This window comes from Cajanus cajan, chromosome 9 (genome assembly GCF_000230855.2).
Source record: "Cajanus cajan strain Asha chromosome 9, NIPB_CcT2T_4, whole genome shotgun sequence".
Classification (NCBI taxonomy): Eukaryota; Viridiplantae; Streptophyta; class Magnoliopsida; order Fabales; family Fabaceae; genus Cajanus; species Cajanus cajan.
In genome coordinates, this window is record NC_138525.1 from 24361164 (window position 1) to 24505342 (window position 144179).

General features: G+C 31.3%; 6 protein-coding genes, 1 non-coding gene and 1 pseudogene across 14 annotated transcripts; 5 read left to right on the top strand and 3 right to left on the bottom strand.

The window, feature by feature from the left end:
• Positions 1-27229: 27229 nt before the first annotated feature.
• LOC109811083 (protein WVD2-like 6) lies at positions 27230-34152 on the top strand. 2 transcript variants are annotated; one of them, XM_020374716.3, is made up of 9 exons: positions 27230-27570; positions 28610-28892; positions 28982-29224; positions 29378-29418; positions 29513-29584; positions 29714-29813; positions 29914-29985; positions 30067-30177; positions 33174-34152. In XM_020374716.3, exons 2-9 carry the CDS (start codon positions 28623-28625, stop codon positions 33663-33665), a joined length of 1401 nt encoding a protein of 466 aa, XP_020230305.1. In that variant the 5' UTR covers positions 27230-27570; positions 28610-28622; the 3' UTR covers positions 33666-34152. The 2 variants fall into 2 exon arrangements, with proteins under 2 accessions (XP_020230305.1, XP_020230306.1); XM_020374717.3 differs by having other exon boundaries at positions 29717-29813.
• A 10131-nt stretch (positions 34153-44283) lies between these two features.
• On the top strand, positions 44284-49402 carry LOC109811100 (triacylglycerol lipase 2). The gene is made up of 9 exons (XM_020374741.2): positions 44284-45830; positions 45922-46029; positions 46541-46681; positions 46782-46892; positions 47139-47282; positions 47371-47411; positions 47533-47612; positions 47713-47808; positions 48233-49402. Exons 1-9 carry the CDS (start codon positions 45648-45650, stop codon positions 48550-48552), a joined length of 1224 nt encoding a protein of 407 aa, XP_020230330.1. The 5' UTR covers positions 44284-45647; the 3' UTR covers positions 48553-49402.
• Positions 49403-53931: 4529 nt separating this feature from the next.
• LOC109811071 (glutathione S-transferase 1-like) lies at positions 53932-59678 on the top strand (annotated as a pseudogene). The gene is made up of 9 exons (XR_014429843.1): positions 53932-53954; positions 54071-54123; positions 54231-54316; positions 54618-54689; positions 55097-55150; positions 55237-55311; positions 55414-55477; positions 59315-59374; positions 59499-59678. The product of XR_014429843.1 is annotated as a glutathione S-transferase 1-like (transcript).
• Positions 59679-59966: 288 nt separating this feature from the next.
• On the top strand, positions 59967-60039 carry TRNAK-CUU (transfer RNA lysine (anticodon CUU)). Its single transcript has one exon. It is a non-coding gene; the product is annotated as a tRNA-Lys (tRNA).
• Positions 60040-64159: 4120 nt separating this feature from the next.
• LOC109811086 (zinc finger CCCH domain-containing protein 1) lies at positions 64160-67669 on the top strand. The gene is made up of 4 exons (XM_020374720.3): positions 64160-64353; positions 65891-65965; positions 66087-66919; positions 67280-67669. Exons 2-4 carry the CDS (start codon positions 65911-65913, stop codon positions 67385-67387), a joined length of 996 nt encoding a protein of 331 aa, XP_020230309.1. The 5' UTR covers positions 64160-64353; positions 65891-65910; the 3' UTR covers positions 67388-67669.
• A 10806-nt stretch (positions 67670-78475) lies between these two features.
• LOC109811077 (EIN3-binding F-box protein 1) lies at positions 78476-82105 on the bottom strand. Its single transcript, XM_020374707.3, has 2 exons — positions 81793-82105; positions 78476-81140 (listed from the first exon to the last, which is right to left on the bottom strand). Exons 1-2 carry the CDS (start codon positions 81815-81817, stop codon positions 79234-79236), a joined length of 1932 nt encoding a protein of 643 aa, XP_020230296.1. The 5' UTR covers positions 81818-82105; the 3' UTR covers positions 78476-79233.
• A 29844-nt stretch (positions 82106-111949) lies between these two features.
• On the bottom strand, positions 111950-116213 carry LOC109811097 (uncharacterized). Of its 6 annotated transcripts, none has more exons than XM_083063804.1 (6): positions 115932-116213; positions 115688-115809; positions 113906-114140; positions 113311-113398; positions 112325-112391; positions 111950-112182 (listed from the first exon to the last, which is right to left on the bottom strand). In XM_083063804.1, exons 3-6 carry the CDS (start codon positions 114090-114092, stop codon positions 112129-112131), a joined length of 396 nt encoding a protein of 131 aa, XP_082919930.1. In that variant the 5' UTR covers positions 114093-114140; positions 115688-115809; positions 115932-116213; the 3' UTR covers positions 111950-112128. The 6 variants fall into 6 exon arrangements, with proteins under 6 accessions (XP_082919930.1, XP_082919929.1, XP_082919928.1 ...); XM_083063803.1 differs by having other exon boundaries at positions 115710-115809; positions 116025-116206; XM_083063802.1 differs by having other exon boundaries at positions 115710-115809; positions 115991-116206.
• A 12708-nt stretch (positions 116214-128921) lies between these two features.
• Positions 128922-129584, bottom strand: LOC145952031 (uncharacterized). Its single transcript, XM_083064252.1, has one exon. The coding sequence runs from the start codon at positions 129582-129584 to the stop codon at positions 128922-128924; it is 663 nt and encodes a 220-aa protein (XP_082920378.1).
• Positions 129585-144179: the final 14595 nt, after the last annotated feature.

Consider the following 144179-nt stretch of genomic DNA (forward strand, 5'->3'; position numbering starts at 1 on the left):
ATTTTTAGTGACATTTTTTGTGTGTAGGCATAAGTCATTTTTCTTGTAGTATTAGTTTAAACTACCCTTAGCCTCGACTTCTAAGCGATGTGTGACTTTTAGGCATACCGGAACAAGCCCCCAGTCGATGCTAAGGGGCAAGAGTGGCCTGAGCCCTCCTTCTAGCGCCAAAGCGGACAATACCTCGGATGCGGTGACCCTAACGATGACAGCGGACTTACGGTAGGAACATTTTCTTAACCAAGATCGAGTACGAACCTTGTTATGCCAAGGTCGAGTCCGAACCTTGAGATTACATTTTCTTAACCAAGGTCGAATTCGAACCTTGTTATGCCAAGGTCGAGTCCGAACCTTGAGATTACATTTTCTTAACCAAGGTCGAGTACAAACCTTGTTATGCCAAGGTCGAGTCCGAACCTTGAGATTACATTTTCTTAACCAAGGTCGAGTACGAACCTTGTTATGCCAAGGTCGAGTCCGAACCTTGTGATTACATTTTCCTAACCAAGGTCGAGTACGAACCTTGTTATGCCAAGGTCGAGTCCGAACCTTGAGATTACATTTTCTTAACCAAGGTCGAGTACGAACCTTGTTATGCCGAGGTCGAGTCCGAACCTTGAGATTGCATCTTCTTAACCAAGGTCGAGTATGAACCTTGTTATGCCGAGGTCGAGTCCGAACCTCGAGATTGCATTTTCTTAACCAAGGTCGAGTGCGAACCTTGTTATGCCGAGGTCGAGTCCGAACCTCGAGATTGCATTTTCTTAACCAAGGTCGAATTCGAACCTTGTTATGCCGAGGTCGAGTCCGAACCTTGAGATTACATTTTCTTAACCAAGGTCGAGTATGAACCTTGTTATTCCGAGGTCGAGTCCGAACCTCGAGATTGCATTTTCTTAACCAAGGTCGAATTCGAACCTTGTTATGTCGAGGTCGAGTCCGAACCTTGAGATTACATTTTCCTAACCAAAGTCGAGTTCGAACCTTATTATGCCAAGGTTGAGTCCGAACCTTGAGATTACATTTTCTTAACCAAGATCAAGTACGAACCTTGTTATGCCAAGGTCGAGTCCGAACCTTGAGATTACATTTCCTTAACCAAGGTCGAATTCGAACCTTGTTATGCCAAGTTCGAGTCCGAACCTTGAGATTACATTTTCTTAACCAAGGTCGAGTACGAACCTTGTTATGCCAAGGTCGAGTCCGAACCTTGAGATTACATTTTCTTAACCAAGGTCGAGTACGAACCTTGTTATGCCAAGGTCGAGTCTGAACCTTGAGAATACATTTTCCTAACCAAGGTCGAGTACGAACCTTGTTATGCCAAGGTCGAGTCCGAACCTTGAGATTACATTTTCTTAACCAAGGTCGAGTACGAACCTTGTTATGCCGAGGTCGAGTCCGAACCTTGAGATTGCATCTTCTTAACCAAGGTCGAGTACGAACCTTGTTATGCCGAGGTCGAGTCCGAACCTTGAGATTGCATTTTCTTAACCAAGGTCGAGTACGAACCTTGTTATGCCGAGGTCGAGTCCGAACCTCGAGATTGCATTTTCTTAACCAAGGTCGAATTCGAACCTTGTTATGCCGAGGTCGAGTCCGAACCTTGATATTACATTTTCTTAACCAAGGTCGAGTACGAACCTTGTTATTCCGAGGTCGAGTCCGAACCTTGAGATTGCATTTTCTTAACCAAGGTCGAATTCGATCCTTGTTATGCTGAGGTCGAGTCCGAACCTTGAGATTACATTTTCTTAACCAAGGTCGAGTACGAACCTTGTTATGCCGAGGTCGAGTCCGAACCTTGAGATTGCATTTTCTTAACCAAGGTCGAGTACGAACCTTGTTATGCCGAGGTCGAGTCCGAACCTCGAGATTGCATTTTATTAACCAAGGTCGAATTCGAACCTTGTTATGCCGAGGTCGAGTCCGAACCTTGAGATTACATTTTCTTAACCAAGGTCGAATTCGAACCTTGTTATGCCGAGGTCGATTCCGAACCTTGAGATTACATTTTCTTAACCAAGGTCGAATTCGAACCTTGTTATGCCGAGGTCGATTCCAAACCTTGAGATTACATTTTCTTAACCAAGGTCGAGTACGAACCTTATTATGCCAAGGTTGAGTCCGAACCTTGAGATCACATCTACTTAACAAGGTCGAATTTGAACCTTCAAACAACAAATTTGGGAACTCCTCAGAAGCCCCTTTGCTCTTACATCACTCGGTGCTTGGGGGGCAAGTGTACTGGCCAGCCGAGTTATCGACTTGTCCTTCACCAAACTGCTGACTCGGTCAAAAGTTTACCAGCCTAACCAAGCAGTAAGCTCATTATTGCCGAGCTCCTCAGCTCGACCATGAAACATGGACATCGGAACACCACATCGGCCCAAAAAGGCCACGCCATCAAAACAAATAAAAATACAATCTTGTCGTTGCGCCGCCCACGCGTTATGGGAACGAGGTGACGGCTATGACACATGGCATCTCGACAGGCAGATGTACGCGAAGGGCCACAATCACTTGACGAGCTCGGACTTAACTCCTTGACCGACGGTCTTCGGAGCTCGGGGGGCTAATGTACTATCCGTACTGCCATGCCGAGCTCGAGCTCGATATCACAGCGTGGAATAACCTCGGCACGCACTGGGAGATCTCGGCCTAAGCGAGATCCGCAATCTAATCAGATCATAACTAATCTCGGAGATCTCGCTCCAGATGAGATCCGTAGTCTAATCAGATCATAACTGATCTCGGAGATCTCGCTCAAGATGAGATCCATAAACTAATCAGATCATAACTGATCTCGGGGATCTCGCTCCAGACGAGATCTACTATCTAATCAGATCATAACAGATCTCAGGCCCAAGGCCCAACACAACCCTAATTCACACAAAGGTACGTGCATTATTTATACGAGACTCATACTCCCACAAACACTAATTTGAGCATCGGAGTCTCTTTTGCAGGTATCACCCCCATCTTGGAACACCAGCGTACCCGTGAAGGAGGCTCACCGATCTTACTTGGCGAATCACCTCTACGACAAATTTCCGCTAAGAACACATATGTTATGCAGCTAAATTAAAGTGTAAGGTGAAAAACCTTACAAAATTCAGGACTTAAATGTTCCAAACTTGCATGCAATGATGTGGCAAAATTATCATTTCTGATTGTTTCTATATGGCCAGTGTTTATGTACTATTGCAGTTAAATTTTGATGCAGTGTATAGTCAAATTTAACTCACTTAATTATCTTGTTCCAACAAAGTTGGACTCATGAAGTCCCATAATGAGGCTTACAAATCACAAAAGATTAATATAACTTTAATTCCCGAATTGATCATTGAGTCAGCATTAAGAGATACCATCTTATTCTCAAATATGTTGACTCCTCAAGAGGGAATTATATATCCTAACACCTTTTATACATAAATAAAATAAAAAGATGATTACAAAAATTAAAGTTATAACATGGGAAATTTAATTTTATAAGGAAAATGAGTAGAACAAAAAGGATGGATTCATAAAAATCTAATAATATTTTTAAAAAATTCAACTAGATAAATGGATTGATGTTAATTAGGAGCTACATTTGAGACAACCATGTATGGCTTTGTGTAGGTGAAATATATGGATATATATAATTGGTGGGAGCTAGCTAAAGGACCACAATCTCCTTAAATACATCCAAAAATGGTTGTCAATAGTTTTGGTGGTTCGTTTACAAATTTCTGAATACGTGACAAACAAGGAAATTAGAAACAGAAAGTAAGACTCAGCAAAAGGATATTCTCAACAATATTGAAGAGTCTTCATTCATATTTGTTGTTTTCGAAAGGAAAGTTAGGTGTATATAGCTTATCTGCTTTTCTTGGCCATAAAATGTTTTTACTAAGCAAAAGGCTATTACTTTGTTTAAGGAATTTCTGCTTTCAATTTCATGAGTAAAATCCGTTCAAGCAATAAGCCACCTCGATGCATAATAATTAATTAACCATTTTGGGTTAAAAAATAATGATTAAACAATTTATTATTTTGGGGTCATCGTGTTGTTAACGTGAAATATTCACTAACTTTTACTAATTATTTATCTCTGTCGAAAGAGTTAGTCGGTCATCAGTAATGTTTCTTTTGTCAATCATATTTATTTTATTCAAAAAATTTGAATTTTAAACTTTAACTAATTTGATAGGTTTAGGGTTTAGGATCTCAAGCTTCAAGTTCTATATGCATACCAATACACATAATAGGGTTTTTTTTTACATAATTATAATTGTGAGGTCATCAGGAAAGAGTTTGATTTTCTTTAAGATTTTTTTTTTATTGGTAGATAAAATTTTAGATTAGAATAAGACATGATCTTATGTAAGATTAGAGTTAATTATCAATCTCTTTTGAAGATTTCTAATGAGATTATGGATTACATATATTATCTTTAGCTTAAATCTACATGGAAGGATATAAAGTATAAAAGAAGTCAGATTTAAATTCAATGTATTATAGTTGAAAGTTTCAAATAAAAAATTATTTTGTCTATACCTAATAGAATTCATTTAATCTAAATATTTATATAATTAATAAAATCAGAAAAATATAAATTTATGAGAATAATTTTCTTTTCCTTTTCATCATTTCATGAGAGGGATTGTAAAAAAGTTTTCATAAAATCTTCCAAACATCAAGTTTATTTTCCACTTATCCTAATTGTGTTGAGTGAATGTATTTAGCGAAATAAAATTCTATTGACACATTAGTGGTTTTCAATTTGAATTTTAAGTATGGTATATATTCGAAAGGAATTTATATTTGTAATGATCCTACTCTAACTTGAACAATTATTTTATCATAAAAAAATTGAACAATTATTTTCTATAAAAAATATTTGTATGCTTAAAAAAGGGAGAGAAAGATAGAATAGTCACGTGTGATGCACAAGGCAAAAATCACATTCACCAAACATAAGAAAGCACCATAGTGACAACATGGCAATTATATTAAACACACCTCCCAGGTCACATGATTTCTGAAGAATCCATACCATACATATATGTCCCTAATTTTGTGGTTTGTGGCTCCGTACTTGAAAATCTCAACTTAAATATCATTCGCGATTAGCCATTGCAAAGAAACTGAGAAAAAGGAAAAGAGTTTGAATAATGTTAATCATATAGCAAATAAACTCGTATTCGTGGAACGTGGGTAATATTTGAACTCGTTTCGATTTTGATGAAGAATATTCGATTTGACTGAATATGGGTACAGGTATAGAAAAAATCCAAAATATTAAATTGGGGATGGGGACAGGGACTGATATATATTTACCCGCCCCGTCTACGTTCCCGGTTTAATATTCATCCCCGATTTGATTGTTTTAAAGAATTTTAATATTTAATTATGCGTGATTGTTTATTATGATTGAAATATTTGTGGTTGTTTAATTATTAAGAAGTCTCTTAATTAAAATATGAGATAGATAAAGAATCTAATTACAATTGTAATATAATGGAAAGATAAGCTAAAAATAGTGTGTGTTTTTCTGCAAAAAAAATTAATTAATTTTTTTACGGATACAAGTATGGATATATCCGATATCTAACGAGGACGATGATGAAATGAAAATTACATACCCGATAGATACGGAGATAGAGACAGGGATGAAATTTGAACCACAGGAACGAATATGAGTATCATGAAAGTTGTACCCAACCTGCCCAATTGCCATGCTAACCATATCACAGATTTGGTGTTCAAATGATTTTCATTGTTGGGATGTGTGGAGCACCGGGGGTTACCACACACATACACATGTCTCCACATTAGTAAGATATTGTATGTTTTGGGCCCAGTCCATGATTTTGCTTTTGGATACCACTCATCCTCTTGTTTGAATGATGTGAGACTTTGCTTGCATCCCAACAATCCTCCCCTCAAACAAAGGATCATGGTTTATCCCTCCCTGATAAGTGTTATGATTTCATTAAGTTTTTGGCCTAATTTGAAGTAGTTATATCAATTTCCTTGCTTTAGACCTTGTTTTTAACTCAAAACATATCTAAATTGTTAGGTGGTCACATTTTGTCTTTGAATCATGTTTTTAGGTAACTCACAAGTATTTCGTTGTTGTTTTGTAGTTTGGGAGAAAGTTAGGAAAGGAGGAAGGAAGCCAAGGACAAAGTAATGAACTCAAAGTATAAGAAATTTTTGCCCAAGTCTCTTGGCTAAGCCTCAGATCTACGCTTAGCCTCAGCTTGGCAGAGAATCACTAGAACAAAATTTAATCCCCAAGTTGAGCGTGGAATTGGCGCTGAGCAAGAGTCCTAGAAACTCATTTCTTTCTAGACCTATCTCAAGCTTAGCGTGGCATCTCATGCTTAGCGTGGATTGTGCTGACATGTCATTATTCACATAAGACAAAAGCTTTTATGACCTAAAAAAGGGATTTTGGAGGAGAGAAGTAGAAGAATCATTCTTGGAGTTTGTGTGGCGGCTGGAGAGCTCTCGAACCTTCAAGATCAAGCTTCTTCCTTTCTTCATCATTTGTAAAGTTCTACATGTCTATGTGTAGCTAACTTCACCCTTGTTGGGGTTTGATGTAACGAAACCCATGTGTAAACTCTAAGTAATCAATCTGAGTTGTTATTCAGTTTTATTGTTCTATTTCTGTGCGTAATGCTTGTTATGGCTTGATCACCCTTAACTTGAACTTGAGGTTTTTAAGAGATTGAGAAATGATTGTAAACCTTTGACTTGAAATAGAGCAGCTAATGGTGCTTATTGCTAGAGATAGAGTAAATGTCATTGGTCTTTATTAAGCTCTTGTTTTTAAAGCTGGTTTCTTGGTAAACTATGCAAGAGATTGATAGTTTAAGTTAGCAACTTAGATGCCAACTCGTAAGAGATTAGGGTTGGTTACTTTTGAGAGTGATTGATAAATTCTGAATAATAACTATTGTGAGCTTAGTGATAAACATGAGAGGAATGTTTAGTGAAGTCAAACCCCAACATTTATTAATATTGGATTAGAATCAAGTTTTGCACTCTAAGTGTTTACCAAAATACCAAAAAGAATTCTTATTATTTGCTTACATTTTTTACTGCAATAAATTGCACTCTTATTGCTTTCCGGTAGGTTAATTAGTATAACAAGTGAAATTGCAAAGTGTTGCGAAAGTGCCTTGGAAGACGATACTCATACTTTCATTAAACTACTTATACAATTTGGTACACTTGTCAAGGGAGATAACAAGTTTCTGGTGCCGTTGCCGGGGACCTGCGTCTCAATTCTTAGGCAAAGTCACTTGGATTACTAATCTAGGCTTTGATTCATTTATTCTTTTACATTTTGCAGTTACTATATTCCTTTTCTTTTAATTCATTGTATCTATGTTGCTGACTGTTTGTTGTAGCTTTGTGATTCTGGTTTATGCGAGGTACTGTTCCCGCTAGTGATTTAGCTTATGTTCTAGGAATTGAGAAAATACTTAGGAGGAACATGGGAGCAGTAAGGAAGCAAAGGTTACTAGCCAAGCAGGCACAACACAAAGAGGCTACTTTGTCCTCTCTCAATCCTTCTTTATCTGCAATCTTAGAGGAATTAGAAATGGCAGAGGAAAGACCAAGGATTACTCTTGGTGATCATGCAGCTGCTACTAGTGCTACTCATTTTTCCAGCATTGGCACTCCTGCAATCACTGCCACTAATTTTGAGATGAAGCCAGCACTGTTGAATCTGATTCAGAACAACCAATTTGTGGGCCTTGATCATGAGGACCCATATTTGCATCTCCATACTTTTATTGAGCTTTGTGGCATAGTGAAGATACATCAAGTTCCTGAAGATGTGATTCGGATGAAGCTATTTCCTTTCTCTCTACTTGGGAAAGCTAAGATGTGGCTCAATGCTCTACCACATCAAAGCTTAACCAGGTGGTCTGACATAGAGACAAAGTTCTTAGCAAGATTCTTCCCTCTTGCTAAGATCAATCAAGCAAAGAGTGAGATTGTCACATTCTTTCAAAAGCAAGATGAACTTCTTTCCAAGGCTTGGGAGAGATACAAATCCTTGTTGAGGAGATGTCCAAGTCATGGATTTGATGACCTTACTCAAGTTAATATTTTTCTGGGTGGATTGTAGCCACGGGTGAAAATTCTATTGGATGCCTCAGCTGGAGGTAGCATGCGTTTTAAAATACCAGAGAAGGCTATAGAGTTGATTAATGCTATGGCAGCAAATGATTATAATTTACCAGTTGAAAAGGAGTCAAGACAGAAAAGAGGAATTCTAAAGTTGGGATCTCAAGATGCTTTATTAGCTCAAAATAGGCTCTTATCCCAACAAATTAAGGCTCTTACCAAGCAAGTTGCTTGGATTCCACAACAACTACAATCCACTCAACATCAAGTTCTAAGTTGTGATCTTTGTGGGTTGAATCATCCTCATGGGCAGTGCATTGATACTTTCCCATCTCACAAAGAAAAGGTGAATTACATGGGGAATCAAGCTCGACAAGGAGGAAATTATGGTGGTAATTATGGGAAGAATTGACAATCACACCCTAGCATAGGGTGGAACCAGAATGATATTGCTCAGTCTAGTAAACCTCCTATGCAAATGCCCAACTTGTATGAAAGACAGTCTAAACTAGAAGAAATATTGAACCAGTTCATGTAGGTCTCAATCTCTAACCACAAGAGTACTAAAGAATCTATAAAAAATCTGGAGATTCAAATGGGACAGTTGGCCAAATAATTGGTTGAAAATTTTGGTAGAAATTTTTCAACTAATACTCACACTAATCCAAAGGAGAATTATAGTGCAATTACAACAAGAGGTGGTAAGAGAGTGGGTGTGTTGGAGGACGAGGAAGAGCAGTAGGAAAAAGAGGCAAAAATGAGAGAGGGAAGTGGAGAAAATAATGAAAAAATAAAAAAGGAGAAAATGTAAAAGAGAATGTCATAGAGGGAGAATAGTTGGTTGACGAAGTTGCTGTAAAAAAAATCAAAGAGCCAGCTAGCAAGAGAATTGAGGATGAAATCCAAGGTGTCTAGTACCAAGGATGTGCCATATCCCCAAGCCCCAAGCAAGAAGGATAAAGAAAAGTAATTTGCACGCTTCATGGAGCATTTTAAGAAGCTTCAGATCAACATTCCATTCTCAGAGGCATTGGAGTAGATTCCCACTTATGCGAGATTCATGAAAGACCTATTGACAAAGAAGAGAAAGTTCATTGAGCAGGAGATCATTGAGTTGGAAGCGAGGTGCAGTGCCATAATTTAAAAGAACTTACCTCCCAAGTTCAAGGACCCTGGAAGCTTTACAACTCCAATCACTATTGGGGACCTATCAGTTGGAAGAGAACTACTAGACTTGGGTGCAAGCATTAACCTCATGCCCTTATCTATATTGGATAAAGTTGGACAAGTGACAGTAAAACCGACCCGCATGACTTAGCAACTAGCTGACCGGTCTATCAAGTACCCCTATGGTGTGATTGAAAACATGCTAGTTAAAGTTGACAAATTCACATTTCCAGCTGATTTTATGATTTTGGACATGGAAGAAGACTTTGATGTTCCTATTATCTTAGGGAGTCGATTTATGAAGACTGCACGAGCAATCATTCATGTACGGGATGGTAAATTTAAATTGAGGGTCCAAGATGAGGTGATCACTTTCAATGTATTTGAAGCCACGACCCATCCGAATGATAATGGTGCTTGTTTCTGAATGGATGTGCTAGATGAGGTAGTGTGTGAGTCTACAAAGAAGCTAAAAAACTCAGTTCTAGATGATGTAATTCGCTTGAAGCCGCTTCTATTCTCATTGCTTGGGAAAACTAAATTGTGGCACAATGCTTATGAGCCAGCTAAGCATTACAAGGCAAGGGTGAAGTTGTATCATGAATGAAAGATCTTAAAATAAGAGTTTCAGCCGGGATAACTTGTGCTATGTTACAACTCCCGGTTGAGACTCTTTCCAGGGAAGCTGAAGTCAAAGTGGTCAGGGCCATTCAGAGTTAAGCAAGTTTGGCCTCATGGAGCAATTCAAGTGGAGGATCTTGCCTCCAAAGAGAGTTGGGTGGTAAATGGCCAAAGACTCAAACTCTACCTAGGCAGTGAAATTGAGCGAGCTTATTTCGTCGTTGCATTAAACAACCCCTGAAGTCTTGGCTTGTCAAGCTAGTGACATAAAACGAGCGCTTTATGGGAAGCAACCCATCATTCCTAATCCAAAAACAAGTTAGCATGCCTTTAATTTCAGTTATTTTGTGTTAGTGTGTTTTAGGTGTAGGTACATGGTTAATCATTGTGTTTGCTTCTTAGTTGAGAAAGCATTATGATTGAGATGGCTTGGGAACTTCATGTTGAGCTATACTTGAAAAGTTTGAAAAATCTGCAGTAAACTTGAAAACCACGCTTAGCATGAAGTTCCAAGCTAAGCTATATCAGTGCGGAGGCAGAAGAAAAATTCCCTAGAAGTGCCACCCTGAGCCTCAATTTCACGCTAAGCCTAAAAATTGAACTGGAAAACTGGGAGTTCTCTCTAGAACTCCCACGCTAAGCCTTGAATCCACTCTCAGCGTGGACGTGACAGAGAATTTGGGCTCCTGGTGCTCCCACGCTAAGCCCCAGAACCCACGCTTAGCCTGGGAGTTACTTTTTCAATAAATGTTCTCACTCTCTCTCCAAAAGCCCATTCTTTTCCTCTACCCCTATGTAACCTCTCACAAACACTCTCAAAACCCTAGGTTACTTTCTTTGCCTCCCTTGCTGCCTTGCTCTTGGTGTGGGTAGTGCTACATTTTCTATCTTCTTGTTCACCAAAGGGCGCGAAGGTAAGTCTCTTCCCCACCCAACCTTGTGTGGTTCCCTCCATTGTATGCTTCTTGGTTCACATTCTTATTTTTTCACTCCTCTAATCCCCCTACCCATTTTCTTATAAACCCTTGTATCCATGGTGTTCTTGATTTTATTTTCATGGTTGATGTTCATTGATGGTATTTGCACATTTGTAGTGGTATATCTTTGAATGAGTCTTCTTGAAACCCTTAGAAACCTTGCTTTTGTGAATGCCCAGTACAAGATTCAAGTCTTTTTTTGTGTTTTTGGTTGTGGACGAAGCATTTTTGGGTGATGATGAGGAGTCTGAGGAGGAGGAAGCTAGTGAAGAGGATGACGATGAAGAAGAGTCAGACGAGGATAAGGAGGAAGACTAAGTTGTTTCACTTTGGAAAACTGTGTTTTGTTATTTTGATCTGTTATTTTGTTTTTATTATCCTGTTGTGTACTGCTTTATTAACCTTTTACCTTTTGTTGCATACTGTGAGTGGTATGGATGTTAATTAGTAGTAAAATTTGCATGTGTACATATTTCAATGCTTCTGACTGTGTGGTTTTAATGCGTTTTGAAAACTGGAAAATCAAAAATCAGGTGTGCATGTATCCCTTAGTGAACAAGGGTGTTTTAAGTCACAAGATCAAATATGTTTGTGGTTGCACTCTAGGGATGATTAGTGATAGTGTGTGATAGTTACTTTTGTGGTTAATGACTGTGGCATGATACTTTTGAAAAGTTTTGAGCACCTTTATTAACCCATGTGAGTTTTGGCTCTTCTTGCTGTAAGAGTGTTACCATTTGATTTCATGCGGTTGATTTTGCTTGAGTCTCTTTTGAGTTTGCATAGTATATGTTGTTTAGAGATGATCAAGGCAATTTTTCTTGTAAATTTGAGCCACTTGACCAAAAATCCAACCTAACAGAAAAGTGAATCCATTGCACCCTACTTTGAGCCAAATAGTGAGTTCATTAGAAACCTTGAAGCCCTTAAGAAAAACAAAGTTCTCCCACACCTTAGGAATAGGAGAGCAGTCAAATTGATCATAAGGGGAGAAAAGTCTTAAGTTTGGGGTATTTTGGGGTGATCATTGTTGCTGAGCATATTGATGAATGAACATGTTATGGTTGTACCACTATGGCCATTAGTCAGCTATTATTCAATTAAAAAAAATCAAAATTCAAAAATCAAAAAAAAAAAAATCAAACATCAAAAAGTGATTTAAATGTGTGAATAAGTGTGTTGTATGAACTATATGCTTTGACTGAAGGTATTGTCTTGGGACTTTTAGGGATAGAAAAAGGAAGAAGAATTATACATGGTGATCATTAAGACTTGCTCTTTTATTCTTGTGGTGTCTTTTATTTACCCAAAAAAACCAATTTCTTTTGTTAGCCCAGCCACATTACAACCCATGAAAGACCTTGTGATCTATGCATGATTATGTGACTGTTTGAATTTGATTGAGATGAAAAGCAAAGTTGACTTGTGTCATTCAATTGTGTAAATTTGAGAGATATTCCCACCTAAATACACTTGTGTGATGAGAGAAACACTGACCTTGGTGAGGAAGAGGTTGTTCTTTAATTTCCATTAGTATCACTGCCATGCTTGTTAATCCCTTTGGGAACTGTTGCAATACACTTTTGATATCAAATTGTGTGGGCACCACATTAATTGGATGATCAAGTGTCAACATTTTCTTGTGTTCAACTCTTGGAAGACATGTATGGCTTGTTGTAGTTACCAGTGTTCAAATCGTGTTCAATTAGGAGATTAGGTTGTGTGTTAACTTAGTTGCTTCATTTTTCTCTGCTTGAGGACAAACAAGATCTTAAGTTTGAGATATTGATAAGTGTTATCATTTCATTAAGTTTTTGGCCTAATTTATAGCACTTATATCAATTTTCCTTGCTTTAAACCTTGTTTTTAACTCAAAACATATCTAAATTGTTAGGTGATCATATTTTATCTTTGAATCATGTTTTTAGGTAACTCACAAGTATTTGGTTGTTGTTTTGTAGTTTGGGAGAAAGTTAGGAAAGGAGGAAGAAAGCCAATGACAAAGTAATGAACTCAAAGCAGAAGAAATTTTTGCCCAAGTCTCCAAGCTAAGCCTCAGATCCACGCTTAGTCTCAGCTTGGCAGAGAATCACTGGAACAAAATTGGCTAAAACCCTAATTTGGTCCCTTATAATATTAAAAAAATTCAATTTGGTCCCACTTTAATATTTAGTTTCAATTTAGTCCCAATTTATTTTAAAATTTTCAATGTGGGACTTCCGTCCAAATTTCACAAACGGCATTAAAGGTACGAGAGAATCACGCCCGTGAATCCAAATCACGGTCGTGATTCTCACGACCTAGGAACCACCTGAGATTAAGAGGTGCGAAAAGAGGTGGTGAGAATCTCGACCGTGAGAATCACGATCATGATTTGGAATCACGGCGTGATTCTCTCGGACCTTTAACGCCATTTGTGAAATTTGGACGAAAATCTCACATTAAAAATTTTAAAATAAATTGGGATTAAATTAAAACCAAAAATTAAAGTGAGACCAAATTGAAATTTTTTAATATTATAAGGGACTAAAGTAGGGCTTTAGCCAACAAAATTAAATTCCCAAGATGAGCGTGGAATTGGCGTTGAGCGCGAGAGTCCTAGAAACTCATTTCTTTCCAGACCTATCCTCAAGCTTAACGTGGCATCTCATGCTTAGCGTGGATTGTGCTGACATGTCATTATTCACATAAGACAAAAGCTTTTATGACCTAAAAGAGGGATTTTGGAGGAGAGAAGTAGAAAAATCATTCTTGGAGTTTGTGTGGCAGCTGGCGAGCTCTCGAACCTTCAAGATCAAGCTTCTTCCTTTCTTCATCATTTGTAAAGTTTTACATGTCTATGTGTAGCTAACTTCACCCTTGTTGGGGTTTGATGTAACTAAATCCATTCTCAAGTGTAAACTCTAAGTAATAAATCTCAGTTGTTATTCAGTTTTATTTTTCTGTTTTTGTGCATAATGCTTGTTATGGCTTGATCACCCTTAACTTGAACTTGAGGTTTTTAAGAGATTGAGAAATGATTTTAAACCTTTGACTTGAAATAGAGCAGCTAATGGTGCTTATTGCTAGAGATAGAGTAAATGCCATTGGTCTTTCTTAAGCTCTGATTTTTAAAGCTGGTTTCTTGGTTAAACTATACAAGAGATTGATAGTTTAAGTTAGCAACTTAGATGTCAACTTGTAAGAGATTAGGGTTGGTTACTTTTGAGAGTGATTGATAAACTCTGAATAATAACTTTGTGAGCTTAGTGATAAACATGAGAGGAAGGTTTAGTAAAGTCAAACCCCAACATTTATTAATATTGCATTAGAATCAAGTTTTGCACTCTAAGTGTTTACCAAAATATCAAAAAGAATTCTTATTATTTGCTTACATTATTTTCTACAACAAATTGCACTCTTATTGCTTTCCGGTAGGTTAATTAGTATAACAAGTGAAATTACAAAGTGTTGCACAAGTCCCTTGGGAGACGATACTCATACTTTCATTGAACTACTTATACGATTTGGTACACTTGCCAAGGGAGATAACACTCCCCTACAAGGAAACTATTGATCCACGAGTATAGATCAGCTCACTATAGTATTTATCCGATGGTGGCCCATAGAGCTCACTCACGCTCTCGCTCTAAGTGCTTGCGCCGCCGCTCCATCGTGAGCGGGACACGCCTCTTAACCCTCCATGTTACTAGGAAGACTCTCTTCCACATGGACCCACCGTTAGGAAGATCCCAAACTTGGATCCACCTGCCAACTCCATCATACTCATCGAGCCGGTCACCTAATCAAACCATAAGCTCTGATACCACTTGTTGAGCATCGGGGGTTACCACACACATACAATCTCTTCCACATGGACCCACTGTTAGGAAGATCCCAAACTTGGATTCACTTGCCAACTTCATCATACTCATCAAGCTGGTCACCTGATCAGACCATAAGCTCTGATACCACTTGTACGTTGAGCACCGAGGGTTACCACACACATACACTCTCTTCCACATGGACCCATCGTTAGGAAGATCCCAAACTTGAATCCACTTGCCAACTCCATCATATTCATCGAGCCGGTCACCTGATTAGACCATAAGCTCTGATACCACTTGTTGAGTACCGGGGGTTACCACACACATATACATGTTTCCACATTGGTAAGATATTATCCGATTTGGGCCTAGCCCTCACTATTTTGCTTTTGGATATCATCTAAACGACCTCTCAACCAATAGAGACAATTGTGTGTATATAAACACATGTTCATCCTCTTGTTTGAATGATGTGAGATTGTTTGCATCCCAACAAGATACACCATGAACTGTTAGCATATCATGTGGTATAATTGGTTGCAAATTACTTTCAATGTTGCTTATCATAAGAAAAAAAACACTAACACGCCTACAATTTATTTTAAATATAAACAAATTTTAATTATTTTTTTTATTTTATAATATTTTTCTTAAAATATGCATTATACCTTTTGTCATTTATAATAAAAGTAATATTATAGGAGTAGTAAAATCTAATATAAATAAGTATTTTTTTAATATACGTAAAATTTTATTTTTTTTTACAATAAAGAACATAAATAGATTTATAAAAAAAAAAGTAAGTGGGTGAGGTCACGAGGGGAGGGGGGTGTTTATACAACAAATAACCTTTTTGATCACTGTTGCATTTCTTATTGTCTAAGAAACAATGACAATATTTCATCCAACCTTATTAATCATAATATGAAGCATAAGTTTGAATTTCAATCTTTATTCTTAGTCCAATGAACTAGAGATATTTGTGATACGAATAAAACTTAGAATAATAATAATAAAAATAATATAAATCTTAAATTATACGTATTTTTTTTCTTATAATAAATATAATCTTATGCCATTATATAGATAAAAAACTAATAAATAAGTGAAAGAGAATAATAACTTTACAAAATTAACCTTATGATTAATCTTCAATGTTAAAAATTATATAACATAATAATCATTTTCTAAAACATGTTACCATATGAGAGATATAAATGAAAAATAAGTAATTAATATTATATAAAAAAAATTAAATCACACTTATTTTGAGACTTATTTTTTCTTTAAAAGTTACATTTTTATGGGACAAAAAGAATATAAAAGATGATAATTGAGAAAATGAAATATCTAATCTAACATAAGTAAATCGATGTGGATTATATTGAGTTAGACAAAAAAAAATTAAAATTTAATTCAAATTTTTAAAATGAAACTTTAAGATGGATGAAAGTTTAATTCTTATGAGTTAAATTTGAATCAGACTATGATCAAATCATCTTAAAAAATTCAAAAAATTAATTTGAATTTAATTTTTTAAATACTATAATTAAACTCTTAATTTAATTGTCCATTGAGGCTCCAAAGTATTGTCACGAATTCTAATCTTTTGAGTCGACTACAAAGTACTAATGTTTTCTTCACAACTTAATTACTCTTAAAACTCCTTATTTATTTCCAAAGATGTATCATATATATGAGAATCAAACCTACCCTTTCTTTCACCAACTCAATGTGTATAGAATCTTCAAATTCAAACTATAAAACCCAAACCTACATTTTTATCAAATAAAGTTAAATATATTCATTTAACTGAAACTATTTTACCTATAAAAAAATGCTGAAATATCAATCCGTGGTGATGATAGTATATGAGAGTGAGTTGAAAAAAAACGTTGTTGGGAGAGTCTCAATCCTTATCTTTGTGGCATCCAACTTGGCTTAAAAGTATATATGCCTTATCATGTTCATGTTGGTATTACAATCCACCAATTAAGCAAAGAAAACAATTTTGGTTAAACTAAACCTTCTCTGACCCTACTGGCCCCATGTAATCAATGTGGCTGAGATGTTTACTTGGTACAACCCCACATTTTATTGACGTTTCAATTATCATTATTTGGTATTCAATTTATTTATTTACTTATTAAATGTATAAAAAGCAAAATTACATGTCAATAAGTTGTTAATTAGTCTAATATAACAATGAATTTGATTTCATTAAACAAAATTCTGAACTCGAACCATTTAAATAATACAAAAATTTGTAATCAAAAAGAGATACTTCACCAAAATATCAATTTATCTCGTCATTAATAAAATTAGAAGATATTTTATACCAATAATATAATTAAAAAAATAACATTAATTAATGGATTCGAGAAGAGCCTACACAAAAAGGTTGTAATTAATGAAAAAGTTTATCTTAGTTGAATATGAAAGTAGGTCCATCACCCAAACTTTATTTGCTTGATCCCTTGTTTTGTTTTGCTTTCTGTACTAAGCCATCCTGGCTCTTTTCTTTTTCTTTATTTTTTCTTCTTTTTTGAATGGGAAGATTATTGCTTGATCATTATTTTTTAAACGAATACATAAAAAGATATTTCCAAACATATGCTTGCTCCTCATTGTTGCCTAAGTTAATCATCACATGAAATGTTGGAAGGGTCATAATATATATTATAGTCCAACAACCATGCATTATTAAAATTTTAGCCTTCAAAGAAAGACAATCGTTATTATAAGACTCAACCACGTCCTTGTCAACATATTAAGGGGCATTTAGAAGGTTTTTTTTGAAAATTTTAAAATAATTCACAACTCTTGAAAGTTATTTTTATTGTATTTATTTTTTTAATTTGGTTTAGGGAAATATTTTTTTTAAACTCTATAGGAGTCGAAACATTATTTTAAAAAAAAAAAAGAGTAGGATGCATAAAATATTACTTATCAATCAAAAGTACAATTAAAATATTTCTTATAAGATTTAATCCTTCTTTTTAGTGTGAACTCTCGAAATCAATATATTGTGGATCTTGGTATAAACTTATAATCACATATATTCATATATTATTTGTGAGTTATTTGTGAGAGTGATACAATTAGTTAAGTTTCTTTATTTTTTTGGGTTGAATATAACTTTTCTTGTATTTTATGTTATATATCATTTAATGTAAATTTACACCGAAAACGATCTAGAAATCCAATCTTTAAATATTGAACTTGATCTTGCATGTTCGTAAGTTGTCAAAATCTTGTCAACAGGTTAATTGACTTTTAGAGAAGAATTAAAAACAAAATAAAAAGGACAAAGCTCACTTGTAAAAAGAAATAGGTCTTACGTTCAGTCTTGGGGAACAACTAGTATTTTCTTTTCGTATAAGTGTATTTTTAAGCTAACGTTTTGGTTATGTGGAATGTTTCTTAAATGACTCTTTAAAGGTTGAAGGAATTAAATTTACATAAATATTACAAAGTTGGATAAATAACTTTTAAATAAATTTCATTTAAGAGGTTTAACTCTCTTAAAAAGAAAAATCGGATCACTAACTTCTGTGTGCATCCAAATTGAATCCAATAATCAATAAATTTAAATAATTGAGAAGATGAACCATCTGTTTTAGTATTCATTAAACAAAATTTATTATTAATTACCGACAATTATTTAACAACAATAAATTAATTGCTTCTATTTTATTATCTAATAAAAATATTAATGATTAATATATAATAGCCACTAAAAATATATTTACATTATACTAAAATTTATTATTAACGATAATTATATATTTATTGAAAAAAAATTAAGTTTCACATCGATTATAAATAAAGTAATTAAATAGTATATAAGTGGATGTTAACTTTTATCTTACAAGTCTATTTTGTAGGGTTAAGTTAGACCTATAACTCAATATTCTAAGTTGATATCATATATACTCACCATTATTAAGCTTAATAGTGCTAAACTTGAGGGGGTATATTGGAAAAATTCAAGTCTCACATTGACTATTAATAAAATAATTAATTAGGAGATAAGATAATTAAAAAAATAAGGAAATTAAAGAATATATAAGTAGAGGACATCTTTCATCTTACAAGTCCGAAATCAATTATAAGTAAGGTAAGTAAAGAGTATTATGAATCATTTCTTAAATTTTTAGTGGCAATAGCAAAAAATATTAATTGCTAGTAAAAAATGCTACAAAAACATATATTTTTGCTGACTATTATAAGGGTCTTTATCAGCATAATAATTGTCCGTAAATGTTTTAACAACATTACATACAACAACTAATATAAAAATGGTAAAAAAATTTGCAACAATTTTTATTACTACTAAAAATCATATTAACTACCATTAAAAGTCCAGTTTTTAGTAGTGATTTCTCAAAAAAATTTGTAAAACAAAATGATCTTGACAGGCCGAATCATTTTGGAAATTTAGATTTATCATTTTTCCATAAAACATAAAATGAATTATTTTCTTATGCAAAATAATTATTATAGTACACATACTATTTTTATTTCTTTTTTTTATTTATTAGTGTACTATTTTTATTTCTTTTGTAATAATCACATTTGAAAAATTATTTTTTTTATCATTTTAAAAGTTTAGGGTTTAGTGTTTAAAAGTTCAAAATAATGTTAATCATTAGGTTTCTACTTAAAAAACTGTTAAAAAGCAGATAAAAATTAAGAATTAACATATTATAAATTTTAACAAATTTTTACTTAACCAAAAGTTGCGAAAAAATTTTCCTTTTAAAAAAATGTGAAAAGTGTAAACAAGAATTAACATCATATTATGAATTTTAAGAAATATTTTATTTTTTATGCACTATCATTTTTTTAGAGACTATCAATTAAAAAAATTTTAACATTGTGAATCAATAGAAAGCATGATATTTTATTTATTTATTACAAAATTTAATATACTTTTTTTTCAAAAAGAAACTCATCATTTCATTAATAATAAGTAACTCAATATAAGTGGGAATCAAATAAAAATTTTGGGTACTAACACAGAAATGGGATACTTTAGCGAATGGGTGAGCAATTCTATTTACTTGTCTGCTAATAATGACAACACAATTTTGAAGAGAAGAAAGAATTTCTCGACAACGGACAAAGGTGATCACAAACTAAATTTAGACTAAAGGTGCTTCATTCAAACTGCCAACAAAAGATTTATAGACCAACTCAATGGAAATGTTGTGAAACCTGAGTTCTTTGGTCCATTCTAAAGCAAGAAGTTGTTGGCCTCTGCTTCCTAAAGGGGGAGGCAACCCATGATGAAGGATAGTTTTTACTAACACGAAGTCTCCATTTTCATCATGAATGCAAATTCCTAAACCAAAGTAACGCTAGTCATGATCAACGTTTCACTTGAAATTTCTTGCCTAGTGTAGAGACTAAGTTGTACAAGGATATAGGAGTTGTTGAGACACAATGTTTCTGGTGTGGGTTTGGGATTGGTGTCGATTAAAAACCACTTGTTTGGCTTGAAGTTAGCGAAAATACACACAGAAGGGGGTTGAATGTGTGTGTTCGTGTTAGCTGAAAAATTTTAAAGTTATTTTGCAAGAACAATTTTGGTTGAAAAACTTAAGTAGACTTTTCTATCTAATGTGTTTTCTTGTTTAATAAAACTGATTTTCAACATAAAAGGTTAAGTAAATTAGTTTTATGTCTAGAAGACTTTATCGTCTAGTAAAAGCAGTTTCAACAAGGTTAAATATGTTTTCATCTAATGCTTTGTTGAAAAATGAAATAGAACAAGAGCAAAGTAAGAAAAAAAATGAAGAGAATGCACAGACAGTTATACTGGTTAACTCAATCTGAGCTACGTCCAGTTTCCTTCCACAGAAGGGTTCCACTAATATCAAGGGATTACAAGTATTCTCAATCATTTCTGGCTCGTCAACTAGACGCTAGTATTCTTTAACCACTTCTGGTTCTCAAAGTATTCTTCACCACTTCTGATCCGTCAGCTTCACTCACCAACGCTAGTATTCTCAACCACTTCTGGTTCACAAGTATTCTTTCTATTAGTCTCTTCAGGCTTTACAACAGTTTAGAGTATTGAGTGTGTGTATAACTCTCAAAAAGAGGATAGGGTAATTTCTATACTCACTAAGGTGTGTAACCTTAGTTTTACAGGGATAAGTGTCTAAGTGTTTGGTTACTCTCGTAGAGAGGATGGGCTATTAGTAACACTCACTAAGATAAGTTATCTTAGTTTTACACAAATATACAGGAAATAATTTGAGAAGAAAATGTAGTTTATATTCATTCACTTTCTTTTTCTTGTTGTACGTTCTTCTTTTTGCTTCTCTGTTCTATATTTCTTCTTCTTCTTTTCCTTGGTACTTATAGCCATCTGATAAATCTACTCGTTGTTTGAATTCAAATTTTTCCGTTGGAGCATAGCTTCATGTCGTTGCAGATGGAGGCATGTTCATGACTATGCAAATCTTTTCATTTAATGCGTTTGATCTTGCATTAAATGTTTTCTTGTATTTATGAAGTCTCTCTGTGTAGTTGATTACTTTGATATCTGACTTCAATCATGATCTAGGTATATTTGTACTTTCCTCATCAGTTTAGTTGTTGCGGTACTGTCTTTTTTTAAAAAGTAGGTGTCCTTTTTCTGACGCACTCAGCTTTGACTTGTGAATCCATACTTGCCTATATTTTTTTTACACGTTGATGTCCTCTTGTGTTTCTTGTATGATTTCTTTCAATATGATTAGTGGACTTCAAACATGCTTTAGTATTTTTGACATCGTCTGGATTCAAGACACTTCGTCTGATCTTGACTACTCTTTTCGTCTAGGCATAAGAGTGACAACCTCGTCTTCTGGTTGATTCTATCATTTCATGCTGATGTCTGTTCATCTTGCGTCCAATGCCTCAGGCTTTCACTGATAGTTTTGTCTTATCTTGTATTTTGATTTTGATTTGTGCCTGAATCGACCTTGGCCTTGATACTAGCTTTGTTATCGTCTGATATTTTGTCCAGCTAGATTATGCTTGATCATATACTAGCTTTGCTATCGTTTGATGTTTTGTCTAGCTAGATTATGCTTGATCATACTTTATTGCGTGGTCTTATTGTTATCCATCTGAAATACTAATGCACATGTTAGTAATAATAATATGTATTATATTTGTCATATTCAAAACCTCGGTGGGAATTTCCGTCTGACTTAACATGGCTAGGCTTATGGAAATAAAATGGGGCTTCTCAATACCTTCCCATACTTTCTCATTTCTTCTACACCAAATTAAGGCACTAAAAAGTGAAGGGAAAATCATATTTAAGGCCTCGTGGTAGAGAGGTAATGAGCTAGAATAGAGCTTCAGGGGTATCATATGATGAATTTAAGATGGGTTGGAGAAGGTTCCATACAATAGATATCCATACATGAATAACATGCTCAAAATTGAATAATGTATGATAATCATTCTCGATATTTGTTTCACACAAAAGGACTCAAGGCATTGCAAGTAACCTCTACAGTTTGGATGTGGTTTTTCGAAGGAATGCATTCTCTACCAAGTGTCATAAGAAAGAGTTTGATCTTTTGTGGTATTTGCAGCTTCCAAAGGCACATCTAGTTTCTTGGAGTTTTATAGTGATCGGTGTCCATCAAGGTCTCCATAATGTAGTAATAAGTTGATTTGACTAGATAGGTTCCACTTTTGCTCAGGTTCCAAATCAGAGAGTCTTCTTCTTCATGTTTGTAGAGAGGAATGTTGAGGATTTCATTGGTGTCAAGTATTTCTCGGAGTGGTGATCCAAAGTTGTTGGATTTAAAGATTGGTGTGGGTGTGGAGTATTTCTTGAAGTCGCTTCTTCTTTTGCCCTCTCCTTTTTTCTTCATTTGGGTGGCTTCAATTTTGAGGTAAGAGAAGGTAGGACGAATCGGTTGGTTGATTTGATGAATTGTATTGTTGTTTTCATCAAATGAGGGCATGAATATGGCTAAAATAAGATTGAATGATGAAAGGTTTTGGTGTTTTGGGTGATTTTGAATGATTAATGTTGCATGTTGCTCTTTGAATTAGATATGAGTTGTATGAAATGTCTATGATTGTTTGGTGTTGTTGCATGTATGATTGGGTTGTTTTTCAGGTGGATTGGAGGATTTTCAAAGTTTGTAACTATAGATTTCTAATATGATGTCGAGTGCGCCTTTATGGCATTTGCCGCAATCCCAACTAGAGGCCTCTGTCTCAGTCACACCGGACATAGAATTGGTGGCAGCGGGCATGACAAGAGAGACTTGTCTTAGATTGGGATGACATCAAGCTTGAGGTTTTGGGAAGTTTCTAACTTGGTGACATTAGGTGACACTAAGGTGACGTTAAGTGTCAGTTAAGTAGAAACTTTCTACATGATATGAGGTTGGACGTGGATTTTGCCAGGCTAGACATGAGGTCCCAAGGGATCTCCACCTTGGTCATGTTGAATACGATTTGGATGGTGAACATTAATAGATGTTTTAAGTTTATTGCATGTTGTATGATGTTTGATGATTGTTTTATGTATATTGATCGAATATGACATATATAGATGATTGTACGGTGTTGCATGATGGTGAGCATATGTATGCTATATGTTTATATGGTGCTGTTGATCTCTATATGCATTGATGAGATGTCATGTATATAGATGATGTATGGTGAGGTATAGATGTTGAGAATGTGGTATGACATTAGCACATGTTGGCTAACTTAGGATTTGAGGAGAGGAATGATTTTTGAAAATTGAAGATCCCACATAGGGAATCTTAGAGTGGGCCACTATTGGAAAACCCTCATTGAGTAGGTGTAGGTGCATCTCTTAGAGTGAGTTTTGAGGTGTGTTGACGTCTTCTCTAAGTCCTTAGTTAGTGGTTAAGTAAGGTAGGAGGTCGAGTGTAACAATCCTTAACCAAGTAGTTAAAAAGGTTGCATGGTTCCTTGAGGATAATTAGTGGGCAAACTCCATATATGACTTGATAATGCATTTCAAGGTCATGGTAAGCCTATACCTAGTTATACTATTCTTAACAGTGGAATTGAGTTTTCTTAGTTTAAGTGACAAGATCCAACAAAGCAGAGGAAGGACTAATATCCCATTTTGTTGTGATCAAGTCAGCGTTTTAGGTGCAAAAATGATTGGGTTGATTTGATAGGGTAGAGTCACTTAGACTACTCATGGTGAGATCTTCGTAAATGAATGTGTAATAACACATTAGTTGAGGTGTTTGCATATGATGTATGTATGTGACATGATCATGTGCATTGTTGAATGTCTTGTTGGACATGGTGTGGATAAGAAACTTGTTTGCTTTGGGGTGTTTGGCTTTCATGTATGTGTTGCTATGATGTTGTAGGTCATAGAATCATTTTTTATACTTGCATGTTTTTTAACTCTAGTTTACTCTTTCTATTTCCATGTGATTTGGGTTACGATGATCATATGTTTTATGAGAGCAGATTAAGACTAGGCTTGAGAAGTTGTTGCTGGCAAGTGGTGAGATTTTTTGTTGACGATGGTGCTACTACATGTAGCTTGTATAATTGTGCTCAACCGACACTAGGACATAAGATTATTTTGGGATTTATATATATATATATATATATATATATATATATATATATATATATATATATGGGGGTTATAATTACATCGGTGTAACTTTTACTAAGTATTACATCACTTAATAACTTTATATTAATTGTGAATTTTGTAAATCCAACCGTTAGATTGAAAGTTCATATCACTTTATACGTGTATATCAAATTTTGTTAAAATTGAACAACAACTTGAAGATAATCAAAGTATTCATATTTTAGTGTATTTTGAAATGAATATGTTACGCCAATTTTGTTTTATAAAAATGAAGAATCAAATCATCTTGGATTAATACAAAATTTTGTATATATGATCTAAGAGATATGAACTTTCAATCTAAAACAAACTAAACTATCTAATAATACTTTTAAGTTAGTGAATATTTGATACCAACAACATAAGAACTCAAAAAAGAAAAAATCTCTATATAACAACATTCAGCAATTTAACAATTTCAAATGAATATTTTTTAATCCCTAAAACGAAAAATAAGTGTTTGTTTCAATTACTTCAATCTATTAAATATTTTACTTTATATATTTTTTTTGTCTTGAATAAATTTTAAAAAGGAAAAATCAATAGTCTAAAAAACAAGAAAAAACAATTAAAAATAGAAATAATTTCTATTATAGCGACCGCTTAAAAAAGTCACATTGTATATTTTCATAATTTCCGGTAAATTATTTACTATTTTTAACCATAAATACTTCATATCATTAATATTATTATAATAAATAGAAATTAAAATTAATATAAATATTTATTTATATAAATTACATTCATTGTCGTATTTTCTAAAAATAAATGAAGAAATATGTCATTATTTATTTTCTTCTCCATTTTTTCCTTTGGGATAAAAAAAAGTTTGTATAAATAAAATGAGTAAAAATATAACTAAAAAAGAAAATTGAATGAAGAGTTATGGTTAATTAACGTTGATTATTGATTATTGTAGAATTATTTTTAAAATTATTTACGTGAACGACACTCTTTTGAAATTATTCACACCTTTGGAATTGTTTACTATAGTGTTACTATGTCATGTGTAACTTTTTTTTTGAAAACGGCATGTAGAGGTGATGACCAGCTGTAACGAATTAAGTAGTGTCGCTACCAGTTGTAGTGACTTTTTTAGTGTTGCTATCGGCTACTTCAACTTCTCAAATAACTCATTTTTTAAAATATTTAAAAATAAATTTTTGAAATATATTTATTTTAAGAGTTGATCATTTAAAATATTTTAATAATTTAAAAATAAACTTTTTAAAAATAACCCAAAATAGTTCAGACAATAAAACTAAATGAGTAGTATTTTATTAAATAAATATAATAAACATTAAAAAATCTAATATTATAAAGAAAAGCTTTTTAAAAAATTGGCAAAAAAAGCTCTAGAAAAAGCCATTAAAAAAATGAAAAAAAGGTGAGTCACAGAAGAAAAACAAAGTTAAAAAAATCAGAAAAATATAAAATATGTAAAAAATGAAAAAGAAAAAATAAGTGAAGGAAAAAAAATGTAAAAATGAAAAAGAAATGAATTACAAAATAAAAAATGAAAAAAATTGTTAAAATAATTTGAAAAAGAAAATAAAAAATGAAAAAGAAAAAAAATAAATGAAGGAAAAAATGTACAAAAATAAAAAAGAAAAAAATGAATTACAAAATAAAAAAAGTAGTTAAATTAAATCTAGAGAAAAGAAAAAGATGTCACTATGGATTATAGCGAATTAGAATGTTTTTATGGGCCATGATATTTCGCTGATTAAAAAAAAATTAACAAAAAAAAACGTAAAATTGAAAGAAAAAATATGAATTTTTAAATATATTTATTTTAAGAATTCATCATTTAAAATATTTAATTATTTTAAAAAAATAAGATTTTTAAAACATAACCGAAAATAGTTCAATCAACAAAAAATAAATGAGTAGTATTTTATAAAATAAATAAAAAAGTAGTTAACACTAAAAAAATCTATTTTATAAAGAAAAACTTTTAAAAAACTGAAAAAAGCTGTTAAAAAATGAAAAAAAAGGTGAATCACAGAAGAAAAACAAAGTGGAAAAAATGAAAAAATTAGAAAATAAAAATGTGTAAAAAAATTCAAAAGAAAAAAAAAAAGTGAAGCAAAAGAATGCAAAAGAAAAAAAATGAATAACAAAATAAAAAAAAAGTGAACAAAAATTGTTAAAATAAACCTGAAAAATAAAAGAAATAAATTTATAAATTAAAATAAAAATATTAATTTATTATAAAAAAAATAAAAAATGAAAAATAAATTTATATTTGTTAAAAATAAAATAAAATTATTTACTTTATTATATTTATATTTACAATTATATATATATATATATTATAATTTTATTTCTTATAATAAATAATTCAATTCAAAAATCAATTTATTTTTTCAACAATTTATGTTAGTTTTAAAAATTATTAAATAAATTTAATTTTTTTAAAAATGTTATATGCTAAACGTTTAAATTAATTAATTTTTTTAAAAAAATTAATTAATTATAATTATTATAGTGTACAGTGACTTTAATTAATTATTACTTTTTTTAAAAAAAAAATTTAGACACTATAATATGTACAACTCGGTACAAATAAAATTAGCCTATTGTGACTATTTTTAGATAAGTTTTAAAAAATAATATTACATGTGACACTAATAATATAACACTATAATAAATTATCTAAAAAAATATAAATAATTCCATTTACATTAAATAATTTTAAAAAGAAGAGTACAATAGTAAATTAATCTTATTTAACCGCATATTGGTAGTGGTATTTTGGGAGAAACCGTAAAATCTGTAGATAGATCAACGTTGTTATTGGTTTTATTTATTTATTTAATTATTAATTATTTACATTAAAAAAAACCGTATAGTCTGACCCTGTCTCTGTGTCTCTTTGTCTGTGTGACCCATTCACTCTCTCACTCGCCATTTCCAGTAAGAGAGAGCGACTTCACCTTCAATCTTCTTCCTATAAGACTTCCCTTTCTCTTTCTCTCTCCTCTTTCCCTTCTCTTCTTTCTCTGAGCAATAACCAATACCCACACTTTCAATCTTCCGGATCTTGTTGCTGTTTGTCGATCCTTCAATCGTGATCCTTTACCCAATCCTCATTCTGGGTCCCTTTTCTTTCCGGGGTTTAGGTTTTAGATCTCTTTGTTTCCTGTACTTCAACTCGCTGTTTGCTTCACTCATGACTTTTTGACTACCCCTTTACCAGGTAACGTGGAATTTTCACTCACTGGGGACTTAAATGAATTAAAAATCTGATTTTTGTTTCTGGGTTCTGTTCGTGACTTGTGGTTCATTGTGAAATGCTAAGTGAGATTGTTTTGGTTATTTGTGATTTGTTTGATTGTTTGTTGTGTTGTGAATGTTCTGTATCAAAAGTTGAACTTTGGTTCTCATTGGGTTATTCTGTGGCATGAGTTTGGCCTGAGATCAATTCTGGGGATTGGGAATCTGGGCATTGTTCATTGTCACGATGATTTGGCTAAACCCCCAGTTGCAATTTCAGTCTTTAATTATGTATTGTTGATTTGGTTTTGCATTACCAAGAACTTTAATACTTGTTGATAACTGCTGCTAGGCAAATGTAGCGGAGGCTTTGAATTAGGGTTCTCGCTCTCAATTATGTGAATCTTGACTATATTGTCTTTCCCCCCTTTTTTGTGTCGTTGAAAATCAAAATCCTGCCCCAATTTTTCTTTGTGCACTAGCAACCCGGAGGAGATTGGATTATAAAACTAAATCTCCCTACATCATGGTTATTGATTACTGATTAATTAGTGCCATGAATTTTGAAATGGGATGTTTATGTCATTATCATATTTTACTTAAACTTTCTTAGCAGAGGAAAAAGGAAAATTTTAACTGAAACTTGTGAATTTCGAAGATTGCGTTTTGATGCTTACTCCAATTTGAATGGTAAATAACTTATGATACGACCTGACATGTCTTCTATATTGTTATCTCACTCTGTTTTCATTATTCAAGTGGGTAAGTTGCCATTACATCCAAAGGATGCCTGATGAATTGTGTTTTGAAATATTGTAATCTCTATTTGTTCTTTGGATGATGGAAAAGGAAAAGAAAAAAAATTGGCGTCCCTATAAGGGAAGTAACTTAAATTTTTATATAAACATCAGAGGAATGGTTAAACTTGTTCTTGTTAAGGATGTATTTTAAATTTGTTTCTTGTTGTCTTCTTAGTATAAGCATTTCTAAGTCACAGCTCTTCGGTTATATGTAACTTGTAGGTTAGTCTGAGTGATGGATCCAATTAACCTTTTACCTGCTGATGATGGGGTTGAAGTGGTCCACCAAAATGGTGTTCATGATGAACCATCTAATTCTGGAGGGGATGGTTGTGTTTCATATGATTTAGACTCCAGTGTTGCCGAAACTGAAGAAACCGTAGCTCTAAATGGAATTTTTGATAATTTCCATCAGTTTGAAAGTGCTGCAACTGATAACTCGTTGGTTTCAGAAATCGAAGAATCAAATGACATCATTGATGGCAATAATACTACCAATCCTAAGGTTAGAGGATTTTGTCTTGCTTGAGTTGCTTTTGGTACATGACTTTACATCATTTATATTACGTGAATCTCATTTTTGCTCAATTCTAGGAAGAGGAGGTGAAAATAACAGATCAAAATAAGCAATCAAGAGCACAAAAGGGTCTTTTCAAGAATAAGAATGCAAAGGCTACAAGTTCTGGTGGTGTTCGTGCAAGTTTGGCAAACAAGAGCAAAACTGGAAAAGATAAAGAAGCATCTTCTGTTTCAAATGGTACTTCGGCTTCAGATTCTCACCCAAGACAGTCTATTAAAAGCAGATCATTCAACGACAGGCAGACACAATTATCAAAGGTAAACTTTTTTGTTCCCTTTTCTTGCTTTCCCAATTTTTTACTTAGGATCTTGGATAAATGTGTTTCTTTTGTTTCTTCTTTTATCTGCTTTGGACAAAATAGTTTATAGTTTTGGCATTCCTTTATAATTTTTGCTCTTTATTTTTCACAGCACCCTTCAAAGTCTGATGCAGCAAATTCTGAAGTATCTGTGTATGTAGTGCTTATATTTCTTCTTGGTGTTTCATTACTAGAAAGATAGATCATTTTATTATTTAACTGGTGGTTTGTGATGTGTTGGATACAGGGAGAAGACAAAACCAAAATCACTGAAAAAAGGACCCCTTGATAAAGTTCAAGGAGAAGCAGAATCTTCCTTGTATCCTTTTTTGGGTTTGTGAATTCCTCCTAGTGAGTGAAAATCTGGAACTACCAGATCTCTTTATTATTTTAATTTATTATTGAGTGTGATGCTATGTATAATGTGGTTTAATCTTAATCCACTTAGAAGTACAAACACAGAAGATGCCAAACCTCGAAAAATGGGGACACTTCCAAATTATGGATTCAGTTTTAAGTGTGGTGAACGAGCTGAGAGAAGAAGAGAGGTAAATAATTAGCACATATTTCCTCTTACTTTGTCATTGCCCAGGTTTCTTTTGAATTAGCTTGTAGTTAAAAATTTTGCATTAATATTTTGGTGAGCAGTTCTACAATAAGCTTGAGGAAAGGATTCAAGCAAAGGAGGTGGAGAAGAGTAACTTGCAAGCAAAAACCAAGGTGAGAGTACTTGATATCAGGGCTAAAATTGCGTTGAGAATTTATCTTTTGTTCATGTCAATCATTCACCACCTCTTACAGGAGAGCCAAGAAGCTGAGATTAAGATGCTTAGGAAGAGTCTAACATTTAAAGCAACACCAATGCCAAGTTTTTACCAGGAGCCTCCTCCTCCTAAGGTGGAGCTAAAGAAGGTTTCCCCCTCTCTCTTTCTCTCTGCATGTGTATGTACGCGCGTGTGCATTCATGCATGTCTCTTGTTACTTGCATGCATGGCTTCTTGTGTACTCTTCAGTCTGCACTAAATATCGTTAGGTGATTTTTGTTTGCTTATCATATGTAGTGTATGTGTTTGTATGCATGTGCTGCTATGTAAATACACAAACACACAGATGAAACCATACATATTGCATGGGGACTGAAGAGAGATAAAACATACAATAATCTTCTAAAAATAATCAGTAAAGAACACTGTTTGAATACGGAAACTTTCTTCTCACTGTTCCCATTTCTCTGTCTGTCTAGTTCAGTTTGTTGTGCGTTCTTATACTTCTGTGATTATGAAACATTTTATCTTCACTAATTATTTGGATATACTTATAACTTATTCCCATAGATTGTCTAATGCATAAAGTATATTGGATATAAAAGTAGAATGATATATTTTCAGTCTAGCCTATTTGGAGATTTTTTCTATAATTTCAGCTTTGCTAATAAAAATTCCATTTTCAAAGATTTTTGAACCATTATTTGTTGGGATATCGCACAATAAATACTACATATATTGGAAAATCTGAAAGTTATTTTGCAAAAGCTATGTTCTACATTTAGGACATGGCTTCATTTTATGCAATAACCTTTTTCCATCAATTTCCGGTAGTAATATTTATATTTCAATGAGTTAATGATTTAAACATATATGCACTCTTTAAGATTACAGGATTTGTTTTAAACATATATAATATTTCAAACTAAGCCATCAGATTTTAAATTGTTTTATTTGATTGTAAATGTTCTATTATTAATTTGGTGTCCTAGATGACTTGTTGAATAAGTTGACTACATCTAAACTGATTAATTGATGTCACTTGAAGAATTTTTATAATTTCCAGCAGATGTTTCAGTGTGGTTACTCAATTTGTTGACCGTAAGTGGTGTGCATGTTTTGCATTATGTGCTCTGTATCATCGAATATTTGAATGAGGGTAATTTTTCATGTACTGTCACTATTAAAATTTTTATGGTCAACTAATTAGAAATATCGTACTACTTTTAAAGTAGTTACTAGGAAAGTCACTAATATTATCATACACTAATAGGGTTGAGGTATTTCATGTTTTTATATTTTATTTAATAAGTGTTTAAAAATTATCAACGTCTGTTAGATCTACGGGTGTTGTGCTTAGTCTTCTAACTTTAAGATTTCAGGTTTGAGTCTTATGTTTGTAAGGGTAATTAATTTTTAATATTATTTTTTATCTTTTAAAAATTTAAAGGTAAAATCATCTAAAAAATATGTACACCAAATCAGATTAGATCGCCTTTATATGTATTATAGATTATAGATATTATAGATTATAGATATTATAGATTATAGATATAGATTTGTATATGTTATAGATAACACTAGTATTTTAGTCTATGCTAAATGTTTTTTTATATATAATTAAAATTTATAATAAATTATATATAAATAAATACCGTATTTGAATATATAAATTATATTAATTTTTTTATAAATAAATGTTTTTAAATATATAAATTATATTTTAAATTTAAGATAAATAATTTATATTGTAGCACAAGATTATTTTTAATTATTAATAATTTATTTTAAAATATTAAAATTTAATTTATAAATAAATATGATTAATAAAAAATAGAATTAGATAGGAAGTTTAAAGAATCCCTCAAAATGCTCCTGTCTAAGAATATTTCTTAAAAACATTTTTGTACAAGATAGTTGTTCGCATTTAATAAGAGTTGATTTTGTGATTAAATGACAATGTATAAATCTTTTATACTATTAGTGTATTTAAAGTAAATTACTTCGGTGTTGCATAATTATACAAAAGGCTTTTGGCTAAATTGCACTTTTAGTTTCTTTATTTTTATCGATCCGCAATTTTTTTTTCTGTATTTTCATCAATCTGCAAAATAGAGACATTTCGTCCCTTTAATTTTAAAAATATAGAATTTTGGTCTGGCAAATTGACATTAAGTTTTAATGTTTGCTCATACTTAAGCGATATGACATTAAGTAACAAGACATTTAGAAATAAAAAAATCTAAAAAACATGCAAATAAGATTTTTATTAAATAAATACCAATCACTCATAAATAAATATAAATGAAGATCTTTTGTATGTTATTTTTTAATAATATTAAAATTTTAAGATCAAACAACATTATATTGATGGTATGATCAAAATTCTGTATTTTTGAAAATAAGGGGACTAAATGCCTTTATTTTAAAATAAAGGATTAAAATTACAGATCTACCAAAATAAAGGAACCAAAAGTTCAACTTAGCCAAGCCTTTTTATAATTAATTAACTATATAGTGATGCCAAAACCTCAGTTTTCTGTCACTCATTGAATTGTTTATCTTCCTTGCTTTGCTTATTAAACATATCATATTGAGATTGTGAGCAAGGATAGTTTTAGTCATTTTTTAAATTATTTTTCTGTTATCTGGACCGTTGATCCTATACTCGATTTTGTTTTGATAAGGCTAAATTGCTTTATATATGGTTTTAACAAGTTTTCAAAGTAGGTCCATCCAATTCAAAAGTTCTTCATATAGGTTCTGTACACTTCCAATTTTTCTTGAATGGGTTACTATGTTTTTGAAATATAGTTAATGTGATTTTAGGTAAATGTTCACGTAGATTGGTTTCATTTTGAGAAATTGATTCTTGGTCTAAAATTAATTTTGCATTGGAAAAAGTTTTATACCAAGTTTTATTTCTAACTTATCCAAACATAAATCACTTCACTTCAAAAATCAATTTTATCTTGAATCATTTTTGTTAATGTTCACCCAACCAACCACACTCTTGACACTTTTGGATTGCATTAAATTTTAAAAAAATTTAGTATAACTAAAAGGGTCTTTCTTGATAATGGAAGTTTGGTCTTGGCATTTAGGAAATCAAGCATCTTTAGCTTATTTATGTTACTAATGCAGATACCAACTACAAGAGCCAAATCACCCAAGCTTGGTCGTAAGAAGGATTCAGCAAATTCAGAGTCAGATGGAAACACAAGCAGCAGTTCACGACTAGCTCGTTTAAGTCTGGATGAGAAAGTGTCAGAGAGTAACCCCACCAAGGGACCTGCTCCTCCCATTCATCAAAAGAAGCCACAACGAAGATCGCTTCCTACTCGACTGGTTTCTGAAAAGAACAGTTTATCTTCATCAAAGGCCATCAAAGATAAAAAGTCTTCCTTATCTAGTGCTGCCAAAAAAGATACCAACTTATCCAATGCAAATAAATCTGAGATTGTTGCAAATGAAAAGAAAGGTACCTTGTCCATTGAGATAAGTGATGCTATGCCTCTTAATGTGGTTCCTTCAGACAAGCCAAGTGAAGAAGAATCTCATGTGAATGGTGATGTAGCAGTTGAAGAGAATCTTCAAACCTCCTTGGCACAAGAATCCATTGCAGCAGAGCATTGAGCAAAATAGTGAGTTACTTCTTTAGAATTTGATTCATCTGGTGAGATAATATAGAAGCATATGGCTCAGATTATTTGACAATTAAGAAGGCTTGCAGATTTACATTATGGTTTGTGTTGTCATCATATCCAAGCAGCATTGTTTCTTTACGTGTAAACACCCAAGCTTGCCGGTTCGGTTTGGTCTGGTCTGGTCTGGTTTGGTCCTCATTCTCTTTTGCACTTGCAGCAATGAATGTAACAATTTGCCAGGTTATTATGGTTGATGTTATTTTGGTATATGCAACATTTGTCTGTTTAGTGGACATTTATTTGGGGGAAAATTTTGAGAAAGTTTGCCATCTGGTGATGATGGTTCAAGTGCTTATTGTTCAATGTTCAGGCCTTTGCTTTGTTAAACAATTTGACATTGTCGCATGTACAAACTGTTTGTGTTATGGACACCCTTCTAGCTGAATCATATGGATCAAATTCTGCTTTGTGGTACAGCTTTGGTTTGTCATGGATCAAATTCTAAGGTCAGTCTAAGAGTAGAGTTATTGCTCCCATTTTAGTATACTTTGGCTATCATTATCAACCGTTCCTATGTACATGCACATGTACCATGCAATAATGCAGGTAAGTACAATTTTTCTTTCATCATCATCTTCATATTAGGTAATGAGATTTTCTTTCAATCTTCTGTCTCCCCACATTTGTCTCTCCAAAAGGCACTTCTAATCACCAATTTGTGAATCCGAATGGGACTGGTTCAGATGTCTTAAGAAATTGAAGGGTTAGATTCTACAGGTCGATCAGTTTCTTGATAGAAATTAATCTTCGTCTAAATTAGTGAATATACTGCACTAATAACATATTTAAAAAATTATTCTAAATTAAACAGCCTAGTGTTATTAAATTCATTACATGTAAACTTATCAGTTTTTATACATTAAATTTGTATGTCTATTCTGTATAAGAACATAATTAAGATTTTTTTTTTAGTTTTTAAATATTTTTTAAGGTAAAAATATATTTTTTGTCTCTTATATTATTTATTAGCATCAATTTAGTCCTACGTCAATTTTTTGAATTAATTTAGTTTTACATCTTTAAAATGTATTTCAAAGTTTGATTTTCTGTCTCTTTTATTAATGTGACATGTATTATACTGTCATGACACGTGTCATATTATTATGACACGTGTTATGTCACGTGACATGATAACATGACACGTAATATGACAGTATGACACGTATCACATCTGTTAAAGTATTTAAACGGAGGAGACAAAAAAATTAAACATTAAGATACATTTTAATTTTAAAGATATAGGATTAAATTGATTCAATTAATTAAAGTGAGATTAAATTGAATCTAATAAATAACATAAGAGACAAAATATTTTTGCCTTTTTTTAATTTCTTATATAATTCAATTTTTATTTATTATAATTATTTATAAAGTAAATTTTAAAGTTTTAAAAATAAATTATCAATAAATAAAAATAATCTTGTATTATAATATCAATTATTTATTATAAATCTAAAATATAATTTATATATTTTAAAAAATATATTTATTCAAAATTTATATATTTAAATATAATATTTGTTTAAATTTTAATTACTAAATTATTAGTATATATAATGTGTAAGTGTAACACATCATTGGATTCAACGTAAACTTTTTAAACATGATCAGTAAAAAAATGCGAACGACACAATTTTTAAAATATCTTCTAGTGTTACGTTTTAGTTCTGCGTTTACTCAAAAATACTTTTTACCTGTATCTTATTGAATTTGATATTCTCTTTACTCTATTATCATGTTGCTGTCTTAAAATATTGTTCATCCATTTTTTAATAACTAGACATTAACATACTAACTTTTCTACTCGCTTCTTCATTGTTTAGTTTAAAATTTCTTATTTGAATCCATTTTTTTGGAGTCAATATTTATTTCCCTAATCAACTCAAGAAGCTTTAACTAATGATGAAGCTATGGGTAAGCCATGCCATCATTATAATCTGACATTTGACCAACCTACGCTGATAACTTAAAGAATTTTTTATTCTTGTATATATGTGAGTTTAAAGTTTTGGGTCTTCCCCACACTTTTTGTTTGTTGCAATCCACTTTTTTTTTTTTCCCACCATTTTTGTTAGTTGCAATCTGTTATAGGCATCTTTGTTCCTCAACATCAACATAAGACTGTTGACTGATGACACCACTACAGTGGGCTACACCATCACTTTCATCCGGTGTTTAACCACCCTATATTGATATTTCGTTATCACGAAATAAGTGTTATGCACAACTTCAAAATTTTTAATACGAAATTAAAATTATTGTATATGAATAATTAGGGATGACCTAATGGTAAAATATTTAGGGAAATATGCATATAATTTTAAATTTGAATTATAGTTCTCTTTATAATTTTGATCGATAAAAATAAAGAATTATTATATCTTCTTCATCAAAAATAGAATTAGTGTATAATATATATATATATATATATATATATATATATATATATATATATATATATATATATATATATTGTGGCGACAGTAGTAGTGGAGGGAGTGGTGGTGGTGACAGCATTGACGATAATGACACATGGCATATCATGAATGGCAAGGGTCACATGGCATCCTTATAGTGTTAGCGAGTGCATATTTTCACTTGCGAATTTTCACTTATTGTCATAATCCCTCACACGCGGCAGCCTCTATAAATAGGGGTTGAGTGAGATTACACACATACATTCCCTTCTTATAAACAATTCTCAAGCTCCTCAATGCTCTTTCTGCCTAGTCTCGCTTGTATTCTGACCGTGTTTTACAGTGGTCCACTATGTTTAGGAAATAATTTTTGTTTTTTGAGTTTTTTAGGTATGCTTACTCAAACCACTACATTTCCCTTTATTTGTTTCCCATATTAGTTTTTAGTGTAGTTAGGTTCTTTGTTAAGAATGACTTCCTTAAGTTATGGAGATTTGTACAAGTGGGTAAAGGATGACATTTTGAAGTGTCAATCTGCCAGTAATGTTGGCCCATTATAGAGAGTTTAACTAGAGAACATGTTGTCTCTTGAGATGGAAATGAGGGTAACTTTATATGTAAACCATGTGTTATAGGGTGTGGTTTAGGGAATGAAGTGTTTACTTTTTTGTTATGAGAACTTAGTTGTTAAGTCAAGGGTTAGATGGCCTTTGACCGAGTGTGAGAAAAGTGTTCTTAGAGCCTTAAATGTTGTTCCAACTCGGTACACCCCGATAGTTGGGCTTTTGCACATGGATTTGAGATTTTATGTGATGGTCTCGAAGATGAAGATGAAGATGGAAAATCCATAGACATAAAGAGATATAAAGGTATGATTGGATTCCTTATCTATTTATCTGCAAGTAGACCTGATATTATGTTTAGTGTATGTTTATGTGCAAGATATCAATCTAACCCTAAAGAATCTCATTTGAGTGCTGTGAAAAGAATAATGAGATATCTGTTAGGAACTATCAATCTAGGTTTATGGTATCCTAAAAACATGCCTTTCAATCTAGTAGGTTACTCTGATTCTGATTTTGCCGGATGCAAAACTGACAAAAAGAGCGCTAATGGAACATGCCACTTTATTGGATCTGCTTTAGTATCATGGCATAGTAAAAAGAAAAATAGTGTTTCTTTATCTACTGCTGAAGCAAAATATATTGTTGTTGGAAGCTGTTGTGCACAAATTCTATGGATGAAACAACAACTAATTGATTTTGGTTTATCTTTAGATCATATTCCAATTAAGTGTGATAATACTAATGCTATCAATCTATCTAAGAATCCAGTTCTTCATTTTAGAACCAAACACATTGAGATAAGACATCATCTAGAATTTGTTGAAACAAATAATCAATTAGCTGACATATTCACAAAGCCCTTACCAAAAGAAAACTTCTTTTCAATTAGACAAGAATTGGGGATTCTAGACTCTTCTCACATTAACTTTTGACTCTATATTAAAAAGACACAATTTTAAGGATACTAATCGATTACCAGAGATAGTAATCGATTACCAGGGGAATGAATTTAAAAATTTTGAAATTTTGAACTATTGTAATCGATTACAGTATTATGTAATCGATTACCAGAAACTATTTTCTTGTTCTGTCAAACATGTAATCGATTACAAGATAATGTAATCGATTACCAGAATGTGTTTGCACTTATCTGGGAAAAGAGTAATCGATTATCATGTAATGTAATCAATTATCATGTAATGAAATCGATTACCAGAAGCAAAATGCACAAATCTGGAAAACGTGTAATTGATTACCATATATGTAATCGATTACATGACGCATCTGCACTTATATTCGTGCAGTTACGTCTTCTTCTTCACGAAAAACCCCAAAAACCTCTACACCCTAACTCCTTCAAATCAACATATCTTTCTCATCTCTTATCGGAATTAAGTCCCGTTTCTTGCGTTCTTCATCATTTTAAATTCTCTACACTTCTAACGATTCTATTTTTCAAAACATTCAATCAATGGCGGAATCATCAAAACGCCATAAGGGTTCTTCCTCCCGTTCAACCGCCGCCGACCGCCAATGACGGAATCCCTCCGACGACCCCCTGCTCCTACGAATCAAATTTCGTACTCTGGACGCGCTCTCTCTCTCTATTCTCCATGGATGAACAACGAGATAGGTACTTCCAGTTATTTTCAGAGCGAAATATTGTTATAAGTATAGATTTTTTTTAGGATGAGTCATTTGAATGTTATACAATTTTTAAAAATTCTGGGTTGCTGAATTTTATGTCTTTGAAGAACCCTGTTTATCAAGAATTAGTTAGGGTATTTTACAGTAATTTGGAAATCAGGAATGGGGTTATTCATAGTGAGGTTAAGAAAATTCTAATAGTGATAGATCAGTCTCTGTTCTGTAATCTATCAAAATTAAGTAATCAGGGTACACTGTTTAAGGGCACAATTCCTGATACATGAAAACCAGAATATTCCCATCCCAATGCCCATAGTATGATCTATGTGGATGATGCTGACATGTCTGGACGTTTATTGGCTGGATCCATAAAATTTGATTATCGCATCATGCACTATATAATTGTTCGAGTATTGCTTCCTCGTACCACTAACCTTGCACAGGCAACTGAGGAAGACTTAATCTTGATATGGGCTCTAATAAATGGTTAGGAGTTTAGCTGGGCTCATCTAATTAGGAGTTGTATGAATAAGGCCTTGCGGGTTAATGCTTCTCTTCCTTATCCACACTTTATCACTACTATTTTGGAACATTTTAATGTTCCTCTGGATGATGAAGCATGGGTTCCAGTTAAGAGGTCCTTTGAAATTGGGGCCACTGCGATTGCTTCTTTTGGATACAAAAAGACACTAGAAAACACCTTGGTCAGGAAGCAGGATTTTCAAGCAGTTGATCCTGATGATAGAACTCCTTCACCACCTCCTCAGGATCTTTCATCAGCACTTCTCTCTGATGTTCTCAATGAAATTAGAAATCTTCGTTTCTATGTTGGTGAACGGTTTGATTCTCTTGACACTCGCATGACTCGTCTTGAGGATGAAGTAAAATCTCTTCGTCGCCCTTTCGAGTAGCTAGTTGAATTTGGTTCTGATAGTTTTTTTTTAGTTTACCTTATGTTTTGGGTTACTTTTAATTAATTTCTAAACTCTTGGTTTTAATTGTGTTCTAGGATTTTCTGCAGTTTGACTCTAACTACTTCGATATTGGGACATATTTGTTTTTTCACTTCTGTTCTAACTGATGTTTGTTATCTCATTCGATACTTTTGTTGTCTCATTCCTTTTGATGTTGCCAAAAGGGGAGAGGAAAGGAAAGAAGAAAAAGGGAAAAGAAATTATCATTTTTTTTATGAATCCTGATCAAAAATTGACTTTTATGATTTGAACAATTTAACCTGATCACTGCAACTGTCTATTTAAATACAAATCTTTTTATGAAATAAAATTAACATCAAACAAAGATTTACTAAGGAGGAGACTAAGGGGGAGTGATTGATATACACTGTTTTATATTTCTTTCCATTTACAGTATTTTGTCATCATCAAAAAGGGGGAGAATGTGGAAGAACATATGTACAAGATTGATGATGCCAAAGAAATTGTAGAAAACAAAAGGTCAAGATAAAGCAAGTTGATCAAGGAGCAAAATTTGAAGTAATATCTAGATAAGTCTTGACTACTTAGCTTGAAATGTAAAATGAACTTTTAAAAGTATTGCAAATTTTACTTGGCCATTAAAATTAGAATTTCAAGAAAACCTAAACTTAATATTTTTGAATTTAAGAATAAGTTGTTTGAAAAGAAAGCAAAAAAAGTGTTCAAAAAGATTTTACAAAAATATTTTTGACTGAAAATTAGAAGTTTCCTATAATCAAAAGTTTGTGTAACAAATATAAGAATATTTGTTTGGTAATCGATTACCAGCAGATGTAATCAATTACCAGAGCAAGGAAACTTCAAAGTTTGAATTTTGAATACAAAATGTGTTATGATAATTGATTATCAGTCATTGTAATCGATTACCAAAAGATGAATCTTCAAAATTTGAATTTAAATAATACAACGTTTCAAATATTTTGAACTTAAAAACCGTTGTAATCGATTACCAAGTCTTGTAATCGATTACCAGAGAATCTTTTCTATAAAATTATAGAGAGTTACACCTCTTCATGAAAAGACATAACCTAAGAAATAATTGTCTATAAATACCTATAATTTTTCAGACAAAGGTTACGAACTCTATTGTGAAAAAGTCATTTGCAAAAACTTCTTGGCCAATTTCATTTGCATTATTCTAAGAGTTCATTAAGATCTTTAAAGGTGTAATATCTACTCTTAAAAGAAGAGTTCTACTGTAATTCCATATTGATCATTGGATCTGTGAAGGAGAAAGGGTTGTTCTCCTTATTGTTTTTGAATCTCAACACTAGGAAATGGTATTCCAAGGTGTTGGAAGATTCAAGTCTTGTAAGTACTACAAGAATAGTGAAAATCTCAAGTTGGAGACTTGAGGACTGGATGTAGGCAAGTTTGGCCAAACTAGTATAAAATCAAGTTTGCAATTCTTCTTCCCTTCACTTTTACTTACTTGTTATTTAATTGTGGTTGAGTAGTTTTTATATCATTACATACATTTTGGTTAAATAAGTAAATTTTTAGAAGGCATCTTTAAAAATTGAAAAAGAGAAGAAAAATTAAGATAACTTAATTCACCTCCCTCTTAAGTTATATGAGGTTTATTGACTAACAACCTCAATATGAAATCTTACCTTCATTATTTTGTATCTTGTATCACATGTTTTAGCATATTGCAGCCATTATTTATGCCACTCAAAAACTGCAAAAATCGAAATGTTGAAAAATCAATGTTTGAAAACAAAGTTCATGTTAATGAGTTTTAATGAAGTGAAAGGCAAAATATATGTAGTAATTGTGGTTAACCATTTACATATCTAACAAAAACAATTTTCTTAAATTAAATAATAATTTTAAAAATATGTAAATAAATTATCATTGTCATTGAAGAAACAAACAATATTATGAAGGAGAAATATATGTTAAGACAGTAAAATTTATTTACAAAAAAAATAGAAGTGTGAGAAAAAGAATAATAACTATAGGAATTAATGATTACATTTCATTATAAAATGTTGATCAAAATTAAAGTTGTAATTTAGTCAACCACTAATAATAAAACACCTATTAGAATTTTAAGTTTTTAAATCTTTGGCTTCCAAATCACACTTATTAGGATAAATTTAAAATTTTTGGATAGTGAATTCATTCAATTTCGTTCATCTGCCCTTACAGTTATTGACTTTTGATCTGCAGACAGTTGAAACTGAAAGCTTATTGAAACTAATCCTTTCAGCTGAAGAAGTTCCAGGTACATAATTATTCGAGATTCGGAGTTTTGTTACTATAGACTCGAGTCATGTGAACACCATAAATAGCAACACATATCATGAAGACGTAAAAAAGACGCGGTGACATTTTTGTAATTTTTGTGAACTTTTTTACGTCGGACCTGGTAGGGTCCGACTTAAAAAATAAAATCTACGTCGGATGTACGTTGTGTTCGACGTAGATTTTACATTTTACGTCAGACCCTACCAAGTCCGATGTAAAAAAAAGACGCGAAAGCGAATAAGAGAGTGGGAGGCACACCCGCACACATTCACTCACTTGGATCTCATCATCACTTTTCTATATTCTTCTTTACAAACCCTCTCCCTCTCCTTTGTTGCTGAATCATTTTTTTTGTCTTCTGCAAAGTGGGGTGAACTTTTCGTTATTCATTCACACACTGTTGTAGCTCATCAGGTATGAATCAGGGTTTCGCTAACACTTTTTTGTTTCGCATTGCTATTGTGGGTATCTGTTCTATTCAGTTTTTTGGTTGTTCTATTTGTTTGGGTTGTTGGCCTTTTCTTCTGGGTTGTTCTATCAAGCAGAACGGCCCGTTCCCAAAGCAGAACGGCTTGTTCCCAAAGCAGAACGGCCCGTTTCCAAAGTAGAACAACCCGTTCTCCATGTAGAACAGCCCGTTCTGCTTGCATTCGTTATGTTTTTTTATTTATTTATTGTTTTACTACTTTTTTACGTTGGACCTTGGTAATGTCCGACGTAAATTTATGTCGGTTTTCAAAACCGACGTAAATTTACGTCTCCCACATTAACGTCGGACTTTTTCTTGACGTAAAAAACTTAAAATAACCGAATGTAAATTACTTCTTTTGTACTAGTTATTAGTTTTTAGTAATTCCCTATCATAGAATAATTTCTTGTAGTTTGAGTTGCCTACTGTGTACCAATTATTTATCTATATTTTTCGCATGTATGAGTCGAGATGTCAATTTTGTGATCTATCTAGAGGTTAGAAAAACATTAGAGGGTATGATATAACAATATTCCAAATATGTTTTGAATGTAAACAAGCTCATCATGAAATGTTTAACGTTATTTTTATTTTCATAGTAAGTAAATCTACATCAAATAACTTTACTGATTGCCTCTTCTCTATAATTTTTTCATTCTATTTTAGAAGGTATGAAACTTTACATTTCTGACAACAAGGTGATCTTGATGGTGTTGTTCCACCCAAGTATTTTGGAAAGATAGAATCATGGCCTGGCACACAGCGTATTCCAAATATGTTTTGATTTTGTTTATGTTAGGATCACAGTGTAAACCTCTTGCAATAATTACAATTGAATTCCTAGTTTCTTTTGTTTAAATGATTTAGGAAAGTTTACATTGGATGTGTGTGTATAGTATAGGGTGTCATTAGGGTGTGTGTATAAAGATACAGTATTATGTGTCATTAGAGGATGTTATTAACGGGGCATGTCTAAATTAACTATTTTATTTTAATTTTACAAGAAAATAATAATTATAAGAATTGTAATAATTTATAAAGATAAAGTTGCCCAACTCGAATGTACCAATTTTAAAATAATAAGATTAACAAGGTACATAAATTATGATTAGTGTTATTATAGTTATTTTTCTTATAAAAATAGAAAATAAGATTAGTATTATCATAGTTATTTTCTTACGAAAATAGAATTTAAATTAGTGTTATAAATTATTTTCTTATAAAAAAAAATACAAGATAAGAAATTGAATTAGACATGATTAATCCTGTGTTTCAAAATGCCACACTCAACTTTTGACAGTTTGGTGATGTCAATTTAAATAAAAAGTATCCAACCCAAACATATGTAACACTAAGTTTTTCGCTATACAGGTGCAACTGAACATAGTTTTATCTAATTTTATCCTTGTTGTGGTCAAAAATAAATTTTGAAACATTTTTCTTTTAATTAATAAAAATATAAGTATTTTTTAACAATAAAATATATATTAAAATCTTTAACTCAATATTTTACATTGTTAAAAAAAATGTGAAAAACAAGCTTTTTTAGGTAGATTTTTTTATATATAGATAGAAGGGACTCAAAAGGAGTAAAAAAAAATTTCTAAAACCCGTATCAATAATTTAGCAATTAATTACAAGGTAATCTTTTAAGAATGAATTTCGAATATAGTGAAATTTAATTTTCGATATTGGCATAATCGACTCTCCATCTTTAACTTAATATTTTACATTGTTATCAAATCATCTTGGATTAATATAAAATTTTGTATATATGATCTAAGATATATATATGAACTTTCAATCTAATTAACAGTTGAATTTACAAAATTCACATTTAATATAAAGTTATTTAGCAGTATAACACTTGGTAAAAATTACACCGGTGTAATTATAATCCCCTTCTATATATATATATATATAGAGGTTTAGGGTTTATATATATATATATATATATATATATATATATATATATATATATATATATATATATATATTGTAAGAATCAAGGAGTAACAAAACCATAACAAATTGTAACAATGTAATAAAATATTAATTACATTAATTTTTAATTATTGACATTTTTAAAATAAATTGAAATTAAAAATTCGCATAAAATAATTTCACATAGAGAAAAAAAAAACTTTTGAAATATTATTTCCCTTCAAAACTTTTCATCAAAAGATTTCCTGCAACCTCTGAAATATTACTTTGCCAAAACTTTTCACAAAAAAGTTTTCTATAAAACTCCCATAAATATATAAAAAATTGAATGACATAATATAAACAATTAATTATATTAATTATTAATTATGAACGATTTTAAATAAATGTAAATAATTACAGACACTTTTAAATTAATGTAAATAAAAAATCACGTGATTTTCATAAAAATTCACATATAAAACAAACAACTCTTGAAATATCAATTCCCTCCAAAACTTCTCAGTAAAAAAATTCCTAAAACTTTTGAAAATATTACTTTTCTAAAGCTTTTCACCAAAAAATTTCCTATAAAACTCACATAAATATATAACAAAATTTTAATATAAAAAATTTTAACGACATAATGAACAATTAATTATATCAATTATTAATTATGAAAGGTTTTTAATGAATACAAATAATTACGGACAGTTTTATATTAATGTAAAAATAAAAATAAAAAAAGCTTCTTTCCCCCAAAAAATTATTTCCAAAATTTTATATTAATTAAATTATATTCTCATCCAAAACTTCTCACAAAAAATTTCTCAACTTCTAAAATAATATAAGAGCAACAATTTCTTTTCTCCAAAAGTCTAACAACTTCTTCCCTATGTAAAGTTCTTCAGAAAATTGCCTAAAATTTTTTATATTAACTAAATCATATTTTCATTAATCATTGAAAAATTAATTGATATATTAAAAACTATTGAAAAACTAATATATTAATATGGTGTCAAAAAAATTAATATATTAATAAAGAAATAATATTTTGTAAGAATCAAAGTGTAACAAAATCATAAAAAAATTTGTAACAGTGCCATAAAATAGTAATTACATTAACGATTAATTATTGACAATTTTGAAATAAATTGAAATTAAAAAATCCACTTAAAAAAATTCACATATAAAACAAACAACTTTTGAAATATTACTTTCCTTTCAAAACGTCTCATAAATTTTTTTTTACAACCTATAAAACTCACATAAATATATAAAAAAAACTATTATTATAAATAAAAAAAACGACATAATAAACAATTAATTATATCAATTATTAATTATAAAATGTTTTAAATATATGAATACAAATAATTACAGATAATTGTAAATTAATATATATATTCTTTGATAGGAATGACATAATAACAACCTAAATCCATATCATTGTCCAAATTTAAACGGTTGTTTAACATTGATTGTTGAAAATAAGTTGGAAAACGTCCATACAGATATGTTACAACCATTAACATGCACAAGCCCCATGATCTCAACCTTCACAATGCAAAAGGCTATAAAATGTACTTTTCTGTCTACGTAAGGATCATATAATTTATCATTTTATTAACTACATTTCCAATGGCCAACATAGTAGTTTGCCTTTTTTCAATAATAATCTTCCTTTGCACTACAGCAGCACAAGGGAGACAAAATTTTCACCCTAACAATGAATGGCCAACATCCTCTTTAGTTACTAACCAAGATGGTGGTATTTGCCAAACAATAGTAGAGACACAAGGTTACACATGTGAAGAACATCAGGTACATATTAGTTATTACGTATTATGATGTTGCATCTCCTTGCCAATGATTATGAAGGCACTTTAAATAATTACTTTCTGAATGGAGCCAGGTTACAACAGATGATGGCTACATCTTGAGCTTGCAGAGGTTGCCGGCCAGCCGGTCCGGTAAGAAAGCCGACAAGCCGCCGGTGCTATTGCAACATGGTCTTTTTTGTGTAAGTTGTGTTGATTCTTAGAAAAAAAATACTATGACAAAATAATTATCTTACAGAATAAAGTGAATATGGAACTAAGATAATTGTTAGTATGTAAGTATAAATGAGAGTCACTCATTACATAGAGTTGAATACGTTAAATAATATGTAAAAGATAAAGATGCATAAATCTAATGACTTAAGATTTTGGATTGAAATGCAATGTCGAGTTTAGTTCTGTAATTTGCTCATGGCCTATTTAAATGTCACCGTGTTACTTTTAAGATCGGCTCTTTAGTGACCGATCTTAAAAGTTGTAACCTTATTTAAAAAAATGTCACCGTGTCACTTTTAAGATCGGCTCTTTAGTGACCGATCTTAAAAGTTGTAACCTTATTTACAAAAATGTCACTGCGTCACTTTTAAGATCGGCTCTCTAATAACCGATCTTAAAACCCCGATCCTGAAACTAATTTTTGTACTAGTGTGCTTGTGTTCCCAACAATAATGAACTTGTGTTGTGTGTTTTCAGGATGCCTTTACATGGCTAGTCAATTCTCCAAATGGATCATTGGGATTTATCTTAGCAGACGATGGATATGATGTGTGGCTTGCTAACACTCGTGGGACAAAATATAGTCGCGGGCACAAATCGCTTCTTCCTAGTGACAAGGTTCTTTTCCTGACAAGGGGCATGCATTTTAGTTTTCACTAAACCAGTTGATATATAGCTAGCTACTTTAATGGATAATTGTTTTATTCATTTTGTGTAGGATTATTGGAATTGGTCATGGGATGAGTTATCTAGTTACGATCTTCCTGCTTTTGTCAACTATGTGTACAGCCAAACCGGTCAGAGAATGCACTATACAGGTCATTCCTTGGTTAGTTTCTAGTCTCTTTGACTCTTTCTGTTTGTGTTAGTTTTGTCAGGTCAGATAAGGTAAATTACTGTTAGTTGCTGTATGTTGTCGTGTATACTTTTACTATCGACCAATAAAAAATTATTCTTAGTATACTTTTACTATCGATCAATAAAAAACTAATTTACATTATTATTAGTAGTACAAAGACTTGATTAAGCCTCCTACAATTATAGTGTTCTAAGTAACAATAACCTGAAATTTCAGGGAACCTTAATGGCTTTGACTGCTTTCTCACAAGGGAAATTGATGGACATGTTGAGATCAGCTGCATTACTTTCTCCAATTGCTCATATGCATCAAATTGCATCTCCAATAGCAACACTTGCTGCCGACACATTTTTAACTGATGTGAGGGACAGAAGAAAAATTAATCATTTAGCATAGCATTAATATATCAATTGATTTTTTAATGTTTTTCCTTTTTTTAATATAACAGCAACTATACTGGTTAGGACTCCGTGAATTCATTCCAAACGGGTAACAGAAAAACCTTAACCTTGAACTTTTATAATTTTTCTTGTGCTAAAAGTTAAGAGATGAAAGAAAGTAAGAGGAATTTCAATGGACAATAGTGGCTGAATATTCTTCTAATGAGCAGGGATGCTGTTAGCAAATTTGTGGAAGGATTGTGCAGTAAAATAAACTTGAAATGCTCAGACCTATTGTCACTTTTCACAGGTACTATGAATGTTATTGGCAACAAGAATATGAGAAGGAATTAAATTTCACTTTATGTTTCGTACTGATTGTTTTGATATTCCTTTCCCTGAAATTCTAGGTCCAAATTGCTGCTTTACTTCCTCCAAATTAAATGCCTTTCTTGATCATGGATTGCAGTCAACAGCAACTATGAACTTGATTCACCTATGTCAAAGTAAGTACACTAACAAGAAAATTTGATAGTTCTTGTTAGCAAACTTGATTATCTTGTTTGTGACCAAGTGTGTCATTTGATTTTGAAGCATTTGATAGTTCACAAGCTCACCAAAATAGAATACATAATTAAGTTTAATAAGTCCTAAACATGCAACTTTGTTAAATATTTAGGGATAGAGTTTTATCATTTATAGTAGTTCAATTTGACTTGAAAATGATTGTCTCTAATAGAGAATAATTATCGTCTATAAACAAAATGCACAATTATGAACATTGTTATTAATCATGCAAATACGTTTATATGGTACATTTTGAACATTAAATTGTGTCAGAATGTTGACATCTGTGTCATATTTGGATTCATGCTTCATAGATTATGAGTATTGGTTCCAACATAATTTCTTATTGACCCTTCTGAGCAGTGATCAGAACAGGAAGTATAGCAAAGTATGATTATGGTGATCCAGAACAGAATATGTTGCACTATAGACAACTGTTTCCTCCTTCTTATGTCATGACAGCAATTCCAAATGAATTCCCTCTTTTTCTCAGCTATGGAGGTTTAGACACACTATCTGATGTAAAGAATGTGCTGCTTTTGCTCAGTGACCTCAAAGATCATGATAGAAACAACCTTGTGGTATTATTCAAAGACGATTATGCTCACGTTGATTTTTTCATGGGAGCCAATGTCAAACAAGTTATTTATGATCCTATGGTAGATTTCTTCAAGGCTAATTGATTTCACAACTATTATTCATTGCACTTCATATAATGTTATTTTTGTTTATTCATTAGGTTAGTACATTAAAATATGTTACATTTTTCTCTTGATCAATGACTACTATGTTCTGTTTCTCAGCAATAACAAAGTATATTCTATTCTAATTGAACATTCGTGTATGTATGTCTTTTGAAGTAGAGATTCGCCAAATTTCCTTATCAAGAGTCCATTTGTCGATCCCATATTTTTTTTAACTTACTAAATACTTAAAAGTTGTTTGAAAATAAGAGCTTAATACAAATAAGTAGAAGTTGTTTGTTATTTTTTCCTTTTTAACTTAAAAGTTCCTTTTAAGGTAAATTTTTTTTTTTGTTAAAGTAAGTTTTAATTTTATTTAAAACTAGTGATTTTGTCATGTAATTATTATTTTGCAAAATTAATTTTATCTACATAAAATAATTTTAATGATAATAAAATTAAATTTTTTAAATATCGATTTCCAAAACTTAAATTTTTAAAAAGCCAGAAATTATTTTAATTAATACAATTTTATCTTAATAATTATTTACAAATAATATATTAATAAAATAAATAAATATTAGTTATAAAAGAGAAAATAATTAAGTTTTTCTAGATGACAATTACATACACATATTAGTAATATTTTGTTATATATAATGTTCAGGCAACCATAGATGATTGATGATAAAAATAATTTGTAATGAAAATGTGCTAAACAAGTTAAGCTCAAAGTTGATTTTTTTTTAAACAACACAAGTTAAAGTGTTGAATTAAATTTGATTAAATAAATAAGTCTGACTCATTTATATCCCCCTAATTGTAGAGAAAGATTATAAAAATAAAAATAAAAATGAGGATATTAATTTTTTATGAGCATGAAATTATATAGAAAGCTAAAAGAGGATACTAAAGTCTAACAAATACAGTACCCAAAATTAAATTTTTTTTAAAATATCGATATCCAAAATTAAATTTTGAAAAGTCATAAATTATTTTAATTAATACAATTTTATCTTAATAATTATTACAAATAATATGCATTAATAAAATAAATAAATATTAGTTATAAAAGATAAAATAATTAAGTTTTTCTGGATGACAAAATTATATACTATTACCTATACTTATTAGTAATATTTTGTTATATATAATGTTCAGGCAACTGTAGATAATTGATGATAAAAGTAATTTGTAATGAAAATGAGCTATAAAAGTTAAGCTCAAAGTTGATTTTTTTTAAAACAACACAAGTTCAAGTCTTGAATATTTAAATTTGATTAAATAAATGAGTCAAACATGAATAATTAATTTTTCTTATGATTTGAGTACAAATTTCAAAAACTCAATTTGATTTGACTCATTTATACTCTCTAATTGTAGATAAAGATTATAAATAAATAAAAATGAAGATATTGATTTTTTGCTAATCTTTTTTTTTTTTTTTACACGTATGAAATTATATAGAAAGCTAATAAAGGAGAATACTAAGGCCTGACAAATAAAGTACCCATAGCTTCAGCTAGAACAGGAGGAAGGATAGGTGACGAACATAGCTATAAGATTAATTAAACTGCATGCGTAGTCAATTTATCTTTCTCTTTTACTTATCAACTTGCCATGAAATTACCTTGCCTTGTTAGAGTATACTTGAAGAAGAGTCCACGAGAGATCAATGATGCATTGATGCTATTGTTAGCTTATGAATGATAAACATTGACCCCATTAGTGATGAAGATCTGAGCAAAAGTGTAGAGTCCATTTCACATGAGTCTATGACATACGTATATACCCAATTTCTTTAGCGACTTTTAAACCAAAATATGTGGCATAAAGCTCAGCAGTCATAACAATTGAGAAGCCACAACTACCTAAATAATTATAAATTCAATTTCCTAAGGAATCACGAAGCATATCTCCAAAAGACATGGGTTCCCAAAGGATTCGATATTATGCCCTATGGAAGAAATCCCAAAAGAGATACAATGCATTGAACACCACTTGATGTGCATAGGGACAATCCCAAAGAATATGATGAATCCAAGTTTCTTGAGCTAACAAGAAGAAGCAAGGGAGATATGTCATAAAAAGTGAAAAGAGTTGGTAGGGAGACTTTTTAAGTAAATCAAATGAAATGTTTGATATTTTTTAATTTTAGTAGTTTAGATTTCTACGACTAAAATTAAGACTTTACACAAGGATGATAAAAGATTGACTCATGGTCCAATCACTCATAAACACATTTAGTATTCATATTTATCCGAAGTTTAAGTTTTTATTCAAAACCTGAAATATAAATGCTAAACGATAATCTTCATTAATTATATAGTATTTATTGTGATATTTTCTCTTTTGTGTATAATCATAGATTCATAGTGACTGATAAAAATGTGTTGTCCCGTAATGTAATACATATATATATCATTATAAATACTGCTTATATTGACATACTACCAACACATTGTAACTTTTTTCTGTATACACAATGAAATAATCAGAATATTTAATATTTAATATTTAATATTTAATATTTAATATTTAATATTTAATATTTAATATTTAATATTTTAATAATAATGATAATAATAATTAGCAATTATTATTATTTATACTAATATTAAATCTGATAGGCTTTTCTATATAAATATATATATATTAGCAATTCATCATATCAAACTGTAATTATAAAAGTGTATTATTTATATTATTAATAATGATTACACATATTATGTATATATTATTATAACTATTATATATGGGAGGTATTTACTTAGTAAATTATGATAAACTTACTATATTTAATAACTTATTTTAAATTAAATTTTAACAGTTAAATTAAAAAAATTTCACATATAAGTCAACTTTACAAATTTATAAAAAAATTTAAAAATTATTTAATATTTTATTAAATTAATTTAAGTTGATATATATTTATAAAAATATTTTATACATTAATTTAAATTCATGTAACGACGTATCCTATAATTATAAAACTTTATAAAAAGTTATAAATTTGATTTGTATATTAAAAATTTATAATTTAATTATTAAATTATTAAAATTTAATATAAAATATAAATTATTAAGTAAATTAAATTTTTTAAATCTTATTCTTGAAATAATTAAATTCCTCTTATAAATTCTTGGAATAGTGTACATACACACACTACCGTCACATTATAATTATTTTTTTCTTCAAGTTGGCTCAAACATGACGCCACCAAAACCCTTGATTTAGGCCTTCAAAAAAAATTGTTTTTACATTAGTATTTATATAACCTTTTCAAAGCTAATAGTTCAAAAGTCACTTTTTTAAATTTTATATTTTTAAGAGATCAGTTTAAAAGGCTTATCTCTAAAAATATATAAATATAATTATTTTTTCAAGACCATTTTTAAAAAAAAATTTATATTAAAAGATATTATTAATTTTAATAAAGTCTCATTCTAAAATTTGTTTTACATCTAACAATGTGTTGGGCTGACTCGTAGAAAGAAAAGATATTCACTTCAAGAGTAAGTTTTGGTATACTTAATCCATTCAAAAAATTATGTTTTAATGATCTAACTGTTGAATTAAAATTTTGTAATATATAAATTTTAAAAAATTTAAAATTATATAATATCTCGTTATATAGATTTAAATTAATGTATGAAATATTTTTATGCATCAAGAATTTGTAATTTAAAGGTTGAATTGTTAAAATTTAATGTAGAACATGAATTAATTGAGTGGAGTAATTTTAAGTAGATTTAGTAAGTAGACCTCTCTCTCTCTCTCTCTCTCTCTCTCTCTCTCTCTCTATATATATATATATATATATATATATATATAGAGGAGGGTTCAAACGACACCGGTGTAATTTTTACTAAGTGTTACACCGCTCAATAACTTTATATTAAATGTGAATTTTGAAAATCCAACCGTTAGATGGAAAGTTCATATCTCTTAGATCATATATGTCAAATTTTGTTAAAATTGAACAACAACTTGAAGGTAATCAAAGTGTTCATATTTTAGTATATTTTGAAATGTATATATTACGTCAATTTTATTTTATGATAATGAAGTATCAAATCATCTTAGATTAATATAAAATTTGACATATATGATCTAAGAGATATGAACTTTCAATCTAACGGTTAGATTTACAAAATTCACATTTAATATAAAGTTATTGAGCGGTGTAACACATAGTTAAAATTACACCAGTATCGTTTGAACCCTCCTCATATATATATATATATAAACTAAATTACATTTTTGATCATCCTATAATATTAAATACGGAAATTTGGTCCTTTTAATTTTAAATATGCAATTTTAGTCTCTTAATTTTTTAAAATTCATAATTTTAGTCATTAGTCATGATCTAATATTAATTAAGTTGATGACACAATTATTATTATTTTATATTATTTAAATTAAATTATACTTTTAATTTTCATTTTTTATCTCATTTTCACATCAATTTATTACTTTATGAGATAAAAATGAAAACCAAAAATAAAATTTAGTCCAAATATTATTAAATTTTGATTGTCATATCATCTACTTAATGTTATATATGACTATATTGCAACTTTATTGATGAATAAGTTACATATTTTATAAAATTAAAGAACTAAAATTGTATAATTAAAAATAAAGAGATCAAAATTACGAACTTGATATTATAGGAAAACCAAAAGTATAATTTAGTCATTTATCTTTGATTCTTATCTTTTAAATAATTTTTTTTGATCATGTATCTTTTAAATTTGAATCAATTTAGTTATTTTAAAATAATTATTATTTTCAATTTTATAACATAATTTCAATTTTTTTTAATTCGACTTAAAATTTTTCCCATTAAATCCACCTATATACATAAAAAGTATAAAATCCAACTATTGTTCAAAATAAAATAAGAGTCATCAATATGATGAATTACATAAAAATGAATCCAATGAACAATAAAAAAAATAAATTAAAGCCTCTATTATCATATTTTTATAGTTATTTGTCTCTATGTTTATATATATATATATATATATATATATATATATATATATATATATATATATATATATATATATATTTTCGCTATAACTGAAAATATAGTGACATACATACATCGCTTGTGTGAATTTTGATATTTTTCTTTTACAAAAATAACACATTTTCTTCATTTTATAATATTAAGAAAGTATAAAAAATATTTCAACCGAAACAATATTATATATTGAAATGAAATATTACTAACTAAAAAAAAAAGGCATTTTGTGCCTTGTTATATTGTGCTGTATTGTGTAAGTTACAAAGCAATTATGATATTAATTTCTCATTTTCAAATTTTTACTTATAAGTAATTAGTAAGTTAAAAAAATATGGGACAAATGGATTCTTATAAGGAAAATTGGCAAATCTCGACTTCAAAAGACATACATGAATGTTCTATTAGAATAGAATACACTTTGTTTTCATAATATTAGGTTTCTTCATTGATTTTGGTTTCCTTTAATCTAATAAGACTAGGGATCCCATATACAAAGAAGTGGATCTTTCAAAAGGAAAGCAATACAGTCCAGGTGAATTCAGAACTCTTTAGTATATTTATTGCTTTAGGAGCTAAACTGAATAGTGGTTGGTAAAGTTTATTTGACTGAAAAAACATTATTTTATGATTAAATTTCAGAGTTTGAGAAATTGAACCCTCTGCACTATGTTCCAGTATTAGTTGATGATAATGTGGTGGTTTCAGACTCTTATGCAATATTTCTGGTAGGTCTAGTGCTACAAGCATTGAAAATATTGAGTACTCTACTCAATTCCACCCCCAAAATCTAATGATTTTTCTATTAGTTGAGTACATAAGTCTTAGGGGTCCATTTCTTGGCGAGTTGAGTTATTTCAGAAAATACGGATCATAAAGATGGAGTTGAGTGGGAAAATAATCAAGCTGTTCAGAATTCTGATGCTTGAGCTTCTTTCCAATAATTTCATGCATGTCCCCAATTTAGGTTTGGTGTTCCGTTATAAAAAATTGCAACTTCATATCTTTCACTCTTCCTTTTATGGTTAGCATTTGGAGGAAAAATATACTCCGAAGCCACTGTTGCCAGTTGATCCTCAGCTCAGAGCTCTCAATCTTCAGGTAAATTTCAAGATGATTGATTTGGATTTGCAACATGAATGTGTTGAGTCAGGATTGATTTTAAGTGCTAATCCTACTGGCACTGTATCTTCTGAAGCAATGGAAAAAGTCAATCTGGGTGTGAATTCTTATTGTTAAAAATTATATAGATTGAGGTTTGGAAATATCTGGTATGTTCTGCAGGACACAAGGTTTATAAAAGGACCATGGATTATAAGAACTTGTTCGCTATAAAATGATTCTCCAGTCTAATCTGTAATTTGAACATATACCCTGAAAGGAAATATTCTGACACTGATAATTTAGCAGGCTCAAATTGTGTTCTAGCAGTGAGAAGGTGCTAGATCACTTGTGGCTCAAAATATTTCTTGAGCTTGGCTACTGTCTGAAATTACATTATTTTACAGGTAGCAAGTATTGTTCACTCTAGTATACAGCCTCTTCACATGCTTAATGTTCTGGTACATTTTTAATTCTTTTGATTTGAAATGCTTGGATTGGCTATGCTCAAAGATTTTGGATTTTTGACACTTTAGATTTTTTACAGAAAGATATGGAGAAAATGTTTGGTGCGGAATCAAAAAACCATGTGCCCAATTTACCATTGACAAAGGTTTCCCAGGTAAGCATATTCTTTACTATCGTTTCCTTGTCTTTTGAAATTTTTTTAATATTTATTCAGTTCTCTTACTTTCACTTTTACTTTTATTTGGATGATGTCCAGCTCTTGAAAAGTTACTGAAGGATTTTGCTGGTACGCACATGCCACAGGTGAACATATCGATATGGTATAATCATGTTGCCCTAAAGCCTTCTTTATCTTTTTATTTACTATAATGGTTTGCTTCAATATGATTTGAATGTCTTATTTTGAATCTGTTCCATGTTGTTGTGGCCAATGTCAATTCCTAAAAATATTTGTTGAAGGTAAGCTATTTACTGAAGGGAGAAAAGGAAAATTGTAAATGGAACTTTCTTTACCTTTTCCTCATAATCTGGCAGAAAAAACAATACCCCCCCTCCTCCAATTTTACTCTTATACTATCATGCTGAGTTTGTCCATCATAGATTTTGAAATTTCAGTGTGCTGCCAAAATGAGTTTCAAGTATTATCTAATTCTTTCTATGTTGGGATCATGGTTGTCAAACTCGCGAGTCAACTTGTAAACTCGTACAAGTTTACGAGTCTAGGGTAGTAAAACGAGTTAACTCGCGAATAGACTCGGTTTTTGATAGACTCAGGCTAACTCGGGTAGACTCGGGTAGACTCACTCAGAATCGCGAGTCTGAGGCTGAGTCCACGAGTCCAGTTAGGTTTTTTTCCCCTCCTAAATGCTCCAAAACGACGTCGTTTTAGCTAGGGTTAGTAAGTGACCACGGTATTTTTCCCTCCGCGCATAGAACGAACGCTGCCTCCACCATCCTCGTGAGTCTGATTTCTCTCCCTCTGCCGCATACGAACGTGCATCCTCTTGCTGGGAGAGGAACGAATCCTTCACGCTTGGTAAGCGCTTCGCTGTGGGTGTTCGACGGCGACTGCTCGTCGGTAGAAGGAAGGAAGCTAGTTAAAAGAAAGGAGTTTTTCGTCGTTCCAGCTTCCGGCGTCGTCATTGAAGCTTCCGGTGCCGTCGTTGCAGCTTCCAGCACCGTCGTCGTAGCTTCCGGCATCATCCCTATAATTTTCGACGAACACCCACCAGTCATCGTTTGACTTCGTTACTCGTTAGTGTTACTTCTTACTCTAACATTTTTTTATTTTTTGGTCTGTTAGTGTTACTCACATACTCTTAGTCTCTTACTCCTATAATTAGCAAGATGTCTAAAACTAGTGGTGGCTTAGAGTCTTCAAGAAATGGAGTTTCTTCTTCCAGAGCAAGGAAAAATGCCCCTAGAAATAGGACTGACATGGGGTGGAAGCATGGGACAGATGTTCTAGGCAATGGAAAAAAGGTGAAGTGCAACTATTGCACAAAAACTATAGTGGGGGGATTTTTAGATTTAAGCATCACCTTGCTGGTACTAGAAAAGATTTTGAACCATGTGCAATGGTACCGGAAGAAGTTAAAATTCTAATGATGAAAATTGTTGCGGAGGCTAAAGAGACATCAATGAGGAAAAAGAGATTGCTTGATATTGATGAGGAAGATGACATAGAGAAAGAGATGGACATGAGGGCTTTGACAAAAGGAAAAGGAGTTGGTGGTGCTAGAGTTCAAATATAACATTAAACCAAATGATGAAAAAAGACTACAAGGACCAAGTTGATCAACAAGTTGCAAGATATTTTTACGCAAGTGTCATTCCCTTCAATTCCATTAAAAATGTAGAGTTTATAAAGATGTGTGAGATGATTGGGAGATATGGAATTGGTTATAAACCCCCTTCTTATCATGATGTGAGGGAGAAGCTTTTGAAACAAGCTATGATTGAAACTGATTCAATGCTTGAAGAGTTTAAGAAGGAATGGAAGAGGACTGGTTGTTCAATCATGTCTGATGGATGGACAGATAAGAAGAGGCAGTCAATTTGTAACTTTTTGATTAATAGTCCTAAGGGGACAGTCTTCCTATATTCATTAGACACATCTGACATCTCTAAAACAGCTGATAAAGTTTTTTAAAATGTTGGATGATGTTGTCAATTGTGTAGGAGAAGAGACTGTAGTCCAAGTTGTTACAGAGAATGCTACAAATTATAAGGTAGCAGGTGAAATGTTAATGCAGACACGAAAGAATTTGTATTGGACTCCATGTGCTGCCTACTGTATTGATTTGATTTTTGAGGATTTTGAGAAGAAGCTAAAGGTTCATGAAGTGACTATCAAGAAAGGAAGAAAGATTACCACCTACATATACTCTAGAACAATGCTCATTAGCATGTTGAAGAAGTTCACTAAGGGGAGGGACTTGGTTAGGCCCGGTATAACTAGATTTGTTACTGCTTATTTAACTCTATCTTGTCTCAATGATAATAAAGCATCATTGATGTGTATGTTTAGCTCAAATGAGTGGAAATCAAGTAAGTTTTCCTCTACACCAGAGGGAAGAAAGGTGGAAGGCATGGCTTTAGATAGTCGTCTATGGAAGAACATAATTATATGTCTCAAAGTCGTTGTTCCTCTTATGACTGTCCTTCGCTTGGTGGATTCTGATGAAAAACCTGTCATGGGTTTTATATATGATGGGATGGATTGTGCCAAGAAAAAGATAAAAATCAACTTTGACAATGTTAAGAAAAGGTAAATTTTTCTTAGTTCTAAACTATATCTCTATTGAAATTTAATGATCTTATTTAGTATAGTTATGTACTCATGTTTCTAGTATATGATAATGGCAATATTCCTAACTTGTGTTTATTTCATATTTATAGTTATGAACCTGTATGGAATATTATTGATGAAAGGTGGGATAAACAACTCCATAGACCCTTACATGCAGCTGCATATTACCTCAATCTCCATTTCTATTATGATCCTAATTTTAGAGATGATGATGTTGAGGTTAAACAAGGGTTATACAATTGTATGACAAGGTTGGTGAGTGACTTGAATGAGAGGAGCAAGATCGGTATGCAACTTGCTGACTTTCATTATGCTAGAAGGTTGTTTGGTCTTGATACTACAGTGGCTAGTAGGAAGGTTATGCTTCCTGTAGAATGGTAGGACTTCTATGGGGATGGATGTCCAGAGTTAAAGAAGTTTGACATCCGTGTACTAAGCTTAACTTGTAGCTCTTCTGAATGTGAGCGTAACTGGAGTTCATTTGAAATGGTAATTGAATTAATGTCTTTGTTTTTAGTTGTTAATTTTTTATGTTTAGAAATTAGAGTTTTAGCCTTATAGGTAACCTTGAAATTTTGGTTTTTGTGTTCTATTTTCTATGTTCATACAAAGAGAAGAAATCGCTTGTATCAAAGGAAGATGAATGATTTGGTTTATGTGATGTATAACTTGAAGTTAAAGAGTAAACAAGTGAAAAAAAATCTTGTTATTCCTTTTGACGAAATGATGATGAGTGGATAACTGAGGAGGGAGATGCTATTTTTAATGGAGAGAATGCCCAACCACCACTTAGGGATGAAAATGTAAATGTGGATGATGGTGGAAATGCTGAACTAGTTGGAGATTCAACCAATCCAACTTTAGATGACCTTGATTTGGTCTTTAATGATGTGAATATTGAAGAACCTTTATCATCAAATGAAGAGGATGAGCTTGAAGAAAATGAAGATGATGATGATGCACATGAATTTGTTGGAGGATTGGACTTTGATTGATAAATTTAGATCTTGTTTTATGTTTTTGACCTGTGGATTTATGTGTTTTCGACTTTTGATTGTTCATGTATGGTTAAGATTTGTATTATGACATTTTCTTGTTGTTATTTGACTTATTTCATACTTAGAATGTTTAATTAGTGATATTATATTGTGTGTGTTCATGTTTTTTAATATCTTTTAATATTAGGTAGATTCTTACGAGTCTACGAGTTTGTGTAGACTCTCGAGTTTGACAACCTTGGTTGGGATTATTACTCCTTTGGAAGTGAATTTTAATTTTCTGTGCAAAGGCATTTACTATGAACCTGAAAAGGCATATCTAACAAAGAAAATGTTGTATCATGCAGGCTGATGTGCTTTTGGCCCCACAGATTACACAGGCAGTTCAGAGGTTTGATATTGATATGGTATAGTTCTTATGATTTCTTGATATATTTGTTTTGTTTCTTTATACCAATATTGGTGCACAAGCTTGATTGGTTGGGAGTGAATATAAAGTTCTTGTCTTGTCTTGTCTTATTTTTTCTGTAGATCCTTCCAAATCCTTTTCTTGCAAATCCTTTTTCCAATTTCTCACTTGAAAGTTAAAATCTGGTTTCCTTGAGCAACTGACAGCATTTGTAATTATATTCAGCATTTTCCCCAAAAACCATTGATTTGTAATTATATTCAGCATTTTGTAATAATATTTAGCACAATACTATTAATATAGTTGCTTACTTTCTTTGTTAGACTATATATATGCTAACTTGCATATCTCAATATTGAATATATATTCTGTCAAACTTTTTGTTTATGCAGAACATATTAAAGACTAGGAAAAGCTTTGAAAAATTATATATTGCTAAAATTTTATATAGATGAGACACGTATAATTTAGGATTTAATTATTTTTAGAGTGAACAAACATACAAAGTGAGGAAATAAAAGTGTCTGACCAGCCAAGTCCCAAGAAATATTTTAAGAAACAATTATTAGAAAATCTCACTGCAAATAAAAGCCTGTCTAGCTCAGTCGGTAGAGCGCAAGGCTCTTAACCTTGTGGTCGTGGGTTCGAGCCCCACGGTGGGCGTATTTTTTATTTTTTTCTTTTTTTTCTTTTCTTTCTTATTGATTTTGGAGGTGAAGGTTGCATTTTTTTTTTGAATAAAACCATAAATTAGATATTATCACGTTAGTTAAGGATTATTAAATTTTTATTATTATGGTTTATTACTTTTTTCACAGATATTTAATAAAAAAATATTAAATTACCAAGTAGATGGATATAGCCATAGGTTCATAAATTAATCTTTTTGAACTACGTTTTTAGTTTATAATGCAAATATTTTTTTAAGGATCTATTTGAATATTCCTAAACAGTTTAATAAATTACTTTGTAATTTAACCTTTAAAATTTAAACATAATAAAAGTTAACTAAAATTTATTCATTCTTTAAAATATAGAAATAATAAATAGTATGCCTAAATATATTTTTAAGTCTCTAGAAAATAAATGAATTTCAATTTTGGTCATATAAAAAAAATATTCTTTTAAAATTAAAAAAAATATATTATTTTTAACTCTTCTATTATGCCACATTCATTAATTACTTATATGTAGAATGATAAATCAAATGACCATCTTAAATGACACTAATATACTTATAAATTTATTAATGTGTAACACTTTTAAAACAATTTAGTATACTTAAAATAAATGTTAGTTATTTATCTAAAAATAAACATTAAAACCTAAGTTAGTAATTTTAAATTTTGAACAGATAAAACTTATAATGTTTAAAATCAAAATTTTCTAATTTTATGGTCTAAAAATAATACTCTAAAATTTGGGGGGAATAAATAAAAGAATTAGAGACTAAAATCAAACTCGTTTTTATAATATTTTCTACTAATAAAAACATCAACTAATTCATTTTACATGAACTAAACATATTAACTAAATAATATATTATATCTAAATGCAACCAATATACATAAAATTCTGAAGAAAGGGTGTCCATTTTTTAAATATATTGAAGGGAAAAAGAGAAAGGAAGAAGCTATTTACAGAAGATTAAATAAAAAGTGTATAGTTAAAAGGTTAATTTAGTCCAAGAAAATATATAGACCAAAACTTCCAGTTACAAACAAGAAGCACCAATCAAATATTTCATTGTGTGGATGTTTATAACGTTTCTATGTTCTGAAACAATTTGGAAAAATAAATTAGATAGGATATGAACTCGGGTATAAAAAATTGTTTCTTGAAAATTTGCTAACACTCCTTGCTTAACCAAAGTATTCAAATTTGGCTCATTAGTAACCAAAATCAACTACTGTTTGTCTACTCATTACAAAATTTTTAGCCAATAAATTCAGCTAGAGAAGACTAAGAAGCACAAAATGAATTTGCATCAATTTCAACTAATATAATTTTCTCACTATTTCCCACAGCATCAAAGCATACCAAAATGGTGAAAGAAAAGCAGAGAATTTCTTAAGTATCTCTCATGCAAATAAATTAGTTCAACCATGTGATTGAGCATGCTATGGTGATAAGAACACTACAAAATAATTTTTAATATTCTTTATTATTTAAAAATTTAAGGTAAAATAGTTATAAAAAAAATATGTACACAAAAACATGAAATCACTTTTATATATAAATTAGTGAAGTCGAAACACTTCGTACCTCTATATTTTATTTAATAAAAATATTTAAAAATTATTAATATTTGACAGATCAAGTGTTGCATTTAGTCTTTAAATCTAAAAGTTTTAAGTAAAACCTTATTTATGTAAAAATGACTAATTTTAATGTTATTTTTAATTATTTAAAAATTTAAGAATAAAACCATTTGAAAAAAATATATACTAAATATGTCATAAATCATTTTGTGGCTCCGTATAATTACACACACTAATAGAATAGTAGATACTTATTATATGCAAAAACTTTTATAATCTTTAACAATTTTCATCAAACAATTTTTTTATTTTATTTAAAAGGTTAAAATTGTCTCAAATGAACTGTACACTAAAATAAGAGATCTATTTTATATATAAGTATAGATATAAATTATATATACACTGAATAATTAAAAATAATTTTATAATAAAAAGTATTTAGGCTAAAAACCTATTTTAGTTCCTTATAATAATTGTTTGTTTTAATTTAGTCTCACTTTTATTTTTTGTCTCAATTTGGTCTGTAATAAATTAATTGGTTGCAATGTCGGACTTTTGTCCAAATTATTTAAACGGAGTTAATTGTTGGTCACGTGGATGCCACGTGGAAGCTACGTAGATGCCACGTGTACGTCAAATTTTTGTCATGCATCTGGAAGCAGAACGGCCCGTTATGAAACTGGAACGACCCTTTCTGGTTTCACTCTTCGTGCGTTAATTTTGCATCCAGAACGGGCCGTTTTGGATGCAAAATTAACACACCAGGAGTAAAACCAGAATGGGTCGTTCCAGTTTCAGAATGTCACACATACAGTTAATGATTATATCCATAAATTTTAAATCGAGACAATACTTATTCATATATTTGTAATATTAAAAATTTTATATATAGTTTTTTTAAGTATAAATATATATTATAGTTATTTTTTACAAGTTTTTATATCTATAATTATGATTAAGGATGAAAATAAACTAGGTCAGATTATGTTATATTATAATTTAACAGATTTAAACTTAATTTTTTGTTAAAAATACATGTTATAAATATTATATATTTATCTGTCATAGACATTTTTTAAAATGTTTGGTTACATAACAATCTTAAAAACTTACTTAATAATAACTTAACACTAATAAAAACATATAAATAAATATGTTAAATCTTATAAAAATTTAATTTAATTTATTTATCATATAAAAATATTTTTAATATGTGATATAAATTTTTCTAAGGCTTAAATATGTTTTTAGTCCCTCAAATTTAAGGTAAATCTATTTTTGATCCCTCAAATTTAAAATTGTTGTTTTTAGTTCTTGTAATTTCAAAAAATCTTAATTTAGTCCTTGTATTCAAATTTTGTTAAAAAATTTATCAAATATTATTGCATAAAATCTACCTATTGGTATCCCTATTAGTGAAAATATCACATTAAATCCGGTTGATATTGCATAATTTTTTTAATTAGTCACTTTCAAATATGTTATTGGTGACCTAAGGGACTAAAACAAGATTTTTAAAAATTACAGGGACTAAAAACAACAGTTTTAAATTTGAGGGACCAAAAACAAATTTATCTTAAATTTGAGGGACTAAAACCATATTTAAGCCTTTTTACAATTTTAATTTTTTTATCAACATAAACAATAAATAGAAAGTACAAAAGTTTGACAAATATTAGATAAATGAATAACTCCTCGAAATTTATATTTTATACATACGATAATTTAAATATATATATATATATTAGAATATAATTTTTATTTTTTAAAATATATATTTTTTTAGATAAAAAAAATTGTGTATGTGTAAATGGTTTGTTTTTTATTTTTGAACCACATTGGTGTACTATGTTGGTTGGCTTTCTGGAACGGCCTGTTCTGAATCCAGAACGGCCCATTCTAGTCTCAAAATGGCCCGTTCTGTTGCACGCGTTAGTGTTAAATAATGCATCTGGAATGAGTCATTCCAGATGCAAAATTTACACACCATGGATACAACCGGAACGGGCTATTCTGGTTCCATATGCATGACAAAATTTGACGTCCACGTGGCATGTACGTAGCTTCCACGTGGCATATACGTAGCTACCACGTGGCATCTACGTGGCCAACAGTTAACTTCGTCTAAATAATTTGGACGGAAGTCCGACATTGTAACTAATTAATTTATTAAATACCAAATTGAGACAAAAAAAATAAAAGTGGGACTAAATTAAAACAAACAATTATTATAAAGGACTAAAATACTATTTTAGCCAAATATTTATTATAATTTAAAATATAATTTTATTTGAAATTATTATTTGATAAAATTTAATTATATCAATAAATAGTTATATTATCATGCGGTGCACACGTCTATATATTAGTATAAAATATAAAAATAAAAAATCGTTTTCTCTTCTGAACTTAATTCGGACCGAGCTAACCGCTAGTTTGATTGGGTGCGTTGTCAAACCGGTAAGAAGTGACATGGACCGGTTCATGAATTTTTATTTTATTTTTTTAAAACTAAAAACGACGTTGTTTTTAAAAATGAAAAAAAAAAAAAAAAGATTGAACTCATCTATACTGCGAGTCGTGAACCCTAATCCGCCGCAGTTTTCACGCGCCACCGCAAGGCCTCCGCGCTCCATCGCCGCTCACACAACCGCGACTCCGCAAGTTCTTCGCTTCGCACTTCGTTCGCGCACTCCACTCTTCTAACTCTTTGCAGGTTAGTGATTTATTGTCACGTTATCTGCGATGGCTTCACTTTTGTTCCTTCTGACCTTGAAATTTGTTGTTATTGGATCCTGTGTTTTGGTTAGGGATATGAATTTTGATTATTAATTATAATTATTATTATTATTATGTATTCATTTTTTTTAATATGTATGTGTGATATTGATTATTTAACATTATGATGTATCATTGTATCTATAATTGTTAGTATTGTAGTCATCCTGCTGTATGCTACCACACTATAGTAGTTTTGTGGTTTCCGGTTTGTCACGATTTGGAATTGATAACGGTTTGGATAAAGTTAGAGGTTGATAACCGAAAATAAAGAGTTTTTTTTTTTTTTTTTTTACAGAAACTCTTAAAAGTGCTTAAGGCTTCTAGTTTGTTTTTGGATGTTTCTTCTCAACCTATTAAAATCATGAAAAAGAGAAGTGTTTGGCCTTAACCCATTGATTCTGTTGGCTTTTGTTGCTATGAGATTTTTCGTTTTGGCTTTGTGAATTTTTTTGCCTCATGCGCTTTTGGTCCTGCCCAGCATGGGCTATGGCTGAGTATGTGGTCGTTTTTTCTGTTCAACTGTTTTTAAAGTTTACAGATTTCTCTCATAAAAAGGATGTTAGAACTTAGAAGTCTGAAAGATATTAATGAAAAATCATGAAGCATGCAGATTTAGATTTTCAAAGCCCTATCCCAATGCATCTTTTAGGTTTTATTAATTATTATGGATTGAATTCTTAGATAAGCCCAGCAACATGTTTCAGCTTTCTGCACCATCACCTGCCTTCTAATCTTATCAGGCTCCTAAAGTGAGCAGAAACAAAGTAAATAGTCTCAATCGTTGATAAGAAAATCAACTGTTGATATTTCAACTCATCCATGATTTGTTATGCATGTCCATATGATATCAATTGATTTTCTCGTCAATTATTAGAATTATTTAATTTCTAAAGTGAGTTGCTCACTTTAGAGTAGTCGGATCCTTTAGTTTAACAAGTAAAAGGGGGAAAATGGCTGGGTTGGTGTGGTCTGGTGGTCAGGTTGCCTTTTGTTGAGTAAATTCTATTCTATCTAAATTAAAATACTTTAAATTATTGTTTTAATTGACTTAGAATGTCATTGGTTTATATATCAGTGTTGAATGATTTGCGATACATTTTGATTTGACCAGCTGGTAATACTAATTGGTGAGCAAATCATATTTGGTGTTTGAATTGCACCCTTAATTGGACCTAAATTGCAAGAATCGCGACCTGAAGAAGAATTGCAGGATTTTTGTTATTCTATTATGACAATTTTTGACAGAACTCATGTATCTCATGCTCCTAGAGTTATGCTTTTAGTTATTGATCATGAATATGTGTTTTAATATGTCTTTGTTAATTGCACATGCTATGCTTTATTATTGATGTTGAATCTTACGAATCACGATTTGATTCCATTTCTACTGTGGTTTATACAATTTGTTATAATAATTTTGTAAATATGATATTCTTATTCCTTAATTTGATTTTATTCTATATATGTGGCAGCTGTATAAACCATTCTAGTTATGGAAGATTCTAATCAACAGGCCAAGTCTGCTGAAAACCAGCAAAGTGAACAAGGTATGTCTGCTTATTTTCTCTATAATTTGTTAATTTCTGCCTTTGCATTGGACTCAAATGTACAATCTTGTTTGCTTTTGTTCTCTGCATTAATTCTTGTTACTATATTTTTTATTTTCAGTGTGTAGTTTTTTCAGAAAACCGGTTAATAGAAAGAATATAAGGAAGCGGACTATTGATAATGAAGATAATGAGGAGGACTCAAACAAAGAAACTTCTCTATTGCATATTCAGAAGAAGACTTTAAAGCCTGACAATAAGTTGTACTTTTCCACTGGCTCTTCAAAAGCCTCTGCATGTGCTGAACCAAGTGAAGAATCTGGAAAACCAGTCTTTCAGTTCGAGTCTTCAAAAAATATTCAAGTTCAACATGATAACAAAGCAACAGCAACTCTGGAGACCGAGACTGAGTTTTCAAAAGATGCCCGTGCCATCCGTGAAAGAACACTTAAGCAAGCAGCGGAGAGTCTTAAAGAGACAAGCACAAGTTCTAAGGATGAAAAATTATATAAGGGAATTAACAATTACAAAGACTACAAGGCTGGGTTTCGTAGGGAGCAAACAATTGCTAGTGAAAAAGCTGGTGGTTCTCATGGTCCTCTTAGGGCTTCAGCTCATATAAGAGTTTCAGCAAGGTTTGATTATCAACCTGACATATGTAAGGATTATAAGGAAACGGGATACTGTGGATATGGTGATTCATGTAAGTTTATGCATGATCGAGGGGATTACAAGTCTGGGTGGCAGTTGGACAAGGAATGGGAAGAAGCTGAGAAAGCAAGGAAGATGAGATTGGCTGCAGGTGAGGATGCAGATGAGGAGGGGGGTGCTAGTTTGACTGATGAAGATGATGAAGATTCGTTACCTTTTGCATGTTTCATTTGTAGAAACGCTTTTGTGGATCCTGTTGTAACCAAGTGCAAGCACTACTTCTGCGAGCATTGTGCATTGAAGGTATAGACTTATAGTTGTTGCTTATAAGTTTTGATTAGTAATAGTTTGAAGTTATTTAGTGTTATGCATATGGTTCAATATTTATAATTAAGATTTTATGCTACACATTTTAGTTTGATTATATTAGGTTGCAGTTGTTATACTACTGATTAGTTGCTCTGGTTTGTTAACTGATTCAGCTCTGAAAGAATTGATAGATTTAGCATTCCTGTTATTAATGTATACTATGGGATATTCTTTTGATCATTTGTTTAGGGAATAGGCTGAGGATGTGTTCCTTTAGCTTGTGACATTGTTACTGTAGTAACACAATTTCTTTCTATTTAATCATGTCTAACTTTCTGTTTGTTTTATTTGCAGCATCATGCAAAGAATAAGAAGTGTTTTGTCTGCAACCAGCCAACACTTGGCATTTTTAATGTTGCTCACGAGATACGCAGGAAGATGGCTGAGGATAAAATTAAGTAATTTTTGTAGGATCCGTGGTTCTCTTTGCTTTGAGGAATTTATCCTTTCACCTCCATTTTAGTTGTGTTAAAGATTGAAGCTATATAATGAGTTGAAAACAGAGGTTTACAGAGTGGAACTAGGTGTCATTCATTTTGTTGTATTTCTTTGGCATATAGATCCCAGAATATCTATGGTGATAGACGTTCACCCATTTGTATATAGCACGCAGTTTTGCAATCTGTGAAACTTTTTTTTTTTTTTTTTGATTTGATAAGATAATTTAGACATTATATTTTGACATATTATCTTGATTATTGAAAATAAGATTTGGTCCAAATATTTTGGAGTTGGAATTAGTCCGACTTTACTTTGGCGTGATTAATAGATCACAAACTAATTATCAGAGGCTAATTTAACAGTTTCTCCCCTATTTTTATTGTCATCGATCCAAACGATACAATCGATTATAATCCGGCTTGTAAAATAGATTGGACAATTTATTATTTATCTTTGTGTATATTATCTTAGTGGGTCCATATCAGATTATATTCAATGGGGGTAAAATATCAATTATAGGTTGCAATAATTTCAACTTAAAAGGAAAATTATTTGTCATATATTCAATTGGTATCGATTATAAAAGGAAAACAAAAAAGATTTGAAGAAAGTATTTGTCACAACAATAAATGAGGAGGGGGGAAGGGGGGCATGAAGACATGATATGGTCCTATGTGTTCTTGCATTAAATAATAGAAGATTTTATGAGTTGAGCTTGATGGCCTTATTATGCATATATATCTCCATATGGACACACTAACATAATCTAAAAGATTAAAAAATTAATTGTTATACTTGTTATTTTTAGATAACTTTTAAGATAGTTATTTTCTTCTTTTTTCTATTAATATGGTCTATATAATATTCCAAAGTTGATTATAAATAATTAATTTATATTCAGTAGACATGAGTTTTGTTCATTGAACTATTTTAATACCGACAAAAATTGATCATTAGAGTATTATTTACTCAAATAATAAATGGTGAGGATTGGAAGATATATTACAACTTCATGTCTAAATTAGATAAATAAATTAGAGAGATAGAGAGGGAGAGGTACTACAACTTGAGTAGATATTATAATTAATGTGATATCATTATTTCTTGTCTAAATTACAAATGTAATCTCCAAATTTTAATTAATGTTTATTTTCCTTGAACCAAAATTCACTAAGAGTTTTATTTTAAATAAGCCTTTTTTTTGTAAAAAAAAACATTTTTTTTATATTAATCAATTAATTAATATGATTACTAACTCCTCATTATGATTCTTTGGTGGATACATGAAGGGTTTATAACTTTTTACACAAAATCATCGTTGTTATCAATACTTTTTTGTTGTTGATTTTAGGGTTCTAAAATCATGAAACATTAAAATGTAAGTTAAAGCTTATGAGTTAATTGGAACAAGTTGAAAGTTTATGCCTATATCACTTTTGTTAAATATCCGAAGTTTATAGATTAATTCACTGTCAATTACTATAGCTAGAATAGTTATACATGTCATCATGCGTAGTTTTCTTTTAGGCTTAATTACTAGTTTAAATTGTAGATTTTAGTTTTAAAAATTTTACAATTTATTAAATTTTATACACTTAAATTTGTTTAAAATTGTAACGACCTGACTTGGTCACTACCCTATATAGTACAACTAATAGTAGTGAAAAATATTTTACTTAAGAGTATAGATATATAAATACTAGAACTTGTATTATACTACAAGTATATAAGGAAAATCAACAAATTATTTAGGTGCAATATAAATACGGTAATCAAATGATGGAACCTATATATCTTAAGTTATCGATCAAGCAACTACTATATCTATACAAAACTACTGCTACAAGATAGTCAACAAAATGTCATCCAACTCCTATGCCACTAGGTGGCCTCCATAGCAACCCTCCAATCCTATCTCTACTCTACTCCTATATCACATATGATCATTGCAGTCCACACCACATGGAAATATGTAAAGGTAAGCTAGAGTAAAAAGAAATAGTGTAAATACGTCACATAAACATTACGTCATCATTTTGTATTGAACTACATAGTAACAGAACAACACGTTATACAACACAAATTAGCACAATGCAACTACAAATCAACACAGTTTCATAGATCACCTTAATTCAACATAGGATATGGGCAACACAACCAATTCAACACATCATATGCCCAACACGATAACTCATATGTATCGTCACGCATTTCAACTAGGAGATCTCCTACAACACAGGATGAGCAGTTTCAGTAGCTTAATCCTATCGGACTGACAACACAAGGTGATAATTTTGGGCTTGCTAGATCAATAACAAATTGGATATAAATCCACAACATAAGAAACCCAATTTCTCGGATGTCACCACTTAAACAAGGAAGTATAATATTAATGTTAGGATAAAATAGTTGGGTATAGGCCTACCACAACATTAACTAGCTTAACCAAGCCTCCTATGGGATTAGCCCACCAACTACCCTCCAAATACTATAACCTTTCGATACTCAGTTAGGAAATAAGTTCTTGACTTCATACTTTACTCGATTGGTTACTTGTAATCACTATAGCTCGACTTGACCCTTATACTATGGTCACTTCATACACGTGTACCTTGACCTTACCTACACACGGTACCAGCAGGTTCCTAGAGGACAAACAACACAACATCTACTTCAAGGATCAACTTCCCAAGAAAGGTTTTTAACAAATTAGGCTCTCGGAGCACCACAACACAATATCCACATAATGAGGTATGCAACTTTCAAAAATATCTCCTCTAGTTCTAAGTGGTTAATCCAATTCAACAACACAACAGCTCATTATATTTTTCACAACAACACAATCAACACATAACTTTTCAGCTCATATCTTCATCATTACAACTCATTTACAACATTGTAATCAACATGCATCTCAACAACACATCATATTTTCGACATAATTACACAATAACACAACTTGGTCAACGCATGACATGGTCAACACTCAACGTACAACTCACAACTAACTCATCATATAACAACTCAAACTAGCAAGAAATCAACACTTTATCAATCAAGTCATCATGTTTTTCTTCAACAACTCACCGGTGTTACTCACCTTGCACCCGACATCATCCAAGCAAGGAGTTCTCTTCCTCACCCACGTCTAATGTTACACCCCCACGCTCGAAGTGGCTAAGGTAGAAGCCCTTGAGACCTCTCGCTTGACGTGGTAAAACACCACACATAACCCCATCTCAAGTAAAGAGTCTCTACTTGAGTCTCACCTAACATCATCACCATAACACCTAATGAAAACCAGACAAAGAGCTTTGGCTTGACCACCCTGGGCACCACATAACATTGGGCCCAACGTCACCAAGTTAGAGAACTCTCAAGGCATCCACGCCCAACCTCGTTCAACCCCGTTTGACGCAATTCCAACCCGAGACGAGTCTTCTTTCCTCACATTCGGTGCCACTAATCCTGCGTCCAACGTTATTGAGATAAAAAATCTCAAGTTAGAACAACACCAAACGTGTTGAAGGTGCGCCCGACATGATATTAGAATTTTGCATATGTAGAACCTAATCTCGAGCCAAAACCTAAAAATCAGCAAACATCCCACACATGCAACCAAGAACAAGATACTAATTGTGACGTAGTAGGTTGGTTCAAAGTTAGTGAATACTAGAGGGAAGGGTATTTAAGACTTTCTCTGAGAACGAAGCCTCGTAAGCTCATTCTCAAAGAAACCTGTAGAGAGGTTTTAGAGAGAAAGACTCTGGTCCGTGAGCTTCTTTCTTTCCCAAACTTTTCTATTTGAATCTTCTTCTCCCCTAGGTCACTAATTCCTTCTTTTCTTCTTGCAATTCAAGTGGAGAAGCTTGTTCTAAAGAATTGAAGCTCGTGGGTTGAACTCGGAGGAAAATCTTCTTCTCCTTTTTTCCTTGGTCGTTTTGAGTTAATCTTTAGGTGAAGGAAGCTAGATTGTAAACTTTTTGATTGTGTGTGAGTTAGGAACTCATTTGGAGTAAGAATGTTGAGAATCATTGATTGATTTGAAGAATTTCTCATTTTTGGGAAAATTGGGAAAATTGGTGATTTTGACGTGTTGATGGTGGTATGTTGAAATTAAGCTTGTTTTTGAGCTATATGAAGTAGATGTATTTCATTTCCTGGATTGCATGTGTCTGAGTTGGTTGATTTTCAGGTTTTTGGTTAAAGATTTTGAAGTTGTGAGGGTTGTTGTTTGAGTTTATGTCGGGCGCAGTTCTTGGCGTCGGGCGAGCGTTCATCAGGGAACTCCATTGTCTAATCATGTCGGGCACGAGGTTGGTCGCGCCGGGCGAGATTAGGAATGGAATCCTCTGGATGAATCACGTCGGGCGTGGAAGAACCACGCTAGGTGCGATATCAGATAATTGCTTTGAATTTTTATTTTTGATATGGCGCCGAGCGTGATCTAAGCTCACCGGGCGTAGAGACTCCTTAGGGGTCTCTGCCTGGGGTGGCACTGGGCTCAGGAGGACTGCACCGGGCGTGAGACCCTTGTGAGGTCTCTGCCTAATTTCACGCCGAGCGCGAGTTGGGCACGCTGGGCTTGGGAGACTTCTTGAAGTCTCTGCCTACCAACACGTCGGGCGTGATGATGCTACACCGGGCGTGAGAGATCTTTAGAGCTCTTAGGTTGGGTTCAGGTTGAGCGCGAGTTACTTGCGTCAGGCATGAAGGTGTTTGGTCCTATGATTAAGAAAATGTGGAATATTGTGATATGATGAGAAGATATAGTTATGTTAACTAATAAATTTTGACAGATTTGCAGGTAAATTAATTGCTTACATCATTATTATTTCACATATTTTTTTTTCGTCCCTAGAGTATCAGGGTCGATAGCAGTGACTAATCTCCTCGTTAGATTGGAGGCACCTCAAAGGATGAGATAGTTGGTCCCAATGTAACGACCCAACTGGCCACTATACTCACAACCACAGCGCACCAGAAACACTAGACAGAATAGAACGAGTATATAATTATAGGATCTAGAATATAAATATATACAATGTCCTAATCCGACTAGAGTTAGGGTGTACAAACGAAATACAACCAAAGTAGCCAGATAGTGGCCCAACAAACAAACATCCGCCAAACAAGACTCCTCCCTTTGCCAGCTGCAGACTTGTCACTATCACCAGTCTAACCCTGCTTTGCTCCCATACATAGTATGATCATCGCAGTCCAAACCACATGGAAACAACTAAGGGTAAGTTAGTGAAAAGAAATAACATACATATATATATATATATATATATATATATATATAAATAGTAAACAGCTACCCCTATCAGCACATCAAATCAACACATCAATTAGCTTAACAAAATCAGTTTAAAATACCACGACATTCGGCAATAACAGCACACATCTCACATCATCAGCATACAACTCATCAACCATACAGCATAACCGCAATAAAACATACAATGCGTCGTCACGCATATAAGTTAGTATTGGTCGCTTGTAATCGGTATAGGTCGACCTGGCCCCTATACCGTGGTCGCTTTGTACATGTGTGCCTCGACCTTGCCCATACACGGGATCACCAAGACTTAGAGGAGAACAGCAAGTTACCACTCCAAGGGTCAGCTTTCCAGGGAGGGTTTTCAACAAATTGGGCTCCAAGAGCACCACAGCCACTCAATCCACACAATGGGATGAGGAAATTTCGAAAAAAACTCCTCTAGTCTTAGTGATCAACAACTCAGCCTTTCGGCCTACATCACCTTAGCCTTTCAGCCTACAACACCTCAGCCTTTCGGCCTACAACATCCAATATCAACACACAGTACAACACAACTGTACAACTCAACATATCAACTCACAACAGTATACAACTGATACAGCTCAACATATCAACTCACAATAGTATACAACTGATACAGCTTAATCATATCAACTCACAGTAGTATACAACTGATACAGCTCAACATATCAACTTACAATAATTTATAATTGATACAACTCAACATCAACAAGCAGCGTTAACCACAAGTCATCACATTATAATCAACAGCTTCTACTTAAACTCAACAGTCTATAGTACAACAATATTTTAATTCAACATGATAATCCTCCATGACAGCCCAACTCAGCACGGCAATATATATATCTATTATAGCGTAGCATTACATCATTAACAGCATATACGACATACAACATATTCTACACATAATATGGCTCATCCACCTTATTTACAACTCATCTATCTTGTCAAATTACCCACCCAAACGACACCAATCAATCTAAGCACCTAAAACAACTTTCAACTTAACCAAATCACTAAATGTGAAATGGCAGCCATCACAGAAAATAGCGCGTCAGGAGTTATACTACTCCTACCATGCTCGTCCTTATCTCATATGAAAGATAATAAAATTTCCTACAACTCTCATGAAGACACCAAGTCCTAATTCCTTCATCTACCTTGTTAAAAATGATAAAAACCGCAACAGCTATAAATAAAGCTAGCAGCTCGACCCCTCTTCACTAAAACAGCCATATCTAGAGTTCTACAACTCCTTTTTGGGTGAGTACAGCACCATTGGAAAGCTAACATCCAAGGCTACAACTTTCATGAAGACTATAAAGTCAAATTCTGAAAGAAAAACACAAGCCCGGCGCATTAAAATCAAGCCCGGCGCATTAAAATCAAGCCCGGCGCATTAAAATCAAGCCCGGCGCATTAAAATCACGCCCGACGCAATTCTCAACAGACCTACCAAGGTATATTGCGCCCGGCTCAATCATCCTGCGCCCAGCGCATAGTGAGCCCGGCGTGGTCCTCCCCACGCCCGGCGTGATTCACCCAGGGATTCCTCATTTCAACTCACGCCCGGCGCGAAGAACTGCGCCCGACGCAAATTCAAACAGGAACCCTTACCTACTTCGAAAATTTCATCAAAACCTGCGAAAATCACTAGGAAACCAACATGCAAACCATCCAAAATCCAGCATTTTCATCAAGCATAAAAAAAAACACTTCATTTCCAACATGCAACCATCAACAAGTGAAAACCTCGAGATACCCAAACCCCGGAAACCCGAAAACGAAAATTTTCTTCAATCACAGCCAAGAATCAACCTCTTCAACAACTATTGAGTTACTTGAACTCCATTGACATCCAAAAATAGCGAAGAAAGCTAGCTTTCCTTACCTCGGTTCAAGAATGCCGAGCTCCGAAAAGAAGAAGCGGGAGAAAAGAGGGAAGGAATGGGAAGCTCCGCACGGCACGACTCCGGAAGAAACAACCACCTACTCAGCACCTTCAATCCAAAGTCATCACAAGGAAATGAGGACACAACCAGCCAAAATGGAAGAAGAGAGAGTGAGTGAGTAGAAAAAAGAGTGAAAGAGAGTTAAGTGCAAGAGAGGGGAGAAAAGTGAGAGGGAAGGGTTCATAGGTCTCACACCCAAGATTTAACGCGACTGCATACATAAGGTAGGTTTCGAATCCCTAATCTTGCTTAAGCGTAGATCAACCCCTACTGCTGAATCACACGCTTGGAGTTTTGTTTTACATATTTGATAACGACATATGAATAAAATGAGTAATTTGTTTTTCTATATTACAAAAAAATTTAAAATTAATTTTAAATTTAAAATACAAAAATAAATTTATCTCAAACTTTAAAGAAATAAAACGTATTAAATTTTTGTATATTTTAAGGTTAAAATTTTTTAAAATTTTTATTGTTTCACCTATTTAATCTTTTAGTTTCAATAACTTAAAGCAAATATTTTTAGTTTATATATTTATTTTTTTATAAATTTTTTTAATCTTTATATTTATAATTTTTAATTATTTTAATTTCTAATATTATATTTTTTTTTATCATTATCTCTTTTATATTGACAAATATATAAATAATTTTTTGTGTTTCATGTCAAATTTATTTTTACATGATTATAATAAATTAGATCCTCAACCTTTCATGCCTTTTTTTATCCTATTTAAAACTCTCCTTGTTGTCACATTCTTATTACTGTTACACAATTGAAAATTTTTACTACGTTAGATAATATTGAAGAAAAAAATTGATGATAAAAACTTAAAAATTTTAAAAATTATAAATATAAAAACTTAAAAAATTATCTTAAATTATAAAGATTAAAAAGTTAAGAAAAAGAAGATTAAAAAAGAAGATTTGCCGGTACATGTACCGGCAATGAATTGTCTTTGACTTGTGTACCTCTTATCTTAGGCAGGTCGCTTTCGGTGAATAGTCTGCAATCACTGCATACATTCAACTTCACTGTCACACTCAAATACAATGCATTTCTCTACCTTTCTGTTCATTTTGCATAACTTTTCGTATTATTATTATTTTCATACATCATTTCTTTTATATTTACAATTATAAAAAGTTGTCTGATCTTATTATATAAATATTTTTTTTTATTATACATGTACATATAATATAATGCTTACTGTGCTAAACTCTCATCACTGGATCCAAACTGAGTTATTCATTTTAAAAAATATATATTAAATAGTATTTGTTTAATTTATTTTTGAAATTTTAAGTAATAATATATTCTTATTTTATATATCAAATCAAGTTTTATAAACATGTATAAAATACTACTATGTTGTGTGCGCAATATGCATACCTATATACAATACAACGTATCAAAAATGAGAATTTTTTTTTAAATTTTATATATTTTTAATCTCTCAAATTTATGATAAATTTATTTTTAATTTTTTAAATTTAAAATTATTATTTTTAATTATTATAATTTTTAAAAGTTTTATTTTATTTTCTTATATCATCAATAACATATTTAAAAGTGATAAATTAAGACAGTTAGATAATATCAACTGAATTTAATGTGATGTTGTCACTAATGAGAATATTAATAGGTGGATTTTATGCAATAATATTTGATAAAATTATTAACAAAATTTAAATATAAAAATTAAAATATAATTTTTTTTAAAATTACAGGGAATAAAAATAACAATTTTAAATTTAAGGAATTAAAAACATATTTATTATGATAAATGCCAACTACAAATATATAAATTATTAAATTATATTTAAATGGTTATATATATATATATATATATGAATAATTTTATGATACAAATTTATAATTTTTATTTATAAAAAAATAACAATAAATCATCATATTTATAAAAAATTCATTTAACAAATTTGACAATTACATTACTAATATCTACTTTTTAAAAAATTTTATAATATCTATTAACTAGTGTGAAATATATATATCTTACACTTTTTATTATTTTTTTTTTGAAGGGAATACTTTTATTATTTTAAAAAAGCATATAAAAAAACACATAAAAGATAATAATTTAAGTATAAGCGATATTTTGTATGAACGTATTGTGAGAGTTATCTCATTTTATTGTCGTGTGACTCAACACTTACAATGATAAGCATCATTCTATACTTTAGTCTCTTTGTTTTTGTGTTTCTCACTTTTTTCCCTTTTATTTTATTTCTTAATGAGATGTATACACTTGTTCTTTTATCAGTAAGTATCAAACAATATCTTTTTCTTTTATTGTTTACCATATATCAAAGAGAATCAATATGGAAGCATCTTTTGACATAAAGATTACAAGTTTGAGAGAAGTATTATGTCTATATTCTTTGAAGACAATAAATTGGTGTTAATGCAGGAAAAGTCTTAACCCTGATAATAGAAAAAATATTAATTAATGGAGACATTATAAAGAGTTGAAACTAAAAGAATGGTTTTGATTTGATTTCTTTTCATTGGATACCCTTAACCACTACAGATTTGACACTAAAGCTCATCAATCGTGTTGTTGAATAAAATCACAAATGCTTCTCTAATCAAACAGGGAGAGATATTTTGTCCATTGATCAATCTCAATCACAGAACAATAACATTTGGCATAGGCATGGCAACAATAATCTTGGTGATTAGATAATTGGATTTTATGCTCTTGAGAATCCGTAACGAAACCAAAACCAAAAACAAAACCATCCAATTCCTTTAATTTCAAATTAACTAGTGTAGTGGCCCCAACAAGCAGTGGCACAAACGCAAAGGGAAGCTTCGCATTTTGAGGTGCATGAATCATTCATTGCTTTACACAAACAATGCATGTGAAGGTGCATGTGCCATTTTCAACTCTATCACAATACTATTACTCATACCATGATCCTTTCAATTTCCGACCACTTGCACTTCTTTTAATTAGTCAATAAACTATTTTAATATTTTGCATCATAACATCCGACAATTATCAATATTGGACTATTAGTCATCTAAGACCAATTCCATGAACTTGAATCCGTGTTGCGGATTTACTTCAAAAATTAAATGTACTTTAGTTAAAGATTTATATATATATATATAGAAAAATGATTACTTTTTCAAAAAAGAGAAAAGAATAATAATTAAAAATGAATGAAATACAGCTAAATTCCATAAAGTTCCAAGTTTGTGCAAACGCAGCCTCCACGCTTCGCAAATTATACCACAAGTGAGTCAAGTACAGCTACAGAATTCAGTGTTCTCTGTTATAAAAATAAAATAAAATCACTGTTCTCTGTGTCAACTGTACTCCCTGTTGTGCAGAATTTTAACTCATTAAAAACTCAGTTTCTACTATTAAATCAAATATATCAAAAAGGAAGAAATTGAAGAGGAGAAAATGAAGTGAAAATCGTTTGTTGGGATTAAAAGATAAGGAAAAATGAGACTCGTGTAGAATGTAATTCTAAGACAAAGTAAGGAGCATTGAGAGAGAGGTGCCAAGTATTATTTTACTTATTTTTAATAATTTGCTTTTTTCAACTTGTATAAAAGGAGTACATTTATCCTTTTAACAATCTCAGTAAGTAGGAATTTCGACCACTAGGTTGCTAATTCATTATTCAAAATAGTTCTATGCATTTTAACCTTAATCAAAATGTATAAAGCTTTCCTTCATTTGTATAAAGATAACTTAATAGTAAGGGTATGATGAAAGCATAGAGCCATATATCTACCCGTCTGCTCTTGGATTGAGACAGAAAATTTTATTCCATTACTTTTCATAACATACAGCACAAAGGGCAGATAAGAACATATCATTACACAATGTAGAAGTTGCAGTGCCAAGTTAAAAAAATGAAGCCTTAAAAAACTAGGACTTGGTAGAAAAAACAACCCTTCCCAAAAGGAAAAAAGGTTGTGGTTATGGCAGACATGAATAACTTGCTGCCATAGCCAAGCCCTAAAAAACAAGGCTTCATAACACCGAACTTGACAACTTCAACCAGCCTGACAAGAGCACATAACACTGGAGCTTCTAACCTGCCCTTTGAGTAAAACTTATCCCAAACATCATGTGAAGAACATAGTTCAAACACATGACACATTTGGTAAACAACTTAAGAGAGGTACAGGTAACTGTAAAAACTTGAAACAGAAAACTAAGACACACATGGGGGCAAAACCGACGCAAAGCTGAGCTAAAAACATCAGGTGCCAACACCAGTAACAAAGATTCCTAACTCCAGAACCCGGTAGCTATGTTATCAGAGATATGCAGCCATTTAAAAGGTGGCGATGGATGCCAAAAAAGAACAGGTTTCCCATTGAAGGAACCTGCAAAAAATGAAGGCTAAATGACTGCACACTCCAGAAAAAGAAAACCGAGTCACTGGACGATGAAGACCGGTTAATGGACCTAAAAACTACTGTGCAACACTATGCATAACAAGCTTCCTGCAAGTTGTGATCCTGGCCTAAATTGCAGTGTGAGATTAGTTCTTCCAGCTCAGGAGAGGATGTCACACCTCCAGAGAAGCTCCACAAGCGTGTCAACCGTGCTGCTGTTGATTGCATTGCAGTGCTGGATGTTGAGTCCCAACAGGGTGTGACCCAATTTTCTCAAAGCGGGCAAGCTCCTGTCTGAGACCAAAGTACAACCTGACAAAGAAAGAATTTGCAGATTAACCTGTTTGGCATGTGCCAGGGCTGCAATCCCAGCATCTGTTATCGTGCACTTGGAGACATCAAGATCACATAGCAATGCACAGTTTTCAGCAATTGCCATCAAGCTAGCATCGCTGATGTTTTTACAACCATCAAGATTAAGATTTTCAAGGGTCCAACCATGCAGATTGACCAAGGATGAAACAACTTTGTCGGTAACGTTTGTGCAACCACTAAGATTCACTTTAACCAAACCAGCCTCAGAACTCTCAAGCAGTGGAAGAAGACCTGCATCTGTCACTGCCTCGAGTCCACTCAATTCAACATGCTGAAGCTGAGGGCACAGCTTTCCCAACACAGACAGGGAGGCGTTGCCAAATCCAGGGCAGTTGCAGATAGACAATGATCGAAGTGATTCACATGGAGTCACTGTTGGCAACACCAAATTCAGATCTTTGATCCCGTAGCAGCTCATCAACGACATGGCCTTCAATTTTGCACCACAGTTAAAAAGGACACCAAAAAACCCAAATTGGGTAATCCTGTGGCACTCTTCCAATCGAAGGCTCTCGAGTGATGAAGCTGCCTTGGCGAATGATATCAACCCATTGTCTGACAGAAATGCACACTTGTTAAGGTGAGCAATTTTCAGATTTGGACAACCCTTTCCAACAGCTTCAAGCCCAATATCTGTTACTCCTCTGCAGGATGCAACAGTGAGAGACTTCAGCTTCTGCAATCCATTACCATTACCCATGACCCAGAACCCCTTCTCACTGACATTTGGGAGGCAATTAAGGACAATATCGGTAACCGACTTGCCATAATGTCCAATAACAGCTAGAGAGAGATCAGAAACAGTCAGTGCCTGGAGCTTCACCTTTGTGAGAACCAAAGATGTTGAAGAAAACAATCCAGCAATTCCCTGATCACTAACACCACTGCAGTCCTTGATAGATATGGACCTTAGATGGGAGCAGAACTTCCCAATAGCTCTAAGACCTTCATTGCCAATGTTAGGACATGATTCTAAGGACAGCTCAGTCAGATTCTGGCAGTTCTTTGCAATTGCAATTACAGCCTTATCAGAAATTGAGGGGCACTTGCAAAGGTCAAGCTTCTCCAGCTGTTGACATCCATTAGCAATCTCAATTAGGCCCTCGTCACCAACAGTGGCAACATTCCATAGAGAAAGAGACTTCAAAGAAGGGCATCCATGAGCAACTGCCTTGAGACCAAGACTAGTTACCCCACGAACCATGTTGCTTCCACGGATGGAAAGCTTCCCCAATCCTCCTCGAGATGCAGTACCAACAGCTATGGCAGCAAGTCTAACATCTGTTGCCTTCTTTCCTTCCAAGCTTCGAGAGAGGTATCCCTCACCACCAAATTCAACATCATCACCCTCCTTTTCACTCTTGATCTCCACACTTTTGTTAACGCAGATTTCGTTCTTGCAAATACTGCTTAGAAGCATGAGCCAGCGCTTGGAAACGCAAGCACATGCACTCCGGTCTTCGCCAGCAGGCAACCTCCTAAAGATCTCAAAGAGACACTCATCTGGCAAGGCTTCAATAGAGGTTTTCTGCTTCTGCTCAAACCATTCTCCATCAAAAACAAATGGGGCATTGACACGTGATCTCTTACGAGGAGGAAAGTACACATCAACTTGAGGACCAAGAGGCAGGAAGAAACTTGCTTCCTTGGGGTTGGCGTATATTGATCCCCCAGGGCAAAAGTCATCACCTCCTGAGAACCCAAACATATGCACAAAATCAGCAAAGCACAAAAATTGAACACATAAACACAATTAAACATATAGATTCAACCAGTAAATAGAACAAACAGAAAGCATCAATCCATGAATGAAATATTTCAACCGCCAATAGAAATCCATATATGTCTAAGAACCCCTTGCATCCTCTCAAACAAATACCAAGAGAAAAACACACAATTCTTAAAAAAAATCCAAGCTAAATCATCTATCTCATCAACAACTTACTCTACGCATATCATTACATCTCTTATCAGATCCTCTAAGCTATCAAAACCATTCCTCATGCAAAATTCAAATACCAACGAGAAAACAAAGCATACATAAAATCAGATCACCACCCAGCACATGCCAAACAAGACTTCCATCACCCAATTCAAAATTTCACACTTATACTACACGATCATCCACGACCCCAAACAAATTAAGAAAAACCAAGGTCAACCCACGAACTTTTCCCCCCAAAACATCAAATGAAAAGCATAATCATCACCAGAGAACATAAAAACCTTCTACGCACCCTATTAGCACAACCTAAACAACTGAAACCCATAAAAAATTTTGGACCAAAACCAAAACCCATCACCCAAAAATCGAAGAAAAAACGCGACGGGTCAACGAACTCACCGGAAAAGCCGAGAACTTTAGACATGGTGCGGGGTGGTGAATTCCGAAGCGTTGTTCACGAGAAAACCCTCGAAAGAGAGCAAAAAGGAGAGCGAAGAAGAGAAGGACGGCGAGAGCGATGGCGGCGTGAGATCGTTGAGAGCAATAACGCATGAGAAAGAGAGTGATGGATGGAACCCTATGAGATAGGGCAAAAAAAGAAAGAGAGAGAGAGAAAGAGAAGAGAAGAGAAGAGATTTGGGGGAAAAATGAAATGAAGGTTAAGTGTTGGGGAAAAAGGAGGTTTTTATTGTAAAGGGAAAGAGATTCCCGTACACTGAACGGTTTCCTACATCTACATGCAATGTATCTGTGCAAAGTGGGTTTTATTTTTTTCTAATATTCTCTACCCCACCACCACAAACCACAAACCACAAACCACTGTGGCTCATGGGTTTTCTTTTTCTCTTTATTTTATTTTCCTTAAATATTTCTCTCTATTCATATCAAAAGATTGTTTCATTTATTTTTCTTTTATTCATCATTATTATATATAAATAAATTATGTTGATTTTAAGTTTTAACTCTCTTTTTTTGTCTTTTGAACAATGGCATGTGAAATATAGGAGGTTAAATACTTATATGATGTGAATTTTTATAACATCTTCTTTTAAAAAAAAAAAAAAAAAGAGAATAAAAAATATTTAAGGGTTTGTTACTTATTATTTTTACGAAAGTTTATATGGGAAATGATGAAATGATTTTTTATTTATCATTCTTGTATAATTTTAAAATATAATTTTTTGCATTTTTTATAATCTTGAAGAAAAAATATATTGACCTAATCATTTAACACATAATTGTTTTAGTTTAACAAATGTTTTTGAATTATAAGTTTGTATTGGTATTAAATAAGTTAAAAGAATAAGATTTGTGTTTCTTGTGGAAGATTTTTTTTTTATATAAAAAGATAGAGAGAAAGAATTTATTTATTCTAGAAATAAGTTTTGATATTTATTGTATTATATATTAAATTTTAATAATTTAATTACTGAATTAAGAATTTTTAATATATATAAATAAGTATGAAAATTAAAAAAAAATAAAAATCATATAATATTTTATTATATAAATTTAAATTAATATATAAAATATTTTTATAATTATTCATCAATCTATATATCTGTAAAATTTTAATATATCATAATAATATAGCATTGATAACGCATTACATAATATTATTGTGCTTATGTTTTAATTCTAATACTTACACAATTCATACCTTTTATTTGTTAATTATTTGAATAGTTTTTTTTTAATGTTTTAGTCTTGATCAATATCTTTCCTCTTCCTTCTTTTTACTTTTTTTTTCCTCTCTCCATTTTGTTATCTTCACTTTTTTTTTTCTTTTTCAACATTTATCTCCTCTTATTATGCGATTTCTACTTTTCTTTTAAATCTTATTGCATTAACTAAATTGATCATAAATCAAAAAATTACAAAATTGTAAAGTTTAGACGTATGTCATAAATAAGGTGAGATAGTTTGCAAATAACAAATTTTGTGGGCACTTCTTGCAGTAGCAATGACTTGCTTCATGGTTTCAATCTTATTGCATAAAACACTTAAGAGATATACAATGTTGAAGGAGCAAATGCTTAAAGATATAAAATCATCAAATCTTTATTGCATCATTTTGATCTTGTTATGTCAAAAGCTTGAATATCTATGTCAATACTATATGAGCAATTTTCTATGTTTTAGTTACAATGCTATTTTTTAGACCACTAAAGTTAGCTTAGTAGTTGGGTGGAGAGGGATTAAGGTAGTTAGAAGCATGAGAACTTAGATTCAATCTTTAGTGCGATCATCTTTGTAATCTTTCCTATTTTTAAAAAAAAAGTTACAATACTATTTTTTTTAGTTAATCATTCATACACTGTCAATGTAAAGTTTTTTACACTTACAACCAATCATATTTTTAAAATTATTGTATTTTATTTTTAGTTCATTAAATAAGCAAATGACATGACACTATTAAAAGATATGATTGGTTGTCAGTGTAAAAAAAATTTACATTGACAGTGTATAGGTGATTAACTTTTTTTTTTATATGATTGTATGAAAATGTTTCCACCATGCATCATCACCAAAGACCATTTTTGGCATTAAATCCGTTTCTTCCATTCCTTCTTTCTTTTTCTCTATTTTTCTTCTTCATTCTTTCTCTTCCCTTTTTCTTCTTCATTCTTCACCTCTCCCTTTCTTTCTGTCTCCATAGAAACTAACTAACCTGCAACTTCATATTAATAATCATGCATCCTTCTTCATAGAAACTAACTAACCCGCAACCAAAAGTTAAAATAGTGTAGCAAGTTACCATCGATATAAAGAGTGCTCACATATAATATTACTCTTTTTCTTAGTAGTTAAATATTGTCGTTGGAATTTAGGAAAGATGGAGGAGAGAGTCAAATCTAACTTTTAACACTCCTAAAATACGTTAAATATTTGGTATAATTACAATACTCTATAGATTACACGTGCGTTTAAGTCAAAATAAAAAAAAAACTTAATAAAAAATTGTTGAAAAGAAAGAAACATTTTTTAAGACAACAATTTTGGTGTAATTTTTAGACTATTTTACTCTTAAATTTTAAATAATATCAAATTTTAACTATTGTAACGACCCGGCTGGTCACTACACACTACACAGTACACCTGAAAACCGGACAGAAAGGAACAAGTGTATATATATAGTGTCTAAAATATACATATATACATGGCCCAAGTCTGACTAGATTCAAATGTACAAAATACATCAATCGCTACTACACCTAGTAGCTAAAACACCAAAACATCCACAAGAATCAAGCTCTATCTGCCAGCTGCAGACCTGCCGTAAGCCACCAACCTATCCCTGCTCTGCTCCCATACATAGTATGATCATCGCAGTCCAAACCACATGGAAACAACAAGGGTAAGCTAGTGAAAAGAAACAACATACAAATATATAAATTTAAGAATAGTAAACAGCTACCTCTATCCGAACATCAATTAGCAACAACAACCGTAAACAACAGTACACATCGATAAATAGTAGTAAACACACAATGCGTCGTCACGCATATCAGCTCGGAGATCTTCTACCACAGCTTAGCCTTACGGCCTACAACAGCTCCTATCAACACGGAGCACAGCACCGACTTAGCGGCTATAACAGCACCGACTTAGCGGCTATAACAGCACCACAATAGTGGCTAACAACACCGACATAGCAGCTATAACAGCACCACAATAGTGGCTAAACACAGCATACCGCTCAACAATAAACAGCACAGCAAAACAGCTCACAGCACAGCACAACACCAAAATCAGCATACAGCACAACTAAGTAGTATTCAACACAGCTTACTACTCACAACTCGGCTCATCATTCTAGAGCACAGCCATATTATAAATCAGCATTTAAAATCATCAATAACAGCGCAGCTCAGCATAGCGAGATACATCTATTACAACTTATCAATTACATCTCAACTCAGCAATTATAGCATAATTCAACAACTATCAGCATATAATTCAGCTCGACTCAAACAATAAAGTTTAGCATTAGCATCACATCTCACAACTCAGCGTTACATCATTAACAACATACCGCACAACACAACTTTTCATCACACGACATTGGCAACATTAATCAGCATAAACAACATTCAGCACAGCTCAGCTTAATAGTACAACCTATCGTCTTACAGCACTTCTAAGCATCTTACAGCACTTCTAAGCATCTTACAGCAATATACACCTAACACAGCTCAACATCCTCAAACAGCAATTTCAGCTAGTCATCACATCATATTCCTCAATTTCGGCTTAGTTCAGCATAAAACAATATTATCAGCAATTCAGCATATAACTTCACATCCTCATACGCGCCCGGCGCACTCATGGTCGCGCCTAGCGTGACACAACCAGAGGGCTCCAGGGGCCAGCGCGGCCGGCGCAAGCGTGCCTGCGCTCGGCGAGACTTAGCCAGAGAGTCCAAAGCTCTCTTGCGCCTGGCGCAATACCCAATTGCGCCTAGCGCAGGCCAGGCAGAGACTCCAAGGAGTCTCACACGCCCGGCATGCCCCAACCTGCGCCCAGCGCAGGCAAGGTAGAGACCTCCCTTGGTCTCGCGCCTAACGCAAACCAAATTGCGCCCAGCGCCCTCGAGGCAGAGACTCCCAAGGAGTCTCACGCCCAGCGCGACAAGGGCCGCGCTCAGCGCAGCACATCAATATCATCACTCAGCTCAACAACATTCATCATTAACAGCTTAAAACAACATGATCAACACATAATACGACCCAACCATCTTGTTTACAACTCATCTATCTTGTCAAATTACTCACCCAAACAACAAGAGTACACCTACGCACCTAAACAACTTTCAACTTAACCAAATCACTGAAAGTGAAATGGCAGCCTTCATAGAAAATAGCGCATCAGGAGTTATACTACTCCTACCATACTCATCCTCATCTCATATGAAAGATAAGAAGATTTACTACAACTCTCATGAAGACACCAAGTCCTAATTCCTTCATCTACCTTGTTAAAAACGATAAAAACCGCAACAGCTATAAACAAAGCTATCAGCTCGACCCCTCTTCACTAAAACAGTCATATCTAGAGTTCTTTTTGGGTGATTCCAGCGCCATTGGAAGGCTAACATCCAAGGCTATAACTTTCATGAAGAATATAAAGTCAAATTCTGAAGATCAAATGCTCGCCCGGCGCGTTAAAAGCGCGCCCGGCGCAATTCCCAACCAGAGACCTACAGATGTCTATTGCGCCCGGCGTGGTTATACCCGCGCCCGGCGCGATTCACCCAGAGATTCCCCTTTTCAATTCACGTCTGGCGCGAAGAACTGCGCCCGACGCAAATTCAAACAGGAACCCTTACCTACTTCGAAAATCTCATCAAAACCTGCGAAAAACACCAGGATTCCAACATGCAAACCATCCAAAAGCTTCCATTCTCATCAAATATCAATAAAAACGCCTCATTTCCAACATGCAAACACAATTCATTAAAAACCCCAAAATTTCTTCAAACCCCGAAATTCCCTAAAAACCCCTTTTTCACCAAATCAGCCAAGAACCATCAATCATCAGCAATCACAATGAGTTCCTAGACTCATTTTAGCCAAAAACGCAGTAAAACTAACTTCCCTTACCTCGGCACAAGGATTTCCGAGCTCCGGGAAGAAGATAATGGAGAAGGAGAAGAAATGGAGAAGGAATTCGGCTTCCGGCTAGCTCCATTCGATAATCTCCGTCTCTAGGAGTCCACAACTTCAGCTATAGAGAAAAAGGGAGAGTTGAGAAGATGGGAGAGTGAAGAGAATGAGTGAGGGAAAGTGAAGGAGGAAAAAAGGAGAGAAATGGGTCTCACAACTATTTTTACAAATTTAAGACTTAAATCCAAGATCTTAATATTTAAGGACTAGACACAACATCAGATGAAATATTTATAATTTTTTAATACCTTTAAACAAATATAGAAGTACGAAATGTCTAAATCACATTATTAATAATAATCTATACATATTATAAAAGGAATATAGTTTATTACTATTTTTAATTTATACTCTTTAGTACATCATTATACTCCTCAAATGTTAAAAAAAAATTACTTTTCATATCCATTTTAAATAATCATCCACAACCATTTAATATTTCATCTGTATAATTATTAGAGATATAAAATATCTCAACCCCTCTAATAATAATAATAATAATAATAATAATAATAATAAATAATCATAATAATAATAATAATTATTATTATTATTATTGCACTGGAAAGGCATACACCACCCAACTGTCTAGAAAATCCCTCGGTCACCACCAAAGCCGAATATCCTATTCGGCCCCAACATAAGCTGAAGGATAACCAAAGGAAATGCGAGACACCACTAGAACCAAACACCTCATTCGATCCTAGCTCGAGCCGAGGGGTAACCAAAAGAGGCGAACCAAGACGCCCCAATGAACATAAACGGTACCTGGTCGAGAGTTATGTCGGATACCCATTCGATCGAAAGATCAACCGAAAAGGTACTCGGCACCTCGAGAACTGGACTAGAAGCCATTTGAAGAAGAGACTAAACAATAATGTCAATGTCAAATCAACATTAGGATCAAATTAGGGTTTATAAGACTTAATTACCCATCCTCCAAGATAAAAGGTCCATCAGGCTCAAATATGTCACTATAAATATACCTCTGATTGGAAAGGAAAAGGTATGATCATTTAATACTACCGCATTTATTACTCTGAACCGAATACTTACTTTAATGTCAGAGTGCCTTTGCAAGCACCCTCCCCACCGCTTGGAGCAAAGATTCACAGTTACACCGAGCTCAGAAGATCAATCGTCAAGAAGATTAACAGAAGTGTTTCCTACAAGAACAACAATTATTATTGTTCTTACTGGAGATCGGTCAAGAGGGACGATCTACCAGGCAAGATTGGTGAGTCTCCTTCGCTAGGTACGTCAGCTGCTCCGAAGTGGGGTGGTACTTGCAAAAGAGACTCCGATGCTAAAGTTAGTTTTTGATAATGTAATCGTCTCATATATATAGTGCACGTACCTTGATGTGAATTAAGATTTTCCTCTTATGTGAGGGTAACATTGATTTGGGCCTGAGGTTGGTCTTGGCCCGATATGTAATGGGCCTTTGTTTTGGCCGATGTCATGTGGCGCACATCCGATGTCATTTGACGTTTTAGTGTCGAGCTCAAGCTCGGCTTCGCGATACAGATAGTACAATTATTATTATTATTATTATTATTATTATTCAAATTGTCAAAACAAATTGGGTTTGATAAGTAACTCTATACTAATATATAAAGGAGATATCCTTTTCGATTACCACCTTAGTCTTCACTTTTTTGGACTATTATACCATTTTATTTCAAAAAGTTAAAAAAAATATTTTTTAATTAAATTTAAAAACTTGAAACTAATAAATCTATACTAATATATAAAAGAGATATTACTTTCAATAACTATTTTTAATTTTCATTTTTATATGAACTATTTTATCCTTTGTTTATTTTTCAATAACTACCTTTTTTTATGCTTTTTTCTTGCTAATTTAAATAAAGTAAGAAAAGTTTGCCAAAAAAAACCTGACAAAATATAAGAAACGAACAAATAAAATAGAGGTAGAAAATGATTTTGCGCGCTAACTTGACCTAACATTCCACATTATAATTATTAAGTTTAACTTTTTTTAAGTTTATCTAAACGATATATAACAATGTAGTAAGGAGATTAATCACTGCTATCGGCGGTGGATATTCCAGGGACGAACAAAAAAAAAAATTTAAACGATATATAAAATAAACATTTATCAACTACAAATTAAAATTTCAAATTTATATTTTAAATCAAATTAAGTTTTGTAATATTGTAGTTAAATAATTTTTTATAAAATAAATTATTTAATACTATTTTTTTTATAACTTTAATTGTTTAAATAAGAAAAGCAAGTATGAATTAATGCACGAACTCAAATAACTTGTTTACGTCAGTAGTTTATCAACTCAAACTATGGTTGACTTCTACAAATAAACTTGCATTTTACTCGACTACCAATGTGACAACTTAAATTCACATCCTAAGGTTGCTCCACTCTTAATTATGTTATTTATCAATTTTCATTTTTTAATTATTTTATTTGTTATAAAATATTAATAATACTCTTTTATATTGGGTTTTGTTAAGAATTTAACTTAGTCAAATTTTAAAAATATTTTTTCTTGAAACAAATCATTATAAAAAATAAATATAATTTTAGTATGATCTCTAATACTTTCCATTTAAGTTTTAAATGCACTAAACACTTTAAATTACACATTTGGTTTATGTGAGTCTTACCACGTAGTGTTATGTTACAATATCACGTCATTATCACATAAAGATCAATTACAACTAATTTTAGAAGGGTTAAAATTACATATTTTAAAATTTGTTAGAATAAAATTTCGTAATTAAAATAGAGAGATCAAATCATAGTTAATTTGAAGATTATAAAAAGATCAAAAAGTATAATTATTATTTTTTAATATATAAGTGTTGGATATTTTATGAGTAGAATGTTGAATAATCTTGTAAAAAAGAGGTAGACTAATGAATTATGTTAAATTAATGTATATTTTAACCATTAAAATTAACATTACAGTAGAAGCGTAGTGATTTAAGTTAAATTTTTTATCGTATTTTTTGTAATTTTTTTTATGAATAAAAAAATGTGTATGTGTTTCTTTTTAAGGTGGAAGAGGAAGTTGAAGAAAATAAGTTACTTTTAATTCATGCAAGAAGCTTTATTTATTTATTTATTTATTTTTCGTTAACATTTGTTAATTATTTTCTTATAGATAAAGGGGATATTACTTTCAATATCTATTTTTGGTTTTTATTTTTTACATGGACCATTTTATCTTTTATTAATTTTTTAATAACTATATTTTTTATGAGTAATTTCTCATTTTTTTTCTTATTTATTTATTTATTTATTTTAATACAATGCAGACACGGAGTACCTTTTTTTCTGCTGGTTAAACTAAATTAATTAAATTAAATTCATGAAAATTATACGTGTTTTTTTATAAAAGCAATTTCAACCGGTTTCAAAATTAAGCTTCTGGTCAAACTCTTATAAAATAAATCATTGTTAAATAAATACTTTTTTAAGCTATTTACTCAACGCATTCTTAAAATATAGTATAGCACACACAATTACTCAACTGATTAAAAAGAAACTTTTACTCTACTGAAATTAACTTTTAAACATGTTTATTTTTAAATATGAAATTTTTCCGTTAAAATACTGATTAATATCTAATGGAGATTATAAACACACACACAAAAATAAATATTTTTCTTAAAACAATTTATTTTATATCCGATATCAAAATTTAAAATCTAAATAATCTGACAAGAGAACATAAACTGTATATATAACATGTCTGGATTAGTGTTAATATTTAAAGATATTGACAAACTGTTACCATGCATATGTGTAGATGAGAATTGTTATTTCAAGATATCAATGTCAGCCCTAGCTAGTTATTTTTATGAACAGTAAAACGTAATGATATTTCTGCAGCCCCGAATTCTTAGTTGATATTGAATTTACTTTTGTGGAGCATGATGAGTGTGAGTGATGGTTTTGACATGAAAAGGGGTGTAATTATGGAGAGATTTGATGGAAATTACGTAATATTTATTGAAATAAAAGCAGTTCATGAACCTGCCCTTTGAATTAGAACCACAATATTTGATACCCAACTTGGGACGCAGCCAACTCCTTTTATGCATTACCACGAGACAAAGCGACAAACCAAACCCACCAGTCACCACACCACAATGCAACTATCATTTACCAAATTATTATATATTTCATCTAAGTTCATGCCCCTAACTATTTCAATTGCCACTCCCTGTTTAGGTCAAAACAAGAGTCATGTTATGTACCGTGTTTACCCAACAACCACAAACTTATAAGAAAAGTCGAAATGACACTTTCTTTATTATTATTTAACCAAGAATACTTTGCATAGAATGCATCTCATTCATTAAGTTATTTCCTTCTATACAATTTACATGGTAATAAAACATGGGAAACCATTAACATTTCTCCTTTTATAAACATTGATGCGATTATGTTGGTCAATCATGAGGTGAATATGTATCAAGAAATGACAATAAGATAGGCACACAAAAAAAAAAAATTCAAATATTCACCTCTAAAATTATTTATTAACATAGTTTAAAATACTTATTTTTAGACCTAAAATAAATTTTGAGGTGTGGTCTATTGATAAGTAAGTAAACAAAGAAAAAAAAACAGAAATAAAATTATGGTCTAAATAAAATTTTAACTTTGTCAAGAAATCGACTCACTAGTTGTCTTTCTTTATCATTTGACATAAAAATCTTATTTTAAAATGAAGGGTAAAAAAAAGTTAGGTCTATAAAAAAATAAAAGTATTGTTTTTTTTTTCTCTAATAAGATTTGAAACTTAATCACTAAGGAGAAAATACACTATATATCATTAAATTAGACTATCTAATAATAAACTTAATTGTATATAAATATTAATATGTATTAATTAACTTTTTGGGAACTTAGATTTAGGACTTGGATCGTCTTATGTTTGGGTGTCCTAATATTATTTATTTTATACTTTGATTTTTATAAATTTTTATTTAATAATTAATGCTATCAAAATATATATTTAGTTTCTTTGGTTTTATCACAAGCATTTTCCAATTTATTTACTCAAAGATTAATCTTACTCACAATTTTGTGACTAGTACTAACTCGCATGTTTTTACACATAAACAAGAATTGAACACAAGATTTTCTAATAAACAAACATCCTTATAGTGTCTAAGTTTATGATGTTTAATTACTATATCAACCCAGCAAGTTTATATTTAGTTATTTTTTAATATTAATAAATAACAAGGTTGAAAATTTTAAATAATATTTTCATTTGTTAAATCAAGGAATAAACAAGGATTTTAAAAAATAATAAACTAATTTAGAGGTTTATCGAAAAAATACGTAAGATTGTGAGATACATTTATCATCCTTCTCACTTTGACACAAATTGATAAAAGTGTCAAAAATTAGTTATAACTTGTGAGCCAATTTAATATAGATTAAAAAATTGAAAAAAAAAATGGATTAATTCATTTTATTTGCGGATTAATTTAACTCAACTCACATAACTTGTTGGTGATTTGAGTTAACTCAAGTCTCCATTTTTATTTTTTCTTAAATGTATTTTTCCCTTTTATTTTGATTATAAATTTTATTGTTATTTTGTTTTCTTGTTTTTTAGTTTATTATTATGAGTTAGTATGTTCTCAAGCATATTAAATATATATATATATATATATATATATATATATTATATATATATATATATATATCAACTTTTCTATAATTTTTTTCTTAAAATCAGGTGAGTTTTCTCATGAACCAAATCACTAATTCTTGCACTAGTTCAAAAAATTGATTTAAAATTGGTTGTTGGAAAACTGATTTATAGAAACCTTAAAACCTTAAAACCAAGTATATAAAACTCGATTTTTAAAGTTTGTGTGAGACCTTTTTCTAAAAAATTCCCTTTAAAATCAGTTATCCAAATAATCGATTTAAAATGTTAAGCGATTTAGGTAAAAAAAAAAAAGAAAGTTGTCCACACTTCTAATCTCTCACACTAAATCACTATATTCTCCACCCAATAAGGAGAAGTAGAAGCGGAAAAGTCAAGAAATGCCCCAAGTAAAAGTGGAAGCAGAGATCAAAGCGAAAGGAATGGAGGGTTTTCATGAGAAGATGTTCAAGTCCTGGATGCAAGGAAGAGATCAATGAAGGCATTGGTGGTAGGGAGGGTGTGGAAAAGGTTGATGGCATTGGGAGGGTGCGACCTTTAGGTTGTGATGTAGAGGGTGCATAAACGGTTAATGACATTAGGTTAGGATGAGGAAGGCGCAAAGAAGGTCAGTGGTGATGGAAGGGTGTAGAAGAAGGTCGATGACAATGTTTGAGTTGTTATGTGGAGAGTGTGGAAAAGGTCATTAGTGGTGGAAAAGTGTGAAAGAAAGTCAATGACGTCATTTTGGTTGTGATGTGGAGAGTGTAGAAGAGGTTGATTGCAATGGGAAGGTGCAGAAAAAGCCCAAAACTTCAAAGGTGTCATCGAGTTGTGATGCTCCTTCACTTCATTACAAGTGTTTGTCTTGCAATGTTTATTTTCTTTGAATTTTGTAAACATTATTGAGTAGGGCATCAAGATCTAAATTTGGAAATTTTTTGCAATCATTTGTAATTTTTATTCCCTTAAGTTTTGGTTTTGTGACACACACTACCCTACATCTTAACATAAACTTATAATTTAATGAAGATAGAATGTAACTTTGAAAATAACATTATTGAATAAAACAAAGTTCGCAAAACCTCTCAGGCATAGGCATCATATGATCAAACAAAAAATAAAACATTAACTAAAACAGTGGTCTAATAAAGTGAATACAAACTAAAATCTAACATAAGGGCCTAACATAAAAGTAACCAAACGAAAAACGTGAAATCATAATTATTGCTCTCGATGACACATCTTATCAAAGCATAACCTAACACAAGGTCTAAACCTCATCTCCAGCCTTATCATCCTTGTGATGAACCTTACTTGCAAACATACATCAAAATACCTATTGAAAATTTTCAAAAGAAAAGAAATGCAGAATTTGCTTACTAGAGAACAAAAAATATATTGAATGAAAAAGTCACACCATAATGGGCATTCCAAATACAATTTATAAGGCTTTAAGAATAAATACCCACTAAAAACTGGTCCTAGGAATAAGTCACGAATAAAAACAAGGATAATAAAATACCTAAAACTTCCTAGTTGACTCCTTAAGACTAGGAAAATAACAACCAATGAAAATAACATAATCAGAACTTGGGCATGTTTCAGTCCTAAAGCATTTTCCTAAAACTCTCCCTTGCTATAGGAGCTGCAAATGTCAATTTTTTCCCTCAGAAGCTTGAACCTTTTGATTAAAAGTGACTTTGTAAACAGATCTGCCAATCAATTTTCAAACTTGTAGTAAATCAAAGTCACACTTGCTTTTTTTTTTTTTGCACTTTTCTTAGGAAAAATAACTTGGTGTTGAAATGCTTAGTTTTTCCATGAAGCGCATGATTACGAGAAATAGCAATAGTAGTTGGTTGTCGATAAAAATCTTGGTGATTTCTTTTTGCTCCAGATTCAGATCCATTAAAATCTTCCTCAACCACAATGCTTGATTGACAGTAATTGTTGCCACAATAAATTCTGCTTTAGCAATGGATTGAGCCATAATTTATTGCTTCTTTAAGCACTATGAGAAAACACTAGATCCAAGAGTAAAACAGTAGCACGAAATACTTAGCATATCATTGATGGAACCTCCCTAGTCACTGTCAAAGAAACCAACCAGCTTAAATTCTTTGCTCCATGTGAACTTAACACCAAAATCACTTGTGCCTTTGACATATCGAATTATTCTCTTGGCAATTTTGAGATGTAATCACTACAAGAAAAACTGTTACTATTTACGGACTATTACCTACAGAATTTTTTCCATAAATAATGTTTAGTTATTTACGGAATATTACTTACGGAATTTTTTCTGTAGATAATTTTTAGTTATCTATGAAATATTACCTACGAAATTTTTTCTGTAGATAATGTTTAATTATCTACAGATAAAATTTGTAGATAACAACTTTCGTGGGTTATCTATGAAAAACTATCCGTAGATAACGTTATCTATGGATAAAATCCGTAGATAACAACTTTCGTGGGTTATCTACGGAAAATTTTTCATAGGTAACGTTATCTACGGAAAATTAGAAAATAAAATAAGAATAAATACATTTTTTAAATTTTATATCTTATATTTAAGATGAATAAATATATTCACATAATTAATAATTTATTTAAAATGTTAAAATTTAATTTATAAAAATAATATTTTAAAAGAGAAGAGTTATAATAACACCGGTGTAACTTTTACTAAGTATTACACCACTCAATAACTTTATATTAAATGTGAATTTTATAAATTGAATCATTAGATTGAATTTTTTTTACTCTTAGCTCATATATACAAAATTTTATATTAATTCAAGATGATTTGACACTTCATTCTTGTAAAACAAAATTGACGTAATATATACATTTCAAAATATACTAAAATATGAACACTTTGATTACCTTCAAGTTGTTGTTCAATTTTAACAAAATTTGATATAAACATATAAAATGATATGAACTTTCAATCCAACGGTTGGATTTAATTACAAAATTCACATTTAATATAAAGTTATTGAGCGGTGTAATAGTAAAAGTTACACCGGTGTTATTATAACCCTTATCATTTTAAAATATATAAATTATTATTTAAACTTTTAAATTTATAATAAATAATTTAAATTGTATCATAATATTAATTTTAAATAAAAATAAGTAGATTGTTAATTATACAAGTAAGTATATATATATATATATAAATAAAGATTAATTAAATATAATATAATTATTATTATTGGTAATATAATTATTATATATATTTTTATATTTTTATAGCGGTCTAGACACACCAAAATGAGAGGGATCCAAAAATAGTATAAGTATGAGATTGTATAGTTGATGATGACTTAAATATATGAATTAATTTGTACTACTTATACTAACAATATGCATCTATTTTTCGGTAGCTTATCTCATCAGAACTCTACAGTTAAGCGTGCTTGACTTGGAGTAATATAGGGATGGGTGACCTTCTGGGAAGTTTCCCAGAAAATGTGCAATAAGGACAAAACACGTTTAAAAGTGAAGTGTCATGAAATAGCATCCTTGAGAGGCCAAATATGAGGGTTGTTACATTAATAAATTTATTAAAATTAAACAAAAATTTTGCGAAGGTTATCTACGGATAAAATCCGTAGATAACAACTTTCATGGGTTATCTACGAAAAACTTTCTATAGATAACATTATCTACGGAAAAAATCTGTAAATAACAAATTTCGTGGGTTACCTATGGAAAATTTTTCATAGGTAACGTTATCTACGTCCTTATTACCTATGAATTTTTTGCCGTAGATAATCCGTAGATAATTAAGACTTATCTACAGATTTTCATGCTTATCTACGGATTTCTTCCGTAGATAATCTTGATTTTTCTTGTAGTGAATTCACTTGCATAGTGCATAAACCTGGACAAAATGCTCACATCATTTAAAATATCTAGACATGTTGTAGTAAGATACATTAAGCAACCAATCAAACATTTGAAGTATCCTTTATTTACTTTATTGGCTCCATCTTCCTTACAGAACTTCTCCTTTTGATTCATAGGAGTGCTTGCTTCCTTACATTATTCAAATTTAAACTTCAAAATCTCATTGGTATACTTCTTTTGGCAAATAAAGACTTTATACTTAGCTTGCTTAATTTCCATCCCAAGAAAAAAGGTTATTAACCCCATATTTGTCATCTCAAAAACCTTCATCATTTTTTGTTTGAATTCTTGAACCATCCTTGCATTATTTCCTATCACCAAAAGGTCATCAACATAAAGTGAAACCATTAAAACATCATTACTCTTATGGTTAACATAAATAATGGCTTTAGACAAGCTCTTTTTTAAACTGATGCTTAAGAAATGGTCATTTATCCTATAATACCAAGCATATGGAGCTTGTTTCAACCCATAAAGAGACTTTTTGAGAAGATACATCTTGTTATTTTCTTCAATCTTTACAAAACCTTTAGGTTGTTCAACGTAAATTTCTTCATGTAAAACACCATTTAAAAATGTTGATTTTACATCAAGTTGATACACTTTCCATTCATTTAAGCAACTATAACAAACAAGGTGTCCAAATGAGCAACTGATGTGAAGGTGCCTGAGTAATCCATGCCAAAGATTTGAGCATAGCCTTTCACAACAAGTCTTGCCTTGTGTTTGTTGATAGAACCATCAACATTTAGCTTGGTTCTGCACACCCATTTGATTCCAAACACCTTCCTATCTTGGGGTCAATCAACTGATTCCCATATTCTATTTTTCTCAATCATAGATAATCCTCCTTCAGTGCAGTCATCCAATTTTGATCTTTTTCTACTTGTCTTGGGCTTGGAAGGCATGTAACACTTCTACAAAAGTGATTTTAGAAAAATCCTTTGTGTTCTCGTACGAAGTAATAGATGTTTCGTACCTCTGATACTGTTACCAAAATTTTCTCAACAATTATGGAGTCTACAAAATCACTGCTTAATAACTTTGCCTTATAGGCAATACCTAACAATTTGTCTGCATATTCATTGATTGTGTTAGACTCTTTCATCCATTGAAGCTCAAATTCTCTCATTAAGTTAAGCACCTACATCCTTCGAATTCTTTCATCTCCAGTATATTCTACCTGTAGATAACCCCAAATTATTTTTGTCTATTTGAGAGTCATGATCCTTGTAAAGATGGTTGTAGAGACACCAACAAAAAAAATCTTGATTTTGCCTTTGCTTTTTAGTTTTTTTTTTCCTGATGATTCTTGATCTAAGCCATGGTGGGATTGTCCCTTAGTGGAATGACTTCATGATCCTCTTCTACAACTTCCCAAAGATCCAAAGTTTCTATGTAAGCCTCCATCTTGACAATCCAAAGATCATAGTTTTTCCATTGAAAATTGGAGGAGTTGTTTGGGAAAAATTTGTTTCAAAATCCATTTGATAGGTCCTGTAAGAAAAAAGTGCTTTAGGTACCAATTGTTGGAAATTTTCAAGAGAAAAGAAATGTAGAATCTGCTTAATGGAGAATGAAAACATATATTGAATGGGAAAGTCACACCATTGTGGGTGTTCCAAATACAATTTATAAAGCTTAAAGAATAACTACCCACTAACAAATGGTCCTAGGAATAAGCCATGAATAGAAACAAGGATAACAAAACACCTAAAACTTCCTGACTCCTTAACACTAGGAAAACAACAACAAATAAAAATAACATAATCATAACATGGAGATGTTCTAGTCCTGAAACATTTTCCTAATAATACCAACAAAAAGAAAAAAAAAGTTCATTTTAGCTACTAGTGTAGTATATGGTCGGGTAGCCATACATAGAAAAACATTACATGTATACATTACATATATAGATCACAAAAAAACAATTGGATACTCAAGTATTCAATAGTTCATCATATACAACATCTATGATTTACATCCATTCTACACGCAACCATTATGTTCACAACAATGATATGGACACAAACATCCTAGACTGTATGCATAGAGTAGCCTAACATGTTAGATTTAGCCATCATAACACTCAACACCAAGAGGGTATACACTAGGGCTCATCATGATAGTGTTGTCATGTAAGTACACCTCATTCACAACACGAGCAAAAATAGGGCTCCCAAACTTGATTAAAGCAAGGTCAAGAATCCCAAATTTTTTACACAAAGGGACCTCCTCTGACAACGCACTTCTTATTGTATGTATCACAAAAGAAAGTTATGCACATGATGCATGTCATATAGACTCGATGCATATTCATATCAAACACATTCATCATCACATACTCATCAAACACATTCCTTATTATCTACTCATTTTAAACATCACATCAATCACATCTTAAATAGGAAATCTCATCTCGACTTTATCATGATTAAGCCTGGACTTAGACTTAACATCACATGATCCACACACAACTCATTCACATATTTCATAAATTCATTATGAGATCACTTTCACCACTACATTTGTACAATTAATAATGATTCAATACAACATTCTTAACTAGCCAATATGATTCATTCAACATTAGTATCCCCGCAAAAATGTCATATCATATATAGAAGCTAATAATTATGCAGGAATAAGGTAATGCCTCATGTAGGGTACCCTACACCCAACGTAGTCCAGGTAGACAACAAATGATGCTTTCTAAAACTTACAATACACACACGCACCCCCTACATACACTTTTATCCAACTATTAGGGCATCTCCAATGGAAGCAACTCATTTGAGTTACTTCATGCATTGGAAAATCAAAAAAGTAGTCCTTAGTGTGCCATGTCAGCATTAAGCAACTCAAACAGAAATTTACTCCAATGGTAAGAAACTCAACTTTTAGAATTTTTTTTCAAATCATTTATGAACCAAATTAAAATTTTTATTAAAAAGGACAACTGCACTACAATAAAAGAAAATAAATTATGAGAAAAAATATACAATAAGTAGATATTAAAAATAAAATAAAGCAATAGTAAAATACATAAATATTATACGAAATTAATTTTCATCATTATTATTTTCGAAACGTTCTCAAATATGTTTAATAAGATCTGCTTTAAGTTATTTTTTATTTATTTTTAATTTTTTAATTTTTAATATTTTTTTTTATTTTTTATTTCTTATTTCTTTAAAACGTCTCTTTTTCTTCTTCTTCCTGAGAGATTTTTTTTTCATTTTTCTTCACCCTTCCTTTTCTTCCAACTCCACCTTCAAACTCTGTCAACTGTCACCGCTGCGCGCGCAGGTCCAGCCAGAACGTCCACTCGCGCAAAGCTCAGGAACGTCCACCCGCGCGCCTCCGCTGTCCACTTGCGCGCCTCCGCTATCCAACCGAGCGCCTCCGCCGTCCACCTGCGCGCCTCCGCCGTCCACCTGCGGGCCTCCGCCGTCCAAACCGCGCGCCTCTACCGTCCAAACCCGTGCCTCCGCCATCCAACTACGCGCCTCCGTCATCCAACCACTGCCTCACCACCGCGCCTCCTTCAGTTCACAATATTGATAATAATTTATACTCATTTTAAAAATATTTTTTTCTCGAGTAATTTAAATATTATTTTTATTTATATGTTAATTTCAAATTAAATTTTTATATATATTACATTATAATTAATCACGCCTTATTTTATATTTTGTAAAATTTATTTAGTTTATATTATGTCATATCAATATCGATCTCATATTACATCCATATTCTTAGATAAGATCAAAAGTTTATTCACCCGTCCCTTGTAACTATTTTCTAGATTCGTGTAAGCATTGATACAATATACTAATGATTTATATAATGGAGGTTTTATGTAAATATAATGGTTTATATGCACTTAAGTAATTTATTAGAAAAAAATAACGATAACGTGTATACAAAAATTAATCATAATTTACGTAATCGTGTTTTGTGTGTGGGCTACAAAATTTTCCCATATTCTGGTAACTGTACATTAAATTTGTTCTATATTTCAGAATTCCTTGTCAGATACATAAAGTTGTATATAAACTTTTAACTTAAAAAATTGTTACATGTAAGTCTGACAGTAGGAAGGTGTGTGAGGTGTCACAAAGCTAAAGCCAGAGCGATTTAGCTGGAGTGACCAAGTGTATCCACTTGCTTAGTCCTATTTGGTTCAGTTTTCCATAATGAATCCATGCCTTAACAAAAACTATGTGCTAAACATTTAAAAGAAAATTAGTCAGAAATTCGATATGTAATATGTGAAGGGATTTTGGAAAAAACACTTAATTATATATAAATCATGAAAATTATAAATATTGGTCATCGCATGACCTTTTAATTCATTGCCCACGATAATTAAATGTTCTTACGCGAGTTACTCTCTCTATATTATGATAAAAATGGTGAGAATAACATGAGTATAATAATACTATAAAATATATATAACTTATTTTCAATTATTTAACTAATATGAAATAAATTTTCAATATCTATTATTTTGAGATAAAATCTACGTTAAAATCCTTATTTGGTCCCTGATAACATTTTTTTGTTTCAATTTATTCCCACTTTAATTTTTGGTCTTAATTTGGTCCCCAATAATTTAAATTATTGCAATTTGGGACTTCCGTCCAAATGATTTAAACGGAATTAACTGTTGGCCACGTGGATGCCACGTGGCATCCACGTGAATGCCACGTGGCATCCACGTGAATGCCACATAGATGCGTATGTGGACGCTAGATTGCACGAATACACCTAGAACCAGAACGGCCCGTTCTGAAACCAAAACGGTCTGTTCTGCTTGCACATGGTATGTGTTAATTTTGCAACCGGAATGGGCTGTTCCAAATGCAAATTTCACACACCATGAGTGCATCAGAACGGGCCGTTCTGGTTTTAGAACGGGACGTTATGGATTTAGAACGACTCATTCCAGAAAGCCAACTTCATGCATGCATTGACCAAAATGCTGCAATGTGATTCAAAAATTGAAAATAAAAATTCATAACATATCATAAATTCAAAGACAAAAACATGATTCAGAAACTGAAAACAAAAATTCAGAACATAACATATACTAAAAAAGTTCAAAGAAATTACTAAGAAAGGAAATCATTTGGGTAACGCTCAAGGAAAAACACCGTTTTGTTTCATCATTGACTGTATAGTGTCAATTTGGTAGTAAGTGGTTCACTCCAGTTTGACTAACAATGAAACAAAATATGCTACTATTGTCTTTAGTGATATACTGCATTGTCCTTAATGATACATTGTATAACCCAATTGTTTAGCAATTGAAGTTATCAATTTTCATTGACAATATTACCAAATCCAGTGTTTGAAATGCTTTATACCTTGAGTCTTTTTTCTTTCACGATTCACAACTGTAAACTATAATTAGTGACCATTCGTGTATGGTATTCTGGAACCAGAACGACCCGTTCTGGTTGCACTCTTAGTATGTTAATTTTGCACTTGAAACGGGCCGTTCCGGATGCAAAATTAACACACCAAGAGTGCATCCAAAACGGCTCGTTCTGGTTTCAGAACGGGCCCTTCTGGTTCCAGATTTTTTCAAAAAATTTGGCGTCCACGTATGCATCTACGTGGCATCCACGTGGATGCCACGTGGCCAACAGTTAACTCCGTTTAAATCATTTGGATGGAAGTTCCAAATTGCAATAATTTAAATTATTGGGGACCAAATTGAGACAAAAAATTAAAGTGAGACTAAATTGAAACAAAAAAATGTTATTAGGGACCAAATAAGGGTTTTAATCTAAAATCTATGATATATAAAGACGAACATATACGAGATATATAAGATATGCAAGAATTTGTCGAGCAGTATGAGATTAGAGATATGAAAGAACTTGTCAATCGGTTAGAGCAAGAATTTTTCAATCGGTTAGAGAGGTGTGTGTAGTTTCTATCTTTGTATAATGATAAAAATGGTGAGAATAAATACTAAAAAAAGTATATAATTTCTTTTCAATTAACTAGCACGAAATAAATTTTCAATGTTATTTTGGAGTAAAATCTATGATATATAAATATGAAAATATACGAGATATATAAGATATGCAAGAATTTGCCAATCGGTTAAAGGTGTTTGCATGTGTGTGTGTTTGTGTGAAGAGATCTACCTATTCTAAGAGTAATAATGACATGTGTGTGCATATGTGTGTATATGTTACTCCACTAAATAACTTATGTTTTACATCAAATTTTAACGATTCAATCGTTAAATTAAAATCTTTTGTTGCAAAAATAAAGTCTGCAAATTTTTAAAAAATTGAAAAATCATTTGATACTTTATTTTATTAATTCAAATTGACAAATTCTTGATGAGTAAGTGATTCATTTCTTGTTGGTTGTTGAGTGAATCCTTGCTAAAATTGTTAAGTTACATATGTTCGTTTTGTGGAAGATGTTTTGGTAGTGCAGTATGATGTTTCTTGCTATATAGTGAATGCAAGTTGTTTATGATGAGGGGAATAAGTTTTCATGTTGTTTGTGTGGTATGATTTGTATTGCATGTTGTTGGTTGTTGAATTTTAGGTGAATTGGGACGAATTCAGTTTTTGCATAGGTGTAAAACTAATATCATAGTGAGTGCCTTCAAGGCGTTGTGCACATATTTAATCAGGGGTCTTTGTCTTGCTCACATTGAGCATAAGATTTGTGGTTTCAGTCATGAGGAGAGAGAATCATTTTGGGTTGAAATCACATCGGGCATAATTTGAACAATGTTAGACGTGAAGAAAGAGAATTGTCTCGGGTTGAAATCACGTTAGGCACCAAAAGAGTGGAGTCGGGCATGGATCAAGTCGAGGCCCTTTGCTTGATTGGGTCATATGTGGATTTTGCCACGCCAAGTGTGAGAGAGTGGGAGACTCTTTGCCTCAACTACGTTGGGCGTGAGTAGTTGGTGTAAGGTGTGGGCGAGATAAGAAGTCCCCTACCTTAATGACACCAAGTGTCAAGTGCAAGTTGCATGATGTTAAAGTTGTTTTATGATTGATAGATGATGATTAAGTTATATGATGAAAATGATATAGTGAAAATTCATTGTGTTTCAAGTTGATATAATATATGATGATGTTAATGTTGTTAAGTTGAAAGTTGATAAATGATTAGGTTGTGAAGTTGTATGTTGCTATAGTTGATTAAGTTGTTAAGTTGTTAGGCATGTGGTGTAAATACATGTTTTTGTTGAGATACATAAAAATTAGAGGAGAGTAAAAGTTATTTTAGAAATTAAAATATCCCACTGTGTAAATATAAGTTGCAGTGCTTCGAGAACTCAAGTTGAAACCCTTCAGTAAGTAAGTTGGATATTGAATGGGTAGTTATTTTTAAGTTGTTTACTCTAGGTTTTATATATGTGGTACTTGTATGTGTGAAAGGTCGAGACATACGTGTAAAAAATGACCGATTGAGTAAAGTGCAAGGTGGGGGACTTAGTCTCTAACTGAGTATTAGAAGAGTGTAATATTTGGAGGGTAGTCAATGGGCTAACCTGGTTGCGATAGGTCAAAAGTTATGATTTAGTAGGGTCTAACCACTTAAACTGCTTACCTTTGTCATAGTAGATCTCCATAGTTGATATGCATCATAACACATTTGTTATTTATTGTTGTTTATGCATGTTGTTGAGTTGAAGTTGATAAGTTGTATTATGTTGATAAGTTATTTATATAGTAATTGATGAATGTTATTACTAAGTTGTCATTTATTGTTGTTGATTAACATGTTGATTTCTTTCACAACCTTATCCTTATTTGTTTTCCTTATGATTAAAATTGCAATGATAATTAATACTTTATATGGCAAGACTATGGCATGTCTAGCTACTGAAAGGTCGTGGTTATGATGGTCCCTTTTGGTGGTATCACTCTAATGTGACACAATTGTTGTATAAACGCTTGACCAGTGACTAGGGATTTTTTGTAAACAATTATATAAACTTTATATATGTACAAGGTGTGTATATAACATGTATATAACCCCATAATGGGATTTTTTATTTGAAAGTTTTATGTCTCTACCTGATACATGTATAAATGTTATGGATGATTAAGTAACTGTTGCATGAAAACCTTAGGTTAGTTGTTGTTGTCTATTTTTTCTGTTGCGTTGAGACCGAACTAAGTGTACGTAGTGACTTACTAGGTCATTACAAAATTAGCCTAATTAAAAAATACATTAAAAAATTAAATATATTTTTTACAATGAAAAAAAAATTATAATATTATTAATTGATATTGTATACTAGTTACAAATGAGTAGTCAACCAATCATAGTCATATAGTCTTGGATCAGAAGTAAAACATATTCTATCCAAAGTAGTTGTTAACACATTTTTTAACTTTTCTTATTTAGTTAAAAACACCCAATTATGATCAACTGTTGAAGTGTTTTTACAATTGGATTTAAAATTAAAATTCAACACTTTATTCATTGTCCAAACCCCTTTTAATTCAACATAACTATATGGAAGATCATGCTTGATGATACACTTAGCAAGTATATCTCTATAAGTCTTAGGATCAAATTTTCACTACTTTAATATCTAACTTTGTTATCCAGCATGACTCCAAATCTTAGTACTTAAGAGATCCAATACATTTAATAATATGATGTCTCAAATGAGTAGTACTTGAAATGGGAGCGGAGAAACTCTCACAACAGCTAACCTTAACTTTAAATTTGTAATCACAACTCTATAAGCAAACAGAAAAGACTATTACTATTATAATTTATTCTATTACTTTATAATACATTACAAATTTATGTATTGACAATAACAATAGTTTAGATTATTTATCTTAAAAGTTTAACAGGTTAGATTATAAGCCTATGGACCAGCCCACCCTAAGCTTATTTTCCTTGTCAGACTTAATAGGTTGAGCCAAAATAATCTTGTTCTATTTAGACCATCCTTTTTTAGGCTCAATCTCACTTTATTTGCATATTAGTTTGGTCGTATGGAACCAAAATTGACAACTCTAAATATCACTAATAGTTATTTATAATGCTAATGTTGGTTATTGAACCTTTTAATAAACAAATCAGTAAATTTTTTTTTACATAATAATATGGACTAAAGATAATAATACTAATTTTAGAGAAATAAAAAAAATAGAGACTAAAATCAAAACCTTACTCATTCTATAAGAAAATTTTTTTTTAACCTTATTTAATAAGACTAAAAATCAAAATTATGATAATTGATACAATTTTTTTTGTTGTTGTTGAGAAGTTACAATTTAGATCGATAAAATATATAATCATAGGATATAGATCCGATGAGTATTCCCTTGTTAATAAATTAATTAGCATAGTTGTGTATGAGGAACGTGGCCTAGCTTGTGGTTTCTTTGTAATTAGGTGATGTAATGCAAGTGTTAGTTGTTTAGGATTTCCATAATGGTTGTTGAAGCTAAAATATCAGCACCATCTTTTGTTTTAATAGAAACCCTTTTCCATCCAACTACTTTTGACCCTGACCAAGCCTTTTCAATCATGCTTTCTCTCACCCCTAAAACATGCAATGTATTTGAATTGATCATGATTAACATATAGCGATAAAGATATTCCCTTTTCTTCGAAGCATGTCGTCCACTTGGGCTAACTAATTCAGTGATAATAATTCTTGGACTATTTTTTCATAATTAAATTTGAAACATTGTTGCAACCTTGGAACTAGCTAGGAACAAGGATTCAAATTTTTTTAATTGTGATGCTGCCAACTCAACCATAATTTGGAGTCTCTGGATTGCTCTATTTGACGACTGTGCATATCTATGACGTATCATGATCATGCATGCTTCGATCTCTTCATATTTATTCTCCATGCTTCTCTGTAAACTTATTCGAATCATTCTTTTATTATTAATTATTATTCACATTTATAGATTGAGAAATGTGGAGACATCCAAGTTGAATTACATATATTGAGTTCACGCATGATAATTGCACCAAGAATGAGATTACGACGAGTGATTATCACGCATATATACGTTTGAGTTAGTGAATTGATTGGGTAGTTAAATTCTTGTAACTTTGGAGAATATTACTTTTCTTTTTCTATTGAGTGGTTCAAATATCATCCAATTTTTTTTAGTTTATTTGATGTTGTAGTTGAACAATTTTGTCAAATTTTAAGTGGTAAAAAATAATATTTTATTATATTATGTTGACTAAGTGTCAAAATATTATCTTTCCATCAATTTCATTATGATAAGACTACCATGGAAAATTCAAAGTTTTGGAAAATTAAAACCATAGACATCATCAATGATGAAGATTGGAGACAAAATTATTGATGATCAAAATTTGTTGGTAATTATTGGTGGTTACAAATAGTTAAGATTTGTATTCTATAAATATTAGCTTGCATAATGTAATAAGAGTTATAACTTGTAAAAACTTTTAGTATCTTAATAATCTCAATGATGCTCACGAATTAACGGGTTACTACAATATTATCAATTATCATTTTTATTCAAGTATTTTAATTAAATTTGTTCTCCATCTCTTTTTAAACTTAATATTTTCACTTCTTAATCTCAATTTCTTCTCAAAACTCTTACTATTTTATATTTTTGCAAATATCTCTCTTCCTACTTTTTCTTCTCAAATCTCGAACTCTTTAATTATTTTCATATTTTTTAAAGTCTTGATTGCATACGAATTTTGGTTCTAATTTTTTTCATTCCATCAAGTTGTTGTTAGTTTGAATAAAAAAAATTCAAATGATTTTGAAAGACTTTGATTTCTACTAAAAAAAAATTGATTCTGATCAAAATCAATTTCCATTGAAAATAGGTATCAATCAAATAACTTGGTGAATTGGGTGTCCCCTCTTTTTTGAATCCATAGACATGATTTATGTAATATTTCAAAACTAATAATTAAGAATTAATTTACACTTAAAAATGTAATTTTTGCTAGCCAAATATTATTTTAACATTGGAAGAATCGATTTGACTAAAGTGTCCAAATACTAAGTGGTAACATTTATGTTTTTATTAAAAATTATAAATAAAAAGTATTTTATTAAATAAGATGTATAAAATGTTTATAATTTTCAACTTCAAAAGAGTGTAAGTTGTTTACATTTTTATCTTATCCAATACAAAAACAATGAACAAACGTTCAATAGAGGAAGGAGAGCCTCATTGTCGAGAGTCGCTTGATGGGTGCCACTTGGGCTTCAATCCCACTCCCAAGCCCAATAGGCAATTCAAACCCTTGCAATTTCTTCAACTATCCCATACCTTAAATATGCACTTTTCTAATTTTCCATATTTAACTCTGGGACCAAACAGAAATTTAGACAAAACTATAAGTACTATGTTGCAATAATTAATTTCACCGTTGATTAATTTATTATTTGGTACTAACGGCTAAAACATTTTCATGCAGTGATACAAGTACTATTGACTAACTAGTTCATCTTGGAAATAGATCCCCTGACTTTGGAGGGAGAAAGTTAGGGTAACTTTACACATTTAAACCATTGGATTTGTAATAGTAGATCAGATTGTGACACGTGTACATTTAAGTTAAAATATATTTTGTACACGTGTTACAATCTGATCTATTATTACAAATCCAACGATTGAGATGTGTTAAGTTACCATAACTTTGATATCTCAAAGTCAGAGGATCCGGATCCGTTCACCTTATGGTGGTTGAGTTCAAACCTGAATATGTTATTATGTAAAGTTTTGCTTCTTTCTCAATTTTATAGTCAAATTTTTTCCCAAAATTAAAAGTTAATTTACTAATTAGACATTATCAATCTATTTAAAATTGTAAATTACATAAGTAATTTTTTTTTAATAAATACTATGGTTACAATAAAGTTTGGATTCATGTCGCATGATGATGATTATTTTAAAAATAAGTTAATTTAAATTTTTAAAAGAATTTTAAAAAAATTTGTTCTTTTATTAATAAAAAAATTAAAGAGATTAAACTATTTTTAAAAAGTGTCTTGAAACTTAATATATAAAGCGAAATCATTTATCAATGAGAGTTGGGTTTAGTAAAAGGACAAAATTTAGGGATAGTAAGATATAATGATCTTCGATTAAAATTAGAATTTCATCTCAATAATATGAATTTATGTTTAATGCAAGTCTCAATCATTTTCACATATTATTAGGATGAAACTCCAATTTTACATACCAATCATTACAAGAAAATTGTTATATAGTAACATATTTTGTGTCACTAAAAATTATTTTTATTCATATAATAAATATAATATATTAGAGTAAATATAGACTACAATGACGTATAAAATGTTATTAAATCACATTTAAAATCAACATTAAACTTGTGTGTAACTATATATCAAATATATATATATATATATATTGTATCTATAGTGACACTTTATATATGTAACTTTATGTAATATTTCTTATAATGAATTATTGTTTCAATTCATTTTAGGTCATTTTCCTTTAAACTTGGCTCAATCTTTTAAACCATACCATTTTTGACAAATCTACTTAAGTAACATACCAACTAACCCTTTCTAATTAATTAACAACATTAGATAATGATAAACATATACTAACATGTTTGATAATTTACAATTTTATGAAACATTTTATAAATTTTAAGGGCTAATTTGGCCTATCACTATAATTTGAGATTAAGTTGATGATTTAATCTAATTTAAATTAAAAATGTTCAATTTTAATAAGATTGCACATGTATCCTATGTATAAAAAGAAAAAAGAAAAAGCCACGTACCGATGTCCTATACCATAGTCCTTATAAAGACAAAGACTATTTCATCATATAAAAGATGAATTATATATTCTTCTCATGATACATATATAGTCATACGAAAAACGTTACATTTTTATATATTTATTATTGAACCTTATAATATGTTACTGTTACGCATAAGATTCACCTGGCTGTATACTACATTAATTCAAACAATGAAACCCCTTATGAATGTTAACTAAAGAACTCGCAAATCGTGAAACGCATTGGTTTATCTTGGAATATTTTATTGGACACTTGCGCATATCAGCGTTCACATTAATACACTATGGTCCAATTTGGAGGCCACACTAATACATTATACATGCACATTTTCTTCAATGTTCATTCACACACTTTATTTTTAAAGTGCTTTGCCATTATCAAACGTTTATTTAATTTGTCTTATATTACTTTCCTCTTACCGTACGTGTTTGACTCTGCTGTGCTGCCTCAGAACCAACATTATATTCAACATAAAATTAAAACCCTTTCGTTGCTGTTCTTATGGGAAATTAAAATGATTTGAATCATCTCATTTTTCTTATGACCAAGACAATATCATATTAAAATCATTTTACGTTAGAACGTGTTGCCACTATCTGAGCATGGATACGATAATTAATCTAATCCCGTTATTCTGCATGTGTCTGCTAATTATTTTAATGCAACATGTGTATGTTAAAGTGGACGTATTTTAAATATGAAAAAATGAGAATAGAAAGAAGCTTGCTATTTTATCTTACTAGATTTAATTAATTTTCTGTTGCACAAGAACAAAGAGTTTCACTATTCCTTTTAGAATAAGTATAAATATAATGTATAGACTATAATTTTATATATTTAATTAACAGTTTTTGAGTATTTTTATGCAATTTACGTGTATAATAAATTTCATGTTTACTAATTATATTTATATGTTCAATATATATAGTCCATTCTGTACTACATGTGTGAACATATTTTGACTTGACCACACATATATATTTTTTGAGTTTTATTAATTTAATTGGTCTTTATAATTTTATAAGCTTATTTTTTAGTTTCTATGCTTAAAAATTATATATAGTCCATTCTGTGTTATTTGTTTCTAGTTTTAATTTTCTGTTTAAAAAAGTTAATGTTGTTAATTATGAATAACATGTCACTTAAGTATATTTGTCGTGACATTAACATGCATTATATACTTTACATTTTAATCACTATATTTATATATACCATTTGTACATTTTGATTCATATATAAAACCTACTCATTTTAGTTTTATGCGAGCGATTTTTTTGTGCTTAAGTTCCTATGATCACTTTCCTCTTCTTCCTCGTATTTATTCTCTTCTCTCCTTTGTCTTTTTATTTTTTCTCTGCTTCAACTCCTTCTTCCTTCTTTCATTTCACATTTTTTTTTTGATAATCCTCTTACATGCACTAATTTCCATTAATATTAAATTGTAGAGTCTTTCTAGCTGCAGAGTTCAAGTATTTATTATGGTCAAGACAGGTAAATAATGTTGTCAATTGGGTCAGCTGCGACTATCTTATTAAATTGGGCCAATGTTTATAGAAGTGAGTTGGCCTGACTTGAATTTATTATGGGTCACTCTTTTGTTGCAAGATCAAATTGACCCATTTTTTTAATAATATTTTTATTTAAATTTTACAAAGAAAAATAAAAATAGGTTTCAGCCATGAAATTTATTAGTCTATTACTCCTTCCATTTTTTTTTCATAGTCGTTTAAGGTTTTGCACGGGATTTAAGGAAATCATTGATATTTTAGTTTTCAAAAATATTTATTACTTACTTTCTAATTTTACCCTTTATTTTTTTTTTGCATTTTTTAGACTGTTGAACTACTCCATTAAATAGTTGTCCCTTTTTTTTTGTTTTTTTTTATAATATTTTGTTGGGAACATATTGCTCTTATAAATGCACATTAACTTTATATGAGTAGTTGGAGAAAAATTAGGTAGACATTAAAAATAAATACATACATTGTTCAAGAAACATGTATTAATTATCAAGGGTAAAAATATAAGAAAAAAATTAATAACTCATTGATTTTAGTAATATGACAATGAAAAAAAAATAACAAACTCTGACAAAACGACTATGAAAAAAAAAGAGGGAGTATGATTATCCGATCGAACTCGACCAAATTGACTTAATTATTTTTAGATTACTTTGTTTGGTTCGTTCTATGGATCATGAAATCATCCCACCATGTTAAGACTAAGACATTTTTTAATAGCTCTACAAAAATAGTATGTTGCTTGCAGCTCATCTATAAATTATTTCACTTCTCATTTTTTATGTTCACCTTACACCTCACCTATTATGTATATTTATTTTTTCAGCATTCCATTTGTCACATCCATTCTTAAGGGCTAGTGATAACAAGAAATTTGCAGCAGCGGAAGCTTGAAATTATCCCTTTGCCGCAGATAATTTGTTTATAAATCACTCCAGAAAAAAAGAAGAAGAAGAAGAAACAGGAAGAATTATACAATTAAACTAATCTAATGGATATATAATTAGAAAAGAAGCCACACAGAGTAAATTTTCTAGTTAACTTCATTCACAGCTATCCAGTAGGACAATGAACAAATTCCACATCATGTCTCCTCCAAAAAACTTTGGAAACTTTTTTTTTTTTTTTTTTTTTAACTATTTTGTTTGATCAGTCATACAAACCGTCTTGCTCCCAAATATCAACAAGAAAGTCAATCATTTCCTGTCACAAAATATTATAATCAATTAATGATATAGTAAAATAAAGGGTGGGAGCATTGTGAACTAAGCTCCATCTTTTATTTGAGTGAGTGGTGTATTACTAGAATATTAATAGATGAAGAACAAAGTTTAGAATATCATACTCTCAAAGGGATGGGTTGGGGAAAGGGCTTGTTGTTCCCAAGTAGGTTGTCGTAGGTGGCATTGGAACTGTGGAACATAAGCCAAAGAATAAAATTTAGATACACTTCTTTAAATGCTTTTAGTATTGTTCTTTAGTCTAGTTTTACTTTAATAATCCACATAATAAAGATTTGTATTAAGGTCAACATAAGTTATTGAAGTAAAATTTTAAGAGTTAATCACCTATACACTGCCAGTATAAAGTTTTTTTACACTGGCAACCAATTATATCTTTTAATTGTGCCATGTCATTGTTAAAAGTAAATGTGTTTATAGTGATATAGCACAATTAAAAGATATAATTGGTTGTCAGTGTATAAAAACTTTACACTAGCAGGTGATTAACTCAAATTTTAATTCTGATTAAAGAATGTCATTAAAAGCAGTTAAGAAACTCGTACATCTAAATTTTATTGGAAAAAAAATATCATAAAGTGAATGCTATAGTCTGACCCAAATCCTAACTTTCATGCCTCTTGGCCTACCTTCTTCCATGTATCAAGAATGTTCAAGCATATGTTCATAAGTGCAGTTTTTTTGATAATGATCATTAAGACAAAGTTTCACATTGAAACTATTAAGAAAAAATAAATGAAGTTTTTCTCTTCAATTAAGATTTGTGCCATCTAGTGTAAAAGCTTGATCAATGTGAATTAAGGTAGCTAAAAAATGTGCTTGGAGAATCAAAGTGTTGTGAGCATAGATGGGTGCTTCTTCCAGGGAGGGGAAAACTTAGCATGAAAATAGCATAACAAGGGACAATGATATAATACTAGTTAGTGAAGAGAAGCGTATTATACATTGAAGTAATTAGCCACAGCAAGTTTCATTCCTCAACAGCTTAAATATGCATGAAAGGAAAAGTGAATACAAATTTCCTCTGTAAGATACTTGTATTACGACTCAACACTTGAGACTTCACCTCAGAATGCATATATTTATGTACCTTATTCTTGGTTCTTGAATTTCTGAGACATTATCAGACCTCTTATTTCCAACCCATTGTTGCCTTATCTGGTTCCAGAGAAGAAGCCCTGCATAGAACAAACTTTTTTGTCATTTCATTCCAAATGAAAATACAGAATTGTTCATACAGATCAACTAAAATCATGAAAAATTTTAAGTTCCAGAAAGAAACAGTAATTCCACATAACTAAAATAAAGATATAATAACAAGACAATCAATTGCTGTGTATTAATTTACTTTTCATGCATGAACCCTCCACCAATGAGGAGAGAGAGACATTTTTTCCTCTCTTTCTCTCTCTTTTAAATAAGACCATGAAAGAAAAAAAAGAAGAATGTAAAGGGAATTTCTGAAACTGCATTTCAAAATGAGCACAAGATAGTATTCATGTTACTCCAAGGAAATTAATACTGTTCCTTGAGGTTCGAGGAGTTTGATTCAAACATTGCATGAAAATATTGAACCATTTGACACTTAGCAAAGCACATATAAGTCTTGAATAAGTATAACTCTATAACAATTAACCAAGATTTGAGGATCCAACAAATAATAAAACATATAAGAGCAAACTTGCCATGGTTGATAAATTCAGGAGGACCACTTTGACTGCCTCCACTGCTTTGAGGATCAGAAATGCTTCTCTCTGACTGAGCAGCACTATGGTCTAATTCAAAGGTGCTGCTGCTCCAAAAATCTTCTGATCCATCCACTTTAGTCACTGTTTGATCTTGAGTTCTTAGTCCTTTAGATGCTTCATCCATTGCAATAACTTCTGGAGTTTTTTTGCAGCATCCAACACAACCTATGTTCTGTTATAATTATAAAGCAGGTGGAATCAGAAGTATGATAAACACCTCCTATTAGTAATATTCTGTGAACCAGCTTGAATTAAAAGATGATGTTGATAGTAAAGAACAGGTACCAAAAATAACTCAAGTTAAACAACATAACCTATCATGAATGCATCACTCGGCTGGTAGCACTTATCATTTTATACCTAAACAATACATTAAAAGACAAATAAAACAGAGAGACACAATAGCCTACTCTCTTGGTATGTTCACCTGCTAATTATTTTTATATTGGTTTATATAAAAATAATTTCTAAGATCAGTAGCACATTACAGATATGAACTTCTTCATATAACTAACTTTTACGTTTTACTCTGTTCGCAGGTTTATAATTTATTTAGAATAAATAATATGTGCTATGACATTTTATAAGTTTTTGACATTGTCATCTCACCAAAAATCACCAGTATGATAAGTTTATTGACTTCTATAATAATTGCATTAAAAGTTATATTAATGATAGTTGCTATAGTGTAAAAACTTTGTCTACAAAAGAAAATTATGCAACACAAACACATGATTATTTGTAAAATAAAAATTTTCTGGAAAAATGATCTCAATTTAAAATACAGCCATGAAGTTAAAACCAGTACTCTAGTCTTGCTTTTTCCTATCAAATGAATTTTGAATTACCTGAATTTACATCTGAAGAAGAATAAATTGAAACAAACCTGTGCCTAGAACAGCTACAAGGCTCACTGTCTTAGACGCATACAAGCACTATAGTTAATGCAAATCTAGAATCAGGTTCTATCATGCTCTATGTAGCAACTGTTTAAACATGACATCATTGGAAACAAATGGGACAACAAATGATCCTATTCCTAAGCATGATGTCTTTAGGTTGGAACCCAGAAAAAAAAAAAAATCACTTTGACAGCAAGATAGAAGAAGCAAACAAAAGTGTGTCAAGCCTAAAGGGCACAATCAGGTCCACAATTAAAACCTCACCCTTGTTCAATAATGAAAAAGGAAAGAAAAGAAAAGATGTTTTTAACTAAAGTAACAACACTAATGTAACAATAAATATCTCGAAATTAAGATTAGCACAAAATAAGTCTCTCTTACACAGAAAAGCCCCTTGCATTTGAGCTTTAACTTATCCATGGAAGAAAGCACAAGAACACGAAACGAGGCACCACAAAACACTAAAAATGAGGGCCAGCAGTGTTTCTTCCCAAAGCATCTAACCAACGGTGCAAATAAGCAACCCCTAGGATACATCTCTTATGGAACCCCTTTAACAGAAGCAAATTGTATCTATCTTATACTAACTTCCAAAGAATCCAATGAGAGAATCACAAACAACAAAAAGCCCTATCAGGTTACCCTATTGACTATATCTTATTATGCTTGCTTAAAAACCAAGCAAGTACAAGCAAAGATTCCTAAACGTGATCAAAAAAGTATCACAAACCACACAGAAGAACCTCAATTAACATACCCAGAAAGATTAAAAGATGCAAAGCAATAAAACTTCCAATTTTTTTTCTTAGAAACTAACCACCCAAAAGCAGCTACATCACCTTAATCAAGAAAACTTGTGACTTTGGATCTTTCGTATTGACTCATTTTCACTCACTGCTGGAGAGAACCTCCAAAATCACTTGGCTGATGTTTTGCTAGCTAAGAGAGGAAAGTGAAACAAAATTATACAATTATGAATATTACATTGGAAAAGTTATTTCCTTGCGTATTAAGTAATAAGTGGGACAGTAAAAGTCAAATTGAAATGGAAAATTCAATACTTTTTATTTTCTCTCAGCTGCCAAACAAAGACAAACAACAAAGGAAGCAACGAACTCACCCCATGCACGCCAAAGACCAAAGGTGGAACGTACCTACAGAAATGCATTTGCATAAGTCAAAGAAGAAGAGGTTTGTCACAAAAAATTCTGAATTCTTGGAGGGGAGAATTCAATGCTGCATGCAGATTAATAATATTAAAAAATAAAAAAGTAGAGAACTTCTTAGACTTTAATAAAAGAAAGGAAAGGAGGGGGGGACATAAAGCTAGAAAATATTCGAGTTGTTTTGTTCTTGAAAATAATGAAAGAGTGGCATGTTTGGTTACGGAGAAATTGTAGGGAAACTTGAGAGATGACATTTTAGCCCTTTTCGTTGGAACTTGGATCCAACCAAATGATTATTCAAATTTTGGAGATACAAGGTTGATTAGGAATAGGGTGAAAATGGATAGAAATAGGTTGGTATTTAAAGTTTGGTCTGTGACTTATTTTTTTTTTTTTTTTAGGTTCGTTCTTGGAGTATCCATCGCCGACAGCAGTGACTAATCTCCTCGCTACGTTGGAGGCACCTCAAAGGGTGAGATAGCTGGCCCCAAGATTTAAAAATTATTTATTTAAAAAGATTTGATTTAATCGTATAAAAAGTTTATTAGTATAATATAATAAAAATTAATATATATTATATTATTTTAAATATAATTAATAAATAAATTTATAATTAAAAAATTAAAATATCTATTTTTTTTTATTTTTTTTTACATTTTCTCTATAATTTTACATTTTTCATTCATACAAAATCAAGAAATAAAAATAGAAATTCTAGTAACTATATTTTCATTTGATATATATTTTTTCATCTTAATGGTTGGTTATTTAGAATATATTTTAAATGAGATATAAAAGATATATTTAGAATTTTTTTATAAGATTTCTCTCTTTCATTATACCTATTGTGTGAGTGCAATGAGTATGTATGAGTTATCCATTTTAAGTTAACGAGTATTTTAACCTAGATATTTCACAAGTCAAATATTTATTATATTCATTAATTTAAATCAATGAATAATCATAAAAAAAAATTATATGTTGATTTGAAGCTATATAATGGAGTATCAAATAATCTTTAAATTTTTTAAAAATTTGTAGACTAGATCTATATATTTAAAACTTTTAATTTAACAATTGGATTGTTGAAATTTGATACAGAATATGAATTATTGAATGAAGTAACCCCTAAACTAAGACTTACTCTTAAAATAAGTTGATCTCTCCTCTTAGTATAAATAAATATTTTTAAATATATAAATTATATTTTGAATATAAGATACATCAATATATATTATTTTAGTAATCTTTATATTTATAAAAAAGATATTATTTTTAATTAAAATAACTTATTTTAAAAATATTAAAATATAATTCATAAATAGATCATATGATAAATAAAAAATTGAATTAGATTTGTTGGCTTATTTAAAATTAAATTTATCAATTTATTAATATAAAATAAATTTTTAAATCGGCTAATAAATCATATCAAATTCTTGAAAAAGTCATATTAAATTTATTGAAAAAAAAACTTACCATAAATAATAAACCAAATTTATGTTTTAATTTTATAAAATAGATTTGGTTATTCTCTTATAGTGAAAATGAGTTGGATGAATTAGATTTTATAGTTTGATTCAAATTGACAGCTGGAGCTTAATTTGAATACAAGTTTAGTTTTAAGGTCTCATCTCAACTTTTTTAAAGTTTAATCCATTCTATAATTTATTTTGTAATAAACTTATTAAATTAGGTTTTAAGTATTACTAATTATAATATTTTACTAAATCAATAAATATATAACTTCAAAATATAATAGTAAATTTTTAATACAATAATTATAATACTTATATATATATATATATATATATATATATATATATATATATATATATATATATATATATATATATATGTTCCTTAGCTTTAAAATAAGAAGAGTTATTTTTTTGACGAACTAAAATAAGAAGAGTTAATAAAGTGAAAATTTTGCATGCCATTAATTTAAATTGGTTTAAGTTTATAAAATACTTTAATTTAAATTAGCTGTGGATAAATTTTCTTTTTCACTTTATGTTTTTTCCCACTTGATAAAAGACAATTTTATTTATCTAAATAAACGAGTTTGTTTAAGATAAAAGACTTTTTAATAGTTTGAAACATGATCTTTATAAGAAAAAAATTAATCTACCCTATTTAATAAAAAGAATTAAAATTGCCTACAAGGAAGGTGAAGAGATAATTTGAAGAGAAGATAGATATTTTTTTTAATTATATATAAAGACATGTTATTAACTTATACTCACTTATTTTTTTTTTTAGAGTAAGTTTGCAAGTTATAACTATATTTTTTTTTTAAATTTCACTCAAGTGTATCTTACTAACTCCTAAAAGCAAGTGGGTGCAAGTTAGAAAATATTTATGAGGTTTGTTAAGATATACCTACTTCATTTCTAGGAGGAGTATATTAGCAAATTATAATCATATAATATTTTTAAAATGCACCAAAGTGTAACTTGCTAATTTATTCTTTCTAAAAAGTAAAAGGGTGTAAGTTAACAAATCCTTATATATACTAAATTTAATAGCATGTTATGTGTATGAGTTAGATTGTGTTGGGTTTAATTTGATACAAACACTCTAAATCTATCTTAAAGTAATTGGTTTGGTTTAGATTAATTTGGGTTCATGAATTATCTAAACCTATGAGCATCGCTAGTTTTTTTTTCTAAGCAAAATTGAATTAAATAAGAGGAATACAAGGGGTACTCCAACCCATATACACAACAGAACCAGAGTAAGTAGTGTACCTTTGACAACAGGAGGTGTTTAACGAAAACAACCCCATAATTACATACCTCCTAAAATCACTTTGCAAACATCATACAATAAAAGACCATTCACTAATAGGTGGAACAACTAAACTATCAATCCAAAAAAAGATTATCAACTGCAAAGTGAAGCCAGTCAGCATTGTCAAAAGCATTGCCGCAACTAAGTCGGAATCACACACCCAGATAGCAATAATCACCAACAAAATCACTTAATAAAAATTAAGGCATACAGCAGGGGACTCAGCCCAAGAAGAAAATGAGTATGAAAAAGAATTATCTCTCACTTTTAGCCATTTCCAAGTGCGCATTTTAACCAATTCAGTAAGAAAATTTTTAACTATTTTTTTTTTTAAATTAAGTAATTGGGATACATTAAGAAGTAGCCCACAACATGCTTTGTATAATTTAGCATGCTAGTGATTCATATTATGTGGGGAATCTTAGATGCCCTTAAATCACGTGTATATCACACAAATCATTGTTATTACCAATAAAGCATAGTAGGTTACTAATATAACGACCCAATATGTTGTCACATGGGTACAATAAACAACAATTTAATGAAAAAGTAAACATTAACTATCTTAAGATTCATGTAAACAGTCATTCAACATTCATGCAATATTATATATATATATAGAGGGAGCATATCAGGTGAGAGGATATTTTATTGTAAAAGATGAGAGAGTTATAATATAACATTTAGATTAATTTAAGAGATCAAATTAAATTAGATAATTAAATCTTTAATCACTCAATAATTATGTGTTCTCTGCTCCTTCCTCTGTTACACCCTTGTTTTTTCTTTTTTTCCATGGCCTCCTCCTTTTTATTCTCTCATCTCCTCCCTTCAAGTCAACATCGATCATTGGCACAAGCCTGCAATATATATTTTAACTCTCTCATCTCTCACAATATATTGGGTGTTTGTGCAGACTCAGCCTCTGAGTAGCCTTCATCTCATTATGATCCCCTCTGAACACTGGACTTGAGTAATCCTCCAACGACTCCTTGTGACACCCTTACTACCCCAACACATATATAATATAATTTAATTAAGAAGAATAAACTTTTAAAGGGTTCGTAAAAGGGTTCACATAAAACTTCAAAACTGTTCTTTCTTCAATATAAGAAAATGACTGAAAAATAAAACTTGAAAGGTAAAATTTAAGAGTTTACAATTTTAAAATCATTTATTACAATACCAAATCCATATAAATATTCTGTCCTAGAAATCCTCTGCCCCGATGTCACACTATCAGAGCATTCCCATAATTTAACTGTTGGCATTCTAGATGCCACTCGTAGCCGGATCTTCTTCACCTAAAATATCCACAGTTTATACGGTGAGAAAAGAAAATATCTATATGCAAAGTACATACAAACACATCACAATATAATTTCATCATAATTCATTATTTAATAATATATATATATATATATATATATATATATATATATATATATATATATATCAATCATTCATCATCTTCACATCTCAATTCACATTTAACATATCTCATTTAACATACATATTTCAATCCATCATAATCCACACCAATTATACAATTTACAACATCATTTCCATATCCATAATTCATGTCAATCTTACAATTAATATTATTTCCACATCCATAATTCACACCAATCTTACAATTAACACTATGCCAAGACCTCGCCACATCTGACACAAGTGATACAGGTTAATTGCCTCCCACACCAAACCAGGGTCACGCCCTCCATGTAGCATCACTTACCCAGGGGCCGTGCCATCCCTAGTCATTAAGGAGTACGCTCATCCCTGAAGCATCACCTACCCAGGGTTCGTATCATCCCTGATCATCCGGGAGTACGCTCGTCCCTAAAACATCAACTACCCAGGGTTCGTATCATCCCTGATCATCCAGGAGTACGCTCGTCCTTGAAACATCAACTACCAAGGTTCATATCATCCTTGATCCTTTAGTGTGAGGAACCACAATCACATTACAATCCACACAATCTCTTGCAATTAACCCTATGCCAGGGCTGCCATAATTGACATAAGTGGTGTGTGTTAACTGTCTTACTCATCCCACACCATGCTAGGGCACGCCCTCCCTGTAGCACCACTTACCCAGGGGCCGTGCCATCCCTAGTCACTGATGTGAGGCACCACAATCACAATCATAATCACATCCATACAACATCTCATCTCATAATTCAAATTCACATCACGTACACAATTCCACCTCACATACACAACAGATAAGCCCAACAAAATAAGGGTTTACACACCCCTCAAGTAATTCACATCAAGATCATTCATTCTTATCAATCAATACAATAATAACATTCATAAATTAATATAATTTTAACACCAAGAGTGAAACCCCCAATTGTTCCAAAACCTAACTCACAGGCACTTTTCTACAGTTTCGTTCTCCCTCTCAGATCATCATTCTTACAAATTAAATATGTATTTCTAATCCTCAACACATACAAAATCTACTAGGATCATCAATTTCTCAAACAGAAATATTCCAATTTTCCCGAAACCTAGATTACAGGCACTTTTCTATAATTTCGTTCTCTCTCCCAGAGCATCATTTTTACAAATTAAACATATATTCGTAGTCCTAAATATATATAGAACCACATAAGACAATTAATTCTCCAAACAGAAATAATTATAAAATTATTCATAACCCTAAGGGCTCTTCCTCTACCCAATTCTCTCATGTAACCCTACATATAAATAATCCCCTTTTCCTCCGTACCTGGATAAATAGGAACTAGGGCATAACCTCCACCTCTCTTTCCTTAAACAAGAACGGAAACTAAAACTAGGGCAGAACCTCATCCTATGAGTTCCTCTTGGTCTTCAGAGAGAAGAAGAGGAAAGGAAGAGAGAACAGAAGAGAAGAGAGAGTGAGAATGAGAGGTGTCAAGAAATGAGAGGATTTGAGGCCTATTTATAGGATTTTTTGCCCACCTACCACTACGGCCCGTTCTAAAATCAGAACGGCCCGTTCTGGGCCCTTCAAACCTACGTAAATTTTTCAACTGGAACGGTTCCAAAACCGGAACGACCCGTTCTAAAACTCAGCAGAACGACCTGTTCTCCCTTTGGAACGACCTATTCTATAAGGAGAACGCCCCATTCTCCAAGCAAAACGACCCGTTTTACTTGGAGAACGGCCCGTTCCAAGCCCGTTCTGAAGCAACGCAGAATAACATATTTACATCCTTTGGAACGGCTCGTTCCACCTTTGGAACGGCCCGTTCTGGTAACCAAAAATACCCCTAAACTTTTAATAAATTTACAAAAATACCCATAATAATAAAAAAAAAAATTGGGGTGTTACACTCCTTCACCGCCTTCAAGCTTCTTGTGAATGCTTTCCCCCCAACACTCTCTTCGTCGTCTCCTTTGACGATAAATCCCTCAGTATCTTCTCAACGGAAACCTTCACGGACGTCGTGTTGTTGTAACTATTCATCACGGAGGACACAAGTCCTTGCAAGATTGCCTTGCACGAGTCCTCTCCTGAAGGAGAAACCCTAGCCACGAGTTCCTTCGACTCCTTCCTCTTAGATTAGGGATTTTATTGTGAGAGAATAGAATGGAGGAGGTGGTGGAGAAAAAAAAAAGAAAGAAAAAATAAGGGAAGGATTAGAGAAGTATTTAGGGATTAGGGATTTAATTATCTAATTTAATCTGATCCCTTAAATTAATCTAAGAATTATATTTTAACCCTCTCATCTCTCATAATAAAATATCCTCTCATCTGATATGCTCCATATATATATATATAGGGAGTGCATGAAAACATAAAACAATTCCTTAACAATAACTGAAAGCATAATTTTTCGTTTATAAGGTTATAAATGTCTCGATATATATACAAACACTACAAGAAAAATCAGCATTATCTACGGAAGAAATTTGTAGATAATGCTGAAAATCCGTAGGTAATTGTTAATTACCTACGGATTACCTACGGAAAAAAATCCGTAGGTAATAAGCTCGTAGATAACGTTACCTACGAAAATTTTTCGTAGGTAAAGTTACCTACGGAATTTTCCGTAGGTAACGCTACCTACAAAAATTTTTCGTAAGTAACGTTATCTACGAGCTTATTACCTACGGATTTTTTTCCGTAGGTAATTATTAATGTAACAACCCTCATATTTGACCTCTCAAGGATGCTATTTCATGACACTTCACTTTTTAACGTGTTTTGTCCTTACTGCACATTTTCTGGGAAACTTCCCAGAAGGTCACCCATCCTTATACTACTCCACGTCAAGCATAGTTAACTGTGGAGTTTTGATGAGATGAGCTACAGAAAAGCTAATGCATGTTATCAGTATAAGTTGTACAAATTAATTCATTTAAGTCATCCTCAACTATACAATCTCATACTTATACTATTTTTGGATCCCTCTCATTTTGGTATGTCCAGTCCGCTATAAAAATATAAAAATATATAATAATTATATTACCAATAATAATAATTATATTATATTTAATTAATCTTTATTTATATATATATATATATATATATATATATATATATATATTTACTTGTATAATTAACAATCTACTTATTTCTATTTAAAATTAATATTATGATACAATTTAAATTATTTATTATAAATTTAAAAGTTTAAATAATAATTTATATATTTTAAAATGATAAGGGCTATAATAACACCGGTGTAACTTTTACTAAATATTACACCGCTCAATAAATTTATATTAAATGCGAATTTTGTAAATCCAACCGTTAGATTGAAAGTTCATATGACTTTATATGTTTATATCAAATTTTGTTAAAATTGAACAACAACTTGAAGGTAATCAAAGTGTTTATATTTTAGTATATTTTGAAATATATATATTACGTCAATTTTGTTTTACAAGAATGAAGTATCAAATAATCTTGAATTAATATAAAATTTTTTATATATGAGCTAAGAGTAAAAAAATTTAATCTAACGATTGAATTTATAAAATTCACATTTAAAATATTATTTTTATAAATTAAATTTTAATATTGTAAATAATCCTTATTATTACACTCGTGTTATTATAACCCTTCTATTTTAAAATATTATTTTTATAAATTAAAATTTAACATTTTAAATAAATTATTAATTAATTAACTTAATATAGTTATTCATCTTAAATATAAGATATAAAATTCAAAAAATATATTTATTCTTGTTTTATTTTCTAATTATTAACCATTAATAAAATTCTAATTTAAAATCTTATCTAATTATATTATAACATTTTCATATCAAATTTAAAACCAAATATTAGTATGTTATTTTTTTTATCATCATTAATTTATAAAAATAAAAAATTTAAAATGACAATTTTTAATAATATTTATTTTTTACCAAATATTTATTTTTTACTATAATCTATTTAGTTTAAAAGCATACGCTACAAGTTATTTAAAAAAACTTATTATATTACACTTAAAAGATTGATCTATTTGAATAAAAATGAATAATAATAATAATAATAATAATAATAATAATAATTATTATTATATTAAATTTACTATAATATATTGAAATTATATATACTTTTATTTATCTTTTTTAAATATTAAACTTGTTGATTTATATAATAAAGTAAAATTTATAAGTTTGTTGAAAGATAAATTTATATTTTATTTACATACTTTATTACAATTTTTTAAAAAAGAAAATAAATTATTACTAATATTAAAATTTAAAATATTAAAAAAAAATGTACGCATTTCGTTTCTACATTGTATTAAAAGAAAAAATATATAATAAAAATTGTGAGAAAAAGAAAATCTTAAATATTACCTACATAAAAAATTTCGTAAGTAATATTTCATAGATAACTAAACATTATCTATGAAAAAAATTCCGTAGGTCACTAAAAACTACCTACGAAAAAAATTCTGTAGGTAATATTTCGTAGATAACTAAAAATTACTTACGAAAAAATTTCGTAGGTAATATTCTGTAGATAACTAAACATACGAAAAATTCCGTAGGTAACTAAAAATTACCTAGGAAAAAAATTTCGTAGGTAACTAAAATTATCTACGGAAAAAATTCTATAGGTAACTAAAAGTAACCTATAGAAAAAATTTCGTAGGTAATATTCTGTAAATAACTAATTCCATAGGTAATATCCCATAGATAACTAATTCCATAGGTAATATTCCGTAGGTAATTAAACATTACCTACGAAAAAAATTCCGTAGATAAAATTCTATAGGTAACTAAAAGTAACCTACAGAAAAAATTTCGTAGGTAATATTCTGTAGATAATAACAGTTTTTCTTGGAGTGAAATATGTAGAACATCCAAAATTCAAAACATAAAATCCTAGTGCTAGTCTAGACATCCCACAATTGCATTAGAGTAGCAACAACACAAAAGTCAACCAAACATGACTACTCATGCCTCCAAGTAAGCCCTTTAAAACTTGATCTTGACTTACTTTATACCAAGTGTGATCATTGCATTCCAACACATGAAAATATAAGGATAAACTTATATACAAGTCAACGACATATATAAGGAATTTCTTAAAAGTAACAATATAGTTTAAAACAACTTCAATTTTAATCAATAACAACATCCACATAAATTGCCTTGAACAACTTAACAACTTATAGTGCCACATACATTAACTTCTTCAACTTTCAACAAATTAGGACATTTTAGAACACAACATAGAGAACATTCAACTCAAACAACTTAAAATCATCATTAAATTATAAACAACTTTGCAACTTTACACATATGCAACTTAACAGTTTTAACAACCTAAACAATGTTTACACATTTCAACTTTAGAGATCTCCTACAACGTATGAGCAGTTTAAGTGACTTAACCTAATCAAACCTATACAACATCAACCCTTTTGGACCAAGTTCGATCTTCACGATTTTAGGCATTTTAAGCCACGTTAGCAACTTTTGATTTCAAAGATCTTGCCACTTAAACTAGGAAGCACTAGTGCAAAAAATAACCACGAAATCAACCTCTTAAAATCAGTTATAAGGAAATTGATTTTAAAGGTGAGGCAATGAAATTTTTGTGAATATGACCACCACCTTTAAAAGTAGTTTCGATAAAAACTCATTTTGTGTGTTGTTACAAAATCGGTTAGAGGATGAGCCAATTTTGTAAGTTAGTTATAAAATCAGTTGCCAAGCAACTGATCTTGAATCCCTTATAAAATTTCTAAAACATGCATTCTCCTTTCTCATTGGCATTTCATCCCCTCTCACAATGCCTCTCGTGCTCCCAACTTTCTCCAATGACTTTGCACATGGTGGCACTAGACCATGTGATGGTGGATGTGTCGATTTCAATAGTTGAGGGTTTTCTTACCTTCGTGAGCCTTCCTACTAGAACAATTGATTCCCTGTAGAGAAAGCAAAAAATGAAGACAACATCAACTTTGATGTGTACGAGTCCATCCTAGCGAGTTGGAAGGATGTGCCTCCACTAGTGATATTGACTCTATCACAGTCTTGATAGATCAGTATTAGAGAAAAGAGAAAAGAAAACAGAGTGCTGAAGAATATATCAGAATTATATTGAATATCATATGTAAGATTACAAAGTTGTATCTTATATATATATGTGACTAAAAGAAGCTAACTAACAACCTATAACAACCTAACAGTTAACCAATATACAGCTGTATATTGGTATATTCCAATATCCCCCCCTCAAGATGGCAGAAAAATATTGTCTATGGCCATCTTGGATATGATGCCAAGAAATGCATTCTTCGGTAAGGCTTTAGTGAAAACATCTGCCAGTTGATGATATCTTCTGACATGAATCAACTTGATAACACCTTTGGTGACTTTATCTCTGATGAAATGTAGATCAATTTCAAGATGTTTTGTCCTTTCATGAAAGGTAGGATTGGAGGAAATGTGGATGGCAGCTTTATTATCACAATATACAGATGCAAAAGGGGTGTTGATGTTGAAATCAGTTAGGAGGTTCCTCAGCCATGTAATTTCACTAGATACAGAAGATATGGCTCTATATTCTGCCTCTGCAGATGATTTACTCACTGTTTGTTGTCTTTTAGATTTCCAAGAGACTAAGGAGTTTCCTAGGAAAACACAGAAGCCAGTTGTAGACTTTCTACTGTCCTGACAGGATCCCCAATCTGCATCAACATATGCATGCAATCTGGTATCTGAATTGGCTTTGAATAATATACCTTGTCCAGCAGTATGCTTGAGGTACCTAAGTAACATATTAGTTGCATTCATATGGTCAGTATATGGATTAGATACAAATTGACTTAGCTTATGTACTGTGAAGCATATGTCAGGCCTAGAGATAGTCAAGTATAATAATCTGCCAATAAGCCTTCGGTATTTTTCAGGGTCTAATAGCTTTGTGCCAGATTCTGTTGTCAGTTTCAAATTGGATTCCATTGGGATAGATGAAGGTTTGCATCCCAACATTCCACAGTCTTCTAAGATTGACATAGTATAGTGCCTTTGACACATAAATATTCCTTCTTTGGATTTAGACAATTCTAATCCAAGAAAGAATTTGAGATCTCCAAGATCCTTCAACCTGAAATATTTTTGTAAAATAATTTTTGTATGTGAAATAACATCATTGCTAGGACTAGCAATGACAATGTCATCCACATATACTAAAAGAGCAATGAAATTTGAATTAGTCCCTTTAGTGAATAAAGAATAATCAAATTTAGATTGCTTGTAACCATGAGATAGTAAGGTAGTACTGAATTTATTAAACGAGCTCCTAGAAGCTTGTTTAAGGCCATAAATAGATTTTTTAAGTTTAAAGACATGGGAAACGAATGTGGTATTAATGATATTATGATTATATCCTTGAGGGATTTTCATGAATATTTCTTCCTCAAGGTTACCATTTAAAAAAGCATTGTTGATATCAAGTTGAGCTAAATGCCAATGTTAAGAGGCTGCCAAGGATAAGAGTAACCTGAGTGTGGTGATTTTTGCCACAGGGAAAAAGGTTTCCTGGAAGTCAAGACCATACTGTTGAGTAAATCCCCTTGCAACAAGTCTAGCTTTATGTTTAGTCACAGTGCCATCAGAGTTTAATTTTTGTTTGAATAACCACTTACAACTGATGGGTTTTTTGTCTGGAGGAAGAGGCACAATATCCCAAGTGTTATTGACTTCCATAACAATCAGTTCATCAGAAATAGCTTTTTTCCAGGATGTGTGTTTGATAGCCTGAGCATAGGTTTGTGGTTCAAAATGTTTTGAAATTTGACAAATATAGTGTATACACGAATTGGATAGATGAGAATAATCAAGGTAATTTTGGATAGGATATGTAGTGATGGAAGAGTTAGTGGCATTGTAACAATGATAGTCATTGAGATAGCTTGGAGGATTGGATGTTTTGTTGGATCTGGGAAGAGAAGGTTGGTCCACAATGGCAGGTGGTGTGTGAGGAATAGTGGTAGTATAAGGTGCAGTAGTATTGTGGTCATCAATGTCGTCCAAGATATGTGAATGAGTGATATTAGAGGTAATATAAGGATCAGTGTTATCAGTATCAGAAATGGTTTGATGTGCAGGTTTGAATGGGAAAATATGTTCAAAATTTTTTACATCTCTTGAAATAAAAATTTGTTTGGTGGAGAGGTCAAGGAGTTTGTAACCTTTGTATCCCTTGGGATAACCCAGGAAAACAGCAGCAACAGCCCTATGAGTGAACTTGTGTCTGCTAGATAAAAGGGTAGATGCATAGCATAAAGAGCCAAAAACTCTGAAATCAACATAGTTAGGAATCTTATCATACAAAATTTCAAAAGGTGACTTAGAATCCAGAATAAGGCTAGGAGTTCTATTCATGAGGAACATAGCAGTTTTGACACATTCACCCCAAAATTTTAATGGAAAATTAGATTGAAACATCAACGCACAAGCAATGAAAATGAGAATCAACAAAGGACAGAACAATTTTATTGGCAATCAAATTGTATACATTAATAGGAACATGACCTAATCTTTTATGCCAAGTATCATAGGAAACAAGGTTACAAGAATCAGTGTTATTGGTTAACTGTTAGGTTGTTATAGGTTGTTAGTTAGTTTCTTTTTGAAGAACCAAAGAAAATACATTACCAATTGGAGGAAGTGGATTTGATAGAAGAATCTGACCACGGATTTGGGAGAAAGAATCGTTTAAACCCATCAAGAATGATATTACGTATTCTAAGTCATTGTAGACTTGAAGATGTTGTAAGCCTCCACAGGTGCATGGAAAAGAGGGTTTGTATCCTGATAACTCCTCCCAAATTGACTTTAGTTTAGTGTAATAGGTACTCACATCATCAGTTCCTTGTTGAAGAGATGTAAGTTGCCTCCTAGGTTGAAATATACGAGGACCATTTTTTCTGGAGAATCTTGATTTGAAATCATCCCAAATTTCTTTGGCGGTATTTGCAAATAGTATACTAGTTATAATTTCTTTGGAAATAGAATTATAGAGCCAAGAGATAACTACATTGTTCCCACGAATCCATGCAGCGTATGTAGGGTCATTAGCAGCAGGTCTTGGAAGAGAACCATCAACAAAAGGAATCTTGTTCTTTACGGAAAGGGCCACCAACATAGCACGACTCCATGTTGTGTAATTTTTGTTATCGAGTGGCTGGGAGGTGAGAACAAGGCCAGGGCCATTAGAATGATGAAGAAAAAGAGGATTGGTTGGGTCTGAACTGGGATCTTTGGGAGTTTTTGCCATGGGAGCAAGATTGCATATGCAAAAGGGTCAAGAAGTGGAAGTATGTGCTCCTGATACCATATTGACTCTATCACAGTCTTGATAGATCAGTATTAGAGAAAAGAGAAAAGAAAACAGAGTGTTGAAGACTATATCAGAATTATATTGAATATCATATGTAAGATTACAAAGCTGTATCTTATATATATATGTGACTAAAAGAAACTAACTAACAACCTATAACGACCTAACAGTTAACCAATATAAAGCTGTATATTGGTATATTCCAATAAGTGAATGCATTCCACAAAACAAACTTGGTTGAGGGTTTGAAAAGGAACATCGATCGAGCGGTGCAAGTATGTGAAACCCATGCCCATTTAGTGTCACACAATTCCTATATATTGTGAATGCAAAATGTGACCTTATGGCGTGCGCCCAAACCAAGTCAGGTAAAATGGTGACGTCTTGCTTCCCTATCATTTCGAGGATTTTAAAAGGTCATTTCGCTTCTGCATTTTCATCAATGTATCACGATGCTGTTGTTGCATACCCCACTACACTTATTTTGTCTCCTACCAGAGAGTCTAAGATTAGATTTGCATGCATAACTTGAATATCCTATTATAGCTGTGATTTTGCTACAATGTTTGATTAAAATAAATCTTTAATTCAAGTCTTGGTTTTGTACTTTGTGAATTTTATTTTTTCATTGAGCCTGAATATTGTGACAATTTGTTACATAGTTGTTTCAAAGTTAAACAATTAACATTTCCCTTTATTTTCTTTGTTTATCAGAAATCTGTCAAGCATCCCTTGCTTCACTATGAGTCAAAATTGTATATGCGGAAGTAAGTTTTCCTCCTTTCCTTTTATCTTTCCAATTTATACTTCAATTTTTTTTTCTAGCCAGCAAGACATGCATTTATTTACCTTACTATCATCAAGTGAAACTAGTTAATAATCTATGAGCCTTTTTTTCTTTTCATTAGTGAAGTGATAGACCAATTTTTGTATATCTTTTTATGTATTGTTTTTGGTTAATTTGACTTTTATTAATATCATATTGTGATATATTAGTTTTGATTTGTTCTAATGATTCATTTTGGTCTTAGTTTTAAATTCTAGTTAATTTTTATAATTTTTTTTTCTATTTTGAAATTTTTTTCTATGCAGGCCATATCTAGAGCTTTCAACATCAAATTTGGACTTTCTTGGTGTCCTTGGAAAGATAAGAGAAAATTCTACAACTTCCTTGTTGGGATTTTTTTAGTGATGTAATTAGTTGATTTAGTGGGTTGGACCTTTAATTACTTAGATTATTAGGCCCATGAGTGTAGTTTATAAATAAGTGTAACACATATACACTTGACATCATATTCCTTTTTTCTTCTTCATATTTTAGAGTTATTTTCTCTACAAATTTCTCTAAATTCTCTCTCTCTGTCTCTCTCTCTCTTTGATTTTCTCTCTTGCTTACATGAATTGGATTAGTACAACATGATTATGATGTGTGGCTAGTTTGTTAATCAATTCTAGGTTTCAAGAACTACAATAAAATTTGAGTTCCCGATCCTTTTACCAAACGAATTCTCTGCTTCTCTTCTCTATTCTAGCTTTTTCTTTCATTTTTCATTATTATGAATTTCATTTTGGATCTAAAACAAAGATTGAAGATTAATTTTATATCTTAATTTAAACCTAAAATAACCTAAATTTCCTAATTTAACCGTTCACTGTTCATAGATCTAGATTTATATCTACGATTTTGATTAAGTTCGTGTTGAATTAGGTTGATTGAGAATTTGAGTTTTTTGTTAAACTATGAAAAGTTTACTGTACGGATTGAAACGATATTGTATTTCTCCGATTCAATTTCCAATTCTTAATTCTCAATTTTTTTGATGAAATATGTTGAGTTTATTAGAGATTGTTGAAATTACTGAGATAATTATTGAAGCCCCTCTTGAAGATCTTTATGAAGATTGAAAAAGTTGTTTTAGTTTTGATGTAGCTAGATTTAGTTTTGTTTAGCTTTAATAAGTTTGCTTCATTTTGTATTTTGTGGCCTATGTTGAAAAGGATATTGTATTGCTTGTTAATTAGACTTAGTCTTGGATGTATTTGCTTATATATTACTATTATCTTGGTGAATTATTTTTAAAATTACATCTTGTTTTAGAAAGCATAAAACTCAATGTTTCTCATTTCATGTGAAAATATAATGTAAGAGATTATAGAGTGTTTTGACATAAAATGGAACTTGATTAATTCAAAAGAATTCAAGGTTAAGTCATGTAATAGATTACCATGTGAGCTAATAGATTACTGAAACTTAGTTTTGAAGTGGAATTCAAAGTCCTCTCTTTGATAATCGATTACCTATTGATGTAGTTGATTACCATGGTGACTTTTGAGTGAAAACAAGTAAAACATGTTAAAAAAAGTATCGAGATAATCGGTTACCAACATTAGTAATTGGTTACCTCTGCTGAAAACGGAGTTTTATGATTCTTGGAACACATGTTAATCGATTACCAGGATCAGTAATCGATTACCATAGTTCTTGTTTCCAACTTATTTTAGTTTCATTAAAAATTGATAATAGATTACTTGTTATTGGTAATAAATTATTACGGTTACATGTTTTTAATATTTAAATTATTTTCTCTATAAATATAACTCTTTTTGAAAAATAAAAGAAATATGAAAGATAAATGATTACATATGATTAGAGAGATCAAAGAAAGGAAAAAAGAAAAACATTTTCAAGATCTGAAAATCATTTTTGAGTAAAGATCAAAACAAATTTTCAGAACAACTTTTAAAGAACAAATCTAGAAAAAACAAGAAAGATGTCTTCTTGAAAAAGAAATTCAAGAACTTCAAGATTGTTGTGCAAATATTTGTGGAAGATCACTTTACACATCAAGTGTATCAATTTTGATCTTTAACTTTTTGTATTGTATTGCTGGGAATGAGACTTTTTGAGATAAGCGTATCTCAAGAAATAGTTTAAAAGAAATCTTCAGATAGGTTTTCTCAAGTGAATTCTTGAGGTGCAAGAATTCTGTTGTTTGTGTAATCTTGTGGGATCAAGATTAGGTGATTGAGTTGCTGATTATAATATTGCTTGTACATGGTGTTTGTAAAGAATATTATAGTAGAAAGACTGGATTTAGTAGGGAGCTAAGTCTGAAATTGGATGTAGGACTTTGTATGGCTAAACTAGTATATATTATTGTGCAAATTCTTTCTTAACCTTCATACCTTGTTATATTTCATGTTGAATTGATAAAAAGAATTTCAAGAAGTGAAAGAAATGTTTTCTTAAATATTATCAATTGTTGATTTGTGAAATATGATATGATATATGCAATATGGTAATAAAGTGAAAGAAGGTAATTAGTAAAATCAATTTGGATTACAACATCTGTTCCACTATGTATCAAATATGATAAATTGTATCTTTGATTGGTGTGCAATTTGAATGTTATCAGTAAAATTTGAATAAGAAAGAAAGAAATTAATAAGACAGCAAGAAAGATCATTAGAAGCCATCTAAGCGAAAAATCTATTCAACCCCCCTTCTAGATTCGTGTTCTACCTGGGACCAACAACTGTGTTGAAATATTAAAAACCCCTTACTAATTGCGTGATAAAACATGAATTAAATGTACTTGTGTCTTTCTGAAGAATGGCCTAGGTTGTTCCCTGTATTGTAATTTTTTAGGAAAAATCTACTTTATTTTTTATAATGACTCGACAATGCTATCATTGGTATATCCCATCTAAAATGGTTTGGAATTGATGAAGGAGACTACAATGTCGTGTTATTGACCTCCTTGGGCCAAGTCTTGAAGATTACAATGTCATCGTTTTATGTAGTTGTCAAATGGTGAATGAATAAGATAAAAAATGGGTCAACTTGATTTTAAAAGTGGACTTTTGTAATCAATTCTCACCTGATTTTAAAAGTTCATACCTAAGAAATCAACTGACATAAAATTGAAAAAAAATTGATTTTAAAATTTCAAATAACTAATTTTAATTTTTTTTTTGCATCAGTAAGGGTCTTGTATTAATGTTAGGAATATTATAACTTGAGCCTGAGCTTATCATGACATTGGTATGCATTAACAAACCTTAAATAGAATCACTGCCTATCTTTTAAATACCACATACCCTTCGAACAATCAATTAGGAATTTTGGCCTTCGACTATGAGCCTTATTCATTGGCCATTTTTGACAAGTATGACTCAACCTTACTCTTATATTATTTTTAACTTAAAACCTAGAGGATACAACTTTCAAAAAAATAACTTCCCTTTAGGTGGAAACTTTCTCATTGAAGAATTTTTGTCATTGGGATTCTTGGAGGTACCACAACTTTAAATCCGTACAATGAAATCTTTACAGCATGAAAACAACACAGAACAAATAATTAGTTTCACACAAACACATACACACCATAACATATATCATCTTTTGACTTAAGGTTCAAGTTGAATAGAGGATTCATTGACTGAGCCATGCTCGTTGCACGATTCAAGTTCTTGGGAGGAAATATCACTTAGTGAGCTTTCTTTCACTAAGTGACCTCCTAAAGAGACCTCATGGTAGAGACCAAAACTCACTCAACCATGACCTATGACTTAACAAGCTCCAAAAGATCAAAAAAGGCAAAGGTCATTCCTCGCTCAACAAGATTGCCTTTCCCAGCGAGTGAAAATGGCCCATATATTAGAGGGTAAAGCTTGCTTGGTGAAATATTCCCACTTAGAGACCTTAACTTGGCAAAAATTTAGAGGCCCAAGCTTCAATGTTGTTGTTCAAGAAGAAAGATGGTGGTTCAAGGTTTTGTGTAGACTACCATTAGTTGAACAAATTGACCATTAAGAACAAATATCCATTAGCCCAAATAGATGACTTGATGGATCAACTTAAAGAAGTTTTAATATTGCCCAAGATTAATCTCAGGCCTGGCTACCACTAGATAAGGGTGAAGGATGATGACATACTGAGGACAAATTTAAAGATTTAGTATGGTCATTATGAGTATGTTGTGATGTCTTTTAGTGTGACTAAAGCTCTATCTATTTTCATAGATTACATGAATCGATATTTTAGGCCATTTTTAGATAATTTGTGGTTATATTCATTGACGACATTCTTATCTATTTAGGATCTTTAGAGGAGCATAAGGCACATCTGAGGTTGGTGTTGGAGGTTTTGAAGGAAAAGTAGCTGTTTGCTAAGCTATCTAAGTGTAAGTTTTGGATGAATGAAATGAAATTTTTGAACCATGGGATTTTAACTAAAGGAATTGTAGTGGACCCATTGAAAGTGGAAACAATGTTGTAGTGGGAGTGTCCCAAAACAATTACAAAGATTAGAAATTTTGTTGGATTGATAGGTTACTATCAAAGATTTATTAAAAGATTCTCCAAACTAGTAATTTCTTTAACTCAACTAACTAGAAATGATCAAGCTTTCTCTATGGATTGAAGCTTGTGAGCTTAGTCTTTTAGCTTGCTATTACACTTAGTGACTGAATTAGGAATCGACAAAATCTATCGCTAAAAGTCTAGTTGTTGTTGCTAACAATGACCAAAATTGTTTTTGTTGCAACTTAGCAACCAAATATAGACGTTGCTAGAACTACATAATCGGTTGCTATAATATTGGTCGCCTAGCTTCAAGAAACCAATTTTGCGACTAAAATTTTTTGTTACAATTTCAGTCGCAAACAATTTTTTTTAAAAAAAATCATTTAAATTTGACCCTTAATTTGATCGCAAAATAGCAACCAAGTTATTCAACCGCTATTTTTGTTGTTAAATAAAACATATATTTTAATTATTATTTTTTATTTTCATATTCTTTGGTTGTTGATTTAGTCGCAAAATATTTTTAAATGGTTACTAAATTATTCAATCGCTAAGTTTAACCATTTTTTTTCAATTCTTTTTAAAATTATAATTTCAAACCTGTTAATAAGTATAAAATTAACAAAATATTGATTACACAATTTATAATAATGAACTAGAACATACTAAAAGACTTTTATGTTATCTCGTCAATGTAGACTTATAGTGTAATGGAAACTAAATAAAATATAATTAGGTCAATATGATATCCTGAAAGCACAGTGGTAACATAAAAAGTAAGAACTCCAACAAAGTAAAAATAAAATACAACCAAAAATCCTAAAACATGTAAAATAAAGGAGCTTAATCAAGGGTCTTCTTCAACAAAGTAAAAGTGAAATACAACTAGAAATTTTGAAACAAGTAAAATAAAGGAGTCTAATCAATGGTCTTCTACTATCTCATCAAGAACATCACAAACATCGTGTTCGGGATCATTTGCAGTAGTACTCAATGGGAGGAGGGGTTGGCCTTAAAGGGTCAATGCACTAGTGGAAAATAAGGTTACTACGTCACCTCTTTTACGTCAGACATACCAAAATACGACGTAAAAAAGATGCGGTGGCATTTTTATAAATAATAATGGACTCTTTTACGTCGGATTAGGTATGGTCCGACGTAAATTATACAATCTACATCGGACACAATACAAGGCCGACGTAGATTATATAATTTACGTCGGACCACACCTAATCCGACGTAATATATTATTTATATCAGCAACCTTTTCGTTCTCTTCCCGCGAGCACCTTAGTTTACTTGTCATCAGAAACTTATAGTTCTCTTCTCTGCACACCTTAGTTCTCTTGCACCTTTCTAAGATGTTTTGCATTGGGCCTGCACGTTTGAGGTTAGTTTCAACTTAGTTCTCTTCTCTGCATTAGCTTTTGTGTTAATTGTTCATCTAGAACGACCCGTTCTGCAACCAGAACGGGCCATTCTACTTGAAGTTATTGTTTGCACTATTACAGGATGCATATTCTGCATCGGTTCTGCAAGGTCATCTACATCGGTTCTAAAACCGATGTAGAATAGAGCGACTTAGAAAATCTATACCCTTTTACATCGGTTTTAGAACCGATGTAAATTATGCCTAAATCTACATCAATTTTCCTGAAAACCGATGTAGATTTATACATAAATTTACATCGATTCTCACAAAAATCTATGTAAATTTACATATAAATTTACATCTATTTTTTAGAAAATCGATGTAGATTGCATTTTTTTATAAAAAAAAAATATGCTTATTTTTAGATTCTTTTTTATTACCTATAATGAACATATATATAAATATTTCAAACATATTTTTCAAATGTAAAGATAATGGACAAATATTGTGCATCAAGATTAACTTGGCTACCAAATTATAATAACAAAAATCACACAAATAAATTATAATATACATGCTTATATAAGTAAAAAACCATAAAAATTATTAAGCAAAAATAATGTCAATAATTGATTACAACATTAAGAGATAAGGAGAAATATTATTTAGATCTATTGTCTAAGATAACAATGAAATACAAAAAACCACTTCTTTCTCTCTCTTTTTTTTTTAATAAAATATGATGGGCTAGAGTTGGTTGCCTCTTCTTTTTTCTGACTTTTGGTGACTAATTGCCAGAATTGAGGCTCTTTCTGTTCAATCCAATTACAAGACCTGATGCAGTAGAACACCTAATACCAAATAATGGCAATAAAAACTATTAACAAAAAAAATGAACAAATAAATTTAATGTTAACCTCTTATATATGTTTTTTCTTTGGATAGAAATAAAAATATTAAGATAACTTGAATTATAACATTTATATTTAAATTTGGTTACAATAATATTTTTATTTAAATTTTTGCAAAATCATTGAAGATTGGTAATAACATTATAAGGGTAGAAACCCAATTTAAATATCAACAATATTAAGAAAGATAAATTGATAAAATGTAAACTCGTGATTCTTCTATTTTTCTCTCACCTAAAATTCATGATTTTTCTATTCTTCTATTCTTACTCCCATCTAAAATTCATGATTCTTGTATTGATCTATTTTCATTGAAAAAATTTACTATGTAAATCAAGTTGGACAAGAGTTGTACTAAGATACCTAACGACTGATTAGAAGGTTTAACTAAGATACATTACTATTCATTTATTAATGTATTAAATGTTAAGGAATTGTTACTGTTTATTTATTAATTAATTATTAAATGTATTTTAAGGTCTTTTAATGATAATGATGAATAGCAACAACGTTTACAAATTTCTCTATGTAGCTAAATATTTGTTGGAATAAAATCTGATCGAATATCTAAACACTACTAGACTGACTTTTCATAGGACACTTGGTAATTTAATTTTAATAGGGTGTCCGAATCCCATCTTCTACATTTTTTTAACATGTACTTTGTGATAATTAGAATGAAAATGTGTTAAATTTTATAAAAATAAATATGACTTATTTATAATATCACTTATTTATATCATATAAACATATTTTTAAGATATTTTAGATAATAAATTTGTTTGATTAAACATAAAAAGAAATGTTTCTAAATAAATACTTTTAAGAAAAATGATTCTTTAAAAAATAAATAGGAGTTATTTTTTTTAAGAAACAAACGGCTTATTTTTTAAAAAAAATTAGACAAACACATTAATAAATTATAAAGTACTTATTTTAGTTTTTGAAAATGCCTTTATAATAACTTTTAAAATAAATTTTAGCAGTTAATAATAAAAATATATGACCATTTATTGGGTAGTTATAATTTTTTGTATTTTAATTAGCATAAACGCAGATGCACACGGTCGAAACTAACCCTGTTAACCATTTAACCTAGCTTGAGAACCCTAAAAATATAAATAAATAAAAATATTTAAAAAAAAAAAGAAAAAAAGAAACAGAGTACCAAGTGCATTTTTCTCAATAAGCTATTACTAATAATGTTTTCAGAGCAATGCTATAACAGCACAGCCTCTTTCACTCGAATGGCCAACTAGTATGCAATGAGTGCCAATCAGCCCTTCAAGATCATTGTTCTATTACCCAGTAATTATGTTTCTTGTACAAGACATTTAACTTACCACAAATTTAGGATGAATATTAGCAACAAATATTTAATTTTCTTGTTTGGGTCACAACTAATGGTTCTACATGCTATATTCCAAAAGTTTTCAAAATACAACATCAGCAATAGACTAATAGCTAGGGGCATAAATTCAAAAACTCTGCCAAAGCCAACCATGGCAGTTTACCGGGACATGTCCATTTCTACATGGAGTAAGAAATATGCTCAGTAATAAATAGTTTTCTAAAACAAAATACTATAGACATGGGCAAATCACCCATCACTAACAACAATTCAGCAGTAAATGCCTTTTCTACGGAACAAGCAGAATAAGGTGGAATAGACCTACAAACACTGACCTGCGGGTAAAGAAAAATAGAAACAAAACAATGCAAGCGTATACAACAAGCTTTTTTTTCTAATTCATTGTTATTACTATTATTTTAAGAAAGCATCACAACTCACTTGGGTGGGACACAGGAACTTTATATGAGTGAATAGGCAAAACATTTATCTCTTCCTCAGTCATTGAACGAGTACTAGAAGTAGTATCAGAGTCCAGAGCTCTCAAAGTGTCATAATCTGCCACAGAATCAAGTAAAAAAAAAACTTGCAAAAATGCAAACAGAACATATTCAAAACATATATAACATACCTGATTCAGTAACACTTCCTTAGACTCACAAGTTAAAGACGTGCAATTGATAGCTTCAAGATTTTCTATGTTTGGTGGAAGGCCACTGATTTCTCGAAGCTCCTTGCATTTATTCAAATGAAGTGTTGTTAAGGAGAGACATGCACTAAGGGATGATGGAAGGATTCTGATATTGCTATAATTCAAGGATAAATATCTCATTTTGCACATAAAAATACTACTTGGTAGTTCAAGTAGCCATTTGCATCCATTCAGATTCAGGGAAGCGAGCCTAACTAGATTTCCAATTGAAAAAGGCAAGCCACTTATGCCACTACCACTCAAATTAAGTTCCCACATGTTTTTCATCTTCCCTAAAATTTCTAAAAGACTCGCAAGACTTGTGCAATTACTAAGGTGTATTGGTTTAGGATTTCGTAGGATTTTAAAAGACTTTTTTTGAGTAAAAAAGTCCATTGGTATTCAATCAGGATTTTATGTCACTTAAAAACAATCCAGTGGTATTCAATCTGGATTTTTAGGATTTTTTAAAGAGTCCATTAAAATTCACTGGTATTCATTTGAGATTTTTTACAACTTAAAAACAATCCATTGGTATTCAAAAATTTAAGGATTTTAAAGGATTGTTGTGTGAGAGGGATTTTGAAAGACTTTCTAGTGTTATCTATAAATACCAGATTCATAAAACAATCCCATCCAAACCCATCGGATTTTGAAGGATTGTTTGAAATGATTTTTCAAGTGTTTTAAGAATTTTCAAGTGAGTTTTTCATCTTTTTTTTCTATGCTCCTGTCTTCTCCATTTTTTCTCTACTAATAATACTACATTATTGTTCATTGCTCATATATAATACTATTCTCATACCATTCTCCTATTTTGTGAAACTCTAATATGTAAATGATAGTGTCATTGACTTGTTTTATTTTTCTGTTCGTTCTCTTTAATTGACTTACTTTATTTTATTCTATGTAGTTGAATTTGTTCCTTTATATAACACAAAAAAATACTTGAAATTTTAACTTTTAAGTGGTAATTTTTTTTATGACACACGTTAAGAAAAGAAAAAGGTGAAAGATGAAATTGATATCATAATCTCAACAATATATATATATATATATATATATAAAAGATGAATTTGTTAGGGTTTTTGTGAGTAGAATGAGATAAAAATGGATCTTAGTAGGGGGAAGAACCCTCTTAGCATAAAAATTGCGAATTCTCTCTTTCCCTTGAATTTGTTACTCTTATCCCTCCTCCTTTTATGACTCAACAATTATTTTATTTTTTTTACTATGAATTTTTCTTTTTTATTTTTATATTATGAAATTAAGATTTTTTATATTTTAAAAAAAGAAAATTAACATAAGACATTGCAATATCTAATTTTTTAGGGTTTAGGATTTATGCCTTCATTAACTTATTTTTTAAAAAAGAAAATATTGTTAAAATATTTGTTAGAATAATTTATATTTATAAATATCGTTAAAAATTATCATATATATATATATATATATATATATATATTCTCTATATCTAAATACTTCTGTTTATATAAAAAAAATTATATATCTAAATATTTTTTCAGTATCGAATATACTAATTTTTTTATATAAAAAATTATCTTATGTTTCTATATTTTCGTTTTTACATTTTTTTTATAATAACTGAGGTATTTGATCCATTTGGATAGCAAAAATATATTCGATCTTGTATGATGGTGTGCTTCTAAAAATAATAATATAATTTTATTGATTTTGTCTATTATCCGTAATTATTTATATAACTATTTTTTAACATATATTGTTTTAGTAATTCAAATGGGAGATTCACAAGGAAATAATAAAGAAAAATGAAAAGAGAAAGAAAACTATGAAACTTGGATTAAGGATGATTCCGATGAATTGTTACAATTGATAGTGGATGCTATAAAAAGAGGATAGAATATTATAGAGAATTATTATTATTATTTATTTAGACATTATTTTTTTTATTTATTATTTTTATCTTTGACTCTTTAAATTTGAATGTATAATTTTTTTTAAATCTTATCAAATGTCAAAACTCCACAAAATCCCACAGAATCCATTAAAATCCTAATTTAAAAGTCTTGCAGAATCCATTAAAATCCTGATTTTAAGTCTTGTAGAATCTTGCAAAATCTTAAAAGTCATGAAAATCCTGCAAAGTCTTTTAAAATCCGCAGGATTTTTTTTAACTAAAAAAGTCCTTTAAAATCCTAATCCAATACACCCCCTAAGTTTATGCCACGGGGAACAATCGTAAGACTGGTGTAATTATCCATTGTCAAAAATTCAAGTTTATCAAGAAATCCAACAGAATCATGAACTTGAACTAAATTTCTGTAATGATCAAGATATAGTTCCTTCAAATTTGGTGTTCCAGACATGTCAGGTATTTCTTTTAGTAATTTGCAACCGCTTAAATTCAGTTCCATCAAAGACTTAAATTTCTGCAAAAAAGAAAAAATAACATAGTAATTAATTTATGAATTTTCAAATGGACTTGTAACTCATTAATATTCAAGATCAAATAAACATCAGGAACCAAAATGGTTAGCTACTAAAAGTACCATGTTTAGTTGATTGTTGAATGTAAAGGAACTCATAGGCAAGTCCAATATGACAAGTATACCGTATGGTGGCTGACCCAGCCGAACACCCAAGTACCCTGACCCGACCGAACCGATCGACACACATCCGAGGCTGCCGACCACCCTATACTTGATCTGAACACGTCGGCGAGCTCGGCCAAGTTATGGATTTATGTCAGGATAATTATGAAGAAGTTAATTTACGTAATGCACCGGATTAGTCCCCTAATTTCCCGGGGCCCAGTCCCTAATCGAGACCTAATAAGAATCACTATAAATAGGACCCCTGCGAGGTACGTAACCAACTTTCAACTACCGCATTTATTACGCCGAGAACTTGAACGTTGGAGTATCTTTGCAGACACTCCCCCCCACTTTAGACTAATCGGAGAGGAACGAGAAGACCTAGACCCTGGACCCGACCCGCATCAGCAAGGACAAGTAAAGTGTGTATCCTAATACAGGAACATTTGGCACCCACCGTGGGGCCGAAGAGACGTTTTCAGCCCCTTTTGAACTCTACGACTGAGACCGAGACATGGTAGTTATGCGCAACGGACCATCAACATCGTGATGGAATAACACTAAGGCCAAAAAGTCCAAGAGGTGATGTATTAAAGGAAGCAAAAGGAATGAGTTAGTGTTGAAAAACAACCATAGGAGGAGTGAGGCCACTTTTGGACCTTAGCTCCTAAGTTCTTATTAGCATAGCATTTATTTTTATTCCTATTTTTTCCCTTATCTTTGATTCCAAAATTACCCTTGTACTTTGGGGTATTTTAGTCATAGAATTTATTTTACTTGTATTTCCAATTTTACCCTTGTATTTTGGGGTGTTTAGGACTTAGAATTTATTTTCCCTTGTATTTCCCATTTTACCCTTGTATTATGGGGTGCTCTAGATGATTAGGGTTTTTAATTTTGGGCTAGGGTGTTAATTAGAGGGTGACACATATTTTTGGTGCCTATTGGGTCTATTTTTGGTGTTAGAAAGGCTTAGGCCCAAGTGGAGGGCAAAGGTTGCATGGTCTTATCATGCACCTAGATATAGCCAATCTAAACCCAAAGATTCCATTCTTGGCCACCAAGTTGCATCTAGGGTTCATTTGCATTTCATTTGGAATGCATTTGCCTACTCCAAATGCAACCCTAGATGCCTCCCCTCCTATAAATACCCAATGCACCACACCTTGTAAATACTTTGGATATTGAATATAAAGAGAGCCTTTTGTGCCTTTATATCCTTCCTTAGTCACCCTTGGCTAATTCGGCCACCTCCCTCCCATCTTCACCTTGAGAGAAACAACCCTAGAAGTGGCCTTCATCATCATGAAGTGAGCCAACCCTAGAGTACCCCTCTCAAACCTTTCATCAAACACTTCACCCACACTCTCCATTTTTATCCATTCCACCATATTCCTTCTCTAAACAAGACGCCACCTTTGAAGAACTTGATCCAAGGAGTCAAGGTGTCCTCACATTGATCAACCAATCCATCAATGCTAGTTAGGATGCCATCAAGTGGTATCAGAGCCAAGGTTCATCAAGGGTAAAACTTTGTCTTCCTTGTCTTCTTGCTTGTTTTTCCTATTCGGTCTTTTCTCTACTCCTTCTCATTTCTTGTGTGGCCGAATAGTTTAGGGCTCATTCTTTGTTCCTTGTGAGCCTTCCTTGAATATTATAGGTTTCCATTATTAGGTGTTGCCATGCTTTTTCATTTTTAGGTTTGAGTCTCATATGAATATGCTTTTTGATTTTTGAATCTTTTAAGTTTTGTCAAAGTTTTGTTTCCTATATTTTGTCAAAAAAAATTCCATGTATGTATGCCAAACACTTTGCATGAATGCATGAATAAAAAATATATGATAGTGGGCGTGACTGATGTTGTGTATTTTACTCGTATTTTAGCACTTTAATTCACAAGAATTCATAGCATAATCATGCATATCTTTCATGTTTTTAATAAATTTTTATATCATTTTCCTATTTTATGCTTTTCTTGGTATGTGTTGTGTTTTCTCTGAGCAGGATCAAGATTTAAGAATTAAAGAGGAAATGCTGAGCTACAGGGAAAATCACGGCCGTGATTCTAAATCACGCCCGTGATTCACCAGAGAAAATCACGGCCGTGACTCCCAATCACACCCGTGAACGCCACTGACCCTTCATAGATGTGCTCCAGAGAAGATCACGGTCGTGATTCTCAGTCACGGCCGTGATTCACTTCGCGTCCCAGCTTTTTAAGTTTTATGTTTTATTTTTATTTTATCTTTGTAATTTTTATCTTGGTAGTTTTACCTTTTTACCCTTTTAGGTTATAAATTAGATGAGGTTAGCCTAGAACGGGG

Bases quoted from the DNA above. Each gene is read 5' to 3' on its own strand.
- LOC109811083 (XM_020374716.3), top strand. From the start codon at position 28,623: ATGGATCCAATTAACCTTTTACCTGCTGATGATGGGGTTGAAGTGGTC. The intron at 28,893-28,981 runs GTTAGAGGATTT...GCTCAATTCTAG, and splicing joins ATAATACTACCAATCCTAAG to GAAGAGGAGGTGAAAATAAC. The intron at 29,814-29,913 runs GTAAATAATTAG...TTTGGTGAGCAG, and splicing joins GAGCTGAGAGAAGAAGAGAG to TTCTACAATAAGCTTGAGGA.
- LOC109811100 (XM_020374741.2), top strand. From the start codon at position 45,648: ATGGCCAACATAGTAGTTTGCCTTTTTTCAATAATAATCTTCCTTTGC. The intron at 47,283-47,370 runs GTGAGGGACAGA...TTAATATAACAG, and splicing joins CCGACACATTTTTAACTGAT to CAACTATACTGGTTAGGACT. The intron at 47,412-47,532 runs GTAACAGAAAAA...TCTAATGAGCAG, and splicing joins CGTGAATTCATTCCAAACGG to GGATGCTGTTAGCAAATTTG.
- LOC109811086 (XM_020374720.3), top strand. From the start codon at position 65,911: ATGGAAGATTCTAATCAACAGGCCAAGTCTGCTGAAAACCAGCAAAGT. The intron at 65,966-66,086 runs GTATGTCTGCTT...TTTTATTTTCAG, and splicing joins AAACCAGCAAAGTGAACAAG to TGTGTAGTTTTTTCAGAAAA. The intron at 66,920-67,279 runs GTATAGACTTAT...TTTTATTTGCAG, and splicing joins GCGAGCATTGTGCATTGAAG to CATCATGCAAAGAATAAGAA.
- LOC109811077 (XM_020374707.3), bottom strand. From the start codon at position 81,817: ATGTCTAAAGTTCTCGGCTTTTCCG. The intron at 81,141-81,792 runs GTGAGTTCGTTG...TTGGGTTCTCAG, and splicing joins TAAAGTTCTCGGCTTTTCCG to GAGGTGATGACTTTTGCCCT.
- LOC109811097 (XM_083063800.1), bottom strand. From the start codon at position 115,407: ATGTATCCTAGGGGTTGCTTATTTGCACCGTTGGTTAGATGCTTTGGG. The intron at 114,141-115,251 runs GTAAGAGAGACT...TAATTATAACAG, and splicing joins AATGCAAGGGGCTTTTCTGT to AACATAGGTTGTGTTGGATG. The intron at 112,183-112,324 runs GTATGATATTCT...ATTTTGTGACAG, and splicing joins CCCAACCCATCCCTTTGAGA to GAAATGATTGACTTTCTTGT.
- LOC145952031 (XM_083064252.1), bottom strand. From the start codon at position 129,584: ATGGCAAAAACTCCCAAAGATCCCAGTTCAGACCCAACCAATCCTCTT.